Source organism: Anomaloglossus baeobatrachus, chromosome 1 (assembly GCF_048569485.1).
Source record: "Anomaloglossus baeobatrachus isolate aAnoBae1 chromosome 1, aAnoBae1.hap1, whole genome shotgun sequence".
Taxonomy (NCBI): domain Eukaryota; kingdom Metazoa; phylum Chordata; class Amphibia; order Anura; family Aromobatidae; genus Anomaloglossus; species Anomaloglossus baeobatrachus.
In genome coordinates, this window is record NC_134353.1 from 971,627,379 (window position 1) to 971,771,557 (window position 144,179).

The 144,179-nt window shown below is 47.2% G+C and overlaps 1 protein-coding gene across 1 annotated transcript; it reads left to right on the forward strand.

The window, feature by feature from the left end:
• Positions 1-46,118: 46,118 nt before the first annotated feature.
• Positions 46,119-108,559, forward strand: LOC142302935 (uncharacterized). The gene is made up of 10 exons (XM_075344041.1): positions 46,119-46,172; positions 55,751-55,828; positions 57,027-57,342; positions 59,613-59,666; positions 101,342-101,395; positions 103,303-103,356; positions 105,966-106,057; positions 106,143-106,183; positions 107,183-107,302; positions 108,368-108,559. Exons 1-10 carry the CDS (start codon positions 46,130-46,132, stop codon positions 108,482-108,484), a joined length of 969 nt encoding a protein of 322 aa, XP_075200156.1. The 5' UTR covers positions 46,119-46,129; the 3' UTR covers positions 108,485-108,559.
• The last annotated feature ends 35,620 nt before the right edge of the window (positions 108,560-144,179 follow it).

The window sequence follows — 144,179 nt, forward strand, 5'->3', positions numbered from 1 at the left end:
GAAGTACCGGTTCCTCCACCAGCAGAGAAGGCTGGGTGACTTCCCTGTGGACTGGCCTACACAGAATGGCGCGGTGATTCTTCCAGTGATACTGTTCCCACAACCCATGGATGAAGAAGTGATGGAGGTGGTCAACCGTGAGCCAGAGCCAGTGCCAGTGCCCAGGGATGAACCTGTGCCCAACTCCCCTATGCCTCCGCCTGCCCCACACATTAGCAGGGAAGAGGAACTGATTGTTCCCTCTCCCCCGCTGCCTGTCACCACTGACACCGGACCCCGGAGGTCCACTCGTCCCAACCTAGGTAGACCCCCACTTAGGTACAGGGAAACTGTTCTTTAAAAGGGGGAAGGGAGTGTGTGTTTAAGGTTTAAAAAGTTTGAAAGTTTTGAAAAATGAAAATGATAAGAGAAATGAAACCGTGAAAAGTCATCTGATTAACCTGCTGATTTGAACCGGTCATAGCCGGCCGCTGGTCCCCGTTGGGACCCCCTTCACCTTGCATAGAAACTTCTATGAACATGCCTGAGAACTTGCAAGGCAACCACAAACTTGTGGCCTGTAAATAAATGTTTGTTGCAGCTTCCACCGTTGACGCCTCCGGAGAGGCAGATTGGAGGGAGGGCCCGCAGTGGAGCAGGCTGGGGCCCAGCCACCACCTGAACCGGTGGCTACCCTCTGGGGGTTCCAGGGGCTCCCCATGGACGTGGGTCCCCTGGAAAGGACAGATCCCGCTCAGGTAACTTGGTGCAGGACTGGGGTCAAGGGGTGCTGCCTGATTCTTAGGGGCAGCATCAGGGCCAGGTTACTTGGGTGGGTGAGAGCGGAAGCCGTAACCGTTAACCGTTTGCAACGTTTAAGAAAAGTGCCTCCCGTTGTGGGATGATGTTATTTTATTTGTATTGTGTTTCTTATCTTTTTTCAGAAAAATAAAACCGGTGTTGGACGGGCAGCCCGCGGACGGTCTGCATTTTGCTAAGGGGGAATGTGACGCCCTGGGCAAGCCAGGGGTCACAGGTAATGACATCACCACACCCTACACCCCGGTTAGGCACATCAAAGCTAGACCAGAAATCCTTGTTGCCTTCCCCAGGGGCTGATGTCCACACCAGGGGGTGGAGCCAGGCGGTTGGTTTCCACCCACCAAGGAGTTCACAGTCCTGGAGGCAGGAAAACACAGGCAGTTGAGCTCAGGCAGAGCTTGAGTGCAGAGGAGAGTTAGAGTTTGGAGGAGGAAGTGAGAGTTTGGAGTTAGAAGCAGAAGGAGGGAAAGTAGTGAAAGAGAAAAGTGACAGTTTGAAAGCCTGAAGTTGGTCCAGGTGTGTGCCCCGGACTGAGACAGCAAGGTTAGCAGACGGCGGTGACCGTCTGCAGTGGAGGCTGATCGGAGTTGCCGTGAGGACCGTAGACGGGTGGTGGCCCGGCGGTACCAGACCGGTACACAAGGAGAAGCCAGCACCATTGGCAGGGGCCTTTCGGATCCCGGCAAGGCTAGGAGTCGCCGTGAATTTGCCAAATCCGTCAGTGAAGGGGACCTCCGGGTCTCCAAACAACTAAGTCCCGATTGAAGGCAACAGTCCAATCGTATGAGAGAGACACCGCCACCGCCAAGGCACCTGTTTCTCAGGGCCAGCGCCTGCGGGCAAAGAGGGGCTCCTCCGGCCCATATCCAAGTCGGGGAGCGGGTAACCGGTGGGAATCCATCGCTACCAACATTGAACATAGGTGCAGGGAAAAGAGACAGTCACCGCTAACTACCGGGGAAAAGCAACAGCAGCCGTCCGTGGGAACCGTCCTTCCAGCCGTGTGTTTTACCGAGAACTGTGTCAACGTCTCAGGCTGAGTGAGTACCACCGTGCCGTACGGCACAGCGCTGCCCCCGCGACCCTGCACCTCACCAGGCCCTGCACCCGGCCTGCCATCCACCCCTACCCCATCACCGGGCCCCGGGACAACCAACCCCCTACCCACGGAGGGAAGAAATAACAACAAAGCTGCTCCCTGTCACCGCTCCTGGGATCCCCATACAGAGCAGCGGTGGTGTCCACACAATCACCACAACCGTGGGTGGCGTCACAGACAATAAATCCCCAAAAATCAATCCCCTTTTCACTCACGGGCGAGGAGCGCCGCTCGAGTCCCCGGGATCCGGCCCATCGCTCGAGCCACCGAGCAGCAGGGGCCGCAGCAGCAGCGGCAGCCGGACCTGAGCAGTGGGAGAGCGCAGCGTCCCCTCCTCCGCCCGCGACAATAACACTGAATGTAACACACCTGCTCCCCATTCACACCGGAGACCTTTTTACACTAATGAGTCACATGACACTGGGGAGGGGAACTGGTTAATTGAGCACAATTTTTCCTTTTTCACTTAGGGGTGTACTCACTTTTGTTGGCAGTGTGTTTGTTCAGTTATTTAGATGACACCACATTTACATTGTTACACAACCTGCGCACTGACACTGCACATTGTATCACAGGGTCAGCTCTGCAGCGCTGTCCCATGAAAAGATAAAATATTTACAACAATAGGAGAGGTGTACTCACTTTTGCGATATAATGTATCTCAGGATTTCATGTTGCTTCAGATTTTCCTTTCTTCATGTCAAAGATATAACTACAAAATATCGAATTCTTGTTTATAAATCAGTGCAGAATATATTGGCACTATAAAGAAAGCATAATAAACACATAAATAAGGGGAAAGTGCCATTACCATCCTCACTTACGTGATGTCAACCGACGGCTCATCATGGACGGCCGGCTCCAAAGCAACAGAATCCTGTCATTTACTGAGTGATTGTGGCTGGTTTATGGGCTGGGTGCTGTGGATTGAGGAAGAAACCATTCGCAGGTTATGGTTTGCATCCTAACAGAGCCGGCAGCTGTCATATATAGATTTAGGCACATGTCATCTTCATACTTACAGTTGGTCGGGATTTGTAGCATTTTTTGCAACAATTTGGAAGAGAAAATCAACCTATCATACATTTTTACAAAATCATTGAGTGAATCACAAAAAAGTGTTATTCATTGCAGTACATATGAGGACTTTGTTAATACTTTATATACGAGTGTCCCAGGAAAGTTCTCTTTTTCTGGCCATTTTGAGAGCTTAATGGAACCAACAAATGTATTGCTCCAGATTCTCAACTAGCTCAAAGGAAGGTCAGTTTTATAGCTTCTCTAATCAGCAAAACTGTTTTCAGCTGTGCTAACATACTTGCAAGAGGGTATCCAAGGCATTTCTAAACATCCATTAGCCTTCTAACACAGTTAGCAAGCACAATGTACCATTAGAACACTGGAGTGGTGGTTGTTGGAAATGGGCCTCTATACACCTATGTAGATATTGCATTAAACACCAGACGTTTGCAGCGAGAATAGTCATTTACCACATAACAATGTATAGAGGGGATTTCTGTGTAATGTAATGTCAGCTTCAATGAAAAAAAATAAGGAAATATCTAAGTGACCCTAAACGTTTGAACTGTAGTGTGTATATTTTTATTCCAGGGCTTATTAATCAGATGCGACACTGCAATGAAAATATCACAATAGAGGGGCGTGGCCTGCTGAGGACGATGTAGGACACAGGGAGAGAGTGCTCTGAGAGCCATTCATATATATCAACTTATAAAGCGATACTGAGGGAAAAAATTCAAGACAATATATATAATTATTCAGTATATTTGTTGGAACATTTTGAGACCTTTTTTGACTTTTTTGGTTCTGAAAAAAGATAATTACGGAAGAGGAATTTTGTCAGTTTTGAGGAGCAGCATTTCTGAGAGACTTTGAGGAGATTCAGAAGGAGAGATATAACCAATTAAAAACGGCTGTTTGAGGAGATAAAGAGATGTTGTGGGACAAATAAATGTAAGTACTAAACATAGAAAATCAACTAAACATTGGTCATTCTCTAAAAAAAAACATAAAAAAAAACCAATATTTTAGTCAAATATCTCTCAGGGAAATTTGACACCTGAGTGAAGAGGTCTATGTGCCGTTTCCATGACAACTCCTCAGTGAATTTCTGTCAGCTCAGCAAAAGGCTCATTTACAAGTATTTACTAAAACGGGAGTTGAAGTTAATAAAGACATAGACAAGAGTAGCGGATTGAGGCTACGTGCGCACTAGAAATGTGAAGTTTCTCAAGAAAATTTCTTAAGAAACTTCTGGGAGTGAAAGATTTCCGGACCTCCGGAAAAAATCCGCACCAAATCCGCATGCGGATTTGCCGCGGATTTGCCGCGGATTAGCCGCGAAATTGCCGCGATTTTCCCGCGGGTGGTTCCCTGCGGATTTTGCAGGCTGTACGGCCGAAATCCGAAGGGTACCTGCGGAAATAATGGACATGTTCATTTTCTCAAGAAAGTTTCTCGAGAAATTCTTCTCAAGGAAATTTCTTGAGAAAAATCCGCACAAGTGCGCACAGCTATTTTTTTTTTTCATAGAAATTGCTGGGAAATGTCTGCACAAAGATTGCAGACATTTCTCAAGAAATTTCCGCGGCAAATCCGTGGGTAAATCCGCGGGTAAAAAGCTCTAGTGCGCACAGAGCCTTAAGATCTCACAAAAGCCACATTTATTGACTTATTCTATAAAATATAACCTAATACTGAGCGTCTAGCTCCGAGTTCAGGGGAGTTGTGCAGACTGTGTTGAAACTATTTTTGCTAACCCCTTAAGGACGAAGCCAGTTTTGTACTTAATGCCCAGGCCATTTTTTGCAATTTTGACCAGTGTCACTTTATAAGGTTATAACTCTGGAACGCTTCAATGAATCCCGGTGATTCTGAGATTGTTTATTCATGACATATTGGGCTTCATGTTAGAGGTAAATTTAGGATGATATTTTTTATTTTATTTGTGAAAAAATCTGAAATTTGACAAAAAAATTAAACATTTTGCAATTTTCAAACTTTTAATTTTTATGCCCATAAACCGGAGAGTTATGTCACACAAAATAGTTAATAAATAACATTTCCCACTTGTTTACTTTAGATCAGCGCAATTTCTGAAACAACATTTTTTGGGGTTAGGAAGTTAGAAGGGTTCAAAGTTCATCAGCAATTTCCCATTTTTTCAACAAAATTTACAAAACCATTTTTTTAGGGACCACATCCCATTTGAAGTGACTTTGAGAGGCCTGGGTGACAGAAAATACCCAAAAGTGACACCATTCTAAAACCTGCACCCCTCAAGGTACTCAAAACCATATTCAAGAAGTTTATTAACCCTTCAGGTGCTTCACAGGAACTAAAGTAATGTGGAATGAAAAAAAATAAAAATTAACATTTTACCTAAAAATGTTGCTTTAGCACTAATTTTCTTACTTTTTCAAGAGGTAACACCAAAAATTGGACCTCACACTTTGTTACCCACTTTCTTATGAGCGCGGTGATACCTCACATGTGGGTAAATGGGAGAGCTTGGAATGAAAGGAGCAATATTTGAATTTTGGAAAGCAAAGTTGGCTGAAATAGATTGCGGGCACCATGTTGCATTTACAGATTCCCTAAGGTACCTAAACAGCAGGAATTCCCCTCAAGTGACCCCATTTTGGAAACTAGACCCCTTAAGGCTTCTATCGAGGGGTATACTGAGCATTTTGGACCCACAGGTGATGAGGAATTATCCTTATCATATAGATTTCCTATTCTTTTCCCTATATAATCTAGTGTTAAATTGCTTGCCATTATGTTGGATCATAAATTAATCCCTTTAATGACCAGATCCCCTTAAGATATAGCCAGTAAATCATAAATTCTCTGTAAAAGAGAATTTTCAATGGTCTCTGAATGCGCAACCTGATTAATAAGTGAACACTAAACAAAGATGGCTTATTTACACTACAGTCCGGACCCATAGCACACGGGTCACTCTGCCCTCGGACTTTCGAGGACATGAAATCGCGCGAGCCATCCTTGGCACAAATATTCCTGATGTAATTCTTTTATTAAGTGTCTTTACGTGATTGGTTAAAACAATAATTTCTGTTACTGTATTGGCTGTATCATTTGTAACTCCCTATTTAATTTTGTATAAAAAGGTGGCTCCGACAATATGGAGGCAGTTCTGTGATCCAATCAGAGCTCTTGCATATGCAATAAATCTTTCTTTCTTTCATCCAAGAAAGTCTGACGTCTGATCCTTGGGAGACTGAGATCGTTATTTCCATATCATTTGGTGTTTCCGCCCGGTTCCTCTCCACCAGCCAGACGGGAGCCAAGCCAAGCGGAGGACCTGTGGAGGAAAGTGGATTCAATACCTACAAACAGCGCTGTGCAGGTGAGCTCTTATCCCTGTCAAAGGGTGACGAATCCACTTTCTCTCAGAGTAATCCCGCATGAAGTCCCGTCTTGCGGTGGCAAGGTACTTTTGTGTTTATATAGTTATCCACTCTCCCAATGGATGTTTGTTTTGTTATATAACAGTAAGATCACGTACTAAAGTGTACTAAAGTGTATAGAAGTATAAGGAATGTATAGTAGAAGTGCCATGATATAGAATTACAGTGTATTGTAACTTCTGTACTTTTGTCTCTTTCTGCTATTTTCCTACTTTCTCTCTCTTAACTTGTATCTAGGTAAAATCAATATCTGTGTTTGCCAACTAGTACGTTATTACTGACCTTTATACCGTCCTCTTAAAACGTGAAATAACAGATATATGGTACAAGGCTTAGTTACATGAAAAGTTGTGTTATATAATACTGCAAATTATAAGGTACCTTTAGGATCTATATAGAGTTTTAAGTTAAGAATATCTTAAGATAAGCGCTGGTAAATTGTAAAACTTATAAGAATAAGTAAGCTGGTCTGACGAGACCCACATATTGTGTTTCTGTTGAGACTCCCAAGGGATTATGGGGAATACAACAAGCTGTTGTGCTTGTGCCAAATGTAGCAAGGTACCCATAAAGGAAACCAAGTGTGTACAATTTACAGCAGGGAGTCCGATGATCTATATGTTAGATACATATGGTCAAACTGCCTATTCCATATGGAACAGGTGGAGATCTGTACTACCAGATCTACCCATAGATGGTACATTAGATGTGGAAAAGTTAACAATCAACTTTCCCTGCGATATTAGATGAGTTATATCATCATGAACAGAATTTGCAAAATCAGCAAAAGAGAAAGGAGGCTCACCTTTTAAATTTACAGATTGAAGAAAAGGAGACAAGTCTGGGTAAAGGTAAGGATCGGTTTAAAAATGTTCAGTGTTACAACTGTAAAGGAAAAGGGCATATTGCACGGTATTGCAAGAAACCAAAGAAGGAAGGGAAAAAGGAGGAGGAGGATAAGCTAGATTGACTAGACGTGGATAGAAATGAGTTTTCTAACCAGGACAGCAATGTCCATAATCTAATGAATCTTTCTTCCTCAAGTTTTCTTCCAATAGAACCAGTCCTGCAATGTGAAATTTCTGGAACTAACGTACCTTTTCTTATTGATACAGGAGCAGCTATGTCTTTGTTAAATGACACTTTCCTTCCCAGGTCAGGAGAAAAATTCGCAACAGTTGGGGTGACTGGAAAACCTAACTACCTTTCCCTTTCAGATACTGCTATGGTGTCCATAGGCCCAATCACAACTGAGCATTCCTTTTTGCTTTCTGCAGATGCCCCGATAAGCCTTGTAGGACGGGATTTGCTGTGCAAACTCAACTGTACAATCTTCTGTACTCCAGATGGTGTACACTTGCAAGTACCGAGGGATAACTCAGAGGAATTAGTAAGCCTGTTGTTTCTATCTCCAAAAGACCCACTTCTCAATGAGAATGTGAGTCCGGAACTGGAAGAAGTGATATCCAGAGTTCCTCAGGAATTATGGAACACTGAATCCACTGAGGTTGGGCAAATGAAACATGTCCAACCTGTGCAGATAGAACTCAGACCACACTGCATCCTGCCTTGTAAACCTCAGTACCCCCTAAAACCAGAAGCAGAAGTTGGAATTGCTCCAACCATAGAGTCTTTACTGAAACAAGGAGTCTTGAAAAAGACTCAGAGTCCATGTAACAGCCCTATCTATCCGATTAAGAAAGCAGGAGGAAAGGGTGCATGGAGCATGGTACAGGATCTGAGGACACTAAATGAAGTAGTAGTCCCTTTACACCCGGTAGTTCCAAATCCAGCCACAATCCTGATGCAGATTCCCTCCGACAGTACTCATTTTTCTGTAGTAGATCTGTGTTCAGCCTTTTTCTCCATCCCGATACACCCCGATTCACAGTATCTTTTTGCTTTCACATACAGGGGACAGCAGTACACATGGACAAGGTTGCCCCAGGGTTTCCTCAACTCTCCCACCATCTTCAGTCAGGCACTCAGTAACAATTTGGCAGATTTGCAGTTCCCATGCGGATCAACCCTGATCCAGTATGTGGATGATCTTTTGTTGTGCTCCTCCTCAAAGGAGAACAGTTTGAAAGATACAGAAACCCTTCTGTGCTTCCTGGCTGAGAATGGGCACAAGGCAGCAAAAGCCAAATTGCAACTGTGTCAGCCTAGAGTCACATACATCGGACATTGTCTTACACAAGGCCAAAGACACCTTTTGACTGACAGAGTTGAAGTCATACAGAGACTCACCATTCCCCTGAACAAAAAGCAGATGAGACGATTTTTGGGAATGGTGGGGTATTGTAGACAATGGATCCCATGTTTTTCTCTGTATGCTACTCCACTCTACGCGCTTACAAAAGACACGGTAACAGAACCTTTTGAGCACACTGAGGAAACCCAAACCGCATTTAAGGAACTCAAACAGGCATTACAAACAGCACCTGCACTTGGGCTACCCAACTACAAACTACCTTTTCAACTTTTTTGTCATGAAGTACAGGGCCATGCACAAGCTGTTTTAGCTCAGCAACACAACGATGCAACACGACCCATTGCATACTATAGCACTGAGTTAGATCCTGTGGCTCGTGGTATGCATGCATGTCTCAAAGCCGTTGCAGCAGCAGCATATGCCGTGGACAGATCCGCCGATCTGGTGCTTATGCACCCTCTGACCGTGTGGGTCCCACACTCAGTCTATGCTCTGCTCAACTGCCAAAGGACAAAACATGTGACCCAAGCCAGGCTTTCTCGGTGGGAGGTGGCACTCTTACAACCAAGTCACATTACACTACGGCGGTGTTCTAAATTGAACCCAGCAACATTGCTTCCTTATGAGACAGGTTTGTCTCAGAGAGAGGAAGAGAATAGTGAGTACACAGAAGATGCTCACTTACAAGGCACAACACAAGAAGACACACATGATTGCATACTTCATACGCAAACATTGACATTGCCTAGGTTAGATCTACACGAAGAACCACTTGACAATCCAGAGCTAGTGTTATATGTAGATGGAAGTTGTCACAGGCAAACTGACACTGGTGAGTTGACCTCTGGATATGCAGTAGTAGATGATCACGAGGTGGTCCATGCGGAATCCTTGGATCCACCGCACTCAGCACAAAGAGCAGAGTTAGTTGCACTCACAAAAGCATGTCAGATAGCAGAAGACAAGCGAGTAAACATATACACGGACTCAAGGTATGCATTTGGGGTAATTCATGACTTTGGCACACTTTGGAGAATGAGAAACTTTCTCACAGCGAATGGTACTCCAGTAAGTCATGCTCAGGAGGTCACAGGATTACTAGATGCAATACACCTACCTACAGAAGTCTCTGTCATTAAGTGTCAAGCACATACAAATGGGCAAGACCCCATTGCCAAGGGTAACTATAGAGCAGATGCAGCAGCAAAAGCGGCTGCGAGTAAAAAGAAAATAATTTCTCAAATGAATGTAAATGTCATACCAGATTGGGAAAAATTGAAAAACATGCAAAAACATTGCTCTCCACAGGAACAGGCCCGATGGAAGGATATTGGGTGCACCCAGGACCCCGAGGGCCTCTGGAGAGATGGTGAAGGTAAACCAGTTGCCCCAAAATCACTGCTCACTGCGCTGGCTGATGCCGCTCATGGTTTAACCCATGGAGGTAAAACTGCCATGCGAAATTTGGTCTTCACATACTGGTGTGCACCAGGATTCACAGTGGTTGCGAAAAGAAAGTGTTTGTCGTGTCAAACATGCCTCCAGCACAATGCTGGAGGAGCTGTGAAAGCCTCTCCTTCACACCTTCCATCCACCACGGGCCCGTTCCAGATACTGCAGGTTGATTACATTCAACTTCCAAAGGTTGGCAGATTGCAATATGTCTTGGTATGTGTTGATCAATTCTCAGGTTGGGTAGAAGCCTACCCAACGGCTTCACAAACAGCAGAGGTAACGGCATTAAAAATATGTAAGGAATTTGTGTGCAGATACGGTATTCCACAGGTTATCTCCAGTGATCAAGGACCTGCCTTCACAGGTAAAATGTTTGAAAAAGTGTGTTCAATGATAGGGGTAAAAAGACAGTTGCATACCCCCTACCATCCAGAGGCTAGTGGTAAAGTGGAGCGATATAATCGATCCATTAAGGAAAAGTTGGCCAAGTGTTGTAAAGAAACAGGGATGAAATGGCCAGATGCTCTTCCTTTGGTACTCATGGACATACGAACCACTCCTCGTGGTCCGTTACAGCTATCACCTTTTGAGGTACTATATGGAAAGCTTCCTAACATTCCGCTTTCGCCCCCAGAGACTACTCACGTTACACAAGACACCCTTAACGTGGACTACGTTTTAAGACTGCAGCAGCAATTGAGAGACATCTCCAAGGGTGTTCATCAACATCAGCCTTCTACTACTTTGTCTTGTCACAAGGTGCAGCCAGGAGACTTAGTGTTGGTAAGAAAGTTCCTGAGGTCCGGCTCCCTCACCGAGCGGTGGGAAGGTCCATACCAAGTCCTGCTGACCACGCCTACAAGCGTCAAAGTTGAAGGCAGAGGTTCGTGGATCCACGCGTCCCATTGTAAGAAAGTGACAAGCACTGATGAGACGACACCGACAGCCGTGACCAAAGAGGAGTCTGCCGACATCATCAGTACCACACGCCCTGAGCTGCACCCATAAGTAAGTGGTCTGAGACGAAGCAGAATTACGCTTCCCTCAGGCTGCCACCTAAGCCGCTGCTGAAACAGCTGAAGATTTGGACCAGTGCTGTTCTTCCATCGCGTGAAGGGGACTAAGAAGAAAATGTCTCTTTATGAACAGTCATTTGGACCACGTCCAAGCACATCACTCTGGGGGGCGATATTGACTGTTTGGTCCCTCTTAATGATAGCTGTGTGTGTGATAGAGACTGGTTGTTTTCACACCCCAGAAACCCCTGACAATGAGTACCCCAACTTGATTCCTCTGGATGGTAGATTTAAGAGAAGTGTACCAGATATACACGATTGCATTGAATATTACTGCAAACCTAATCACTACGAAGCAAGATGTATACTATGGTGTTATGATGAGAATGAGTTTCTCCGAGGTAAAAGAGATTTACATGAATATTTACGAGACCCATGGGAAAATAGGTTGATAAATATGCATGACACCATAGCAAAAAGAACAGGAGTAAAAGATTGTTGGATTTGCACACATTCCCCCATCTCTTCGAAGTCAATGCCCTTCCTGGCCACTCCTGTTCCCATAGAAGAACTTACACTCATGTCAAATGAAACATTTGAATTCCCTGTGAACATTAGTGCCTCTAGATACAATAACACACGGGTGGCACTTCCTATAGCTGGGTGGACAAATTCCCCATGGTGGGTAGCTAGAAGAGATTTGTCTCTATACTCCCCACACACTATAGCTGTATGTGGTCCAGGGTCTACCAGTGTAAGATGTAACAGGATGAACTCCCCAGACAATAACTTGGGGACCATTCCCACATACCTAGAGACTGTAGAGGTAGTTTTTGCCCCTAGTCGCATCACATATGGTCACGACAATTCCAATGCAACAATATTTGGAGGGATGGCATACAGGTTAACGGACAAGGCCTCTGATCTATTACAGTCACTGATAAACGGTTCTGAGTTGCTGTCAGAAGAAAACAGGTGCAGTGAAACGGTAAAAGGTATATTGAGGTATCCCTGGTGTCCCTCTCCTAGGCTACAGCCCTTGATATGGTATGCGTCTGAAATATCATATAGGTTATTGTCGCATTTGGGGGGTAATCATATTGTGTTACCAGAGAACATGTATTATGTGTGTGGGACATTTGCTTACAAGTTTCTGCCACATGATGGGGTGGGTTCATGTACCCTGGCAAGACTGACCATGGCTACATGGACTATCTCTCATGATGAGGTAGATTTTGATCAAGTACCAAGACATATGCTACAAAAGAGAGCCAGTGCTAAACCATTAGTACATACCCCATGGTATTTTAAGGTAGGACTTTCATTCATTTTTTCAGGCTTATCCATACATAATTCACGCATCATTGAATCCTTTGCTGATTTATTCGACAATGTAACAGATGAAGTTTTTGATGCGCTCTACATCATAAATAATCAGACTAGGTTTCACGCAAAGGTACTCAATCAGCATACGCTGGTCTTGAACTTTCTGACAGCCAGTCAAGGTGGGATATGTCAGATAATAGGGCCAGCCTGCTGTAATTATATGGATGCCAATTTTTCCATCCTAGTAGGAAGACATATTTCTAAAGCCCAACACGATAAAGAGGTCTTCCGAGGAACATTCTCAATAGAACTCCTCCACCTTACACCAGCCGTCCTCCATCTCCCATTAATGGAGAGACCCATCGGTATTACTTTTTCGAAGAAGAAGTATGCTAGAGTGATAATATTAATTATCAGAGAGAGGAATGATGAGGAATTATCCTTATCATATAGATTTCCTATTCTTTTCCCTATATAATCTAGTGTTAAATTGCTTGCCATTATGTTGGATCATAAATTAATCCCTTTAATGACCAGATCCCCTTAAGATATAGCCAGTAAATCATAAATTCTCTGTAAAAGAGAATTTTCAATGGTCTCTGAATGCGCAACCTGATTAATAAGTGAACACTAAACAAAGATGGCTTATTTACACTACAGTCCGGACCCATAGCACACGGGTCACTCTGCCCTCGGACTTTCGAGGACATGAAATCGCGCGAGCCATCCTTGGCACAAATATTCCTGATGTAATTCTTTTATTAAGTGTCTTTACGTGATTGGTTAAAACAATAATTTCTGTTACTGTATTGGCTGTATCATTTGTAACTCCCTATTTAATTTTGTATAAAAAGGTGGCTCCGACAATATGGAGTCAGTTCTGTGATCCAATCAGAGCTCTTGCATATGCAATAAATCTTTCTTTCTTTCATCCAAGAAAGTCTGACGTCTGATCCTTGGGAGACTGAGATCGTTATTTCCATATCACAGGTACTTCACAGATTTTGATAACGTTATGTTGTCATATTGAAAATTGTCATTTTTTTTTTTTCAAAAATGTTGCTTTAGCATCAATTCTCTCACTTTTTCAAGAGGTAATTCCAAAAATTTGACCCAAATGTTTGTTACCCACTTTTTTTATGAGCGCGGTGATACCTCACATGTGGTCTGACACCTTTGTATGGACAAATGGGAGGGCTTGGAACGAAAGGAGCAATATTTGAATTTTGGAAAGGAAATTTGGCTGAAAAAGATTGCGGGCACCATGTCGCATTTGGAGGACCCCTAAGGTACGTAAACAGCAAAAAAACACCACGAGTGGCCCCATATTGGAAACTAGGCCTCTCAAGGAATTTATCTAGATGTTTGGTGAGTGCTTCACAGAAGTTTATAACATTGAGCCATGAAGATGAAAAAATAAAATTTTACCACAAAATTGTTACTTCAACCAGGTAGCTTTTTTTTCACAAGGGTAACAGGAAAAAAAATCATCATGAAATTTATTGTGCAATTTCTCCTGAGTTTGGTGATATCTTATATGTGGTGGAAATCAACTGTTTGGGCACACGGCAGGTCTTGGAAGGGAAGAAGTGCAATTTGACTGCAAAATTGTCTGGAATCAATAGCGGACACCATGTTGCATTAGGAGAGCCCCTGAGGTGCCTAAGCAGTGGAGGTCCCCCACAAGTGACCCCATTCTGGAAAATAGACCCGCTCAAGAAATTTATCTAGATGTTTGGTGAGTACTCTGAACCCCCAGGTGCTTCACAGAAGTTTATAATGTTGAGCTGTGAAAATAAAAAAAATACATTTTTACCACAAAATTGTTACTTCAACCACATAGCTTTTTTTTAACAAGAGTAAAAGGAAAAAAAGGAGCACAAAATTTATTGTGCAATTTCTCCTGAGTATGCTGATACCTTATGTGTGGTGGAAATCAACTGTTTGGGTGCACAGTAGGGCTCGGAAGGGAAGGAGTGCCATTTGACTGCACATTTGGCTGGAATAATTAGTGGACGCTATGTCGCATTTGGAAAGCCCCTAAAGTGCCTAAACAGTGGAGGCCCCCCACAAGTGACCCCATTCTGGAATCAAGACACCTCAAGGCTTTTATCTAGGTGTATATTGTGCATTTTGAATCCACGAATACTTCACAGAATTTGATAAGCTTAGGTTGCCATATTGAAAATTTTCATTTTTTTCACAAAAATGTTTCTTTAGCATCACATTCCTCCCTTTTTCAAGAGGCAACAACAAAACGTGGACCCCACAGGTTGTTATCCAATTTCTTGTGAGTGCAGGGATACCCCATATGTGGCCAAAAACCTCTGTTTGAATTAATGGGAGGGCTTGGAATGGAGGGAGCACCATTTGAATTTTGGAAAAGTTGAAATAAATTGCGCGCACCATGTCACATTAGCAGAGCCTCTTGGGTACCTATACATTAGAAACTCCCCACAAGTGACTCCATTTTGGAAACTGGACCCCTCAAGGATTTTATTCAGGAGTATAGTAAGCATTTTGAATCCACAGGTACTTCACAAAAATGTTGCTGTGCAACAAATTTCTCACTGTTAGGTTATGTGGCCATGATCCAGCGACACGGCGTCTAGTACACATTGTCAGTCTTCCTGCAGAGATATGAGTCTTGCCCACGGGAGAACGCAGCTGCCCATGCCCACGATTTGGGTTCAGGCTGCTTTGGACTTGCTCTATTCTACCTGCAGAGAATACTCTTGTCTCCGCAGCATAAATTGACCTGCTAAGGCTCGGGAAGCTGCGCCACAGGTCGGTTTATGCTGCGGAGAAAAGAAGCACATTGGCCATGGGATTTCTAAAAATCCTTCCACTGTGCTTCTACTGCACAACGCAGCGTTATGGATGCAGGGAAAACACTCTGCGCTCAAAATGCTGCAAACCCTGATTGTGGGCACACAGCCTAAAATGCTACAATGGATGAATGGATAGATGTCAAACATATATAACGTCCCACCCCCCTGCATATTCTAAGCTGGTGCCCTTTAGTGCTTTTCATGTGGCACTAAATGGTGCCTAGCCTTGTATTTAGCCCAAAAAGAAAAAAAATAATTAAAATAAATGATGTGGGGTCCCCCCTATTTTTGATAGCCAGCTAGGGTAAAGCAGACAGCTGTAGCCTGCAAACCACAGCTGACAGCTTCACCTTGGCTGGTGATCAATTTGGAGGGCTCCCCAAGCTGTTTTTTTTTTTAATTATTTATAAATAAATAATTAAAAAAACAAACCAAACATAGGGTCCCCCCAAATTAGATCACCAGCCAAGGTAAAGCTGACAGCTGGGGTCTGGTATTCTCAGGGTGGGAAGAGCCATGGTTATTGGACTCTTCCCAGCCTAAAAATAGCAGGCTGCAACCGCCCCAGAAGTGGCGCATCCATTAGATGCGCCAATCCTGGCGCTTCGCCCCAACTCATCCCGGTGCCCTGATGCGGTGGCAAATGGGTTAATATATGGGGTTGATACCAGATGTGTAATGTCACCTGGCATCAAACCCAGCAATTAGTTATGTCACGGCGTCTATTTGATACCAGACATAACTAATTGACAGTAATAAAAAAAAAAATTGACAACAAAAAAAAAATTTATTTGAAAAAACACTCCCCAAAAACATTCCCTCTTTGGCCAATTTATTGAAAAGAAAAAAAAAATCGGGTCCCTGCTGTAATCCATTGTGAAAGTCCCGTGGCGATTCTGGACCTTCTAGAATATGGGGGGCACGTTCAGGGAACGTATCCCCCATTTTCTAGGAGTGCAGACCCTCCATTTGAGGAGAGTGGGTGCAAAGAATTTGCACCCACCCTCCCCGGGTCACAGCTGCAGACTGCCGAGCAGCAGCAGCAGCAGCCAGCGTTTCTGAAGGCAAAGCAGGAAGTGGAGCTGACAGCCACGCTCTGCACGTGTGACCGGCGTGCACTGTGAAGGAGGAGGGGGCCGCGGGGGATCAGAGCTCCGACAGGTACGGGTGACACCGGGGAACACCAGGGTGGGAATAGGGGGTGACCTGGCAGGGCCTGGGGAGCAGGTTTCTGTCGTATGTGTCATAGCACATGCGACAGAAACCATAGGAAAGGGGGAAATGCGGCCGGCGCGCTGCTGTGCGCGCCGGTATGTGCGGCACCATGTTGGATTTTCGGGAGGAAGGGGGGGTGGGGGGACACTTTGGTGACACCGGGGGACCGGAGAGGACCGGGGGAGGAGATTTATCTCCCATCTGACATGTTTGTTTATGCCATATGGGAGATAAATGATTTTTTAGCGGCGCGGTCATTTACTGTAACCTGGTCATTGGTATACGGTGTATACCGGTCATCAGGTGAGCGGGGACCGGAAAAAACGGCCAGAATCATGATCTCCAGGGTCTCAGCTACCCCCGGCAGCTGAGACCTCAGAATTTTTCTGACTCTGGGGGGCGCTAGACCCTTTTTTCCGACCGCCGTTAAAAAGCGGCGGATCGGAAGAAGTACCCTAATTTGTCGCCGTTAAAAGGCGTATCGGCGGTCGTTAAGGGGCTAAGCAAGTATTGACAGCTTAATACGTGGCCAGTGACAAAAGTGAAATAGATCTGGTGTGTATTGGTGGTTTTTGAGTAAATCCGGAGCAAGAATTAAAAGCTGTCAAAGTTTCATTGGACCCAGTTGCAAGTATTTCAATAGTAAATCTAATCTGTCCACATTTGCTGGAATAGATATACAGATATACGTAGGAGATAGACAGTAGCCGAACAAAATGAGCGACAAATCCTTAAAACAAAGTAATGTAGGTAAACCTCAAAAAGTTCATACTAAGTGTTTAGGTTCCTCAACTTCACAAGTTGTAGAAACAAAAGGAACACATGTTAAAAAGGATGCAACAACTAATTCTTCCAATAATTTTGAAAAAACAAGTTATACAAAACCTACTGAACATACTCTTCTGATATCCAAAAATTCACAGGATTGTAAAGTCTCCACTATGGATACTACTCCAGCTGGTACCAATGCAAAAAGGAAAGGGCCAGCTAGCGATTCCGACTCACAAGAGTCTCCTATTCATAGTCCAGATAAGACTCGACCTAGAATTGATAATTCTGGAAACATGGATGAAATAAAACATTCTAATTCACCAAATACAGAAATAACAAGGATCAATTGCTCAGACCCTTACTTCAATGAGCTTATTAATGCATTCAACCACACTTTAATGCTAGCAATGGACAAACAAACTAAGGTTTTACAGGACACAGTACAACAATTAAATGGCAGAATAAAGCAAACGAGGTCAAAATTAATCAGGTGGAAGAAAAAACAAACTCCCTGAAAAAACATCAACTTGATCTAAAAAAAGACGTTTATTACCTCCAACAGAAACTTTCAGACCTCGAAGACAGGAGTAGGAGGAATAAGGTTAAACTTAGAGGTATACCTGAAAGTGTTCCATCTTAGAAACTCTCAGACTATGTTAAGAATCTTCTTCTAAACATTTTTCTATCTGCATTGGATCTGGAGTTGACAATTGACCGTATCCATTGTTTGCCAAGACCATCTTTTATTGCTGAAGAAACCCCAAGAGATACTATTTTACGTCTGCATTTTTTTTGGTACAAAAGAAAGACTTTTAAAATACATGAGAGAAAAGAAAACCCTTCCATCTCCCTATCATCTGATTAAAGTATTCATTGATCTTTCCAAAAACACAATGTCTCTTAGAAAGTCATTTTCATCTGTTACCAGCATACTAAGACAAAAAGGTATTGCTTATAGATGGGGCTTCCCTACAAAATTGTTAATTTATCAAAATGGAAAAACCATACCGATTTTCACTCCTGAAGAAGGCACAAAGTTTCTTTCTTCCTTAGATAAGAGAAGAAATCACCAACAACTCCATCATCAACCCACTTGATTTCACGATTTAAAGTCACTTACTAATAGAGATATTAATTCCAATAGTTGTTATGAAAACATTGATCTGGGTCTAACTAAAATCCTCATTTGCCATGGTTGGCTTCGGAAACTTTCTTTTCCACAAACTTATTCCCCCCACGAAGAGCTTCCATTGTTAGTGGATACTTTGGGAGATCAGTTTGTTAGTTTAGTTGTTACTTCTACTTATCAGATCTTTAATTTCTCGACTGCGGATTATTTGAAAGATTTTGGAAGATATTAATCTAAGATTATAAGTTATTTTTGTGTTCTTTGTACTTGTAAACTTTGTTGTTATAATTCACTTACATAGTTTAAGGTCTTGTAGAGTAGCGATTTCTTAAAATAGTAATTCTCCTACTCTTTGTTTTCAAAAATTTTATTATTAATCCACAAGCTCCTCAACCCACAAAAGAAGTTATTGATACCTTTCTTTCTAAAGTCAATCTCCCCTCAATCTGAGAAGACGAATTATCTACTTTAAACTCCCCATTTGTATTTGATGAGGTAATAAATGTAATTAAACTGTTAAAAATTGGAAAATCCCAAGGTCCAGACGGTTTTACAAACGAATATTTTAAGGCCTTTCCCAACTTACTAACTCCACACCTAGTCAATATTTTTAACAAAGCTACTTTAACAGGTCAATTCCCCAAGGAAATGCTCCAAGCCACTATAACTTTAATTCCTAAAATTAAGGGAGACTTAGAATTCGTTAAAAACTATAGACCTATCTGACTTATAAATTCTGATATTAAAATTTATACCAAAATTATTGCTAATAGACTAAAAAAGATTCTACCCAGACTAATTTCTAATGACCAGCTAGGTTTCATTCCAGGTCGTCAAACATCTGATGGTACCCGTAGAATAATCAATCTAATCAACATTATGAACTATAGGAAGGATCCAACATTACTTATCACTCTTGATGCCGAAAAAGCATTTGATAGAGTCAATTGGTTATATATGAAAACAACATTACTTAAATTTGGCCTAAAAAATCAAATTTTAAATTCCATTCTTGCTCTATATTCTTGTCCCTCAACAAAAGTATATGCAAATAAATTTTTATCCATGTCAGTTAACTTAACTAATGGTACCCGTCAAGGATGTCCCTTATCTCCTTTACTATTCGCCCTAGTCTTAGAACCCCTTGCTGAATATATCAGAGAAAATGCTAATATTGAAGGAATCCAATTAAAAAATAGTGAGTTTAAGATTTGCCTGTTTGCAGATGACATCATATTATCCTTATCAAATCCAGTAACTTCCATAACAGAAGTTCTGTATAGTTTAGATGAATTTGCAAAAATTTATTTTTTAAAGTAAATATTACAAAATCAAATATTTTAGAATTTAATCTCAGTCATGGTATAACAGAGGAAATTAAAAATCTAACAGATTTTAATTGGGCTACACAAACAATCTCATATTTGGGAATTGAACTAACTAGGGATATAAAATCCATAATTAGCATTAATATGGAGAACCTAATTAAAATAATTCAGTCAGACTTAAAAAACTTAACAAAATATGAACTCACTTGGTTTGGAAGAATATCCTCTATTAAAATGATGATTATTCGAAAAATATTATACTATTTTAGAACTATTCCCCTTTTTATTCCAGAAAATTACTTGAGTAAGATTCAGTTTCTCATTAATACCTTTGTTTCAAATAAAAAAAGAACAAGGGTAGCTAACTATATTCTAATGAAAAAGAAAAAAAGAGGAGGCTTAGGCTTACCTAATATTTACAGTTATTTCTATACTAATTTAATTAGACAAAGTCAAATTTGGTTTAAAGATAATCTTACTACTACATGGAAAGAGATTGAAACTGACTTACATAATAATATTCCTTTATATTCATTAATCATTCATAATCTAATGAATCCTCATCAACCTCTTCCTGAATCTCCCATTTTATGTGCAACTATCTTAACATGGAGAAAATTAGCGGCTTTAAATCAAAAAAGTAATAAATATGAGCAAATAAAGAATATCCCCCTTACCTTTTTTATCCATCAGAAAAATTATCTCCGCTTTACTAAAAGACAACCATTTATTAACTGAACAATCCTGTAATCCTATCTGTAATGCCAATAATAATATTATTTGGCAAACTAGATGTATATATGAAATATTCAACAGAGACATTCTCTTTGAAAAAAGGCCATTTATGATAAAATGGGAAAAAGAGTAAAAAACACCTTTTCCTTGGAAAAGTGGAATAGGTGTATTAGAGATACATACTCCTCTAATATATGTTTAACACTTCATGAAGCTTATTATAAATTGCTTTCTAGGTGGTACTTTACTCCTCATAATAAGCTATCGCTCTTTTCAAGTAATAATTCCCATTTTATGCTGGAGAGGATGTAATTTAAAGGGAGATATTCTTCACATATTTTGGTCTTGTCCCAAATTGAGATGTCTCTGGAGGGAGGTTAACCTTTTAATAAATCAAATTCTTGGAAATAGTATCACTATTACGCCTCAAATGGCTCTTCTTTCATTAGATTTAGATAGCATTACCAAAGACAAATACCTAATTATTCACATTTGTTTAATTGTCAAAATTCATATAGCGGCCAAATGGAAAAAGACAGATATACCATCTATTACAGAAATTAAAGACACGATAATGCTTCATAATAATTATGAGAGAAGTTTCGCCACCTTTAATAATCGATACCCAAAATACCAAAAAATTTGGGAAAGATGGAATAACCTAATGATAAACAACTCTATTTAAACCTGTTTTGTTTTTGGTTTTTTTCCCTATCCCAGTTATATATTTAATAATTTATGTTTCTAAAATATCCTTGTGGTTATGATTGATCGATATGTTGTGATTTGGTGATTTCCACTCCAATGAGTAAAGAAGACAGATTAAAAGTTGATGTATTTTATTGTTATAGTAGTTTAGTATGTAGTGGTTAAATTTAAAAGTAACATTCAATAACCTAGAATATTGACATGTGAGTTGTTTACTAAAATCAGCAATGTATATTTTCATAACATGTCTGGTTATATTCATATTACTTTGTGTTAAAATTAATAAAAAAAAATTTAATAGAATATATCACGATAATTCTTATAAGAACATATAATGGTTTAATGGATTGCCCTTAAAAGAATTATTGTAAAAAAATACTGAATATTTAAGTAGTTGCAACAAAATAAGTCCATTTCTGTATGAAATCAGCAGAAGTTTGATTTTTCCTCACCCAACATTTCCTGAAGACACAGCAGGGGCGGGAGGATGTATCTGCCTCTGGATGGGCAAACCTCTGAGCTAGCGACCCCCCCGAGTGTCATGTGATATATATATATATATATATATATATATATATATATATATATAAAAAATGTATGTGTATGAATATATATACATGTGTGTGTGTTTGCACTTGAAGCCATTGTGTCCATCTAGGGAACTCTGGCTTACATGACGCAATCACCAGGGCTAGGCATACAGACATACACATATATCTGCTGACATTATATATATATATATATATATATATATATATATATATATATATATATATATATATATATATATATATATATATGTATATTTTACAGTGTTGTGCAGCAATTGAATGTGAAAATTCATGTTTTTTTAACATTCCCCTTATTGAGGGTGCAAACATCAGTTGAATCGCTAAATATAGATAAATTTGTCTTTAGGTTAATAGAACTTTTTCTCTTCCTCTTCTTTGGTTAGAAAAAAGTGCAATAATTGTGGAGACACGGGGGTCAGTGGGTGCTCTCCTGTGGAGACACAGGGGTCAGTGGGTGCTCTCCTGTGGAGACACGGAGGTCAGTGGGTGCTCTCCTGTGGAGACACGGGGGTCAGTGGGTGCTCTCCTGTGGAGACACGGGGGTCAGTGGGTGCTCTCCTGTGGAGACACGAGGATCAGTGGTTGCTCTTCTATGGCGACACGGGGTCAGTGGGTGTTCTTCTGTGGAGACACGAGGGTCAGTGGGTGCTCTTCTGTGGAGACACGGGGTCAGTGGGTGCTCTTCTGTGGACACATGGGGGTTAGTGGGTGCTCTTCTGTGGAGACACGGGGTCAGTGGATGCTCTTCTGTGGAGACACGGGGTCAGTGGGTGCTCTTTTTTGGAGACACGGGGGTCAGTGGGTGCTCTTCTGTGGAGAAACGAGGGTCAGTGGGTGCTCTCATCCACTGGCCTGGCCGCCTTTAGAAAGGCCGCATGGACCAGGGCTCATCACAACTGATCACCCGAACTCCGTACCTGTGGGCAGAACATGACACAGACAACACAGGGTGCGGGAACCACAATAATTAGACTTTATTGGATCCCAACAGTCAAAGGCAAATAACACAAAACCATGCAAACCACACGATGTAACAGAGTCTCACCCTTCTGCTGGCTCACCAGGGATTAGAATATTTGTGCCTTCATAGGAGTTTTTATACTCACCATGTTTTTTAATTATTAAGGAATAAAGATTACTTTTTAATCTTCCTCAAATTTTTGCTTCTGTGGAAGTTTTTGTGCTGGATTTCCTTCCTGTCAGGCAGTCACCCACCGAGAATAAGATAGTGACAAACGTAGGAAGCTTCACAAGCACAGCAAAGTCCTTAGCCAGGTAACCGTATCGTCCCAACCTGGGTTTCTTCCAACCAAAACCCAGAATCCTCAGCAGTACTCCTGCACAATATAATCCAATTTCTGATCACCTAACCGACACCGAAGTGCATAGGCTGGTAATGGACTTCCAACCTGGACCAAAACCCCTAGATTGCAGCCATGTAGCAAAAGAACACTCTGGTGATTCCAACAGTCCCTTTTTATATCTCCCGGACACTCATACTAGGGAATGTGGTCTCACTGGATTGGTGGAATAAGGCTGTTCTCTGATTGGGTGGCATTTCAATCCGTATAGGTAATTCTCATCTGAGTTAGGTAGACAGAGAGGCTGGGGGAAGTTACATTAATTTACTAATCCACATTCTCAGACAATGGACGGCTCTGATAGTCCTGGGGAAAACAATGACTCAACAATTAGGAGGTAAAACAAACACTAGTTAACAGACAAAAGGGACTCTTGTCTGGCCAAACTAAGAATATTAACCCCTGACAGACATTTTACTGGGCTGTGTCTTCACATTCCTCCCCCTTCTTAATTAGCCAGATGGGAAACTGCTGAATCCTGAGGAGATTCACTGTTCATGGAGCTGCCAGACCTGATATTCTCTGATCATCCTTTTCCTCTTCTCGGGACAATATACTATAATCTTTCCCTTTTGGTGGTGAATTCAGCAACAGAGGCTCCAATCTGTACACCTCCCCCTGATTGCCTTCCCCAGGCTGTGCAGCTGCACTGCGGTCAAGCTTTAAGGTGGGGTACATGAGTTGGACTTCCCCAAGCTCCTTACGATCTTTCTCCCCCCAGTCAATGGCCACAGTTCGGTTACATGTGCTCACTATTGTTGGCTCCGATGAGGATGATGAAGATTGAGGAGGTGGGTTATCTTCGGATGGGTTGGTTTGGTGAGGATGTTGCTTGGCGTGGCTGAGGGTGATGGCGGTAACAAACTGGCTGGACTGTCCTTGTCTCCATGTATTATATATCTTCATACATTCACAGCATGATTACAATATGTTTGGACCTCTCTATGTATTATATATCTTCATACATTCACAGTGTGATTACAATATTTTTGGGCCTCTGTTCCTGGGCTTTTATACCCAGTGTCCTGTCCTGCGTTGTGTGCCCTCCACCCTGCCCGCTCTGCGGTTGCTGTGGTGATGCGTCTTCTTGGTTGTTCTCCACCTATACTGTCATGTAAAACTGTTGAAGGGTCTCCATCCCCCTCCTGTCCACCATCAGCCAGAGATCGTCATGACGATTATCTGATCGGCCTGAAAGCTTAAGGTATTTACGACATGGGTGATGGGATATCTACAGAAAAGAGAATGCAGAGAAAGGCAATCCTTTGTGATATTGGCGGGAAAACTGCCAAAAGCAGGTTTTAAGTGCTGTGTAAAGGTGGCTTTACACACTGCAACATCGCAAACGACATCGCTGTAACGTCACCGGTTTTGTGACGTAATAGCGACCTCCCCAGCGACATTGCAGTGTGTGAAACACATCAGCGACCTGGCCCCTGCTGTGAAGTTGCTGATCGCTACCAATCGTTCAGGATCATTCTTTGGTCCTTTGTTTCCCGCTGTGCAACAATGTCTCAGTGTGTAAAGGGGACTTAAAACACTGGAAACGAGTGATGTATCACAATACCTGTCAATCACTATTCTCTGTCAGTCAGTCTCTCCCTCTCGGTCTCTATTCTCTCTCTGTCGGTCCGTCACTATCTCTGTCCCTCTCTCACAGTCTGTTGGTCATTTTCCCCTCCTCTCTCATACTCACCAATCCCCGATCCCCGGCGCGGCGCTGCACGGCATTCACACTGCTGCGGCGGCTTTTACTATTTTGAAAAAGCCGGCCGCTCATTAAACAATCTCGTATTCCCTACTTTCCCCGCCCACAGGCGCCTATGATTGGTTGCAGTGAGACACGCCCCACGCTGAGTGACAGGTGTCTCACTGCACCCAATCACAGCAGCCGGTGGGCGTGTCTATACTGTGCAGTGAAATAAATAATTAAACAATTAAAAAAACCGGCGTGCGGTCCCCCCAATTTTAATACCAGCCAGATAAAGCCATACGGCTGAAGGCTGGTATTCTCAGGATGGGGAGCTCCACGTTATGGGGAGCCCCCCAGCCTAACAATATCAGTCAGCAGCCGCCCAGAATTGCCGCATACATTATATGCGACAGTTCTGGGACTGTACCCGGCTCTTCCCGATTTGCCCTGGTGCGTTGGCAAATTGGGGTAATAAGGAGTTATTGGCAGCCCATAGCTGCCAATAAGTCCTAGATTAATCATGTCAGGCGTCTCCCCGAGATTCCTTCCATGATTAATCTGTAAATTACAGTAAATAAACACACACACCCGAAAAAATCCTTTATTAGAAATTAAAAACACAAACACATTCCCTCATCACCAATTTAATAAGCCCCAAAAAGCCCTCCTTGTCCGGCGTAATCCACGGACCTCCAGCGTCGCTTCCAGCTGTGCTGCATGCAGGTGACAGGAGCAGCAGAATACACCGCCGCTCTTGTCACCTCCACGCAGCTAATGAAGACAGCCGCGCGATTGGCTGAGCTGTCACTGACGTTACCCGCTGTCACTGGATCCAGCGGTGGATGCAGCGGTGGCCGCGGGTAACCTCAGTGACAGCTCAGCTGATCGCGCTACTCACCGCCGCTCCTGTCACCTCCACGCAGCAACTGAGGTGAGTAGCGCGATCAGCTGAGCTGTCACTGAGGTTACCTGCGGCCACCGCTGCATCCACCGCTGGATCCAGGTAACCTCAGTGACAGCTCAGCTGATCGCGCTATTGCCTTCATTAGCTGCGTGGAGCTGACAGGAGCGGTGGTGTATTCTGCTGCTCCTGTCACCTGCATGCAGCAGAGCTGGATGCGACGCTGGAGGTCCGTGGATTACGCCGGACAAGGAGGGCTTTTTGGGGCTGATTAAATTGGTGATGAGGGAATGTGTTTGTGTTTTTTATTTCTAATAAAAGATTTTTTCGTGTGTGTGTGTTTATTTACTGTAATTTACAGATTAATCATGGAAGGAATCTTGGGGAGACGCCTGACATGATTAATCTAGGACTTATTGGCAGCTATGGGCTGCCAATAACTCCTTATTACCCCGATTTGCCAACGCACCAGGGCAAATCGGGAAGAGCCGGGTACAGTCCCAGAACTGAAATGTATGCGGCAATTCTGGGCGGCTGCTGACTGATATTGTTAGGCTGGGGGGCTCCCCATAACGTGGAGCTCCCCATCCTGAGAATACCAGCCTTCAGCCGTTTGGCTTTATCTGGCTGGTATTAAAATTGGGGGGGAACCGCACGCCGTTTTTTTAAATTATTTAATTATTTATTTCACTGCACAGTATAGACCCGCCCACCGGCTGCTGTGATTGGGTGCAGTGAGACACCTGTCACTCAGCGTGGGGGCGTGTCTCACTGCAACCAATCATAGGCGCCGGTGGGTGGGGAAAGTAGGGAATACGAAATTGTTTAATGAGCGGCCGGCTTTTTCAAAATAGTAAAAGCCGCCGCAGCAGTGTGAATGCCGTGCAGTGCCGCGCCGGGGATCGGTGAGTATGAGAGAGGAGGGGAAAATGACCGACAGACTGTGAGAAAGGGACAGAGATAGTGACGGACCGACAGAGAGAGAATAGAGACCGAGAGGAAGAGACCGACTGACAGAGAATAGTGATTGACAGATATTGTGACACATCACTCGTTTCCAGTGTTTGACTAGCTAGGTCGTTCTGCAGGTCCGGATCGCTGTTGCGTCGTTGGCCAGGTTTGCCTATTTGACAGCTCACCAGAGACTCACCAGAGACTTTGTAGCGATCCCGGCCAAGTTGGAATCGCTGGTGGGATCGCTGAAAGTCTCAGTGCGTAAAGGGGCCTTTATACTAGAAAAATGGAAAACATATTGCCAGAATACCTGTGTCGTGCTAAACGCAGCGCACCATCGTGCTTGACGGGGAGATCGACGGTATCACGACAAATTAGTATTGGCCAATACAATCGTACTAGAGGTGTTGTGTTTGGTATCAATGTAAATGTAAAATCAAGATATAAAAAATGACACTAATATCTTTCACCTGAGTGACCCAGGGGCAAAGATATGTAAAAAGCTAGAATTAAGAAACTCTGAACATCTCAAAGCACAGCCCACAGAAAACTATAAAATGATGTCACAGACAGGGGGGTCACCTAAGGTATAATAGGAACAGCTCTTTCTGGGGGGGAGTCAGTCAGTACTTGGAGGACATCATGAAGGGTGATGCTGGCCGTTCTTCTACCATCTTGGAGTTTCCTCCACTCCCTAAGTAGACGCCACTTCTATGGCACAAGCTTAGTAAGTTTCACTTTTATACCTTTAATTTTAATGTAACTGTCTATGCCGTAATGTGTATTGTTCCCTTTTGTAAATTCTTGTATATTCTTTAAACACTGCCTATTTTCGGATTAAATATATAAATTAAATTTAATAGTTTCTTCCTCATGCTTTATATACGAATCCAATAAACCCGAAGGGCCTTATGCTATCTGAAACGGGTCCCCAGCTACCTGTAGAAAGTCTGGGTAGTGGCAGCGTAATTGTTATTGCATAGAATTATTGGAGTGCTATCATTAACGGTACGGAGGTATATATATATATATATATTCCATTAGCGGGAATCGGTGATATATGCATTTACCCTTGCTGTGAGACCTCCAATATTTGGCATTATTAGCTCAGCAGCCTCATCTTATGCATTGTCCTGCAGTACCAAAAGTGGCCTGCAGACAAGGGGGGCGCTAGAGAGTAGTCGTGGGTAACAAATCAGTGAACAAGTATACCATGACGCGTCTGGTGTGCGTGGATAGAGATGACATTGGACACTGAACCCCGCGATCCTGGAAGTGACTGCAGGTAGGACAAGCAATGATTTTTACTGCAGTGATTGGTAAGTGCTTCTATAAATCATCTTTATATGCTACGTTCATTCCTCAGGAAAAAGCATTATGCGAAACGCGCACCAGGGGGCTCCTGACTTACAGGTTGTGTATGATCAGGCTCTACTTTTGTACCTTCCTTCTATCCCATAGGCTTGTGCTCTTGTTTCATCCACCATTTCTACTTTCAGGTCTTTGGCCTTATGTTCCTATGTAGGCTTCATAACAGCATTTGTCATGCAGTGTTTCTTCTCCCGAATTCTTTTTCTTATCTGTGGAGCACATTTTCTTCTGCTGCTTCACATCCAGTGCTCCTTGCCTCCTTTGTTATTTTGTGGCTGTCTTGTAGATTTGGTCTGTTTATTGTCGGCTTCTATAGACTCCCTCGTATCCTTACATAGCATGTGTTCTGCAGGGTTTTTCTTCTTTCATTAGTGAGTGTACTGGGTATTACATCCCCACATACTGCACAATTCATACTAAGCATCCTCCTTCTTCAAGTTATCCTCCTTCTTCATGTGTACCTCCTTCTTCATGTTATCCTCCTTCTTCATGTTATCCTTCTTCTTCATGTTATCCTTCTTCTTCATGTTATCCTTCTTCTTCATGTTATCCTTCTTCTTCATGTTATCCTCCTTCTTCATGTTATGTTCCTTCTTCATGTTATCCTCCTTCTTCATGTTATCCTCCTTCTTCATGTTATCCTCCTTCTTTATGTTATCCTCCTTCTTCATGTTATCCTCCTTCTTTATGTTATCCTCCTTCATGTTATCCTTCTTCTTCATGTTATCGTTCTTCTTCATGTTATCCTCCTTCTTCATGTTATCCTCCTTTTTCATGTTATCCTCCTTCTTCATGTTATCCTCCTTCTTCATGTTATCCTCCTTCTTCATGTTATCCTCCTTCTTCATGTTATCCTCCTTTTTCATGTTATCCTCCTTTTTCATGTTATCCTCCTTTTTCATGTTATCGTTCTTCTTCATGTTAACCTCCTTCTTTATGTTATTCTCCTTCTTCATGTTATGCTCCTTCTTCATGTTATGCTCCTTCTTCATGTTATGCTCCATTGCCACCTTGCGGCTGCTGTGTGGAACTGCGCTAGGCTATGGTATCATTGTGCTCGTCATTACTATCATAGTTCTCTGATTCATGTATACAGTGGAACTGTAATGCCTGATAGGAGCCACAGACTCAGACTGGCTGTAAGGGGAATCTAGTGAAAAGCCGCTCACAAAGCAGGACCCCAAGAACTCTGCAACCCTTTAACCCCTGTACAGGGATTTGGATTTACACAGAGCCTCAGAGATCACTACCTGTGGTAGACTGTAGTCCGTGGTCGTCAGGCAGGGTCAAAAACCAGGAGATGCAAAACAGGAACAGAATCAACAGGCAAGGGCGTAGTAAGGAGACAAAGCAGGGGTCAAATCCGGAACTGGCAGCAAGGTACAAAAACGACAGGCAGGAGGGTAGTCATAGACAAACAAGGTCAGCGCACAGGAATCACAATACAAACAGCACATGAGCCAGGAGAACAGAACTATCACTGGCAGTGGTCATGTGACAGGAGGGGGAATAAGAAGGGTGTGGTGTCTTCCCATAGGCTGCAGGTGAATGTTGGCCACTTCAGCCGGGAGACACACGCTACCTACAGTCAGTCAGTGGTACTGCAGGTTCCAGGGAAACCCAGCCTAGTGGATGAACGGAGCCTGTGCTCCGCAAAGCCATGGGCACCGACTCCTCTCCCATCACCACCACTATCCATGGTGGGAACATGGCGTCGTCTGGCGATCGGAGCAGAAGTCGCAGAAGCGGACTCCGGTGGGGATGTGACACTGTGCTCCGCAGAACCACGGGCACCGACTCCTCTCCCATCACCAGCACTATCCATGTTTGGAACATGGCGTCGTCTGGCGATCAGAGCAGAAGTCGCAGGAGCGGACTCCGATGGGGATGTGACAGTACCCCCCCCTCCACGAGGGGCCACCGGACTCTCAAACCCCGGCTTGTCATGGAACTGGAGGTGAAATCGCCTGACAAGACCTTTAGCGTGGACCTCACTTGCTGGGACTCATGATCGCTCCTCAGGGCCATACCCCTTCCAATGTACAAGATACTGCACCGCCCCTCTAACAATACGGGAGTTAAGGATCCTCTGTACTTCATACTCCAGGTTACCCTTGACCAAAACAGGAGGAGGGGGGGGGGCCCGACTGGGTGAATGGGAACACAATACAACTTGAGGAGGGATTTATAGAACACGTTCGATATTTTGAAGGACTGAGGGAGGTTCAGGCGGAAAGCTGTGGGATTCATGACCTCGACTATCTCGTAAGGTCCAATAAATCTGGGACCCAGCTTAGCAGAAGGGACCTTGAGTTTAATATGACGGGTGGACAACCATACCATATCCCCAACTCCAAGGCTTGGGCCCTTGGAACGCCTCTTATTAGCAGCTAAGGCTTGACCACCCTGTGCCCTCTTCAAGTTTTCTTTCACCTCAGACCAGATAGCCTTCAGTTTGTTCACAGTGCTTTCAACCTCAGGAGTATCCACCATAGCGGAAGAAAAGGAGCCAAAACGTGGATGCAACCCGAAATTGCAGAAATAAGGGGTAGTCTGGATAGACTCCTGATACTGGTTATTAATGGCAAACTCAGCTAGTGGTAGATATTCCACCCAGTTAGACTGATGATCAGACACATACAGTAACACCGGAGATATTGTTCTAAGATTTGATTGGAACGTTCGGTCTGACCATTGGTCTCTGGGTGGTAGGCAGATGAAAAAGATAGCTCTATATTAATCTTTTTACAAAAAGCCCTCCAGAATTTCGAGACGAACTGCGTTCCTCTGTCAGAAACAATATTTTCAGGAACTCCATGTAACCGCACAATATGCCAAATGAACAACCTGCTAAGCGTTTCAGAATTAGGTAAACCGGACAACGGAACAAAATGGCACTGTTTACTAAATCTATCCACTACTACCCAGATACAAGTCTTCCCTTCTGAGGGTGGAAAGTCAGTGATGAAGTCCATGGAGAGGTGGGTCCAAGGACTTTCTGGAATAGGTAGGGACTGGAGAAATCCAGCGGGACGGGTACGCGGTGTCTTGGCTCGAGCACAAGTTTCACAGGCCAGGACGTATTCCTTACAGTCCTTTGCTATGGTTGGCCACCAAAAGCTCCTAGTTACAACTCGGAGGGTATTGCCTATACCAGGGTGACCTGCAAGGACAGAATTATGGGATTCCTGGAGTACCCGTAGACGAAGTGGGGGAGCGACAAACAGTTTACGGTCAGGAGTGGTTTCAGGGGCCTGGTCTTGGGCATCACGGATTTGTGCTATCAAATCTATGGATACTGATGATACCACAATGCCCTTACCTAAAATAGGGACTGGTTCGATGTTGTCTGACTGAGAGGGACAGAAGCTACGGGAAAGTGCATCAGCTCTTGTGTTCTTGGTACCGGGCCGAAACGTCACCACGAAATCAAATCTGGAGAAGAACAATGCCCACCTAGCTTGCCTAGGATTGAGTCTCTTAGCAGATTCCAGATAGGTGAGGTTCTTGTGGTCTGTGAGAACTGTGACCTTATGTTTGGCACCCTCGAGGAAGTGGCGCCATTCCTCGAAGGCCCATTTAATGGCCAACAGCTCACGATTACCAATATCATAGCTTGTCTCGGTGGGGGAAAATTTGCGGGAAAGAAGGCACAAGGACGAAGTTGAGTGAGACACGGAGTACCTTGTGATAGCACCGCCCCCACTCCAACTTCGCATGCATCAACTTCTACAATAAACGGACGCATGAGGTCAGGCTGAACCAGAATCGGGTCTGAGGAAAAACATTCTTTTAATGTAGAGAAGGCATGGATCCCCTCTGGCTTCCAATTTACTACATCAGCCCCCTTTTTAGTCAAATCAGTGAGGGGTTTGGCAATCTTGGAAAAATCCCTAATAAATTTGCGATAGTAATTTGCAAACCCAAGGAAACCCAAGGAAACGCTGCAAGGCTTTCAGAGACTTGGGTTGCACCCACTCCCTAATCGGCTGTAGCTTAGAGGGATCCATGCGGAAGCCTCCTGCAGACAATATATAACCCAGGAAATCAACAAAAAAAACACATTTTTTCATACTTAGCAAATAGGGAGTTCTCCCTGAGTCTCTGGAGTACAGTGCGGACATGTTTGACATGTGACTTAGCATCAGGAGAATAAATCAGGATGTCATCCAGATAGACCACCACATATTGACCACAGATATCCCTGAAAATGTCATTGACAAAGGCCTGAAAGACCGCCGGCGCATTACTTAACCCAAACGGCATTACCAAGTATTCATAGTCTCCCTCTGGAGTGTTAAATGCCGTTTTACATTCATCCCCTTCTCTGATGCGGATTAGGTTATATGCACCCCTGAGATCCAGCTTAGTGAAGTATCGGGCTCCTGTGAGCTGGTTAAAGAGATCGGGATCAGTGGCAGAAGGTACTGATTCTTTACGGTAATGGCATTAAGTTCACGGTAGTCAATACACGGTCTGAGGCCACCATCTTTTTTCTCCACAAAAAAGAATCCAGCGCCGACTGGTGACCTGGATGGTCTAATAAACTCTCTCTGCAGACTGTCTGCTATATAATCTTTCATGGCCTGACGTTATGGACCAGAAAGATTATAAATCCTACCCTTGGGGAGTCAGGAATTGGGGACCAAATCTATGGGGCAGTCATATTTTCTGTGTGGAGGTAATTTTTCAGAGTCAGAAACAGAGAACACGTCAGCAAAATCCCTGAATGCATGAGGTATAAGGACAGGTTCAGCTTTAGTCAGGTTAACAGATAAAGACATATACGTCTCCTGACACTCAGGGCTCCAGCGCACAATCTCACCCTAGTGCCAGTCTATTGTGTAATGCGGGGGCTTCAGAAACATGGTGCCGGAGATAAGCGCTATGCGCAGAGCCCACTCCGGCGCCATGTTTCTGAAGATTAGATATTTACATACAGCCAGAAGGAGGGAGGGAGGAACAGGCGGCGCGGGGGGGCGGGGAACACGTGCATAACCAGCCCGGAGAGAGGGAGGAACAGGCTGGTGGGGGGGCGGGGAACTCCTGCATAACACGCCTGGACATTAGGAGAGAGGTGCACACGTCAATCAAAAAGTGCACGAAATTTCAAACTTTATAAAGATGAATTTCACTGCCTAAACACCCGAGCTGCACCCCAATGGTATGTACACACTGTGCATGATAGTGCCTGTGCTGCACTGGCTGCAGCTTATACACGAAAATCCTGATGATTGGTTCCCTTTAACGAGAATTTCGCTTAACAAGCAAAGCTTTCTGTAAATTTGTAACCCGGTTTACGAGAAAGCTTTGCTGCACGAGCAAAATCCTCACCGCACACACTTCCGGTTCCGTACATCCACCGCGCTCTGACCCGCACTTGCAGTCCACACAAACACACACAAGCACGCACAAAACACACACACGCACGCACACACGTACAGTATTATGCTCACCTTGCCTTCTGTTCCATCGCCGGCCTCATGGTTCTTGTAGAACTACAGGACCCAGGAGGCCGGCGATGGAACGGAAGGTAAGGTGAGCATAACATGTGTACCTTCTGTTTCATCACTGGCCTCCTGGGTCCTGTAGTTCGCCGCTCCAGGATGTGTATCTGCAACCAACGCGACGAGGCAGGAACTTCGGCTGTCACCGCTACTCAAAGGCAGCGCGCTGGCCAATCATAGGCTAGCGGCTCCTGTCTTTGACGTCAGTGCTCTGACAGCGGAAGTTCCGCCCTCGTCGCGATGGTAACCCGATACACAGCCCGTACCGGCGAATAGCAAGTCCCAGGAGACCGGCGATGGAACGGAAGGTAAGGTGAGCATATGTGCATGTGCGTGCGTGCTTGTGTGTGTTTATGTGAGTTTGTGCGTGTTTGTACGTGTTTGTACGTGTTTGTGTGTGTTTTTGCACGTGTGCAATGACACAATAGGGGACCAGGATGGGACATATAACAAGTTGTGGAAAGAATTGTCTGCATTGCAATGATTTCCTATGGGAAATCTTGCTTTGCTGAAAGAGTAACTTGGTTAACAAGCACACTACCAGAACGGATTGTTCTCGATAACCAAGGTTCCACTGTATATATTTGGGTTGTGTTGAGCGACCGCTCTTCTTTTTGAATTGTTTTAAATATTGAAATAAAGTTCTGCTTTTGATGCTTCCTTTCTGTGCATTAATTGGCCCCTATCCTCTTCTGTGTGTAGGGTATCATTGTTGATGAGTAGAGCCCATTCTTGGTTTGGCCGTTCTGGGTATTCCGTATGCCTGATTGCTTGCGAAGTGACCGGTGGATCGTTATATTTCATTATAAAGTAAAGCCATGACTATTGGAAGCCACTCTTCTATACTCAGGCTATAAAGTCCAAATAAGGGAATATTTTTGTGTTTTCAAAAGCCAGTGACCATTTGTGGCATTCGTAGAAGAAGTTGTGCTCCCGGCTCCCAGCAACGCTTCATCCGATCAGACTCGTCTGGTCCGAACACCCCTCCGCGCACGGCCTTCACTCCCCGGCCTCTGTCAGTGCAGAGGCTACAAGTATCTAAAGACTGCACAGCACTTACAGATTATATTACACGATGGAGAAAATGTTTTATTTGCCACTGATCCAACCTGAGTTGTGTCTTTCTGGATGCATTTCGGGGTTAGATGGATCGCTTTGTCTTTCACAAGCATGGAAAACCTTCCATTTGTCAGAATAAATCAGGCATCAATCTGTAATAATTTTCATTCACCTATAGCCTATTAAAATTACTATTAGATCAGCCATACCATACGCCAAACTGTCCATCCTGTTGACCATTGTACTGCTGCAGCCAGTTCTGGTGCCCTACGCCCATTTGGGAATCTCCTCCATGACCCTTAAGTTATAGCTTTATTGTCCTACTTCTGCTGCCAGTGACTCACCCCAGGTGTCAAGCTGCCACCAGGGGGAGCCGGAGCTCTGCAGCAGAATACACTACACGGAGCAACAAGAACCAGGAAGTGGGTCTCTTAAAAAGGGGAATTTTGTACAAGGGGAAAAATAAAAATAAAGTGTTTTTGTGCGGCTATATGTATGAAGCCACTGCTGCAGAGTCTCTCTCTGCTGGGGCTGGTGGTATTGGGCAGCTTGGATGTTATGGCTCTCCACAAGTAGAGCTAGGCCCCAGGGAAAGATGATGGTGGTTGTAGTATCGTGATGCAAACGTAATGGGAATAATTCAGACCACACAGGGGCTGCGGTTTAACTTGTGCTTTACTCACTGGTTTGGAGTTGCTGCACCCTGGCTGGTGCTGGTCTCTACCAATCCAGTATTCCCTTTGTCCCAGTGCTGGTGTAGTGACCTGGTGAGCTTCACTGCCATGCACCTGTCTGTAGTTGGTGGGTCCCCGTGGCCTGAAGCGCTCTTGGGGTCCCCTCCTGTTGTCACTGTTTTTTCCTGTATGGCAGGTAGCTTGAATCACTCTGGGGGCGGACCTCTGTCCCCGTTCCCAGGTTCCCTCTTTCTCTTTGCTGCTGTGCCCCGGACACTAATGTTGATGAGGTCCTTGATGGTCCCCTCACCGGGCAGATTGTTAACAGGGGAGTATGTAGCGTCCTCCTGAACTAGGGTTCTGTACCCTGCTGGTGCTCGGTTCAGTGAGTACTCACACTGTACTCTCCCTGGCGACCGTACCCCTTTTTACGCAATCAGTCGCTTTACACTTTCCGTCTGTGTACTGACTTCTGACTTAAGGTCTTGCTGACTTCTGTCTGTCCGACTTCTGTCTGACAAGATGTCCATCTCTCATCACTTCACTGACTAGCCCCTCCTCCTCCCAGGTTTCTAACTGGTGGATTGGATGTGTCCCAACCAATGGGTGGCCATCCATAAGTTCCATATCTAGCATGTCACCCAGTCTGGGGAAAAGGGCGTGGATTTGTGTGTGTGCTGTGTTGTTTACCACCACTGGTCTTCCAGGAATCCGAGGTTAGCTGTAGTACCCTGTGGCACCTGATACTCAGGGGCGCCACAAACACATCACCAATTTTCTAAGCAAATTTATTTGTAAAGAATTTAGACAGAGGAGGGAAAAACAAAGCTATAGCTGAAGCTCACAGACCAACACAAAATAAACTATAGCTGGCATGAGAAGAAGAGTTCAACCAGCATTAATAGGAGAGAGTCAGAAGTGGTTGGCTTACCCACCACATGTGATCAAAGGAGCCTAACAAGCAGACCAGCAGAGTCTGCCTGTGTTGATGTCAGATACCAGAGAAACCTTTGGGTGGAGTGTCACAATCTGCAATGTGAACTGAGCCTGATGCCGTTTTACACAAACTTCGCTGACAGTCATGACGGTATCAGGCTCAGTTCACATTGCAGATTCTGACACTCCACCCAAAGGTTTCTCTGGGGTCTGACATCAACACAGGAAGACTCTGCTGGTCTGCTTCTTAGGCTCCTTTGATCACATGTGGTGGGTAAGCCAACCACTTCTGCCTCCCTCCTATTAATGCTGGTTGAACTCTTCTTCCCATACCAGCTATAGTTTATTTTGTGTTGGTCTGTGAGCTTCAGCTTCAGCTTTGTTTTTCACTCCTTTGTCTTGCAAATCCTTGCAGGGAGCACCTAGTCGGGGCCAAGTAAATTTATTTTGAAACGGTTCTTTCCATATTCAGGTTATGACTCCAGCAGTCACTGGAACCTTCAATATTTTACAAATTCTGCTGTAACCAATGCCATCAGTATGTTTTACAACAATAAGAATGTGAAGGTCTTGAGACAGCTCACTGGTTTTACCAATTATGAGAGGTTTCTTGTGTGGCAACTTGGTAATGAGACATGTTTTCATAGGCCATCAGTTGAACCGGCTGATATAATTTTTAACTAGGAGGCCGGATTGCTTTCTAATTATTGATAAATTTCAGCTAGTGTCAGGACTTTTGATGGTTGTTGGCATCTCTCTTTCTTCATGTGTGCGATACTTCTCCCTGTGTCATTTCTCATCATTACACATCACTAAATTGAAGAACATTTACGATTTGATTTCTTTGCCTGTGTAGATTGTATGGGGAGAAATTCATGTCAATAGCACCTTCAGAAATACAGTGGGTATGGAAACTATTCAGACCCCTTTAAATGTTTCATTCTTTCTTTCATTGCAGCCATTTGGTAAATTAAAAAAAGTTCATTTTTTCTAATTAATGTGCACTCTGCACCCCATCCCCATCTTGATAGAAAATAAAACAGAAATGTAGACATTTTTGCAAATATTTTTAAGAGAAACTGAAATATCACATAGTCATAAGTATTCAGCCCCTTTGCTCAGTATAAGACATGATCATAAGTATTTAGACCCTTTGCTCAGACACTCATGTTTAAGTCACATTCTGACCATTTCCTTGTGATCCTCCTTGAGATGGTTCTACTCCTTCATTGGAGTACAGCTGTGTGTAATTACACTGATAGGACTTGATTTGTCTATATACGACCTCACAGCTCACGCTGCACGTCACACCAAATGAGAATCATGAGGCCAAAGGAACTGCCCAAGAAGCTCAGAGACAGAATTATGGCAAGGCACAGATCTGCCCAAGGTTACAAAAGAATTTCTGCAGTAGTCAAGGTTCCTAAGAGCACAGTGGCCTCCATAATCCTTACATAGAAGAAGTTTGGATCACTAGAACTCTTCCTAGACCTGGCCGTTCAGCAAAACTGAGCAATCATGGGAGAAGAGTAGAGATGAGAAAACCTCTAGAAGCTCGGGTTCGGTTCGGTTCATCGAACGAAGCCCGTGTTCGAGTTCCCTTCGGCGAGCCGTTCGACGAAGCTCTCGAACCCCATAGAAAACAATGGGAGGCAATCACAAACACATAAAAACACATAGAAAACACCTCAAAGGTGTCCAAAAGGTGACAAACAACTCACAACACAAACACATGGGAAAGTGACAAGGACATATACTTATGCGAAAACAAAAGAGCTGGACAAGGAAAAAGAGGAGAAGACACAGATATAGGCATGGCATGCCCTTCTAAAATCATGTAAAACACAGCAAGGGGACTCCAACCAAAAATTGGGCCACAGACACCACTTCAGTGGCAGCACTTGTACCCCAGTTGTACACTTCACAGGTACATTTGCATCAAGCACATTCAAAAATACGCCATCCTTAACTGTCCCCGGGATGACACCGGTGTAGGTAGCAAAGTCTTTGCTGATCCATGATTTGTTCATCTTGGATAATTTTTAAAAACACAGCACGGGGACTCCAAGCGGAGTCTTTCTTTTTTCCAAAAATTGGGCCACACACACCACTTCAGTGGCATCACTTGGGCCCCAGTTGCAAACTGTGTGGAGACATGGGTCTCAGTGGGTGCTCTTGTCCACTGGCCCAGCCGCCTTTAGAAAGACAGCTCATCCCAACTGAACGCACGACCTCCTTAACCGTGGGTGGAACACTACTCAGACAACACAGGGTGAGGGAATCACAATATTAAGACTTTATTGGATCCCCAAAATATTAACAGCACATAACACATAACCAGCAAAACACAAATGTAACAGGCAACAGAGTCTCATCCTTTCGCTGGCTCAGCAGGGATTAGAATGTCCATGCCTCAGAGCTTCCAGGGCCACTTACTCCAATCCAGCAGCACCCTGCTTTCGTCGGGCACCCACCGAGAAAGGAATAGCGCCAGATTTAGGAAGCTGTGTGAGGTTTGCAAAGTCTGTAGCCAGGTGACCAAATTGTCCCAACCTGGGTTTCTTCCTTAAGTAGTCTCTGGTATGATGATATAATCCTAGCAGCCGGAGTCGAAATTCCTAGACTGTGGTTATGGTCTCCAACCGGAATCGGAGTCCCTAGGTTGAAGCCATGTAGCCAAGTGTTCCTCTAGTTGGAGACAAAGTCCATAGACCGAGTCCACAAGGTATCCTGGTTATGATCCTCTAGTCAGCTCCTAAGAGCTTAGACTGGATCATGCACATCCATCAACCACTGGTGACTTAAAAAAATCCCTTTTATAGCCATAACCTTCCCTTAGGAAAAACTGTGCCCTTATCAGATTGGTTGTACAAGGTTGCTTCTCTTATTGGATGAATTTCAAGCTGCATGGAAAATGTTCATTTAAATGATGTGGATAGAAAGACTGAGGATATCTACATGTAGTCTGCAAGTCACAGACTAGACAATGTGTCACGCTGTACTCTAAGATGTACAATAGCAGTACAGCGCAGTAATGTGGGACTGAGAGGATTCCTGAAACTATCTGAGAAGGTAGTTAGCTGGTAAACCACTAGGGGGCGTAAAAGTGGAGGAAACGTATGAGCAGGGAATTCCCTAGCAGAGGTAATACTAGTCAAGCTCACCAGATGGCAGTAGAATTGTCAGAAAGCCGTGTCACAACATGAGGTCTTGTAAGTACACAAGGGCAAAGTCTAAACATAGTCAGAGGGAAGCAAATAGTTAGTAGCCGGGAAATCAGAGCCTAGAAGCGAGGGGGAGTGGGAAGACAAGACAGAATAAAGGTAAACAGATAAGGAACGAACAGGGAGACAGCGGGAGAGACACTGATGGAAACAGACAACAGAGGAGGTTAACAGGACAGGTGAACACGGAGGTCAGGAGGGGGCAGGGCAGACAACAGGTCACTCAAGAGCAGAACACAGCAGAGCCAGAAGTATCACTGGCGAAGTCCAAGAGAAACAGTGCCCTAATAAAGCAGCCTGACCTCCAGAACGAGGCAGAAAGGATTAACCCCTAACGTGACTTGCATCAGAAGTGAAACTAAAAAAAAGGCTCAGCTCCAGCTGAGCCAGGAGTCAATCATGACAAAATGGCTACTAAGGTAATTTACATTAGATTAGCAATACACAACTACATTACAATGATTGCTCGGAAGGGTCTGGTCCCAAACAATAGTTTAGCAAACATGAGTTAACACACAGAAGAACAATACGTCTGGCTGAATTTTAAGAAACTTTAACCCCTGCTAGGCACTGAGTGTCCATGTCGTCACAAACTGGACAGGTTGATTTGCATCAAGCTCATTCAAAAATATGCCAGCCTTTACTCTCCCCAGGATGACACAAGGGTAGTAAAGTCCTTGCTGATCCATGACATGTTCATCTTGATGAGCGTTAGTCTGTCCACATTGTCACTGGACAGATGCATGCGCTTATCTGTCAGCACACACCCAGCAGCACTGAAGACGCGTTCAGAGACAACGCTGGCTGCGGGACACGACAAGATCTCCAAGGCATAAATGGCGAGCTCAGGCCATTTTTCAAGATTTGAAGCCCAAAATGAGCAAGGCTCCAGTTACAAAGTCATGGCATCGATGTTCATTTGGAGATACTCCTGTATCATCCTCTCCAGCCATTGACTATGTGTCAGACTTCTTGTCTCTTGTGGCCTTGCATTGGATGGTCTAAAAAAATTATGAAACAATTTCATAAAATTGCTGGTACCAGCACCAGATACGGTGTTGCTGGTACGGTTTGACTGATAATGATGAGACAGTCCCATGCTTGGCAAGTTACAACTGGGAGATTCACTCCGTGCACCACTGGTGTTTGGTGGAAAAGCCGAGCTAAGATTGAGTAACAGCTTCTGCTGATACTCCTGCATACGTGCGTCCCTTTCTATGGCTGGAATTATTTGACCAAATTTGAACTTGTACCGGGGATCTAATAGTGTGGCAACCCAGTAGTCATCATCACTTCTAATTTTGACAATACGAGGGTCATGTTGGAGGTAGTGCAGCAAGAAGGCGCTCATGTGTCTTGCGCATCCCTGTGGACCAAGTCCTTGCTGTGTTTGTGGCATAGAGGTGCTAACCGTGCTTTCTTCTGCTGACATCTCCTCCCAACCTCGTTCAACCGAAATTTGACCAAGGTCTCCCTCATCTGCTGAGTCTTCCTTGTCCATCGAGAGTTCGTCCTCCATTTCTTCATGGTCTCCTGCACATTCCTCAACATTTTGGCTGCTACCATGCTCCCTTGTTAATCCCTCTCCCCCACCGTCCTATGCCTGCCGCCTTGGTGATGCTGAACGTCTGGACCTTGTAGATGTTGGTATCCCTTGCGCATATGAATCCTCCTGTACTTCCTCCCCTTCCTCTTGTCCCTCCCCCTGACTCCCAATAGTGTTTAGCGTGTGCTCCAGGATGTAACTGACTGGAATCGTCATGCTGATAATGGCATTGTCAGCGCTAAACATATTCGTCGCCATGTCGAAACTGTGCAGAAGGGTGCATAGGTCCTTGACCTGAGACCACTCCAGCAGCGTGATCTTCCCCACCTCTGCATCTCGTTGACCCAGGCTATACGTCATAACGTATTGCACCAGGGCTTGGCGGTGCTGCCACAGTCGCTGTAACATGTGGAGAGTCGAATTCCAGCGTGTTGGCACATCGCATTTCAGGCAATGAACCGACATGCCGAAAGACTTCTGGAGCGATGCAAGTCGCTCAGCTGCGGCGGTTGAACGGCGGAAGTGAGCAGAGAGTGACCGTGAACTCTGCAGAAGCCCATCTAGGCCGGGATAGTGGGTTAAAAATTGCTGGACAACAAGGTTCAACACGTGAGCCATACAAGGCACGTGTGTCACCTTGCCCCGGCGAAGGGCCGCACCCAGGTTTGCAGCATTGACGCACATGGCCTTCCCTGGCTGCAGGTTGAGTGGAGACAACCATTTACGAAACTCACTCGCAAGAGCTGACCACAACTCCTGCGCTGTGTGACTCTTATTTCCAAGACATTTCAAGGTAAAGACCGCCTGATGCCGTTGAGCTCTGCTGCCAGCATAGTAAGGAGGTATGCGGGATTCCTTGTGTGCAGTTACAACGCGGGTGGCCTGACCAGGCAGGCTTGGGGTGGAGGTGGAGGACCCAGACGAGGTTGAGAAGGCAGAAGCAGTGGAGGAACTTCTACATAAAAAGGATTGATGCACAAGTCGTGGGGACAGCATGACTTGTTCAGCAGACCCTTCTCCATCTCTCACCATAGTTACCCAGTGCCCAGTCAGCGACGCCCCTGTCCATGCTTACTGGTCCAAGTATCGCTGGTGAAATGAACCCGGTCACACACAGAGTTTCTCAAGGAAGCGGTGATGTTGTGTGCGACATGCTGGTGTAGCGCAGGTATACCTTTCTTGGAGAAGTAGTGGTGAGTGGGCATCTGGTACTGGGGCACTGCAACGGACATAAGGTCTCGAAAATCCTCTGTGTCCACCAGGTGGAAAGGCAGCATTTCGGTAGCCAAGAGCTTACAGAGGGATAAAGTCAACCTCTTAGCTTTGTCATGGCTCGGAGGAAATGGCCTTTTATTTGTCCACATCTGAGGGACAGAGATCTGGCTGCTTTGTGGAGACAGTGGTGAGTAGGGTGTCCCTGGAAAACTGCAGGTCTGTGAGGAAAGTGCAGGCAGAGACATGATGTTGCCTTCATCCAAAGTTGGTGCTCTCGATGTCTGAGAGAGCTGTACACCAGCACTTGTTTCCCCTTCCAAACCAACTGACGATCTACCAAGCAAACTGCCTGTTGCGGTTCAAGTGGTGGACGGTCTGCGTGGAAAACCAGTAGTGACAGCTGTCCCCACAGTCATAGAAGATGAATAGCGCGTGGAGGAACTTGAAGGGGCAGACGGTGTTTGGCCCGCTCCGCTAGGCTGCATTGCAGAACGGTGAGCTTCCCACTGGGACTTATGCTTGTTATTCATGTGACGATTCATGGAAGAAGTTGTCAAACTGGTGAGTTTTTGGCCTTCACTTATAGATTGCCGACAAATTTTACAGATCACATGATTTGGGAGATCCTTTGCAAGGTCAAGTAAGGACCAGGCTAGGCAAGGCTTAGAGGCTATGCGACCTGCAGAGCCTCCCCAACTTGTGCTCCGAGGCAGAGTTGTGGCTGAGGATGCAGTTGTAGAAGTGCTTCCAGTACTCCGACTCTGTCCAGGAAGGCGCAAGGTAACTTCGTTGTCAGTTGCATCCTCCTCCACCACCTCTGGTGACCTCCTCGAGTGCCTGACTGTGGGTTGACAGTAAGTGGGATCTAGAACTTCATCATCAAGCGTTGTGTTTGCACTCCCCTCGCCCTCAGACCTAACCTCGTCCTGCCCTGACTGAATAGTTAAGTTGTCATCCCAATCAGGTATCTGCGTCTCATCGTCATCAGTATGTTCCTCATTGTCTCCACCAACAGGTGTTACAGCTTGGGAATGAGGGTGTACATTATGCTCAGAAACTTGGTCATCAGGGCTAGAATCTGAGTCACAAAGCTTCTGGGCATCACTGCAGACCATTTCCTGGTCTGTACTCACTGTAGCTTGGGAGCAGACCTCTGATTCCCAGGGTATAGTGTGACTGAACAGCTCTGCAGACTCAGCCATCTCTGTTACACTTTACTGTGCAGGGCGGGTGGACACTTGAGAGCTGGGAGAAAGTAAGTGTGATTGGGGTGACAACTCAGAGGACTGTTGTTTTTTGGATGTTGAAGTTGATGTGGAGGAGAGGGCACTTATTGGAGCAGTTGAGATCCATTCAAGCATGTTCTTTTTTTGTGCATCATCTACTTTTTTTACAGTTGTTCGGGTCCGTAAAAAAGGGAGCACATCTGATTGTCCACGGAAAGTAGTAGACATCTTACTTTTGCTGGAAGATGGCCTTTCTTCAGCAGATGTTAATGGAGCTTTCCCACCTTCCCCACGGACACAAACATTTTTCCCTTTTCCAACACGCCTGTTCCCCTTTCCACCAGCATCTGTCCTTTTGCCACTCATTTTGTTAGCAACAAGATTGGCCACTTAAAATGTGGATGCAAAAATTGAGAGGTGGTGTAGATTGCAGCGGTGGTCTAGCTTTATTGACAGCTGAAGAACCAACACTGACTATCCCAGACAATTTTAGTATGCCCCTAACAGTGGCAGCACAGTTTGCAAATAAAATAGCGTGGCAAAAGTGTGCAGGTGGGTACAGTGCCCGGGTTCTGTGGGTCAATGGACAGGAAAGGAACACTAACGTAGTATTCCAGACACTTTTAGTATGGCAGAAAAAGTGTCAGCTCTTTTCGAAAATAAAATAGCGTGGCAAAAGTGGGCAGGTGGGTACAGTGCCCGGGTTCTGTGTGTACCAGGACAGGAAAGGAAGCCTCACTTTCTATCCCTCCTAATGATGAAATACAGCAAGGAATTTCCTGAGCTGAGGTAGCCAGACGCTGTTATCTAAAGCCCTACACAGCGTTTGCACGGACCTGCCTAGCAGCTATGGCTATGAACGCCTGGAAATCAGCCCTGAAAAGGGCTGAAATAACAAGCAGTCCCTAATCCCTACAGTGCTGTGTAGCTTGCACTATGTCTATAGCGCACACAGCAGGATTGGCGGCAGCAGCGGGAGCGGTGACTGTCACCCACACGCAGAAGGCAGATAATGGCGCCGTGAGAGAAAATGGCCGTATTTATAATGCAAGGACATGTGATATTCACAGCCTATGACACATGCCCTTGCTTGTCTGGCAAAAATCCATTTAGCTGTGTGTGTGTCTGTGATTGGCTGACATCCTTGCCTGCTCCTCTGCACGCGCGCTTAGGAAAAAAAAAATGGCGATCGGCATTCTCTCAGCAGTGCACCACAGATCTAAACTGCATCCCCCCGCACACTATATGCTGAAATTTGATAATAGCGTGAATCACAGTGAGTCACACTATTACAGTGAAAAGCCAGCTAGTAACCAGCTAGGCTTTTGGCTGATCGAACCATTCTCGAACGTAACTCGAGCTATCGAGCTTTTAGCAAAAAGCTTGCGTTCGAGTTCGATCTCGAGCACCCCCAAAATCACTCGTACATGAAATTGGCGAACCTCGAACATCGCTCAACTCTACAGAAGAGCCTGGGTGAGAGGTAAAGAAGAACCCAAAGATCACTGTGGCTGAGCTCAAGAGATGCAGTAGGAAGATGGGAGAAAGTTGCACAAAGTCAACTATCACTGCAGCCCTCCACCAGTCGGGCCTTTATGGCAGAGTGGCCCGACGAAAGCCTCTCCTCAGTGTAAGACATATGAAAGCCTGCATAGAGTTTGCAAAAAAACATATGATGGACTCCCAGACCATGAGAAATAAGATTCTCTGGTCTGAAGAAATGAAGATAGAACTTTATGGTGATAATATAGAGAAAACCAAGCACTGCTCATCACCTGCCCAATACAATCCCCACAGTGAGACATGGTGGTGACAGCATCATGCTATGGGGGCAAGGAGAGAATGACTGATTGCAATTGAAGGAAAGATGAATGTGGCCAAGTACAGAGATATCCTGGAAGAAAACCTTTTCTAGAGTGCTCTGGACTTCAGACTTGGCCGAATGTTCACCTTCCAACAAGACAATGACAAAGGAGTGGCTTCAGAAGAACTCTGTGACTATTCATGACCGGCCCAGCCAGAGGCCTGACCTAAACCCAGTTGAGCATCTCCGGAGAGACCTGAAAATGGTATCCACCAACATTCACCATCCAACCTGATGGAACTGGAGAGGGTCTGCGAGGAGGAATTGCTGAGGATCCCCAAATCCAGGATCCAAGAAGGCTCATGTCTGTACTAGCTCAAAAGGGAGGGTGCCTCTACTCAATACTATACTAATAGCAAAGGGGCTGAATACTTATGACCATGTGTTAGTTCAGTTTTTCTTGTTTAATAAATTTGAAAACATTTCTACATTTCTGTTTTTTTCTGTTAAGATGAGGGTTGGGGTGCAGCGTATTCAGTAATGAGAAAAAAAATACAAAATGGTTTCTGATGAAATAAGAGTGAAAAATTTAAAGGGGTGTGAATACTTTCTGTACCCACTGTTTATTTACTTAGAAAATAGGTGACGTGTTCAATACTCATTTCACCCACTGTAAACCCATCTGCATTGCCCAAATTGAGCAGAAATAGAGCCAAATAGAGACAAAAATTACTCAGGACACATCAGGAATTATTATTATAATGGGAGTGATGGGGATGACATCATGCAGTTTCCCCTTCATCTCCAGGACTGCATTCGGGGAGACCCCGCAGGTACCCCTTCCTGTCTCAGAATCAGCTGATGTCTTTTTGGTGTTTCTTCACTCATCCTTGATGTGTCATTTGCTTCTTGTGTTTGGAAACTTCTCTTTCCTGACTCTGTGAAGATATAAACCATGTAAGTAGATGATTTATGTGTGCGAGCAGCATAGACGAAGCGCGAGGAGATGAAGAGATTCCATGCACCGGCTCTTCTGCTTTTACTCCTGGGTAAGTCAATCTTTAGCATTTATTCTCTCATGTAGCTTCCAATAATGGAAAGTCACTAGACTTTAATGTCCTTCTGTTCATTAACTTGTGGTCCAGACGTGACGGCAATGTGAGTCCCCGGGACTGAACATCATATGGTGAGTTTATGGTGGGTGGGTGCAAGTGAATGAACCCAACTAGCCAAAGACCCAAGGTCTAAACCTAACCAATTCTCAACAATCAGTGTGTTATATGGGGGGGTCCCAGAGGCCTATCCCCACCATTGAGCGTGTCATGTTTTTTAACCCCACTAATAATATAGTGCACAGAAAATCCCACCCTATAGATACTAAATAACAGTCCCACACAAAATCTACTCAATATCGCTGTACTGCCAAAATCAATACTCCTATTGTCACGGGCGGAGGGGTGGGAACGCCGCTCGCCTGGAATCGCTGGCGCTCGGGTCCGGTGCTTCTGCTCCTCGGTGGCTCGAGAACGGGGCCGGACCCGGGGCTCGAGCAGCGCCTCCTCGCCCACGAGTGAAAAGGGGAGGTTTTTGGTGGGTGTTTGGGGATGTTGGTCGTGACGCCACTCACGGGTTGTGGTGATGGTGGGCACCACTGCTGCTGGTGACGGGGGATCCCGGGTGCGATGGCGGAGAGCAGCTGAGGTGTTGACCCCTCCGCGGGTAGGGGCTGTTGGTCCCGGGGCCCCGGTTGGGGAAGTAGGGAGGAGGTATAGGTACAGGTGCCGAGGCGGGGAGGCAGCGTGGGCGCGGGTGCAACGTTGTGGTGCAATGCGGTGCCGGATGGCACTGTTGTACTCACTCAGACACAGAAGGACAGAGTCTCTGGTAAACCAAACGGCTGGATGGATGGGGCCCACAGCCGGCTGCGGTGTTCTCACTCTCCCCGGACGGGTTGATGGCGGCTGTCGTTTTCCGGCACCTGTGTAAATGTATTTGACTCCTATGGCTTCCCATGGGTAGTCCGCTCCCCGGCGTGTAGGTTTCGGGAGAGCCCGTTTGCCCGCAGACACTGGCCCTTGGATCTCTGGCCCTTGCCGGTGGCACTTTTACCAGGACGGGTTGGGCTGTTGCCTTCTGATGGATCTTAGGTGAGAATGAATCCCTGAGGTCCAGACCGCAATCAGAGAATTTGACCTTTACGGTGGCTCCCAGCCTGGTCGGGGTCTGAGTACCCTGCCTTGGTGCTTGGCTTCAATCTGCTCCCTGGTTCGGTACCGGCAGGCCACCGCCTGACCCCGGTCCTACGGTTCCGCTGACCTACACCAACTCCTGCAGACGGCCACCACCGTCTGCCGACCTTGCTGAACGTGCTTGGGCTCCAACCCAGACACCAACAGTTTTCACTCCTCTCACTTTCACTGTCTACCACAATCTAACTGCTCTATTTTCCCGCCTCCAGGCCTGTGAACTCCTCGGTGGGTGTGGTCAACCGCCTGGCTGCGCCCCACCTGGTGTGGACATCAAGCCTGGAGTGTGGCAACAAGGGTTTGATTGACTGGTGTCACCTACCCAGGGGAAGGGTGTGTGTGTGTTGTTAGTGTACTGTGACCCCTGGGGGTCCAGGACGTCACACTATCAGTAGGGACAGAATGTATTTATGATGACTTCGCTACCCCTGGAGTATGTAGAATTAGTGCCTCCTCTCCGATCGTCATCCCCCTAAATCTGCATTAAAGGATTTCTATCAGGGCGTTTCACCTCCTCCGTTATGTATATGCTATTGTTATCCAATAATGTAGAGCGTTCCTTGTCTAGTGTTCTATAATAAACGTTGCTTAGTGCTCACCTCCTTGGATCGGGGCGAAAACGTTTTGCAACTTTAATTTCTGCAGTTTATAAACAAAACTGAACCGTTTTCTCCTCTGATGTTTCACATTCATGGATATTTGGAGCTGATGTTTCCTTCATTGACTTTTTACCCAATCACAAAAACTAAATTGGAACCTAAGTCAAGTCCAATGATCCAACCAGGTCCCCATTTATGAGCCTCCTCGTCTGGGAGATCTAAAGGAACTGTGGTAGGGACAGTCTGATCGGAAAAAGCAGAAGCTTCAGATGAATTACGGCTTCAGTTGCTTCACAAGTCGCTGGCCCGATGCCACCAGCACCTCTGCTGCATGTCTCATCATTTCCTTCTGGTTTTTCTGTTACTTTTTTATTGTCTTTTCATTACTCTTACGTTTCCTTTCTATTTTATTCCATAAACGCCTTAAACATATCCCAATCTGATGTAAGGTGGAGGAGCTTTGCTTATTGACTGAGTGACAAGGTTCATCCACTCTGTGGATTTCATTTCCACAGGCATTGCTAATTAAGCACCATACTTGGATCTGGTCCGCCTTTATCAATGGTTGCTGTCTGGCACTGGGAGGGTCAGTTCTGATATAGTCCTGGTATGTGTAGAGCTTGCTCCACATGCTGGGACCTGGGCTGGCCTCTATCCACAATTGCCTCTTTTGCAACATAGAAGCGGCTATATACAGGTTACAGGTATGTGTGCTCCATTATGGTTCTGCTTTTAACTTTATCTAGGAGGCCGCATGGCACATGAAATACAGAATGTAGAGTAGGACCCCCCTATTGAGATTTGCTGTGACGTTGGCAGGGGTGGCTCAAAGAATTGATCAATTATTTGCTAAAAATCTCATTTATATTACAGTACAGTTGGAATAAATCTGTGAATTTGCACTTTTTATATGATGCATGCCATTTTCAGATCGTGCTGGCTCCTCTCTCTTTGGATTTCATGCCAGATCAAGAATTAGCAGACACAGGCAGGTGCTGGCCAGTTTCAGTCGGAGGCAAGTGTAGCATCCAGGGGGCAGCGGTGGTCAGGCATGGTAGTCTCATTTACCTGCGTTACTCGTCACCTGGCTGGTGTGATGATCTGGGATGTCACGGTGGTCTGTCCGGCTTTGTGCCTCGAGGTGTACACCAATAAGGAGGGTAGATGATAGGGGTAGTAGTAGGATGAATGTCGTGACACCACCTGTAGTATGCGGCCAGGGAATTAGCCGCCGCTGCTGTCGCTGTCCTCTGGGGTGGATAGTAGTAGTGTCGCTGGCGGAGGGGACGCGCTCGCCACGCTCGGGTCCGGGGCTTCTGCTGCTACTCGGTGACTCGAGCGGTGGGCCGGACCCCAGGACTCGAGCAGCGCTCCTCACCCGTGAGTGAAAAGGGGTGGTTTGTTTAGGGAGATAGTTCGTGACGCCACCCACGGGTCGTGGTGATTATTAGCACCACCGCTGCTGGTGACGGGGATCCCGGGAGCGATGGTAGGGAGCAGCTAGGATGTTGTCCCCTCCGTGGGTAGGGGTTGGTGATCCCGGGGCCCGGTGGTGTAACGGGGAGGCTGGATCGCTGGGGGTGCAGGGTTGCAAGGACAGCGCGGCGCGGTGCCGGATGGCACTGGTGTACTCACTCAGACAGTCAATGACAGAGTCTCTGGTAAACCAAACGGCTGGATGGACGGGTCCCGCAGCCGGCTGCAGTGTTTGTGCTCTCCCCGGACGGCTGATGGTGGCTGTCTTTCCCTGCACCTGTTAGAATGTTCTGACTCCTGTGGTTGCCCACCGGTAGTCCGCTCCCCGACGTATAGGTGCCGTAGGAGCCCGTTTTTCCTGCAGGCGCTGGCCCTTAGATCTCTAGCCTATGGCGGTGGCTGTATATCCTCTCGGTGTGGACTGTTGCCTTCTGTCGGGTCTTGGTTGTTGGGAAACCCCTGGGGTTCCGGTCACACTTGGATTTAACCATTGTCGGCGGCTCCAAGCCTAGTCGGGGTCCGATGGCCCTGCCTGTGTGCTTAGCTTCACTCCGCTCCCCGGTTCGGTACCGGCGGGCCACCGCCCAACCCCGGTCCTACGGTTCTGCAGAGATTCACTAACTCCTGCAGACGGCCACCACCATCTGCCAACCTTGCTGTTTGTGTCTGGGCCCCTACCCAGACACAGACAGTTTGTTTCCTCTCGCTTTCACCTCCAAAACTCATCTGTCACTTTTCCCGCCTCCAGGCCTGTGAACTGTGTGTGTGTGTTGTTATGTCCGTGACTACCTGGCTAGTCCAGGGCGTCACAGTAGCAGCCAGAGATGGTATCACTCCCCACAGGTGGAGCGGGCCCTGGGGAGGAAGATGAGAGGCGTAATGATGGCCTTTAGCGCCAAGGCGTGACGTGGCACCGCCAGTAAGGCCTCTGCCACACTCACGTGAAATTCACGAACGTGGCGCAAGACACGTATTTCCCCTGCGTGTTGCGTGCAGGTAAGTACGTGTCTCTGGTACGTGCGGGCCACGTGTGTTCTACGTGTGCTATCCGCGATAGCACACGTAGAACCGGTAATTTGCATACTCACCTGATCCTTCCTGCTGTCCATGGTGCTGATCTTCTGTCTCCAGCCCTCCCGTCTCCCCGCTGCTGCTGCTGCCAGGCAGTGAAGTGAATATTCAATGAGAATAATGAGCGGCGGTCGGCAGCAAGAGGCAGCAGCGGCAGAGACAGGAGGGCAGGAGAAGGTGAGTTAAGGTTTTGTTTTTTTTTCACTGACACGTGTGTTTTCTCCGGCGCGTGTCACACGGGACCGCATCCACACTACACCCGTGTGGTACGGGTGCGGGCCATGTGACACCCATGCTGCGGGAGAAAACACTGACATGTCAGCGCTTTGAAAAACGCACACACGTACAAACGCACACGGACACACGTTTCGTGTGGTTTTACGTGTGTGTGCCTGCTACAATAGCGTAGCATTGTTAACGTGTCTCCGTGCCGCCGGTACGTGTAAAAATTGACAAACATGTGCCGGCGGCACGGATGTGTGTTGCAGGCCTAACAAAGAGTCCAAACCAGTTGCTGTGGTTCCAGGGGTTTTACTTCAGTCTTTAGTGCCGCTCACCCAGGTAATACCGTCGAACCCGGATCCTTTCAGAGGTCAGTCCGGTGTGGTGCTTGGTGAGTTCCTTCCTCCTAGTGCTGTGTCTGTTGGATCTCCATGGCTTGAAGCTACTTGAGGACCCCAATTCGTCTCGAGTAGTACTTTTGTTCCTATTAGCAGGTGCCACGGCTCCACACTGGAGCCTGGTGCTGTCCAAGGCCACGGATCCTATCTTGGCACTGTGTTTCGGGCTCTTTGTGACCAGGGAAGCATGAAACCTCCCTGTCCCGGCAGATTCTGGAAAACCAACTTGGAGAATGATCTTCCCTAGGGTCCTGCACCCTGCGTGGTGCCGGTTCGGAGGGAGCAATGAAGCTCTCCCTTCGGCAATCGTGTAAACTCCTCTGCCCCACCGGAGCACCAGTGAGACACGTCTACTCCTGTTCTCTCCTGCTGGAGAACTCCCCTAACTGTTGTGTTGGTTCCTAACTCCTCCCTAAGTGGATTCCCCTCCCCAGGACCCTGTCACTAGTGGTTGGTGCCCCCATGTTTGAAGGCATCCTTATGACTCTACCCTAGCCCGGTCCCCATTGGGGAGGGTAACCTGGTTGTGTATTTGAGTGTGTAAGTGGTTTAACCGGTACCAACCTCTTCTGGATCAGGTGCAATGCTCTGTGGTGACTGAACCCTCATGGGCACCACACAAGCACACTTTACTGGGCCATGTGTAGTGACCCATCATTAACCAGTTCACCGCTGCATTCCTTAGAAAGGCAGCAGAGGTGAATGTTTTAAAAGACAGATTGTTTTCATCTTGGTATGCACGTATTTCATGGCTGCAGAGTCAATGTAAAGGTGAGTGCAACGTTGTTTTCAGGCAGATCAAACTAGGCACACTCTGAAAAGCGCCACAAACCCTCCGCTAATGATGAACATAGTGCACAGCAATGTAAAGCAACATTGCTGTGCACTGTTCCTTCTTTTGTTGATTCTTTTAAGCATATAACACTATAGAGACCTGAACTTAAGTGCTGTAAAATAGTCCTAATAAGAGTTAGGGGGCTGCAAACGGAAGCAAATGGGCGTAAGAGCAGAACAGTTATAAATACAGTGTTTCCCAAAGACAACATGGCTGTCAGACTGCTGCACTCGCCCTATGTTTAAACAGAATTATTAGTCCCTGCTTCCACTACCCACCCTCTGTGCCAGCATCTGTGCATATGGTTGCAGTCAGTCTGCTGTATTGATGTGTAACAATAAATAAATAATTTAAAAAAAATGATGTTGGGTCACCCACTATTTGGATAGCCATCTAAAGCTAAAGCAGCAACTGATATCAGGCTGGGAAGGGGCCAATATCCATGGACCTTCTCAGCCTCATAATACCGGCCCCCAGCTGTCAGCTTTACCTTGGCTGGTTAGCAAAAATAGAGGGGACCACACACTTAAATAAATAAATTACAGACACAGGAAAAAAATATTTTATTTTACAAAATACTCCCCAACTCCTTCATTCACCAATTTATTAAAAACAAACAAACAAACAAAAAAAACATGAAGATCCGATGTAATTCACGGAATGAGATGGAGTCCAATAATGGGAACCTGAGACACATAATGAAAGAGATTAAATAAATAAAAACAAGACAGTCATTGGTTCACCACTTTATTATTGTGAGGATTGGAGGGTAGGTACTGGGAGACTAGGTCACAGATGTAGGGAGGAGACAGGTGGTGGATGGCTTTGTAGGTCATGGTTAGGGTTTCAACTTGAGTCATTGGGCAATGGGAAGCCAGTGAAGGGATTGGCAGTTAGGGGAGGTCGGGGAGTAGTGGGGGACAGATGGATTAGTTGGATAGCGTACTGTAGAATAGATTGTATGGGTGCGAGACTGTTTGAAAGGAGGCCACAGAGCAGTGGGTTGCAGTTGTCCAGGTGGGAGATAATGAAAGCATGCACTAGTCTTTTTGCAGCTTCTTGGGAAAGGAATGTACGGATCCGGGAAATATTTTTCAGTTGGAGGTGGCAAGAGGTGAAGAGGGCTTGGATGTGTGGCCTGAAGGAGAGAGTAGAGTCGAGAGTCACCCCAGGTAGCGAGCACGTGGCACTTGGCAGAGTGACCAGTCATTGACTTTGATGGATAGGTCTGTTGGAGGCGTTGAGTGAGGAGGAGGAAAGACAATGAATTCTGTTTTGTCCATGTTAAGTTTTAGAACTTGGGCCGAAAAGAAGGGTGAAATAGCAGACAGACATTGTGGGATTCTGGTTAGTAGGGAGGTGATGTCAGGTCCAGAGAGGTAGATCTGCGTATCATTAGCGTAGAGATGATACTGAAAGGCGTGGGCCTCTATGAGCTGTCCCAGGCCAAAAGTTGTAGATGGAGAACAGCAGGGGTCAAAGAATTGAACATTGGGGGACACTGTGAGTACACCAACACCATCCAGTTTAAAACCTCCAGGTTACCCTCCGCCACACTATCCCACCTGTACCGGGGCCCCGGGTCAACATAATATCCAGCTGCCCCACTCCATCAGGCCCGGGCACCACTTCCAGCGGCAGCGGCGGTGCCACCAAAATCACCACATACCACGGGTGGCGTCACTGTCAAACCTTCCCTACAATTCTAAAACCCCTTTTTCATTTGTGGGCGACGGATGGGTGCTCAGGCCCGGATCCGGCTTCCCCTTGAGCCACCGCAACAACCAAGGATCCGAGCGTCTCGAGCAGCCTCCCTTTGCTGTGGTCTGTCCCCTGCCCGCAACACATACACTTACCACCATTCCATCTCCTGTTTAGCCCTTTCAACGGTGACATCATGGACACATGACCGTCCCACAATTGTGATGTCACCAAAGGTCTTCAAGCAGTCTCCACATTGGAAGCTACACTGATAATGCTATTATTAGCTCTTACTGTAAACACTTTAGACACCCAAGGGAGTAGGGACCCTGGGAAACTGCCCAGAGTGCCCCACCATAATGCCAGCACGGACCACCAGAAACCTTCAATGTATATGTCGCGCCCCTGAGGCTTCAGTCGCCACAGTGCACTGCACCTCATTTAAGGTGCAGTATTCATCTTGGGTAAGGAGAGGGTTAATCACCGATGATCCTTGCTGCTACAACTATCCGCCACGGAGGACAGCGATAGCAGCGGCGGCTACCTGGTTGTGTACTGCAGGTGGCGTCACAAGACAATCATCCTCACCCTCATCCACTACTACCCTCATTCCTCTCCATCCCATCCATCCCTTCCGTGGACACCTCGGGGTCACGAAACTGGGCAGGCCACCCGTGACATCCCCCTGACCCTACACCGCCCGACGACGAGTATTCCCCCAGGCCCCGTGGGGTGCTCCTGTGACGCCCTGGACTAGCCAGGTAGTCACAGGTAGACCCCCTGCACAAACACCAGCCCCTAATAAGGTGACAGCAGCCAACCTACAAAACCCTTGTCACCTCCCTCCGGGTTTGATGTTCACACCAGGGGGCGGAGCCAGGCAGTTGGCCACGCCCACCGAGGAGGACCCAGGCCCTAAGGCAGGAAAAACAGAGTAGATGAGTTTGGACAGTGAAGTGGAGTGGAGGTCAAGTGCAGACCTGTGTCCAGGTCTGCCACAGTCTAACACACGGTGTCTGGGTTGGAGCCCAGTCACCTCTGGCAAGGAGGCAGACGGTGGTTGCCGCCTGCAGGAGCCGGCAAGACGGCTGGTGGAACCGTAAGGGACCGGGACAGGGTAGTGGCCCACCGGAACAGAACCGGGGAGCCAACTGGAAACCAGAGCACCAGGAGGGTACTCAGACCCAGAACGAGGTCCAGAAGCCACTGGACCACGTCGACTTCACTGATTGAGGTCTGGACCTTATGTCCTTTCCCATCCCAAGATCCAAAAGACGGCAACAGCCCACCGAGGGGGATAAAAAGCCACCGCCCAGGCAGAGAGATCCCACGGGCCAGCGCCTGTGGGCAAACGGGTTCCCCGACACACAGCAAGCCGGGGAGCGGATTACCGTTGCTGAAGCATAGGCAGTCAAATTCTACTAAAGAGGTGCAGGAGAAAGGTGGGAACCTGAGAAAGTGGCACAGCGCAGCTGGCTGCGGGCACCGACCACCATCCTTTTTGGTTTACCAGAGACTCCGGTGTATCTGTCATAGTGAGTACAACAGTGCCCTCGGGCCGCGCACCGCACCACACCACACCACACCATCATATCGTGCCCACACCTCGCAAATCATCGGGCCCCGGGACCATCACCCCCTGCCCACGGAGGGGTCAACACCAGGCTGCATAACACCGTCCCCGGGAGCCTAGTTATCGGCAGCGGTGATGTCCATATTCACCACAACCGGTGGGTGGCGTCACGAACTAAAAACACCACGGCTCCGGCCGTGAACCTCCCCACCGAAGTCCCTACACGTAGCGCCAAACTCCTTTCAGAGCGACGTGACCCCCGGGTCCGGAGGCGCTCGAGCCACCCACCAAACGAGCATGGATCCAAGCGGCTCGCGGCCGAGCGCAGGCGGTACACATCATATACATGGGGGACATTGGTTACATCTGGGGGTTATCCATTTCAGAGATCAGTGGGTTCTTTTGTGACAAAGCCTTGGTGATCATACATGTTACATAGAAGTATAAAGATTAAAATGATAAAGTGATTTCCGGCTGAGAATTTATATGGTGTCTGCTACACTCAGGTTGCTTTGCACTCGGCTTTACTGAAGACTTTGATGAAGATGAGGATTTTGATTATGATGAAGAGAGCAATGATGAAGGTAAATATGAAATGAAAAACTGTTGTTTTGCTGATTACTTTGATGATGTGGATGATAATTATGATGATGGTGCGATGGTGGTGAGGATAATGGTATCTGTGGAGACACGAGGGTCAGGGCTGATCTCATCCGCTGGCCTGGCTGTTTTTAGAAGATTGCATGGACCAGGGCTCATCCCGCTGAACACCCGTTCTCTGTCCCCGTGGGCAGAATACTACCCAGACAACACAAGGTGAAGGCACCATTATCCGGTAAGACTCTATTTGGTCATTAACAGACAACAGCACATCATACATTATTAGCAAGGACATGAAATGGTGCAAGTGACAGAGTCTCACCTTTCTGCTAGCTCACCAGGGATTAGAACCTTTGGGAATTTGGGGAATCCAGGGCCATTACCCCAACCATCAGCATGCTTCTTTTGGCAGGCATCCACTGAGAGCAGATAGCAGCGAGCTTAGGAGGCTGGCAGAGCTCAGCTTGGGTTCTCCAAACAAATTTATGAGCCCAATGTTGTGCAATGGAGCAGTTCTGTAATCCTCCAGCTGAAATTATGAAACCAAGGCGCAAGTCCTGTAAAATAATAGTGTTGAAAGCAGCACCCTGCTTTTTATATCCCTCAGCTCCCATATCAGCACATTGTGTCCCACAGGATAGGGAAAGCTAAACATGACTGTTCCCTCATTGTGCATTAGTTCAATTAGAAGGCGTAATTGACCTCCAGATAATTCAGAGTAGTACACTGCAGGGGGCTGATGCAATCTGTAATCAGCAGGCAGTCCACATATTAGCATACAAAATGCGCACTGGACAGTGAAACATGAAAAAATGGCCCATGTCACTCGACTTACTGAAGAAAGGAATAGTATGTCTGGCATAATTAAGAATAGTTCACCTCCGCACAAGGGGCCAGAGTTGTCACAATACCTGTTTTCACTTCGATGAGTACGTTGATATGTGTAATAAAATGAAAGATAATGATAAAGATGATGATGAAGATGTGAGGTGGTGATGATGAGGATAGCGCTGTTGAAGCTAAAGGTGACGTTGATTACCGTGAAGATTAAGATGATGCTGTGGTTGATGATGATGAGTATAATGATATTGATGATTTTCAAAAACATTTATGTATTATTATCTATGTAGGGATGTATTGAATGTCTGATAACCTGGTGCTTTGTGCTTCTTTTCTCTAAAGAAAACACAGACATATCTCTGTTGGATGCCATACGTTTATTAATACCATTCCTTAATATGTCCAAGAAACCCAATAAGGAGAATGGTGGGAATCCCAAAAAGGAGACTGGTGGGAATCCCAAAAAGGAGACTGGTGGGAATCCCAAAAAGGAGACTGGTGGGAATCCCAAAAAGGAGAATGGTGGGAATCCCAAAAAGGAGAATGGTGGGAATCCCAAAAAGGAAAATGGTGGGAATCCCAAAAAGGAGTGTGATGAGAAAAAGCCAAACAAATGTGAAGAAGAAAGAAGACCTGTTGCGGATTTGCCCATGCCACGGTATGTAGAGCAGGGAGACTGTCATGAGGCGTCCATGTTCCGTCACATCGTATCACTGTCCTCCCCGTCTCTGTCTATGACTATTAGGATTATTTACATCACCTATAAGAAATTTTCACAATAGGAAAGAAATCTGAGAGTGATGTGAGTAAACCGTCCCTATGTAAGGATTACACCTTCCTTATGTGTCACAGATAAGGTCTTTATGATTTTGAGATCATGCAGTACACCGCTCTACAAAATGGCATTAAGCATCCGTAGACTGGAAATGGAAAAGCAATTAAAAAAGAACAGATCTCTGGGCTGTGAATTGGAAAATATAAATTTATTTAATCCAAAAATTATAATAAGATGCAAACAAGAAAAACATGGCTCAAAAAGGAACACAGCATGCCGCTGAGATAATGCTGATACATATAAGACAAGTAGCACCATCATGCTGATCATTCATGGAATAACTGTGTGAAGTCCTCTCCTCAATCTATAGTTCCCGGTGCAGTCAGGGCCATATTAACTCATACTGGATCCCTTTTTGAGGCTTTTTTCCTTGTTTGCATCTCATTATAATTTTAGGATTAACTGCATTTGTATATAATAATTTACAGCCCATAGATGTCTTTTTTGGAGATTATCCATTTTCCGTCTATTACTGTGATTGGCTGGCCGGATCACGTCATTGGGTCTACATAAGGCCCGATTACTACATCTCAGATGCATTTGATCAGGAGCAAGCGTAGAGAGAGCTGCAGTTGCATTGGGGACAGGGTTAGTGCATGGCAGGACTGGCTGGAAGATTCAACCAAAAGCCCTTTTCACGGCTAAATCACAAGACCACAGGTATCTAAGCATAGTGCAGGGGGAGTTTATGGTGTACGGAACAATGTATTTAAAAATAAGGTATTTAGGCAGGGTTGATTGATTACATTACCTGCTGCTGGACCAAACAAACTGCCATCTTGAAGGGATAATTCTAATACTACTGCTATCGGTCCTTGTAGGTGCTTTCACAATTTATGGAGTAAAAGCCATTTAGGCAGGTTTGATTGCATTAAATTAGGTACTGCAAGACCAAACAAACCACCATTTTAAAAGGATAATTCCAAAACATTCTATTCTGTAAGTTCACTTAGCTGCGTACCTAATTAAAAATCATAATTCATGCATTAAGGGATGGGGAAGTGGACGTGGTGCTGACGTTGCTGCACGCTTTGGATGTGGCTATGGCCATGTGACAATGCAATCTGTGCCTGCTTCTGCGGGAGCACCCCAAACCTCATTTTGTTCTAGGTTCTTGGCCCTATTTGTAGGTTGGAGCGGTAACTGTTGAAGCCAGAACAGTGTGAGCAGGTTGTGGGCCGGATGGCAGATAATGTTTCCAGTCTGTTTACCAGCACCATCTTGTATTCCACATGGTCCAGTCTCACTAGCCAAGAGGCTGGACCACATAATCCTCTCTCTGATCCTCCTTCCTCCCATCATGATGAGTCCCAGGACACAAGTGAGCCCACACTTGGAGCTCTTTACCTTTCCAATTATGGCTTCTTCTGGCCTCTCACCAAGCACATTTCAAGAGGGACATGTGGAGATTGTGTGTGGTGATGCACAAATATTTTAGCCGCTAAGGTCAGAAGAATCCGAAGGTAGTGATTGACAATTGTTTTCTGAAGAGGTGGATGATGATGAGACACAGTTGCTATCTAGTCAGGTCAAGATCGCAACTCCAGAGGAGGATCAGATTGAGGAAGTGGAAGACAAGGTGATGGATGATGAAGCCATTGACCCAGGCTGGCGAGGCATTTGAAGCACCGCAGCAGTCAAGTAGAAGCAGTGGATTGACCAGAGGGAGAAGGTGATCAACAGTTCCTCAGAGCACCCCTACATGGCCAGATCATTGGCGAAGGGTTCGGTGTTTACTGTTCGCAAGTCTGGCTATTTTTTTACTGAAAGTCATGAAGACAAAAGCACAGTTATTTGCAGCATCTACAATACCAAGCTGAGCTGAGGAGAGAGCACTAGCAACCTGTGCACCACCAGCCTATCCTGCACAGTAGAAAGCTGTCGGCTGAACCTTTCTCCTCACTTAGGACAGATGACCTTGCACAGTTTCTTACTGATCTCGCGTAAAGCCTAGTTATATGGTTTATGGGTCATTATAATGAAGGTGGAGGTGACTGTCCCTCACGTTACTTTGGTAGCAGGTTGTAAGGATAATTTTCCATTACTTTATTTCAGCATTTGAGTTTTTTAATGTGTTTTAATTTTTCCTATAGATCAACATCAGGAAGCGTTACACAGCCATGGTCGTCCGCGCCCCCAGCGAGCAGGTCTGGATTGCTTCTTGTCTGCATTCTGCTTTATAAAGTATTCATTCTGAGACCACTCAATATTCATGCAAGAAACGACAAACCAGGAGCGCTCCTGTGTGAGTCCGTCTGTTAGTAAATAGTAAGGACCAGACTCACCGGGGAGAGTTGTGCACCCCTGTATAACCCTGGTGGTAAGCGTGATTCTGCAGCGTGTAGGGACATTACACAGCAATGGAAGCCCGGCGGTGAGTATCTGGATGTATGTCCAATCCCAAACACGTGATGTCTGCCCCCAACTAGGGAGTGCGTGCGTCCGAGAACCTGCTGCAGCTCCAACCGCTACCCCGGCACAAGTGCTGAGGAATAGTGGATCAATAAGAAATAAAAATTGGTTTTTCGGGCGCTGCAGGTATCAGGGAGCTAAATTACATATATAAAAGTGAATTTATTAAGGCACAAGGCGTTCCTGGTACCGCTGACCCCTTCATCAGGCGATCACCCGGGGACAGCGGTCCCAGAAACGCGTTGTGCCTTAAATTCACTTTTATATTTCTAATTTGGCTTCCTGATACCTGCAGCATCCGACAAACCCCGCATTTCCTATTTCTTATTGATCCAATCAATATAGAATTCCTGATATTGTCTTCCCACTGGGGATGAGCAAACCTGATCTGTAAAGTTCGAGGTTTGTGCTGAACATCGTGTGTCCGAGTCTCTGACCCAGACACAGACACTTCAGTGTATGTCTGAATCTTGTTTGGTTTTGTTATCTGAATAAAGCTTGTTGAAAGGTTGCAGAGCAGCCAATCAGCAACCTTTTAGGCTTTGGGCATTTCCGGAGCTATTCCAATTATGCTACGTACTGGCTATGATTGGCCGGCGCACTCCGTATCTCTGATGGCACTATTATGGCAAAGCGGTTTAAGATGTCCTCAACACATCGTAAATGTGAGCCTTTTCGGTATAGCCCCACCCCTGACATGATAGGGCCTCCTCTCAGAATCGTAAGCACTTTGTGGACCTTGGGAACACTGTAAAAAGTTGGGATCTGCAGATGTTCCACCAACATGAAATCTCTAGCTCCCTACCGTCTATAAGGTCCTTGGGTTATGCTTCATGTAGGATGTAACTCAACTCCTCTTTGTACTTTCCCATGTGGTTGGTTGAGAGCTTTTTATAGAACTTGGTATCCTCTAGGATCCATAGGCACTCGCCTTATAGTCCTTATTCTCCATAGTCACAAGATTCCCCCTCCAGGCTTTATTGTTATTTTATTATATCGCATAAGAGTTTCTATTGCCGAATTATTCTCATGGTTAGGGTTGGTTTTTATGGGGTCATTACGCATTCCACAATCCCAATCTTCAAGCCTTTGAGTTGCTATCTGAACGAAGAGGTCAATAAAAGTGGTGTCACTGGGCGGTGATGTTAATGCTTCTAGCTAAGGTGGTGAAGGGCCGTTCCCTCTTCACTTCGACCGTCATCAGCTATTGAAGTAGAGTGAAAATCCTCCTGATGTAAATCACATTCATGACACTGATCATTGGTAGCTTTACTATAGAACTTATTCCATTTTAGCGTTCACACACATACAGCTCTGGCAAAATGAAGACTCCGCTGCACAATTGTCAGTTTTTCTGATTTTTCTCTATTTCTGAGTAAAATATAAATTGTTCTTTATTCTATAATCTACTGACGACGTCTCCGAATTTCCAAGCAATACATTTTGTATTTATTTTCTGAAAATGAGAAATGGTGAAATAACAAAACAATGCACAGAATGCACAAAATGCACAGCGCTTTCACCTCAAATAATGCAAAGAAAACAAGTTCCTCATCATTTACACCCAACAATATAATAATGTTTTACCTCAGGAAGATTTAGAAATCAATATTTTGTGGAATAACCATGATGTGTAATCCCAGCTTTCCTGCGTCTTGGCCGCTTTCCTCCAGTCTTCACACTGCTTTTGGGTGACCTTATGCCATTCCTGGTGCAGGAATGTAAGCAGTTCTTTGTTTGATGGCTTGTGACTATCCATCCTCCTCTTGATTACATTCCAGAGGTTTTCAATGGGGTTCAGGTCTGGAGTACAGATGAGCGAGCCTCTAGAGGCTCGAGTTCCGTTCGGTTCGTCGAACACATTATAAATGTACACATACAGTTAATAAACCTTGCCATAACACTTACCTGTCCCCGCGCCACATCCTGCACTCTGTCACCCGCTGCTTTTCCTTCCGATAATTGCTGCGTCCTCCCGGTAACCAGCACTGATGATAGGACCTTCCGTGACGTCAAAAAAGCATGTGACCAGTCACGTGTCTATTATCTCATTGGCTACAGACTGGTCACATGGCTATGACGTCATTGCTAGGTCTTGTCAGTGCATCTGTCCGATACGCGGTGCTCGTTTGTGCATCCCCGTGTATCAGCGAGATGCTCTGGCACATAGTCGGCTTCCCCGTTCTGCTTCCTCGTCACGTTATTCACCGGCTGCAACAGCCGGTCAATAACGGAGATTACCGTTGCTAAAGCAATGCGCCTGTCAGCGATGACATCACCGCTTACAGCACGCAGCTGCTGCTCACTCACTGAGTGATTAGACTGCACGGAGCAGCAGCGTCTTCCTCCCATGCAGCGCTGTCTGATGTAGCAGAACTGCATGGGTTAAAGGAGAAAGAAGACAGAAGAGCAGGATCGTGGAGGGCTGACAGGGAGTAATAAACATGGAGTCTCTAATGTGTCTGTGTATTTATTTCTATTAAAGTATTTTTTTCTCTGTGTGGTGTGTTTTTTTTAACCCTTTATTGGAGATTCTTAATGGCCGGGTCAAACTTGCCTGACATTAAGAATCTCTGACTTAATACTAGCTAGTAAAACAAAGCTAGTATTAACTCATAATTACCCAGCAAGCCACCCGTCACCATGGCAGCTGGAAGAGTTGGATACAGTGCCAGATGATGGCGCTTCTATGAAAGCGCCATTTTCTAGGGCGGCTGCAGACTACAATTTGCAGCAGAGGCGCCCAGAAACCTCGGGCTAACCTGTGCTGCGGATTCCAATCCCCAGCTGCCTAGTTGTACCTGGCTGGACACAAAAATGGGGCGAAGCCCACGTCATTTTTTTTTTAAATTATTTCATGAAATTCATGAAATAATTAAGAAAAGGGCTTCTCTATATTTTTAGTTCCCAGCTGGGTACAAATAGGCAGCTGGGGGTTGGGGGCAGCCGTACCTGCCTGCTGTACCTGGCTAGCATATAAAAATATGGCGAAGCCCATGTCTTTTTTTTGGTGGGCAAAAAACTCCTGCATACAGTCCTGGATGGAGTATGCTGAGCCTTGTAGTTCTGCAGCTGCTGTCTGCTCTCCTGCATACACTAGTGAATGGAGCATGCTGAGCCTTGTAGCTCTACAGCTGCTGTCTGCGCTCCTCCATACAGACAGACAGCAGCTGCAGAACTACAAGGCTCAGCATACTCCATCCAGGACTGTATGCAGGAGATTTTTGCCCCCCAAAAAAATTACGTGGGCTTCGCCATGTTTTTGTATGCTAGCCAGGTACAGCAGGCAGCTATGGGCTGCCCCCAACTGCCTATTTGTACCCGGCTGGGAACCAAAAATATAGGGAAGCCCTTTTGTTTAAATTATTTCATGAATTTCATGAAATAAACTAAAAAAAATGACGTGGACTTTGCCCAATTTTTGTGTCCAGCCAGGTACAACTAGGCAGCTGGGGATTGGAATCCGCAGCTCAGGGTGCCCAAGCTTTCTGGGCACCCCTGCTGTGAATTGTAGTCCGCAGCTGCCCCAGAAAATGGCGCTTTCATAGAAGCGCCATCTTCTGGCGCTGTATCCAACTCTTCCAGCTGCCCTGGTGACGGGTGGCTCACTGGGTAATAATGGGGTTAGGGCTAGCTGTATATTATCAACTGGCCCTAAGCCCGAAATTCATGGTGTCACGCCAATATTAGACATGGCCACCATGAATTTCTAGTACAGATAAAAAAAAACATAACACACAAAAAAATATTTTTATTAGAAATAAAACACAACACAATTAGTGACTCCATCTTTATTGAAATAAAGAACTCCCCTCCTCAGTAATCCTGGGTCAAGGGTCAAGTGCTGTCCAATCCGGATCCAATATCATCTGATCGGTTTGCTGGAAGGCAAAGCGATCAGATGATGTGTCAGGTTCAAGGGCCTGAATCACATGACATAGCAGCTGATTGTATAAATGGCTTTTATACAATCAGCTGATGCATCAGTGCAAAAAAACCCAAACAAACTACACACTTCAGTGCAGACTCCTGTCCGACAGCATCAGCTGATAGTTTAGCCGGTCGGGCGGTAAAATGCCGGCCTCACCGCTCGACTTATAGTGTCAGCTGATTCCGCAAGGTGACCGCATCAGCTGATCATCGCCTGGTCTGAGAGAGAGAGAAGAAAGAGAGGAGAGAGAGAGGAGAGAGAGAGAAAAGAGAGAGAGAGAAAAGAGAGAGGAGAGAAGAGAGAGGAGAGAGAGAGGAGAGAGAGAGAGAGAAGAGAGAAGAGAGAGAGAGAGAAAAAGAGAGAGGAGAGAGAGAGCGGAGAGAGAGAGAGACGAGAGAGAGAAGAAAGAAAAAGAGAGAGAGGGAGACAGAGAGAAAAAGAGAGAGAGAGGAGAGAGCAATGCAGCCTCATTCCGTGAACTGCTTCGATTTTAGAGGTGTGTCCCGCGGCTCACAGCTGATGTCCGGCTCCTCCCCTAAGTGCATAATTAAATTATAATTATAAATAAATAATTATATTATAATATAGTATGTTTTCTCTGCCCTACTGAAACACTTTCTTCCCTCTCCATGTCCATAGTATATTTTCTCTGCCCTCCCTGAAACACTTTCTTCCCTCTCCTTGTCTGTAGTATATTTTCTCTGCCCTCCCTGAAACACTTTCTTCTCTCTCCTTGTCTGTAGTATATTTTCTCTGCCCTCCCTGAAACACTTTCTTCCCTCTCCTTGTCTGTAGTATGCTTTCTCAGCCCTCCCTGAAACACTTTCTTCCCTCTCCTTGGGAGACAGAGAGAAAAAGAAAAAGAGAGAGAGAAAGAGAGAGAGAGAAAGAGAGAGAGAAAGAGAGAAGAGAGAGAGGAGAGAGAGGAGAGAGAGGAGAGAGCAATGCAGCCTCATTCCGTGAACTGCTCCGATTTTAGAGGTGTGTCCCGCGGCTCACAGCTGATGTCCGGCTCCTCCCCTCAGTGCATAATTAAATTAAATTATAAATATATAATTATAACTTAAAATTAAAAATAAAAAAATAATAAAAAAAAATTCTTTATCGGGACCGGGATTAGAACTAAAGTTATGTTTCTTAGATGAGCGCTCTATCCACTAGTCTACTGCCTCTAATGATAAAGATAGGCAGATTTGGTCATCTTGACTTCTGCATTGCTGAAGTCTCTGCTGACAGCGCAATTTTCTTCATTGCTATGTGGAGCTGATACAGCGTGATGGTGTTCTACGGTGCTGCTGCAGCTTCGTGTCATGTGGATTACGTTGGACCTGGAGGGGTATTTGGGGATTAATAAAGAGGTGTTTTTTTGTCTTTTATTCCAAATAAAGGATTTTTCGCTGTGTGTGTTTCTTTACTTTCACTTTCAGGTTGAACAGGGTGCAAAACTCAAAATTATACAACTAAACAATAGGATAAAGTGTTGCACACCAGTCACAATGTATAGGGGAATAATGAAAAGCAGAACTTCTATGGGAATACTAGACTGAAATATACAATGGACTATGTGAAAAAAGTGAAAAACATGAAAATGGTATCAGCATAACTGCTATGAATAATAGGAATGAGAGATATTTAGCCATTGTATTGATCAATGCAAAGGAGCCCCAAAACCAAACGCCAAGGTAATCTCTATTTTTGGGATCCCTAACCTATGTGTAACCTTACCTGCAGTTAAAAAACTTGGTCTGTATGGGAAGCAAAGGACCAAGCTATATATGTGAAAGTAGAGTTTTGCATCCTGTTCACACCATTGGTGTTCCAGACGTCCATTCTTTAATTAATATGCATTTTCTGTCTGAGAACCCGGCCCCACCCATAGCCATGTGTCTTATTTCACATATATAGCTTGGTCCTTTGCTTCCCATACAGAGCAAGTTTTTTTAACTGCAGGTGAGGTCACACATAGGTTAGGGACCCCAAAAATAGAGATTACCTTGGCGTTTGGTTTGGGGCTCCTTTGCATTGATCAATACAATGGCTAAATATCTCTCATTCCTATTATTCATAGCAGTTATGCAGATACCATTTTCATGTTTTTCACTATTTTCAGATAGTCCATTGTATTTTTCAGTCTAGAATTCCCATAGCAGTTCTGCTTTTCATTATTCCCCTATACATTGTGACTGGTGTGCAGCTCTTCTCCATAACGAGCTCCCAATGCTGCCCCCCTCTCATTCTGAGTCCTTACACTCCCCCCATCGATTTTGTCATTGCACTATCCCTCAACCCTTGTCCTCTGTCTCTAGCATTGGCCCCTGTCTCCCACTCCTCCAGCAGCAGCCTCTCTCCCCCACCTCCAGCAGCAGCCTCTCCCCCAGCATCAGCCTCTCTCCCCCAGCATCAGCCTCTCTCCCCCAGCCTCCCCCAGCATCAGCCTCTCTCCCCCAGCCTCCCCCAGCATCAGCCTCTCTTTCCCCAGCATCAGCCTCTCTCCCCCAGCTTCCCCCAGCATCAGCCTCTCCCCCAGCTTCCCACAGCGTCAGCCTCTCTGCCCCCAGCTTCCCCCAGCATCAGCCTCTCTGCCCCCAGCATCAGCCTCTCTGCCCCCAGCATCAACCTCTCTGCCCCTAGCATCAGCCTCTCTCCTCCCAGCATCAGCCTCTCTCCTCCCAGCATCAATCCATCTCCTCCCAGCCTCTCCCAGAATCAGCCTCTCTTCTCCCAGCCTCCCCCAGCATCAGTCTCTATCCTCCCAGCCTCCACCAGCATCAGTCTCCCCCTCCCAGCCTCCTCCATCATCAGCCCCCCCAGTATCAGCCTCTCTCCTCCCAGCCTCCCCCAGCATCAGCCTCCCCCAGCATCAGCCTCTCTCCTCCCAGCCTCCCCCCAGCATCAGCCTCTCTCCTCCCAACCCCCCCAGCATCAGTCTCCCCCAGCATCAGCCTCTCTCCTCCCAGCCTCTCCCAGCATCAGCCTCTCCAAGCATCAGCCTCTCTCCTCCCAGCCTCCCCCAGCATCAGCCTCGCTCCTCCCACCCTCTCCCAGCATCAGCCTCTCTCCTCCCAGCCTCCCCCAGCATCAGCCTCCCCCAGCATCAGCCTCCCTCCTCCCAGCCTCCCCCAGCATCAGCCTCCCCCAGCATCAGCCTCCCCCAGCATCAGCTTCCCCCAGCATCAGCCTCCACCTCCCAGCCTCCCCCAGCATCAGCCTCCCCCCTCCCAGCATCAGCCTCCCTCCTCCCAGCCTCCCCCAGCATCAGCCTCTCTCCTCCCAGCTTCCCCCAGCATCAGCCTCTCTCCTCCCAGCCTCCCCCAGCATCAGCCTCCCCCAGCATTAGCTTCCCCCAGCATCAGCCTCCCCCTCCCAGCCTCCCCCAGCATCAGCCTCTCTCCTCCCAGCCTCCCCCAGGATCAGCGTCTCTCCTCCCAGCATCAGCCTCTCTCCTCCCAGCCTCCCCCAGCATCAGCCTCTCTCCTCATAGCCTCCCCCAGCATCAGCCTCCCCCACCCCAGAATCAGCCTCTCTCCTCCCAGCCTCCCCCAACATCAGCCTCCCCCAGCATCAGCCTCTCTCCTCCCAGCCTCCCCCAGCATCAGCCTCCCCCAGCATCAGCCTCTCTCCTCCCAGCCTCCCCCAGCATCAGCCTCCCCCAGCATCAGCCTCTCTCCTCCCAGCCTCTCCCAGCATCAGCCTCCCCCAGCATTATCCACTCTCCTCCCAGCCTCCCCCAGGATCAGCCTCTCTCCTCCCAGCATCAGCCTCTCTCCTCCCAGCCTCCCCCAGCATCAGCCTCTCTCCTCATAGCCTCCCCCAGCATCAGCCTCCCCCACCCCAGCATCAGCCTCTCTCCTCCCAGCGTCCCCCAACATCAGCCTCCCCCAGCATCAGCCTCTCTCCTCCCAGCCTCCCCCAGCATCAGCCTCCCCCAGCATCAGCCTCTCTCCTCCCAGCCTCCCCCAGCATCAGCCTTCCCCAGCATCAGTCTCACCCCTCCCAGCCTCTCCAAGCATCAGCCTCCCCATTCCCAGTCTCCCCCAGCATCAGCCTCCCCAGCATCAGCCTCCCCCCTCCCAGACTCCCCCAGCATCAGCCTCTCTCCTCCCAGCCTCCCCCAGCATCAGCCTCTCCCAGCATCAGCCTCCCTCCTCCCAGCCTCCCCCAGTATCAGCCTCTCTTCCCCCAAGTATCCCGCAGTATCAGCCTCTCTTCCCCCAAGTCTCCCCCAGTATCAGCCTCTCTCCCCCCACCGCATGCGCAGATCTCCAGACTGCATTAGAGACACCCAAACACTCCTTCTGAATCTTCAGCTCTGCGAGCACTTACCTGTTCCAGTGCCCGCCGCCATCTTCCTGACTCATGTGAGTATCCTCTTCTGACACCGGCTTCCATCGCGTTGTCCTCCGCGGCGTCCTGCTGTGAGCTCTGCATGTGATGTCCATACAGCACTGGACGCAGCACAGAGGAAGGAGCTGATTGGCGCGCGCCTGTGACCCCAGAAGGCAGGCGCTGGCAGTTCCGGGGTCAATCAGCTCCCTGTGCCCGGCCGCCGCAGTTTTTCTGCATTCACGTCTTAATTGACGCGGATACAAATAAATGGCGGTGCACATCTCCCCCCTCCTCCCTCCGAAAACATAGCGGATTTAATCGAATGTCTAACGGAGAGGATGTGTAAAAAAAATATTTTTTATTTTGCTGCCAGAAGGTGCCGCCCCCCACAACTTGCCGCCCCAGGCACAGGACCACGGGTGGCTAGTGGTAAATACGGCCCTTCGTAGGTGTAAACTGAAGAACCGACTTCTCCGCAGTCGGGGCTGCAGGGTCCGGGTGCTCCGCCTCTGAGGACGGGCCCGGTGATGCGGCCGGGTCTGGTCTGGCCGGTGTCTAGGTGATCACTGCCGTGGCTGGAATGAGGTGGCTGCAGAGTCTTGGTCTGCAGCTGGAGCTTCTGGCAAATACATTGAAGGTTCCGCTGCCGGGGTTGGTAGGGGCAGATCAGCGCCCGCCGAGGATGGGGTAGTTGGTGGTGGAGTGCTCACCGCAAGTGGGAACGGTCCGGATCCCTCAGCCGCTGTGGCCGGATTTGGGCAATCAATAGGGACTGGGTAACCGCTTACCCTCTCTTCACGTGGGATTTCGATCTCACGGGCTCACACCGCCACCCGCCAGGCTCCTCATCTCTTTCCTCCAGTGGTTAAGGATGAATAAGAACTGCGTCCGCATTCTCCTGCATAGCTGCTCCATTTCCTCCTCTATCCATGCCGCGGTCCCAGGGACAGCACGCTCTGGGGATCAGTCTCGCTCCGCCATCTTGCCACTGCGTCTTCCAGGAACGTTCTCGCAGAGTCCTGGCGTCCCTGCTTCACTTCCACTAGTAACACATTCTGGCCCGCCCCCTCGGACTTTTCACAGCACTCTCTCGCTGACCGTGGCCCTCTAGGAACTTCCGTTTCCGGCCTCACAAGGAAGACGAAGGGCGAGGCTTAGACTTCACGCGCTTTCTCGATGAAGACGGAATTTTGGTGCAAAAATATTGGGGGGTGCTACTGCTATGGACAATAAGAAACACTCTGCCACTTTAAGAGACAGAAACCTCCCCGTGTTGAGGGGTAATGGAATGTTCTGCTCCCCCTGCAGAAAGTGTGCTAATGGACAGCCCGAGTGTAAGAAGAGAAGTGAGTTTCTGTTTTGATTTTAGATGCATGTGAAGGAACACACAGCCGGTGTGTCTCGGAGGATTGGAGTTTTTCTTCTGAATCGAGAGAGAGACTTGCAGATAACAGGGAACCAGCGAGGAATCTGAAGCAAGAAGAAGATTTTGATCTCCTTAACCCGGCCCAGGAGAAGTGCGCACCTCCGGATGAGACTGTTGTTGGGGGGCCCCCGGGACTGGATCCACGTCCCCAGCATCACTGTGAGTTGAATATTGTGCACATACTAGGGGCTAAAGTAGGCTTCAGTAGGTAGAACACGGCATCCGTGTGGCCCGTTTAGCAGAGGCCAGAGAGGTTACGTGTAGAGTAGCATTGTACCTGACTGTTTTTGTGTTTCGAGAACCTGTAATAGTTGGAGCACCGTGCTATTGAGCGGACCAACTAGAGAATACAAAAGTGTTGTTAAATCACGTTTTGCCACTGTATACTCCGTGCCTGAACCTGCCTTCTCCACATCTTTCCCCGCCTGTTAATAAATACACCCTTGTTGTTCGCACCTCGTCTTGTGTACTGTAACCTACTCTGCACTGCGGTGGTCCTCTCGGCCATCGCTTCAAGTGGCGCTGCGAGCAGGGTACAGTCATCAAGATGGAGGCAGCAGACAGCAACGGCGGGAATGCTAATATTAATGGGGGTGCTGTGGGCAATGGTGGAACCCCTGCAAGGACACTTCCAATGGGCACCATATTTAGTGTGCTACCAAAATTCGATGGCAATAACATGGCACTGTGCGACTGGGTGTCCCGGCTGCAGAGCACCCTGAAAGTGTATATCATCGGCCCAGAGCTTGAGGTGGACATCGCTTTGACTGCCCTAGAGGGAGAAGCACGTAGAAATGTCTGTCTACAACCAGAACCCACCCGTAGTACCCTGAAAGAGTTAGTTGGATTCTTGGAAGAGATCTATGGCGAGACTGCTAGCGCGGGACATCTTCGCGCCAAATTTTTTTCGAGGCTGCAGCGGGATGAAGAAGGGAACTCTAAGTATGCAACATAACTACAAGAAGTGTTAGCGGAGGTCCAGAGAAAGGAGTCAGATGGACTCGGCGGCATAGGCTCTACCGACCGGATACTCCGGGAACAGTTTATTCTGGGATTGCATAGCGTATCCTTGCGGCGAGCCCTGGAAGAACGGGTCCGAGCGAATCCGGCTCTTACTTTTCGTCAAATCCTAGCAGAAGCAGTAGCCCGAAGTAAAGAAGAAAGTTACGCATCTGGGGTGGTGCGCGTCCAAACCGCCACCTCCAGAGTGGACCCAAACTGCCAGGTGGGACTGGTCCAGGTGGTGCAAGATTTACAGAAATCTGTTCTCAACGTACAGGAGAAGCTGACCCAGATGGAGCAAAGAATGAGGGACTTGTCTGGTGAACATCCCTACCCAGCTGCATCCTCCTCCTCCCAACCTGGCCCATTATACTCACGCAATAATTCCTCGGCTCTACCAATGGGGGACTGGAGGCTGCAGGCTTCCTCTCGTCAGCCACCAGAGGCACGAGGTATTCCCCAGCGAGGAGAAGACATCCACTGCTGGGGATGTGGAGGTCGGGGGCATATTGCCAGGGGGTGCCGGAATAACACTCAAAGCCAACGGAAGCCATCGTTAAACTACCAACCCCCGCAGTAGTGCGGCACTCTGCAGGGGAGGCGAGAAGGGAGGCCGCTCCGTATCATAACGAACATTTGATCGCTGGTTGTCCCATCCTACGTGCTGAATTCGAGAGTGTCCCAGTGAATTGCTTGATAGATACTGGGTCACAAGTGACGACGATGCCAGAAGCATATTTCAATCAACATTTCCAGACATTGGCCAGACCAGAGAAAGAGACCCTGATCCGGGTGATTGCTGCTAATCAACAACCGATCCCGGTCACAGGAGTTGTGTGGATGAATGTTCGAATCTGTGGGCAAGAAGTGGGGAAAAAAGGGATCCTACTAGTCCCCGAGCCCATCAACAAAGATGTTAATAAAGAAATGTGACCTAGTCTTATATTCATTGCGACCATAAATAAAGGCAAGATGCACAATAATATTTTGCAAAAATACAAAAATATTTTTATTTTTATTTTTAATTGCATGCGTGATTAGAGAGGACATACACAAACAGAAAGTGAATTAAAATCAACACAACAGACAAGATGGACGGTGTGGTAGGTAGGGGGCTACTCTTATTGTAATTCACAGTATAAGAGCTTCCAATAATCTAGGATATGTGATTTTCTCTGTGATGAATATTAATTGAAGAGCTCCTATTTTAAAGAGAATCACAGACCTATGTTAGTAATGAATATACATAATCACTGTTGCAGCATAGCAAAACTAACTATACATATTTGGTAAGATCAGTTATAAAGTCATAATATCACTAAAAAATGATTAGTCAGCAGTAAATCCAGTAATAAATACCATTATGCCGTTTGCTAATAGTATCAATGGAGGCTACCGTAGAGAGCAGATAGACAGTTCAAGACATAGTAGTCCTGCAAAATACAGCAGCAGCCAAACTACAACATGTAATTGGAATGATGATAAGGCATATAGATCGTACAATATGGATGTTAGATAATATAACAGGACTAACCTATTATTATTGCATACATAATTACAATAAAATGATCAATCACAATATATAACAGATAGATCAATATATCGCTTGCAAGAACTGATCAAAAGCTGCCATGAAAAGCAGTACAATTTTAGGGATTAAATAATCCTGTAAGACATAGCAGCAAATTAACTAGCAGTTGATAGTAGCAATAAACTATGTAAAATATACACGGTTAATTAATATATCCTGTGCCAGGTATATCCACAGCAATCGGCATAAGATAACAGATAATCCTGATATAACACTTGCAGGAAATACTGACCAAAGCTGCTGTAAAAAGCAGTACAGGTGTGAAGATTAAATAATCCTGTAAGACATAGCAGCAATTTAGCTTGCAGTTAGTAATATAAATAACAATGAACCATATGCAAATGTAAGGTTAATTAATACATCCTGTGCCAGGTATATCCACAACAACCGGCATGGGATAACAAAGGAATGAATAGTCATTCAAAGCCGGTGATTAAGTAAGATCCCGGTAATAGGATTAAATATGTCCAACCGGGATAAAGAAAGCTCAATGAAGGGGAGATAATACTCACCAAGATAATGCCCCCACCAGGACACACCGCCCACACCTCGACGCGCGTTTCGCAACTGCTTCGTCCGGAGGTGTGGAGGCTGTGTACCTGGTTGCTTAAATCTCCCACATGTAGCACTTGCCAGCCTATCGCGGCGCGCGCCGGCCCGCAGATGCCCGTCCCATCCAGCACGTCGGCGTCCAGGAAAAACGTGATGCGGACGCACAATCACGTGTATCCAAATGGACGCCGGGCACCGGAAAGAGAGGCATCGGGGAGCCGGCGCGCGCACAGGCAGGAAGCCAAAATTACGTCAGAGAGTGGGCAAATAGAAGGGCAGGTGCAAAACAGTAATCCAATAGATATAATATGCATATATATAGTAGATTAGATTATATGGCCAAAAATTACAAATCATAACAGTATGAATAAGTTATTAAGGAATCTTCTTGAGTCCATTAGCCTTTATTACAGATATGTTGCCCGAAATAATTTCTTCAGCCATAGTTGTAGAAAAAATGGGGAAATAAGCAGTCAGATCTATAAATAAAATTAAAAAACAAAATTAAAAACATGATTTTAGCAAGGATGCATAGCAACCACCAAACCAGAGATTATATATATAACAACTAAAAATAGTAATAATTACAGTATAAATCTCATGCAGAAGGCTTTATTAATTGTAAATAGAATCAAATAGGAGGCGGAATGAGATCAGGCACTATACAAGAAAGGGCTTAAAACTGATGGCATCATTGAGACCTTGTGGCTTGATGGTATTCAGAACCGTGATCCATCTGGCCTCCCTTTGGTACAAAATATTTTTAATATTGCCACCTCTCATGCCAAGATTAATCTTATCTATCCCGCAAAACCTCAGTTGACGCCAGTTGCAACCGTGTTTCTCCTTAAAGTGCTTAGGAATATTTTTAGGCTCTGTGCGCACTGGGAAATGGAATTTTCTTGAGAAAATTCCGCATCCTCTCAAAGATTACCGCACCCGCGGTAAAAAACCGCGGGAAACCGCACCCGAAAACCGCATGCGGTTTGCCGCGGTTTGCCGCGGCTTTACCGCGGTATTGTTCGCGGTATTGCCGCGGTTTTGCCGCGTGCGGGTTGGGATGTGCTTTATTGCATTCAATGCAATAAAGCACATTGAAGAAAAAAAAAAAAATACATTTAATTCTGATAGTAGATAGACAGAAGAATAGATAGAGGGATAGATAGATAGACAGACAGAGGGATAGATAGATAGATAGAGGACAGATCGCTGCATTTCCCACGGTCGGCAGTGAGTTCACATTACCGGCCGTGGGAAATGACCGGTAATTACCTCTGCTGTCTGCTGCATTCAGCCTGTGTCTGTGACAGTCGCGGCTGGATGGAAGCAGTGCAGGACGCAGGAGCCGGAGCTGTGTGGATTACGCCGGAGCTTTGTTTGGGAGGGGGTTAATAAAATGGTGAACGAGGCTTGTTGGTTTTATTTAAAATAAAGGATTTTTCGGTGTCTGTGTCTTATTCACTTTACTTACGGGTTGATCATGTCAGCTGTCACATAGACGCTGCCATGATCAAGCCTGGGGTTAATGGCGGTGGTCCCCCATCACCATTAACCCCTTGTATTACCTTGTCACCACTGCTACACGGTGGCAAGAAGAGCCGACGACACGCCGGCGCTGCCGCATATTGCATGCGACAGTGCCGGGGCAGCTGCGGCTGATATTCTCGGCTGCCGGAGGGGGAGTGAGGCGGGGGACATTACCCCTGCCCCTCTCCCTCCTCAGCCTGAGAATACCGGGCCGCCGCTGTGTGCTTACCTCGGCTGGAAGGTAAATATGCAGCGGAGCCCACGTTCTTTTTTTCCTATATTTCCGTTTTCTTTCTATGTGTGTTCTATGTGTCTGTGTTCTATGTGTTCTGTGATCTGTGTCTGTGATGTGTTCTGTGTCTGTGATCTGTGTGTGTTTACTCTGCACGACTTCCTGTTCCTGTAATGACATCACTTCCCTGCAAAACCGCAAGCAAGTGATGCACATTACCGGAGGTAAACCGCAAAATACCGCAGGGAATAACGCAGGAAAACGCAGTGAACCGCACAGAATTTGCTGCCTGCGTTATTCCCTGCGGGATTTCATGATTAACATTGAGTCAATGGAGTGAAATCCCGCAGCGATGTGCGGAAAAGAAGTGACATGCACTTGTTTTTGCTGCGGGATTCCCGCAGCAAAACATGCAGCTGTCAAATTCCGCCCAGTGCGCACAGGATTTTTTTTCTCCATAGGATTTGCTGGTGATTCACTGCAGAGATGTTATGAACATTTTCTGCAGCGAAACATGCAGCAAATCCGCGGCAAAATCCGCGAAAAATCCGGTAAGTGCGCACATAGCCTTAAGCTGGAATATTTCCTCAGGTTTTACAATCTTGGCCGCGTTTTTAATATCACGGATATGTTCTAAGATCCGCACTCTGAGTTCACGGGTAGTGAGACCAATATAAATAAGTCCACATGGGCATATAGCCCAATACACAACATTAGAGGAGCGGCAGTTGATGAAATGCCAAATTTGATAAGTCCTAGATCGCGAAGAGTCCCAGAATTTGGATGCACGATCCATTTGTGGACATGCACCACAATCACCACATGAGACTGATCCCCATCTGGGAGTACTAGATGTCAAAAAATTAGTAGGTCTCATGGGTGTATAGTGACTCCTCGTGATCAGGTCCCCCAAGGTTTTAGATCTTCTGGGGGTAATGGCAGGCCGAGGGGTCAGAATGGAGGCCAGATCACGATCCGCTGTCAATATAGGCCAATATTTAGAGATTATGGCCGACATCTCACGCCATTGTGAATGATAAGGTGTGATCAGTCGGATTGTATCATCCATAATTCTAGATTTGGTTTTAAGTAGATCTTCCCGCACTGTTCCCCTAGCTCTTTCATATCCTTTCTGAATGATATGATTTGAATAGTGTCTGGCTCTAAACTGCCGCCTCAAATTGATGGATTGTTTTTCAAATAATTCATCGCTTGAGCAAATCCTACGCGCCCGCAGGAACTGTCCAGTCGGAACAGAATTTATGACCGAAAACGGATGAGAGGACCTCGCATTCAGAAGTGAGTTAGTTGCAGTTGTTTATCTGAAGATGTCAGTGCACATAGTACCATCATTACCCTTGGTAATTGAAACATCTAAGAACTCAATGTTCTCGGTGCTGGAGGTAAATGTGAGTTTGATGTTTCTATTATTGACGTTGAGCCGCTGCATAAATAATTCCAGCTGATGAACCTCCCCTTGCCAAATTAAAAAAATATCATCAATAAAGCGCAGCCACATGTGGACTGCGCCAAACTCATAATCCGGAAAAATAATAGACCATTCCCAATATCCAAGAAAGAGGTTTGCGTATGAGGGCGCACAAGACGCCCCCATCGCAACTCCTCTCTCTTGGAGATAGAAACGGTCCTTAAATAAGAAAAAATTATGTGTAAGAATAAATTTGAGTAATAATAAAAGGAGGTCCACCAGCTGGCCATCAAGTGTGGTTGTTCGCAGAAAGAATTCCGCCGCTTCCATCCCATCATCATGATTGATAGATGTATACAGCGACTCAACGTCAGCTGTTACCATAGAAACATCTGCTTCAAGTATAATACCGTCTAATCTGTTAAGTAGCTCCGTAGAGTCACGAATATAAGACGGTAGGGTAACCACCAGGGGCTGAAGATAGTAGTCCAAGAATCTGCAAGCTGGTTCACATAGATTGTTATTTCCGGAGACAATAGGTCTACCGGGTGGACAAGTTAGATCTTTGTGCACCTTAGGGAGAAAGTACAATGTTGGTATAGTGGGAAATTCGATTAATAATCCCTCGAATATAGATTTCGGGATAATACCCTCGTCAAAGGCAGATTGTAATATATCGAGGAGTTCACCCCGAAAGCGACCAGAGGGATTGATATCCAGTTTGGAATAGCAAGACCTATCCCCAAGTTGCTTAAAGGCCTCTGCCTCATATTTATCCTTAGACCATAAAACAACATTTCCGCCCTTGTCAGCCCGCTTAATTACTAGGTCGTCCATGTCCTGAAGTTCCCTGAGAGCTTTACGTTGCTGACCAGAAAGATTATCATGAGTTCTTTTTTGTGATAAATCTCTAAGCTCCTGGGATACTAACTTCGTAAACATATCAATAGGAGGGCAGGCTGACAAGGGCGGGAAGGCGGTAGAACGTTTTTTAATATGTGCAGGGAAATTAGAAGAACTACCACTGTCTTGTTCAGCAAGTAATGATTCAAGAATCATTACTGCCTCACGTTCTTCCCTGGAAAGATCCGTATCTGGCTCTTGATTTCCTCTCAAGAAATATTTCTTGAGAAGAACTTTGCGGCTAAAGAGCTGAAGGTCTTTAGCAGCCGTAAAAAAGTCAAAGTTGGCTACTGGAGAGGAGAGACCTAGTGTTAAAACATCAGTCTGATCTTTAGTTAAAACTCTATTAGTAAGGTTAATTACCTTTAAAGTATCCGATTGACTTTGGATGTTTCTTTTATCAGGTTGCTGCTTCTTCCTTATTGAGTTCCTGGTCTCCATTTTATTAGTGTAGCCATATCTGCCTTTAGCTCTGTTACGGCCAAATAATCTAGATGAACCTTCTCCAGAAGATATAGAGTCAGTGGCATTTTGTGATATGGATCTACTATTGGACCCTGGTCGAGATATCTGGTTATGATGCCATTTAAACACGACCCCGTTCTTATAGTCGTTAACATCTCTTTGAAACTTTTGACCTTTAAGTTGCTTAATCTCGGTTTCCCATTTGTCGAGATCCTTTTTCAATTCTTCTTCAAAGATCACAAGACTATCTTTCGATATATTCTGCTTGATCTCTCCATTAACTTTCTCAATCTCTGTTTCCAGTTCCTCAATCCTGCGTTTATCTGCCCCAATAAGTAGCTCTATCATTGTACGGGAGCAGATTTTGCATGTCTCCTCCCATCGCGTTTTGAAGGTCAAATTCTCCACCGCATAGGATGGGAAGATCTGAATACGAAGTCCTCTTGGGACAATGTCCCTACTTAGGTATTGCTCAAGCGAGGCCTTATTCCACCATGTTTTTAGCCTTTTGTACATGAAATTCTTTAACTGAACTTGTAATTCTCGACACTGAGGAGGAGACTCTGGAATAATGGTAGTGCCAGCATCTGTGCCAAAAACATCTTTGATTTGTGCAGTCCAATCTGCATCACGACCGCGAAAATCCATAATAGGACCTGCATTCATCCAAAAAGCAGAAATTATTAACAATAGAATACAGGAATACATGATATTTATTAATTATTAGAAATGACTAAAGTCACCATAGCATATGTTAATAAAGAAATTTGACCTAGTCTTATATTCATTGCGACCATAAATAAAGGCAAGATGCACAATAATATTTTGCAAAAATACAAAAATATTTTTATTTTTATTTTTAATTGCAACTGCAACTAACTCACTTCTGAATGCGAGGTCCTCTCATCCGTTTTTGGTCATAAATTCTGTTCCGACTGGACAGTTCCTGCGGGCGCGTAGGATTTGCTCAAGCGATGAATTATTTGAAAAACAATCCATCAATTTGAGGCGGCGGTTTAGAGCCAGACACTATTCAAATCATATCATTCAAAAAGGATATGAAAGAGCTAGGGGAACAGTGTGGGAAGATCTACTTAAAACCAAATCTAGAATTATGGATGATACAATCCGACTGATCACACCTTATCATTCACAATGGCGTGAGATGTCGGCCATAATCTCTAAATATTGGCCTATATTGACAGCGGATCGTGATCTGGCCTCCATTCTGACCCCTCGGCCTGCCATTACCCCCAGAAGATCTAAAACCTTGGGGGACCTGATCACGAGGAGTCACTATACACCCATGAGACCTACTAATTTTTTGACATCTAGTACTCCCAGATGGGGATCAGTCTCATGTGGTGATTGTGGTGCATGTCCACAAATGGATCGTGCATCCAAATTCTGGGACTCTTCGCGATCTAGGACTTATCAAATTCGGCATTTCATCAACTGCCGCTCCTCTAATGTTGTGTATTGGGCTATATGCCCATGTGGACTTATTTATATTGGTCTCACTACCCGTGAACTCAGAGTGCGGATCTTAGAACATATCCGTGATATTAAAAACGCGGCCAAGATTGTAAAACATGAGGAAATATTCCAGCTTAAAAATATTCCTAAGCACTTTAAGGAGAAACACGGTTGCAACTGGCGTCAACTGAGGTTTTGCGGGATAGATAAGATTAATCTTGGCATGAGAGGTGGCAATATTAAAAATATTTTGTACCAAAGGGAGGCCAGATGGATCACGGTTCTGAATACCATCAAGCCACAAGGTCTCAATGATGCCATCAGTTTTAAGCCCTTTCTTGTATAGTGCCTGATCTCATTCCGCCTCCTATTTGATTCTATTTACAATTAATAAAGCCTTCTGCATGAGATTTATACTGTAATTATTACTATTTTTAGTTGTTATATATATAATCTCTGGTTTGGTGGTTGCTATGCATCCTTGCTAAAATCATGTTTTTAATTTTGTTTTTTAATTTTATTTATAGATCTGACTGCTTATTTCCCCATTTTTTCTACAACTATGGCTGAAGAAATTATTTCGGGCAACATATCTGTAATAAAGGCTAATGGACTCAAGAAGATTCCTTAATAACTTATTCATACTGTTATGATTTGTAATTTTTGGCCATATAATCTAATCTACTATATATATGCATATTATATCTATTGGATTACTGTTTTGCACCTGCCCTTCTATTTGCCCACTCTCTGACGTAATTTTGGCTTCCTGCCTGTGCGCGCGCCGGCTCCCCGATGCCTCTCTTTCCGGTGCCCGGCGTCCATTTGGATACACGTGATTGTGTGTCCGCATCACGTTTTTCCTGGATGCCGACGTGCTGGATGGGACGGGCATCTGCGGGCCGGCGCGCGCCGCGATAGGCTGGCAAGTGCTACATGTGGGAGATTTAAGCAACCAGGTACACAGCCTCCACACCTCCGGACGAAGCAGTTGCGAAACGCGCGTCGAGGTGTGGGCGGTGTGTCCTGGTGGGGGCATTATCTTGGTGAGTATTATCTCCCCTTCATTGAGCTTTCTTTATCCCGGTTGGACATATTTAATCCTATTACCGGGATCTTACTTAATCACCGGCTTTGAATGACTATTCATTCCTTTGTTATCCCATGCCGGTTGTTGTGGATATACCTGGCACAGGATGTATTAATTAACCTTACATTTGCATATGGTTCATTGTTATTTATATTACTAACTGCAAGCTAAATTGCTGCTATGTCTTACAGGATTATTTAATCTTCACACCTGTACTGCTTTTTACAGCAGCTTTGGTCAGTATTTCCTGCAAGTGTTATATCAGGATTATCTGTTATCTTATGCCGATTGCTGTGGATATACCTGGCACAGGATATATTAATTAACCGTGTATATTTTACATAGTTTATTGCTACTATCAACTGCTAGTTAATTTGCTGCTATGTTTTACAGGATTATTTAATCCCTAAAATTGTACTGCTTTTCATGGCAGCTTTTGATCAGTTCTTGCAAGCGATATATTGATCTATCTGTTATATATTGTGATTGATCATTTTATTGTAATTATGTATGCAATAATAATAGGTTAGTCCTGTTATATTATCTAACATCCATATTGTACGATCTATATGCCTTATCATCATTCCAATTACATGTTGTAGTTTGGCTGCTGCTGTATTTTGCAGGACTACTATGTCTTGAACTGTCTATCTGCTCTCTACGGTAGCCTCCATTGATACTATTAGCAAACGGCATAATGGTATTTATTACTGGATTTACTGCTGACTAATCATTTTTTAGTGATATTATGACTTTATAACTGATCTTACCAAATATGTATAGTTAGTTTTGCTATGCTGCAACAGTGATTATGTATATTCATTACTAACATAGGTCTGTGATTCTCTTTAAAATAGGAGCTCTTCAATTAATATTCATCACAGAGAAAATCACATATCCTAGATTATTGGAAGCTCTTATACTATGAATTATAATAAGAGTAGCCCCCTACCTACCACACCGTCCATCTTGTCTGTTGTGTTGATTTTAATTCACTTTCTGTTTGTGTATGTCCTCTCTAATCACGCATGCAATTAAAAATAAAAATAAAAATATTTTTGTATTTTTGCAAAATATTATTGTGCATCTTGCCTTTATTTATGGTCGCAATGAATATAAGACTAGGTCAAATTTCTTTATTAACATATGCTATGGTGACTTTAGTCATTTCTAATAATTAATAAATATCATGTATTCCTGTATTCTATTGTTAATAACATCAACAAAGATGTACCTGTAATATTGGGGATGAATGTCCTACGTGAATTAGATCAGATTATGTTCACCAAACGGGGACCCGGATACTGGAAGCAAGCTACTACACATAAGCCTACACAGGAAGCACTTCAACTGCTGATCCGCGTCTGTGGGACGCAGAAGAGTGTGCCATCTCATCAGACGGTAGGGGTCATCAGGGCTCCTGGGAAGGAACCTATAATCCTGTCTCCCGGCCGAGAAAGTATATTACACCTCCCAGTGGGAACCTATCGCAATCTCGATGGGATAGAAGTGATTGTTCAGCCTGTAGCAACCGGAAGAGTGGACCAAGAAGTTATGATAGCTCGTACGGTAGCTGTGGTCCAACAAGGACGCGTCCCTATCAGAGCCTTGAATGTGGGCCCCGGTAAGGCCACCTTGCCTCGAGGGACGGATCTGGCCCTGGTGTACGTACATAAAGGCGAGGTAATGAGTCATAAAGAGATATCCTTATCGCCGATAGAAGGTGTGGGGTGGACCCTAGCAGTCTCTGCGAGGGCCAAAGAGATGCCATCCCCAGAGTGGAGTGGAAAGGCCATCCTCGATCAGATGGAAGTGGATGTGAATTCGCTGGGCCCTGAGCGTGTGCAAGCAGTAGAAGCTATGCTGTGGGAGAACCAGGCCGCATTCGCTCGCCACGCTGAAGATTTCGGCTGTACTGAAGCCATCATGCATGAGATACCGACCGGGGAAGCTCGTCCGATTCGAGAACGGTACCGACAGATCCCTCCCAAGATGTACCAAGAGGTAAAGACGTTACTGAAGCAGATGCTGGATTCAGGAATAGTGCAGGGCAGCCAGAGCCCTTGGGCGGCCCCGGTGGTACTCGTCAAGAAAAATGATGGAACCATCCGGTTCTGTGTAGACTACAGAAAACTCAACGCTTGTACCGTTCGCGACTTGTACCCATTACCACGAATCGAAGAATCCTTGACGACCTTGGGGAAGGCCAAGTACTTCTCCACCTTGGATCTAGCAAGCGGGTACTGGCAAGTACCTGTGGCGGAAAAAGACAAAGCCAAGACCGCGTTCATCCTCCCGATGGGATTGTTTGAGTTTAACCGGATGCCCTTCGGACTCTCCAATGCTCCGGGCACGTTTCAACGGCTGATGGAAAAGTGCTTGGGAGACCTAAATTTTGAAGCGACACTGATCTATCTGGATGACATCATCGTGTTCTCGGACACGTTCAAAGAACATCTTGACCGGCTTGGACAGGTACTCGGGAGACTGCAGGCTCATAACCTGAAGATGAAGCCCAAAAAATGCCACCTCTTCAAGAGAGAGATCGAGTACCTGGGCCACACAGTGTCACAAGATGGAGTCCTACCCTCCGCAGAAAAGGTGGCGGCCATTCAGAAGTGGCCAGTCCCTCGAACGGTGAGGGAACTCAAGGCATTTCTTGGAATCGCCGGGTATTACCGCCGGTTTGTCAAAGACTTCGCAAAGGTGGCGAGTCCTTTGAACGAGCTGCTGAGGGGGACCACCGGAATGTCGAAGAACCAGGGCATCTCTTGAGCTCAGAGACAAGATGAGGCTTTTCAGGCTATGAAGAATGTCCTTACTTCAGCCCCGATCCTGGCCTATGCGGACTTCGACCGACCATTCCTGCTGTACACAGATGATAGCCTTCATGGACTCGGTGCCGTAATGTCTCAGATGCAAGATGGACATGAGAGAGTCATTGGCTATGCCAGTAGGTCCCTGCAGGACAGCGAAAGAAACCCCCACAATTACAGCTCCTTTCGACTAGAGCTCCTGGCCCTAGTGTGGGCCATGACAGAGAAATTTGCTGGCTTCCTGACAGGAACCAAGATCCAGGTCCAGACAGACAATAATCCTCTGGCCCACCTTGAGAATACCAAATTGGGAGCCTTGGAACAACGGTGGGTGGCTCGCCTTGCAAAGTTTGACTTTACCATCTGTTATCGCCCTGCTACCGAAAACGCAAATGCGGATGGGCTGTCAAGAGTGACGGTGGAGACCCCAGTGGGGGATCTCGATGAACGATTAGAGGAGGAAGAAACGCCAGACTTTAGCAAGTTTGGGCCCTCGGTGGTTGCGTCCCAGTTGAGTAGGCAGGCTTGCACACTGCCCCGGTCCCTGGGGAGAACCAATGAAGAATGGGGACGTGCTCAAGATGCAGACGAAGGGCTGCAACAGATGAAACACTGGGTAACTGAGAAGCAGAAGCCAGACAAACAAGAAAGGGCTAACTTGGACGCTGAGATGAAGAGTGTCTTACACCAGTGGGATAAACTGGAAGTTCGAGGATCAGTGTTATATCGTAAGAGACAACAGCCAAAAGATATAGAAGCAAGATGGCTCAAGAGGTAGCTAAGGAAGCTCACGAGTTTGACGCTCACTTTGGACTTGCAAAGACCTACCAATGGTTACAGCAGTACGTGTACTGCCCCAGGTTGGCGTCTGTGGTGGAAGAGGTTTGCCGGCAATGTCGAGTATGCGACCTCGTTAAAAGCACCGAACAAAGGGCACCCGTTCACACCATACAGACCAAAGAACCGCTAGAACTGTTGATGATTGATTATCTTTTCGTGGGACACTCCACTCGGGGACTACAATACTGTTTGGTTATGACCGACCATTTCTCCAAGTTCGCTGTAGTCACCCCGACTAGAGATCAGACTGCTGAGTCAGCGACACGGGCCATCTGCCAAGACTTCATCCGGGTGTATGGATGCCCGAAGCGGATCCACTCCGATCAAGGTGCATGTTTTCAAGGCAAGGTGATGGAGGAATTATGTCGTATGTATGACATCGAGCGATCTCGGACTACACCTTACCATCCCCAAGGTAATGGAGCATGTGAACGCTTCAACCGAACTCTACTCCAAATGCTGAAAACATTAGAGGAAGATAAGAATGGCCGGATTACCTGGCAGAACTGGTCTGGGCCTACAATAACCGAGTTCACTCCACTACAGGTTACATCCCATATCTACTGCTGTTTGGAAGAGTTGGGCGAGAAATCATCGAGCTGAATTTGGAGCAGCCAGAGGATTTCATGGAATGAACTGTCACTTCGTGGGTGAAAGAACATCGACAACGATTACAGACGATACGTCGGTTGGCTTGTCAACAGCTACAGAAGAAAGAACATATGAGCGCTAAACCGATTCAAGAGATACCGCTTCAACCTGGAGATCGAGTGTTAGTCAGAGAGAAACGCCCCAAGGGTAAACTGAGTGAAAGATGGGAAGTTCAACCCTACAGAGTAATCGAATGGGTGTATGCTGACGGCCCGGTCTACAAGGTGCAAATTGAGAATGGAGCGTCCGGCCCTAGAGTACTACACAGAAATATGTTGCGACCATGCCGGTCTGAAGCTCTTTCTATGCCAAGATCTCCTGCAGTCTCTGCCCCACTCCTTGAACTTACGTCATCTGTGTGTGAAGTCGATGATGACTGGTGGACAGTCCCCGATGCAGGGGGGGACCCTCAGCCTTCCGGAAACGGAGATCCCATGGATGAGCCACTACCGCCACGGGAAGAAGAGACCAGCCAAGATTCCACTGCAGCTCCCACAGCAAGTGTTCCTCCGGAAGCTAGTCAAGCCGTGCCTGATAGTCAAGATCTTAGAAGATCTCAGAGGTCTACTGCAGGGGTTCCACCAATCCGATATGTTGAACAATGTACTAGGTCTGCTGTACTGCCATTGAAGTCTCCTCTACAGGTTTGAACCTTCCTTCAAAACACAGTGGGCTCGAAGCTGTGATGGCCGAGGATGACCATCATTAAGTGGGGAGGCATATTGGGGGGTGCTACTGCTATGGACAATAAGAAACACTCTGCCACTTTAAGAGACAGAAACCTCCCCGTGTTGAGGGGTAATGGAATGTTCTGCTCCCCCTGCAGAAAGTGTGCTAATGGACAGCCCGAGTGTAAGAAGAGAAGTGAGTTTCTGTTTTGATTTTAGAAGCGTGTGAAGGAACACACAGCCGGTGTGTCTCGGAGGAATGGAGTTTTTCTTCTGAATCGAGAGAGAGACTTGCAGATAACAGGGAACAAGCGAGAAATCTGAAGCAAGAAGAAGATTTTGATCTCCTTAACCCGGCCCAGGAGAAGTGCGCACCTTCAGATGAGACTGCTGTTGGGGGGCCCCCGGGACTGGATCCACGTCCCCAGCATCACTGTGAGTTGAATATTGTGCACATTACTAGGGGCTAAAGTAGGCTTCAGTAGGTAGAACACGGCATCCGTTTGGCCCGTTTAGCAGAGGCCAGAGAGGTTACGTGCAGAGTAGCATTGTACCTTATTGTTTTTGTGTTTCTTGAACTTGTAATAGTTGGAGCACCGTGCTATTGAGCGGACCAGCTAGAGAATACAAAAGTGTTGTTAAATCACGTTTTGCCACTGTATACCCCGTGCCTGAACCTGCCTTCTCCACATCTTTCCCCGCCTGTTAATAAATACACCCTTGTTGTTCGCACCTTGTCTTGTGTACTGTAACCTACTCTGCACTGTGGTGGTCCTCTCGGCCATCGCTTCAAAAAGATGGTGGAAAAGGGCGGAATTGGCGGGAAACAGAATTTTGACCCACGGTTTTCGGCTTTCAAGGAGCACGTCACCCAGGTAAGTGGGTCCTGCTCGGATCCTGTTCGTGACGCCAGGTTTTTCCAAGGTGTACTGCCCCTGTGCCAGCGGCCGAGCCGCTCGGATCCGGAGCCGCGGTGGCTTGAGGGATCTCCGTATCCAGGGGGTCCGCGCAGACACTCGAATTAAAAGAAGAGGGGGATATGTACAAGGGAGTTAGAAAGTTCGTGACGCCACCCATGGTGCGTGGTAATGTGAGGGTGTTGGTGAGCCCGGTGACGATGGTGCAGCAGCCGGATGTTAACCCCTCCGTGGGTAGGGGGTTTGTATCCTGGGGCCCGATGGATTGTTGGTGCTTGGGGTGCCGTGGGGGATAGGAAAAGGGGTTTCAAGTGTACTCACTCTGTACCGCCTCGCGGGCTCGGCCGGCTGCCGAGCCGCTCGGATCCGTACTCGTCGGTCGGTGGCTCGAGCTCGCCACGGACCCGGGGGTCACGTCGCTCTGAAAGGGGGTTGGCGCTACATGCAGGGACTTTGGTGGGGAGTTCCACGGCCGGGGCCGCGGTGGTTTGTAGGGGATTTAAGTTTGTGACGCCACCCACGGGTTGTGGGGAATGGATGGACACCACCTCTGCCATTGACTAGGCCTCCCGGGGACGGTGTTGCGCAGCTTGGTGTTGAACCCTCCGTGGGTAGGGGAGTGATGGTCCCGGGGGCCCGAGGGAGGTGCTGAGGCGAGGGGATGGATGGTGCTGGCGTGTCGGTGCGGTGCGGCGTAGTGCGCGGCCCGAAGGCACTGGTGTACTCACTATGATACAACAAACTGGAGTCTCTGGTAAAGCAAACGGGATGATGAACGGTTCCCGCAGCCGGCTGCAGTTTCCCCTTAACAGGTCGGTGGTTTCCGCTTTCTCCTGCACCAACCGCCTGGCTCCACCCCCTTGGTGTGGACATCAAACCTGGAGGGAGGTGACAAGGTTTTAAAGTTTGGCTGCTGTCACCTTTTTTGGGAGGGGGGTGTGTGTGCATGGGACTACCTGGGATGACCTGACTAGTCCAGGGCGTCACAACTCAGTCAAGGAATAACAACACCGACAGCTTGTAAACCAGAGTTCTGAGCACCACTGCAGCATAGAGGGAGCACGCTATTTGGACCCTCAGGTATAAAACTCTTCGGGTCCCGCTCACCTGTATGGCTAACGGAGTGAGCCTGCTCTCAGGGTTCACACATAGGATTTCTTTGGACTGTATTGTAGTCCTATCCCATCGGTGTGCTAGTACCCCGATTTTGGAGCGGGTTGAGGATGAATCTTGAAGTCTTCACCCTTGTCGGGTAAATTACCGGAACGTGTGAAGCTACTTTCCGGTCTAGGGTCCACGTACCCCGTCGTGCCCTGGCCCCTGCCCAGTGATAGCTCAAGGCCGCCGGCTGCCCTCTTCGGCAGTACATGCCCTTTGACACAATCCCCTGCAACCGGGGTTCCAGATCCTACCAGGCCCAGACCAACGTCTGCCACCTAGTAACTACACGAGCCCTTTCCAGGCCGGTGACCTATCTCTCTCAGAGAGTCACCTGCACCTCCTTCCTCTCCTGGTTCCCTTCACTTTTCCCCCCTGCTCCACTGTCACTTTCTCACTGTCCCCTACCAACCCCCCATATGGGTGGCCCTATTCTCTTCAGGCCCCCCAATGGTGTGTCTGGTGGCTACAGTGTAAAGTGTTCCTAGGATTTTGATTGGCTAAGCTGTTAGCAACACCAAAGGACCGGGATCCGTAACCAAGGAGGAGTGGATACTGTGCAGAAGGGCAGATTGCACAATACCCTGTGACCACCTGATAGGCCAGGGCGTCATATTAATACATACAGAGCCGCATGACGGAACGAGCACCCGCATGAGCATAAAAATACAATCAGTTCTGATTAAAAACCTACGATAATATAGACAGGTGCCTAGCAGCCGAGATGACTAGAAAGTGTATTGTGTAACAGTTTTACGCTATCTGCTTTCATACATTGTAGTGTCTATTAGAAATTACATAGGGTAATAATAGTAAAATCTTGAACAGAAAAGTGAATTTTTATCATCCATATAGGATTCTCTAGAAAAACCTCTTACCAGCTGCTCCCCGATAAATGACCGCAGCCGGGATCAATCCACCATGGAGAAATAAAAGCTATTTTATAATGTTGTTGTCGCGGGCGGAGGAGGGGACACTGCGCTCTCCCACTGCTCGGGTCCGGCTGCTGCTGCCGCTGCTCGGTGGTGGCTCGAGCGGTGGGCCAGATCCCGGGGACTCGAGCGGCGTTCCTCGCCCGTGAGTGAAAAGGGTGGGGATTGATTGTAGGGATTGGATATTGTCCGTGACGCCACCCACGGTTGTGGTGATATTGGTGACACCGCCGCTGCTCTGGACGGGGATCCCGGGAGTGATGACAGGGAGCAGCCTGGATGTTAGTTCTCCCCTCCGTGGGTAGGGGGGGTTGGTTGTCCCGGGGCCCGGTGATGTGGGTAGGGGTGGGTGGCAGGCGGGTTACGGGGCCTGGTGAGGTGCAGGGTCGCGGGGGCAGCGCTGTGCCGCACGGCACGGTGGTACTCACTCAGCCAATGATGAGGACACAGTTCTTGGTAAAACACACGGCTGGAGGGACGGGTCCCACAGACGGCTGCAGTGTTTCTCCTCCCAGCAGGTTGATGGTGACTGCCTTTCCCTGCACCTGTGTAACGTGTACGGTTCCAATGGGTTCCCACTGGTAACCCGCTCCCCAGCTTGGATGGAGGCTGAAGGAGCCCCTTTTGCCCGCAGCCTCTGGCCCTGGGAACTTTAGCCTTGGCGGTGACTGTGTTTCTCTCTCTCGGTTGGACTGTTGCCTTCTGACGGGACTTGGCTGCTGGGAAACCCAGGAGGTTCCCTTCGCTAACGAATTTGGCAAATTCACAGCGACTCCTAGCCTTGCCGGGGTCCGTAAGCCCCTGCCGAATGGTGCTGGCTTCTCTTTGCGTACCGGTCCGGTACCGGCGGGCCACCGCCCGTCCACTGTCCTTACGGTTAGCTCCAATAGGCCACTCCTGCAGACGGTCACCACCGTCTGCCAACCTTGCTGATCCGTCCGGGCCACACACCCGGACCAACTTCAGGCTGCTTAACTGCCACTTTCCTCCTTCCACTTTCACTTCAAAACTCTATCTCTCTACTCCTCAACTCTTCTGCCTGCTTTTCCCGCATCCAGGACTGTGAACTCCTCGGTGGGCGGGGCCAACCGCCTGGCCCACCCCCCTGGTGTGGACATCAGCCCCTGGAGGGAGGCAACAAGGGTTTTCGTCTGACTTCGGTGTGCCTGACTGGGAGTGTGGGGTGTGTTGGTGTTGTGCTTGTGACGTCCTGGCTTGTCCAGGGCGCCACATATTAACCAGGGCCCAGTTTATCGCAGAACAGTAGAAATTCTAATGTATAGTCTCAAAATAAGAACTAACTAAATATATATACTGTACTGTACTCAGTGTCACCTATAACCAGACAGGTAAACAATACTGACCACTATGACCCGATCCTAAATCCAGGAACGACTCGTCCCCCCCGGCAAAGAAACACAAGTATCCACAGAGCAAGAAGTCTCCACATGGGACTCTTTTTAATTACACACATTTCGCTTTGACACTAGCGCTGTTCACATTTAGGACACAAGAAGATTTTTAGAAAAATTCATTAAAAGTTCTATTTTAATATTTCACACCAACTGGAATGACTGAATTATAATAAGGAGGGTATTCACATAATGCTGCGTGAGCCGGTTACTGACCAGTATGGGTACAAGAACAAAGTGCTTGTTAGATGGGCGGTGGAGTGTGGTGGCAGCTGTGGCAGGGAGTGCGGCGGCAGCTGTGGCAGGGAGTGCGGCGGAAGCTGTGGCAGGGAGTGCGGCGGCAGCTGTGGCAGGGAGTGCGGCGGCAGCTGTGGCAGGGAGTGCGGCGGCAGCTGTGGCAGGGAGTGCGGCGGCAGCTGTGGCAGGGAGTGCGGCGGCAGCTGTGGGAGGTAGTGCGGCGGCAGCTGTGGCAGGGAGTGCGGCGGCAGCTGTGGCAGGGACTGCGGCAACAGCTGTGGCAGGGAGTGCGGCGGCAGCTGTGGCAGGGAGTGCGGCGGCAGCTGTGGGAGGTAGTGCGGCGGCAGCTGTGGCAGGGAGTGCGGCGGCAGCTGTGGCAGGGAGTGCGGCGGCAGCTGTGGCAGGGAGTGCGGCGGCAGCTGTGGCAGGGAGTGCCGTCCGGCTGTGACACAGCCCTAGAACACTTCTTCGTACCACATCTGCCTCTCCAACGTAGGGGAAGAGTTGCTGGGACTTGTGGTGCAGGGCATCTACTTTCAGGCCGAGGACCAGGGTTTGCTCTTTCCTCGGGACCTCCTTCTGCCTGCAGGCTTCATCAAGTCCCAGTACCTTCGGACACCACACAGGGACACAGTCTTTCTTCATCAGCAACGTTTCTTTACTGAACAGGTTTTTACACAGATTCTCATCATGCCAGCAGTGGACACCTCTCTTTTCAGTTACAGGGGTCACAACAGTACTTTGCATAAATACTTCAGCCGTATGCTCCGGTACCCCAACAGGGTTGTCCATAGCACCCGGAGTCTCACTTAATTTTTCAGCCAGCCACTTCCCTGATACTCAGGCCTTCAAGCCCCTCATCCCCTCACCCATCTTCATTCTGCTGAGCATCTGATCATGTAGTCCTTCAGGTCACCCCTCGTTCCTACCACAGGGATTTAGCTGTTAACTATGATGGGGCCTTCTTGGACGGCACTCCTCCATCAGGATCTAACTTTGTCATTAGAGCCCACTGACCTTCCGTTGTTTGAGGGGGTTCCTCAGGTAACCGCCATGGAGTACCCATCATCCCGGTAGTCTGGACTTTACCAGCTCGGGACATGGTTACACGAGCCCAACTCTCACTTGGGCTCCATGAGTCCGGTACCAGGATACGACCCAGCGGGTCAGATTAATTAAAGATATTGGGGTCTTCTCTCCTCACATCTCACAGATGTGGGTTATCTCTCCTCTCATCGGGACTCTCCTGTCTCTTACTCAGGGTTCACCCTTTTTGTACACATTACTCCTCCCTCACTAACCCTTTCCTGACTAGCGAGCACCAAAGAAGTGGCTGTTCACACCATGGCCTCCTAGTGGCCACTTACAGTATACAAAATGGATTTGCAGGTCTGGAGTGGGCAGAGCCCTACACCCCCTTACATGCTACTGAGTGTGAGGAAAACACAACAGGGAATAGTTAATTAACCAAATTATTTAGGGTAGCCTAGTCCAGAAAATTGGTGCAGCACAAGAGATATCATGGATACAGTGGTGGGAGGTTCAGTTTATGAAGGATGTTAGTCTTAGGTTATTAGCCAAACAGAGAGGATGGGTAAGTTGGTAAGACTCCAGGTACAAAGAGGAAGGGAGAAGTCCCCTGAGCCATATGAAATGTGATGCAGGTTGCTGATCTATGTATTTAATGCTATCATAATGTCACAGTAGGTACAGGGAAGTACCAAACGAATGGTGAAAGGGAAGGGAAACCCTGTGATTAGAGAAAGCGAACATGGTGACCCTTGACCAAACCTACTACTGGTTTCTGGGGTCGCTCACCACCCTAGATAGGTTCTGCACCTATGCGCCGAGCCGAATACCTGACCCTAAGTATCTCTACTGCTAGACCCTAAATAGGGAACGAATGGGGTGAGCTCTTCATCAACCCCACTAAACACTAGAGAAGACACAAGGAGGACACACGGGGGAGAGCATGACCTACTGCTCTTTAGATCTTCCGTGTCATTAATATACTGTCCTGAGGAAGGGGGCAGAGACCCCTGAAACGCGTAGACTTGTATATGCTCTTTGAATAAATGACTTGGAACAATAACTACTAAGTGTCATTGGTGGCCAGCGCGGCGGTGATAGCCGGTTTCCTCTAAAGATCCATTCCACTATTGCGGGTCCGCAGCTGTCTCCACCAGCGATTATACGTCATTAAGTGTTGTGACTATTTCACAACATCTGTAGGTGAGTGCACCTTGTAATTTTCACAATTGTTTTAATCGGTCAAGACCCTATGCGCCTGTCTTTCCTCCACAATCTTTGAATATCATTATATATTCTGCAGAGATTTCAGCAATGATGCCACAGAGGAGTACAAGCCACCTGCTTGCAACCTCGGCTTGAATGAACTGAAAATATCACCAGCATCAGTCTCAGAAAGGAAGGAAGGGATATTTATGCACTAAGATAATGCTGATGATCAGCAGCTGAGAGGAAGGTGAGCTCCTGCTGGGTCCAAAAGTGGGAAGATGAATCCAGCAGGAAAGCTATCTATACCAATGAATACTGACAGCAGAAACAATGGAAAGTCAGGGCGCATTCTGTGGAGCCAAACACTGTGACCTTCTATGGCCAGATACCACATGACTGTCTGTCACCCATGACACACCCGTAATATAAATGTGATGCAGTCTGATGAACCTTGTATTTTAAGCCTGTCATGTCTGATGAAATCCATAGAGCTGTACTGTATATCTATCACCAATGATAGGCTATCCACAGAGCCGTGTATCTAAGCTCTTCATGTGTAATGCATCTGTATATCTAAGCCTGACATGTGTGATGCACTCCCCTGAGCCCTATATTTAAGCCTATGTGCATGGTGCAATCTGCTTTACCATATGTCCGTCATATATGAGGCAGCTGTGTATCTAAACACACAATGTCTGATGCAGTCTGCTGAACTGTGTATCTAAACCTCTAATCTATGAACAGTCCTCAGAAATGTACCTAAGCCCGTCATGTATCATATGCCGCACCAGCTAAATACCTCCGCTGCTGGCAGTTTCTGGTGTCCATGTCGCGGGCGGGGAGGAGGGTGTCAGCACACCGCGCTCACCCCTTCTGCTCGGGTCCGGCAGTTGCTCCTGGTGGCTCGAGCTGCGGGCCGGATCCCGGGGTGTCTCGAGCGACACTCCTCGCCCGTGAGTGAAAAGGGGGGTGTTTGTTGGGATTATAGTTCGTGACGCCACCCACGGTTGTGGTGATGGCACCACCGCTGCTCAGTGTGGGGGTCCCGGGGATGGTGATGGGAGCAGCCAGGTGTTGTGTTGCCCCTCCGTGGGTAGGGGTTGGTGATCCCGGGGCCCGGTGAAGAGATGCAAGGTGTAGGGCCTGGAGGGCGCAGGGACGCGGGGGCAGCGCTGTGCCTTGCGGCACTATGGTACTCACTCAGCCTGACACGGACACAGTTTGTACGGTAAACCAACGGCTGGTAGGACGGTCCCACAGACGGCTGCACCTGCACTCCCGGTAGGTGACGGTGACTTCTCTCTTCCTTGCACCTGTGTGGTCTGGTGGTATCGGTGGATTCCCTCCGGTTACCCGCTCCCCGACTGCAATCTGGGCCGGAGGAGCTCTACACTTTGCCCGCAGGCGCTGGCCCTGGGTAAACTTGTGCCTTGGCGGTGGCGGTGTCTCCCCGTTAATGGTCGGGCTGTTGCCGTCAATCGGGACTTTGTTGCTGGGGGATCTGCGTCCCCTTCGCTGACGGATTCGGCAAATTGGGTGACTCCTAGCCTTGCCGGGGTCCGAGAGGCCCCTGCCCTGGTGCTGACTGTCCTTCGGAACACTGCTCCAGACCACCGGGCACACAGCCAACGGGGTCCTTCCAGGAACTTCCGAACTGTCCCACTCCGGACAGTCACCGCCGTCGCTGACCTTGCTGTTCTAGCCCTACACACAGCTGGGCTCTCAGGCTCTGTCACCACTTCTTGCTTTCCTCCTGTTCCACTTTCCTTTCCTTCACTTTCACTTCTGGTTGTTTCCTCTAGCCCTTCACTGGACTTCACTCTTGCCCTCCCCGGGCTAATCTGCCTGGTTTACTTCCTGCCTCCAGAGTCGTGAGCTCCTTGGTGGGCGGAGCCAACTGCCTGGCCCACCCCCTGGTGTGCATCACAGACTCCTGGAGGGAGGCAACAAGGATTTCTGGTTAGCAGGTGTGCCTACCTGGAGTGTGGGGTGTAGTGGTGTTGTTATCTGTGTCCCCTGGCTTGCCCAGGGCGACACATTCCCCCTTAGCAAAATGCAGACCGTCCGCGGGCTGCCGTCCTACACCGGTTTTATTTTTCTGTAAAAGGGGATAACAGGGTTAATCAAACATAAATAACATTTTTAATCATAAACTCTTCCCAAGACGGGAGGCACATTTTACTTTTAACGTTTCAACGGTGTACGGTCACGGTTTCCGCTCTCTCCCACCCAAGCAACCTGGCCCTGATGCTGCCCCTAAAACCCAGGCAGCACCCCTTGACCCACAGTCCAGCACAAGTCACCCGAGCGGGATCTGTCCTTCCCTCCAGAGGGTAGCCACCGGTCCCTTTGGTGGCTGGGCCCTGGCCTGCTCCGCTCAGGGCCCTCCCTCCAACCTGCCTCTCCGGAGGCGGCATTGCGGAAACGGTAACGGTACCCAACATATTTACATGCCACTTAACGTTTGTGGTTGCCCTGCAGAGTTCACGGGCTTGTCCATGGATAGTTCCCATGCATTTTAAACGGTCCCCACGGGGACAACGGTGCCGGCTCCTGCCGGTGGCAAATCACTGCAGCAAATCAGGTAACAAACTCGGGTAATCATCTTTCATCATTGCAGAATTTTCAAAAACTTTCAAACTTTTTTCAAACAACACTCTTTTACATTCGCGGACCCTTTTCATTCATAGAACGGTCTCCCTGTACCTAAGTGGGGGTCTACCTAGGTTGGAACGGGTGGACCTTCGGGGCCCGGTGTCAGTGGTACTAGACAGTGGGGTAGAGGGAACAATCGGTTCCTCCTCCCTGCTACAGTGTGGGGCAGGCGGAGGTACAGGGGAGCTGGGTACAGGTTCATCCCTGGGCACTGGCACTAGTTCTGGCTCACGGCTGACCGCTTCCACTACTTCTTCATCCACGGGTTGTGGGAACAGTATCACTGGAAGTATCACCGCGCCGTTCTGTGTAGGCCAGTTTGCTGGGAAGTCACCCATTACAGTGTGGATTACCTCTGCTGCCTTTTCCACTGGTGGAGGAACCGGTACTTCGGCCTCTGCCTTCAGCGCTGGGGGGCATTTCTTTAGATGGTCCCGAGAAACTGTGGCCAGGGTGTCCCCTTGGTCACGACTGATCAAGTAGGTCTTCCCATTGTCCCACTCAGTGGGTTGTATGACGTAAGGGACTTGCTCCCACTGGTCATCCAGTTTGTGGGCTTTTCTCTTCCGTTTCAGCACCACATCTCCTGGCTGAAAAGGACCTGCAGGCGCCTTCTGGTTGAACCGGTGCTCTTGCTGTTCTCGACTTCGACTGAGGTTTTTCTCCACATACTCCTGGATTTGCCGGTACTGGGCCCTCCTCTGACTTTCCCATTCTGCTGTTGAAGGGAGTGTTTCCGGGGCTTCCAACCCCATCTCCAGATCCACCGGCAGTCGGCCAGGCCGAGCCCTCATCAGATACGCTGGGGTACACTTCGTCGAGCTGGTTGGGATGTTATTGTACATGTCGACCAAGTCGGGTAACTTTTCCGGCCACATGTTCCGTTCTTCCAGCGGTAGCGTCTTGAGGAGCCCCAGGACCAAGTGATTCATTTTCTCGCACATGCCGTTGGTTTGGGCGTGGTACGGAGTGGTCCGGATCTTCTTGCAGCCGTACAACTGGCAGAATTCGTGGAACACCTCTGCTTCAAAAGCCGGGCCCTGGTCAGTCAGCACCTTCTCGGGGTACCCATGAGGTCGGCAGAAATAAGCCTGGAACGCAAGAGCAGCAGTTCGACCAGTCAGGTCCTTGACGGGGACTACCACCATAAACCTTGAGTAGTGGTCTACCATGGTCAATGCGTAGGTGTACCCACTTCGGCTAGGGGTGAGCTTAACATGGTCTAGGGCGACCAGTTCCAGCGGCTGATGGGTGACGATGGGATGTAACGGCGCCCTCTGGCTAGTCTCGTCCTTTCTCCTCAGCGTACAAGGACCGCACTCTCGACACCAGGCTTCCACCGATTCACGCATCCCACTCCAATAGAACCGCTCCCTCAACAGCATCTCCAGCTTCTTCCACCCGAAGTGGCCAGCACCATCATGGTATGCCCGCAGTACAGTAGCGACATCAGCCTGAGGAACGATTAACTGGCATATTTTCTCATGGGTCTTCGGGTTGATCAGCTCACGGTACAGCCTCCCTTGGTGTAGGTAAAGCCGTTTCCGTTCTTTCCACAAGCGTTGGGCTTCGGCTGGAGCGCTGGGGTCCATTCCCATGGCGCCTTGTTCCACCAGAGTCTTGACAAGGCGGACAGCCGGCGCTTGGTCCTGGGCGTCCTGCCACTCTTGACTGGGCCACGGGTCCAGATCCACCTTTTGCTGACATACCTGTACCCTCTCAGTAGGCGGCTGGTGAAACGCAGGTAACTCAATCTCCTCGAGGTCGTCGTCCTCACACCCCTCTTCTGACAAATGGGGCATCCGGGAGAGTGCATCTGCATTGATGTTGACACGACCAGCTCGGTACTTTATGGTGAAATCATAGTTGGCTAACCGAGCTACCCACCGCTGCTCCAGCGCACCCAACTTGGCCGTGTTCAGGTGAGTTAGCGGATTGTTGTCCGTAAACGCGGTGAATTTTGCTGCCGCCAGGTAGTGGCGAAACCGCTCGGTGATAGCCCACACCAACGCCAATAGCTCGAGCTTGAAGGAGCTATAGTTCTCAGGGTTCCTTTCGGTCGGCCGGAGTTTCCGGCTGGCGTAGGCAATCACCTTCTCCTTTCCATCCTGGAGCTGGGCCAAGACCGCTCCTAGCCCCACGTTACTGGCGTCCGTGTAGAGAATGAACGGGCGCCCATAGTCGGGGTACGCCAAGACCTCTTCTCCGGTCAAGGCCGCTTTCAACTGGCCAAAGGACTCTTCATGCTGGTCCTCCCACAACAGTGGGGCTACAATGGGTCTACCACCTTTGGTCTGTCCCACGAGGAGATCTTGCATGGGGGCAGCCATCTTCGTGTACCCCTTTATAAAACGCCGATAGTACCCCACCAGGCCCAGGAACTGCCTTACTTCCCTCACTGTGGTTGGTCTCGGCCAGCTCTGGATGGCAGTAATCTTCTCAGGGTCGGGGGCAACACCATCCGCACTCACCACATGTCCTAGATACTGTACCCTGGGTTTCAGCAGATGGCACTTCGAGGGCTTCAACTTCATCCCGAACTTGGCAAGGGACGCGAACACCTCGGCCAGGTGCTCCAGGTGGGCTTCATACGTCTGGGAATAAACAATCACATCATCCAAATACAGCAGGACGGTCTCGAAGTTTAAATGTCCCAAACAGCACTCCATCAGCCGTTGGAAGGTCCCGGGGGCATTGCACAGCCCAAACGGCATGCTATTGAATTCGCAGAGCCCCATCGGGGTGGTGAAGGCGGTCTTCTCCCGGTCCTCGGGGGCCACGGCCACTTGCCAGTATCCGCTGGTGAGGTCAAGGGTCGAGAAGTAGTTTGCAGTTCTCAGTGCAGCCAAAGATTCTTCGATACGAGGCAAAGGATAGGCATCTTTATGGGTTATCTGGTTGATCTTCCGGTAGTCCACACACATCCGCATGGTACCATCTTTCTTCTTGACCAGTACCAACGGAGCGGCCCAGGGACTACAACTGTCCCGAATAACCCCTGCCTCCTTCATATTCTTCAACATATCTTTGGCACACTGGTAATGTGCAGGGGGAATAGGTCTATACCTCTCTTTGATAGGGGGATGTTCACCCGTGGGAATGTGGTGTTGGACCCCCTTGATCTGCCCAAAGTCTAGGGGGTGCTTACTGAAAACTTGTTCGTACTCCTGCACTACCCTGTGTACCCCTGCCCTGTGATGTGTAGGGGTATCATCAGTGCCCACATGTAGCTGTTGGTGCCACTCCTTGGTGTCCCCCTGGGGTGGGGAAGTGCTGGTGGTAGGTGGGAGTGTGGATGGACGGGCTTCCTGGATAGTGTGAGGGTCTAGGGTGAGCAGTTTGGCAATGGTGGCATACCGGGGGAGCCTGACTTCTTCCTCCCCACAGTTCAACACTCTCACAGGCACTCTCCCTTTCTTCACATCTACCACCCCTCGGGCGGCCACTACAGTGGGCCAGTGCTCGGAAGGCATGGGTTCCATCATCGCAGGGTAGTCACGCCCCTGAGGCCCTACTGCTGCCCTACACCAGATCATCATCTCACTCCTAGGGGGCACAGTCAATGGAGCAACATCCATCACTCGCACTCCACCAATCTCCCCTCCGGTTGAGCTTACATGCTGGCGGTACATCAGGGCGCGGATCTCACGCTGCACAGCCCTCTGCCGGCTCCCCGCCGCCGTGGCGGCTAGCCGTTGCAAAAGGTTCAACACATCAGCCATGCAGTGTTCCATCACATTGGTTCCCAGCACTATTTTCGGGTTATGATCACTGGGTTCATTCATGATCACAATCATGCCCTGATGTTGCAGTTCAGCTTGCCCCACTGTCATAGCCACTTCTTTATACCCCACCTGGGTCAATGGAAGTCCATTAGCGGCAATCAAATTTATACTAGGGTCTGGAGGCGCCAGCTCGTCTGTGGCCCAATACTGCTGGTACAAGGTATACGGTATGGTAGTTACCTGTGATCCAGTGTCCAGGAGAGCCATCACGGGTATGACGTCCACAGCCACAGGGATGATAGGGCGGGCCCCGACATATCGGTCTCGCCAGTCCGGGGGGCCACGGTGTTCTACTCCTGAGGATTGGCCCGGGGCCCCAGGGGTTGCTCGTTTAACGGGCACTGTCGGTAAACATGGCCCGGCTTACGGCACTTGTAGCAGATTGGAAGTCTGCTCCGCGGGTTGGTAGTGCTTCTCCGCTGCATCCAGGGAACATCCTCGGGACTGTCAGCAAGCTGTATCTGTGCTGGGGGTTGAGGTCTGGTCAGAGGTTGTAGTGCAGCAAGGATTTTGGCAAGGTCTCCGTCCAGGCGACGGACCTGGGCTGCCAGTTCTTCCACTGTACTGCTCGAGGCTGCAGGTAGTAAGGAGGTTGGTTTGGCTGGGGCCGCCACAACGGGAGCTGTTTCGACGGGCCACAGGACGGGTTCCAGAATTTCAGCAGCTGGGGGCTGTAGTGCTTTGATAGCCCGCTCCTTTAACACGGCAAAGTCCACATCAGGGTGTTCCAGGGCCCACAGCCGGAGTTGTTTACGATCCTCAGGGGACCTCATCCCCTGCGCAAATTGCTCCACTAACATCTTGTTGCTATCCGCCTCATTAATAGAGTTCACCCGCTTCAGCGTGCGGAGGGCGGTCTGCAGACGTAGAGCATAGTCCCGAATGCTATCCCCAGCTCGTTGCCGGCACTGGTAAAACTGCATCCTCAGCTCAGCTTCTGTCCGGGTCTCGAAGGCAGTCTGTAGCCTCTCGAAGATGGTGGCTACAGAGAGCCGGTCCCCCTCGGCCCAGGTCTCCGCTTCCTGCTCCGCCGCACCGGTTAACTGGCCTAGCACTATCGCTGCACGTTGCTTATCAGTCAGAGGGTACAGCTCTAGCAACGGGTTAAGCTTTTTCCGGAAGGCCTGTAGGGCATCCGGTTTCCCGTCATACTGCGGTAGCCAGGCAGCTCCGGGCGCATAGGGCAAGGAAAACGGCATGACCTGAGCAAGCGCGGGGGCCGCGGCACCTCCCGCCAGTACGGCCGGGACCTGGGCAGGCCCATTCCCATCCGCGGGTGCCGCTGCGGCTGCGACCACCGCTCCTCCAGCGGCTCCGTCGGGCGCAGACATCTTGTTTCCATCCCCCTTAGCTCTTTCCGGCCCCTCCTCTCTCGGGGCGGGGTTTTGGCCTTCGCGCTTCTACTGCTCGAGAAGACGCTCGAGCGGGAACTTTTCGCGCCAAAGATGGCGGCTTCTGAAATTTTTCTGCCGGATGTCTCCGGCGGTAACAAGGCGCACCTCTACCTGACGGCAGAGCGGTAAGATCCTGTTCGTGACGCCAAGTTGTCGCGGGCGGGGAGGAGGGTGTCAGCACACCGCGCTCACCCCTTCTGCTCGGGTCCGGCAGTTGCTCCTGGTGGCTCGAGCTGCGGGCCGGATCCCGGGGTGTCTCGAGCGACACTCCTCGCCCGTGAGTGAAAAGGGGGGTGTTTGTTGGGATTATAGTTCGTGACGCCACCCACGGTTGTGGTGATGGCACCACCGCTGCTCAGTGTGGGGGTCCCGGGGATGGTGATGGGAGCAGCCAGGTGTTGTGTTGCCCCTCCGTGGGTAGGGGTTGGTGATCCCGGGGCCCGGTGAAGAGATACAAGGTGTAGGGCCTGGAGGGCGCAGGGACGCGGGGGCAGCGCTGTGCCTTGCGGCACTATGGTACTCACTCAGCCTGACACGGACACAGTTTGTACGGTAAACCAACGGCTGGTAGGACGGTCCCACAGACGGCTGCACCTGCACTCCCGGTAGGTGACGGTGACTTCTCTCTTCCTTGCACCTGTGTGGTCTGGTGGTATTGGTGGATTCCCTCCGGTTACCCGCTCCCCGACTGCAATCTGGGCCGGAGGAGCTCTACACTTTGCCCGCAGGCGCTGGCCCTGGGGAAACTTGTGCCTTGGCGGTGGCGGTGTCTCCCCGTTAATGGTCGGGCTGTTGCCGTCAATCGGGACTTTGTTGCTGGGGGATCTGCGTCCCCTTCGCTGACGGATTCGGCAAATTGGGCGACTCCTAGCCTTGCCGGGGTCCGAGAGGCCCCTGCCCTGGTGCTGACTGTCCTTCGGAACACTGCTCCAGACCACCGGGCACACAGCCAACGGGGTCCTTCCAGGAACTTCCGAACTGTCCCACTCCGGACAGTCACCGCCGTCGCTGACCTTGCTGTTCTAGCCCTACACACAGCTGGGCTCTCAGGCTCTGTCACTACTTCTTGCTTTCCTCCTGTTCCACTTTCCTTTCCTTCACTTTCACTTCTGGTTGTTTCCTCTAGCCCTTCACTGGACTTCACTCTTGCCCTCCCCGGGCTAATCTGCCTGGTTTACTTCCTGCCTCCAGAGTCGTGAGCTCCTTGGTGGGCGGAGCCAACCGCCTGGCCAACCCCCACATCACAGACTCCTGGAGGGAGGCAACAAGGATTTCTGGTTAGCAGGTGTGCCTACCTGGAGTGTGGGGTGTAGTGGTGTTGTTATCTGTGTCCCCTGGCTTGCCCAGGGCGACACATCCACATCTCGGTATCACATTGCAGTCACCAGTGATGTCTCCGCACTGTGATCCAAAACTTCAGCCCCACCTCCTCCTGCAAACATCCAAAGGGGAGGAGACAGCAGAAACATGGAGCAGACTCCGCCCAATTTTACAACAGCCGTAAGGTGAGCTAGATGTAAACTAGGCTTCCATGGCAAATGTCAGGAGCTGCTAGTGATTAAAAGTGGAGAACATTAAAACCATTGTATATGGGGACCCCTTTAAATTTGCCATTAATTTGTTGCCTGATTTGCCCATAAGGACATCTCATGTAGCACTGATTTATCACTGATTTATTGACAGCTTGACACTTGGGTGACACATATGTTTTCAGCGGATGGTAACATTTTCTGACTTTTCTTAATCTTATTCCTTAGGATGACGTGGAGGACAACCCCCGAGCAGTCAGCATCCACTCCCCCGATGAGCAGGTCTGGGTTGCTTCTTGTTTATAGCTGGTCTTCTGCTTGTGAAAGGTTACGTTGTACAGTAAATCCGTAAGACAAATCTGTCCAATATCTGATCCAGTATCAGCATGTCTATCTGTGGCATGGAAATGTGAAGTACAAGGCAGGAGTGATGGGCAGAGGTCTGCAGAAGGGTGTACAACAAGTCACAGCAATCACAAGGGTGAAAGCAATAAGTAGAGTCCAGGAGCAGAGCGAGCTCATACATGGTCAGTCTGTAGAAAACAGGTGAGAGGCAAAGACTGAAGACATCTGATGATCTGCAGGCTCAATGTGTCTGAGCTCACAGTTATCCAGGAGACCTCTGAGCACCTCATGAGAGACCTCTGCTCAGATCCTCCACAGATCAGACCTGTTGACTAGATTTCCCAAAAAATGCTTGAGTATCCCATTGACTTCCATTATACTTGGGTGCTTGAGTGGCGCCCATCTGAGCATCCATCTGTTCTTATCAAGTACTGAGAACCAGAGCATGGTAGTGTTCGCTCATCACTAATCTCTACAATTTAGGCACCAGAACTAATAACTGGTCTTGATGAGAACAGTAGGAGTGATGGTTCAGTAGGAGTTGACCCCTTCCATTAGTAGGATATTGGTGTGGCCTGACGACCGACCTAGAATCACGTGCACCCTGACTGGATTTAGCTTTGGGCTGAGTAGAGTAGAGACTAAAGCGGGCTTTACACGCTACAATATATCTAACGAGATGTCGGCGGGGTCACGTCGTAAGTGACGCACATCCGGCATCGTTAGTGATATCGTAGCGTGTGACAGCTATGAACGAGCAAAAATATTCACCTTCTCGTTCATCGCTGACACGTCGCTCATTTTGTAAAAATCGCATGTCCTGTTGTTCATCGTACCCGGGACAGCACACATCACTCCGTGTGACACCCCGGGAACGATGAACACAGCTCACCTGCGGCCCACGGCAATGCTGAAGGAAGGAGGTGGGCAGGATGTTTAAGTCCCGCTCATCTCCGCCCCTCCGCTTCTATTGGCCGGCCGCTGTGTGACGTCGCTGTGACGCCAAAGTCCCTCCCCCTTCAGGAAGTGGATGTTCGCCGCCCACAGCGAGGTCGTTTGGAAGGTAAGTGCGTGTGACGGGGGGGTTACAGCATTGTGCGACACGGGCAAGAAATTGCTCGTGCCGCACAAACGATGGGGGCGGGTGCGATCACAAATGCGATCGCACGAGAAATTGTAAGATGTAAAGCAGCCTTTAGGGATTCCTTGGTTTTCTGAATTCAACGTACAGAGATCTGGGATTAGATTGAGACAATCATTGGGCTGTAACTATGAGAAGAGTCCAGTACATGATACCGAGCAGAAAATATGAAGTCAGATAGGCCAAGGTCTGGACAGGTGGAGACTGAGAAGTGGTCATAGTGGGTAATTGTTCAGTTAACGAGGCCTGGAAATGAGCCAGATCATTAACAGAGTGAGGGAAACTGGACACCAGGTAAACTCAGGCAGGAGCCCAGTGAGTGATGAGGAACGATTGATTAATGGGGTCAGGTGGGCTTTCGCTGAGACAAAATAATTTCGATTGACCCTTTAAGAGACTATTAGTGAGCCCCTGTGCACAGGAGGGTCTGTATAAGGGGTCCCAGAAGGACAGAGGTGACAAACAAGATTTCCAAGGAACTGGAGGAGAGAACTTGGGCTAGAAAACAAGCTGTGGTGGCAGGTAAGTAATTGTGAGAGGACTTCTTCTCTTGTGTGGGCATCCTGTGACTTAGCCATGAATATATTCGGTTATTGCACAATATGCCCCATTCATCACACTCTTGTAGATATATTTTAAGTCTACTTTGCTTCACTTTTTGGTAATTACGTGTTTCCTAATTTAATTTTTTATTTCTCTATAGACCAGCAATGAGAACATCTGCAGAGCTGCCGTCGCCCGCGCCCCTATCGAGCAGGTCTGGATTGCTTCTTCTCTTGTAGCTCTGCTCTTATTCCAGGATGGACAAATATTCATGTTGAGATCTAATAATTCCTTTTCAAAACTTCAATAATCTCATTCTTAAGAATTGGATAAACGCCAGTAATTGGTGGGATGGGAATTAATGGTATTTACTGTCATTTTTACTTCATTGACTACAGCAAAGCCTTTGACTCTTGATCACCAGATACTTTGGCATACCATGAAGGATACGGGTGTGCCGAACCATCTGATCAACCTCATCACGAACCTTTATATTAACCAAGAAGCAACAGTCTGAACTGCACCCAGTGATCCGGTATGGTTCAAAGGAGAGCGAGGCGTCAGGCAAGAAGGCATCTGGTCATTATATCTTTTCAATTTATATGCGGAAGCTATTTTCAGGAAGGCTGGACTTGCCAAAAAAGAAGACCAAATCAACAATCTTAAATACGCAGACAATACAACATTAATAGCAACGAGCATAGATGAAGTCAAGGACTTAATACAGAGCGTCAAGATGGAAAGCTCAAACCTCGGACTTCTGCTCAATACAAAGAAGGCAAAGATCTCGACTACTGCCGGGTACGACCGGGACACACCTGAGATGTGCGGCTACACTGGAAGTTGTGAAGGACTTCAGCCTGAATCACTCAAGATTCAGCAATAACCTCGGAAGTCAGTAGGAGATTAGCTCTGGGCAAATAAACAATGGTCCTCACATCCAGGAACATTTCACTGGTGATGAAGACACAGCTGGCACATAGTCAGGCATTTCTGTAGTAGCACATGGACATGAAACCTGGACGATAAAGAAACAAGACAGAAGAAGAATCAATGCCTTCAAAATGCTGGTGCTAGATAAGGAGGTTATCAATACCATGGATGGCAAAAGGAACAAACAAATCAATTCTGAAACACATCAAGCCAGACACGTCACGCGAAGCAAAGATCACCAAGCTACGACTTCTCTACATATCATATGAAGAGAGCAATCACTGGAGAAGGACATCATGGCCAGAAAGATAGAAGGGATAAAATAAAGAGGAAGACCAGTTTACTGATGGCTTGATACTATCAAGATAATGGTGGACAAGACCCTGGTGGACCTCTCTAGGCTGCACAAGATCGATCTTCTTACTGAGCGTTTATCCATCAAGTGTCCATGACTCGAGATCAAGCTGAAGGCTGTAGAAAGAGCAAACCTGTAATTCAGAGACCCCTCCGGTTATTTTATTCTCGTCTTCTGTTCCTGTTCACATTTAGTGTACATGACGTCTGGGACATATCAACACTTAGAGAGGAAATAGAAAGGAGAATGTAGAGTACGACTTTTCCATCTCTGACTTCATTCATGTACTAGTTGCATTGAGGCTCCATGTCCGGACACAACAGAGCCCGCAGCCCAGATTCACGGTTATTGAGACATGAAGGTGGATGACGTTCCGGGGGAACGCTGTCAGCCCCATGAGGCACTTTGGTTGTTTTCGAGCATTTCCATCTTTACCTTGTAGGAGGCTCTGTACCATGTGGTGAGCAATGCCATACAATCTGTCACTTTCCTGTGGTACCAGGACAGCGTGCCCAATAACTATGGAGCACTCTTACTGACACGTCGGGCTGTGGGATTAACAGTTAAATTATTTCATCCCCACGGTGGTCTCAGCTGTTTCATGGATACTTGTTGCAGAAGAATAATACATGAACACCAATTTTCTAAGTAAATATATTTCTAAAGGTGCTGTTGACATGAATTTCTCACCAGATGTCGGTAACAACCCATCCAATCCACACTGGCAAAGAAATCACCAGAGACGTCCATAAATTATGTGATGTGTAATTATGCGAAGTGACACAGGGAAAAAGTATTGAACACATGAAGAAACAGAAAAGCAAAAAGCCATGCATGATGTGGGGGCTGGGAGCTTGATTCCAGCGATGTGTCACTTACAGGGCTGCTTGCTGTAGTTTTGATACAATCCCTCTATTCTCTGCTGTAGATGTACAATGCTCAGAACACTGAGCTGTGTATAGCCCCGCCTCCATCGCTGATTGGCTGATTTCAGTTTACATTGTACAAGCTGCGAATCAGTGGTGAGGGCAGGGTTACACATATTAGGTGGACTACCTTCCATGTGACACTTAATCTCCTACTGATAAAACACTGTATTGAAACTTCTGCACACAGCCTAATAAGTGACACATCTGGAATCAGGGTCTCATGCCCAATATTACACTGCTCACATATTAAACAGGAAAAACCTGCTGCAGATTCCTGTTAAGTCCAGCAGCTCCCAATGGTTGAGGGTCCCTCCTGTGCCCTCTTCTGGCTTGGTTGAATTGGAGATCTGGGATGAAGATGCCCTCAAACATTTTAACCCAGGCTATTTCTGGTGGTCTTTGATGGCGCAGTCTTCTTCAGATGGCACCGCACACTCACGGGTTGTGGAAAGCCGTCCTGTAAGAGATCAACTCCATATTATCCTCATGGTTCTGGAATGGGATGTCCATGAAGCTCACATCACTGTGATAAGCATGTCATACTTTTGGCCATGTGGTCTACATACATTTCTGTGTTTTCTTATCACGTCTCTCCTTCTTCCTCAGGACCGCCATCTTTGTCCCATTAGCCATCCTCCTGTTCCTTCTGGTTCTTCTCGTTGCTTTTCTTCTCTGGAGATATTCTCACTACTTCCAATGTAAGGCATTTCCTGATATGTATAGGTGACCGGTGACCAGATAACGTCCTCTGCATGATATTTCATATTTTCACACTGGTTTTAGGTTGGAGGAGACTTGGAGGGAAAGATGAGGCGACAGTGAAAGTAAGTGCACCACTAAACACCCAATACCTTCATCACGTGAGTCCTTAAAGTCAACCCCATACACAGCACATCCCCACAATGTCGTGTTAAAGCTGAACCAAAAAATTGTAATCTATCAGATCGGAAAATGAAACACTCCCCCAACAACTCCCCAGGGAAGGACACAACAAACTCCATGAGCACAAAGCCCGAGAGGTCAAATTACCTGGAGACTTGGAGGGAACTCTTGTGGAGGCCCTTGGTGCTCCCGGCTGTCAAGGAATTGTGCACACTGGATGCACGGCCAGACCTACAGGAGCCGCTGTGGCTGACAGAGGTAGTGGGGTCCTCTCTTTAGTAGCGGCTTTTTACAGTTTCCTCGTCTGTGTGTAGACTATAGATGATCGGGAGGTGTATCTTGAGGGGACAGGAAGGAGCCCACAATTTCATCTACAATACCGGGGCAGAACACCTGTAAACTGTAGGTAGTAGCCATGAATGAGCCGGAAAATGCTTCTTATCCATCAACCAAGAGCGAGGAGGCAGCTCCATATTATCGTAGCCTGTGTTCAGACTGTGTGTGGCCAGGGGCAAGTGATTGTGGGAAGAAGGGGCAATTGCCCAGGAGGCTTCACCACTCAGTGGCATCCACCATTTTGACCTTTCCATGTACCGTCTTCATATAACTGCTATCTTCCTTCATCTTAGTGGCTACCAGAATATTTATGACCACAAGAAAGACGAGCTATACTTTGTGGTCCTAAATCATCTGAGTCACCGTCAGAGACTCTAACTCGCTCTCCAGCCATTAATACACATTATATGAGGCAAAGGGTGCAAAATGTTTCAATAAAACCCAATTGCAAATATACAGTATATAGATTTTTCTTGCACTAAAGTACATGCATTTTCTAAAAATGAAGTGCGCCCCTGAAGTGGCCATATCCTTTAACGCCTTTCTCTGTGGTAGTCATTTGTAATGATCCTCTGTCATATTTGTGTTGTCTTGACAATCTAAAGCCTGAGAATAATGAAGTCACCATCCAGCCCCCGGACAGTGATCCACAGGGCAGTGAAGACCAAGCTCAGCTCCCACCATCTGGACACGTCTACCAGGAGATCTCTGATATCCGCCCGGGGGTAAGATCTCAGCAGGTTGCATCGTCTTGTCACACAGTCCCCAAACCTCAGCCACACTGATGACCTCAAGAGGAGGTGGAAAGGGATATGTGCGGGATGGAGGCAAATTAATATTTGCATACCTATATTTGAGAATACAGTTTGGTAACCCTCAAAAATAGACCAGTGCTGACATCGAGGAGAAGCCATCTTTTTCTCCAGGTCAGTCAATAAACACGTGCATCTTGTGCCTAAGGCCTCTTTCACACGTCAGTGATTCTGGTACGTATGTTGCAGTTTTTATACATACCAGAATCACCGACGTACGCAGACCCATTAAAATCAATGGGTCTGCGCACACATTAGTGATTTTCACTGACCGTATTTCCGCACAGAGACAAGTCCGTTTTTTTCTGGCATCACTGATGTCCCACGGAACACACTGTGGTGTGATCCCTGAAACACGTACCAGTAAAAAAACGTATCTTTGCAATGAAAAGCTTTTTATACTCACCTCCTGCAGCAATGCTGTGTTTAGCCGCTGCTGCCTGCTGCTTCCTGCCTGGCTAATTACTCTCATGAATATGCACTGTACCGTGACCTGGAAGTAGCAACAGCAGTGACACAGCAGCGGCTGGACACGGCAGAGTCGGAGATTCAGCACCATGGACAGCAGGAGCGGGGATAGGGGAGTTTGGAGTACCTGATCTGCATGTGCTATCACTGGAACTTGGTAGGAAAAAAATGTGATCAAATGTCCATATAAATATAACGGTCAGTGAAAAAACACTGATGTATGAGCAGAGCCATTGATTATAATGGGTCTGCGTATGTCCGTGATTCTGGTACATATAAAAACTGTCACACGTACCAGAATCACTGACATCTGAAACAGGCCTAAGACTCATGATATATGGGGTATCAAGAACTGTGTGTCCCCCCGCATTACATGATCCGTTGTTAGGAGTTGTAGTATCACAGATCTCTGCTTGGATAATCAATCATCTGATCATGCTGAAGGTTGTGCCTGATCCTGAACTCGCTCTCCTGCTACAGATGAATGATATTTGATACTTCTGATTCCAGGTGCCCGGTCCAGATTCATCGTACTCTACAGTTGGGCTTCCATTTCATGACCAGAAGACAGCAGACCAGCAACCACCAGATGGACAATATAGTCTACTAGAATTATCCAACCAGTGATTCGTAACGATAATAAGACATTCTATATATTTCCCAGGGTTAGGGTCCTGGAGGATTATATTATCAATTGCATGACATCGTATGTTGTGCTGCTTATTGAGCTGTAGGGAAAAAGACTGAACAGTGTAAGGGAATTTCTCCTTGTTTGCTTTGATCTTCTCAGTCTCTCTTTTTATTTCTACGCATCTCTTCTTTTCTTCTCCATCACCTCTTGTTTTTGCCTTGCCTCCTCTTGTCTTCGTCTTGTCTTGTCTCATATTCTTCTTGTCTCTTCTCTTCTCCTTTCTTCTCCCCCTCTTTTCGTCTCTTCCTTGCCTCCTTTCTTTTCCTCCTTATCTCCTCTCACCTTGTGTCCTCTCATCTCCTTATTGTTCCCTCTTGTCTCATCTCACCTCCTTATCCTCATTCTTGTCTCCTCTTATCTCCTCCTTGTCTCCTTTTGTCGCCTCCTAGTCTCCTCTCATCTTCTCCTTGTTTCTTCTCGCCTTCTCTTTGTCTCCTCTTTTCTCCTCTTGTATTTTTCTAGTCTACTGTTGTCTTATCCTCGTCTCATCCTCGTATCCTCCTCTCCTCTCTTCTCCTCTTGTCTCCTCCATTTATCCTCTCATCTTTAACTTGTCTCCCTTTGTCTCCTTATTTCCTCTTGCCTCCTCCTTGTCTCCTCTTGTCTTCTCACCTTCCCATTGCTTCCTCTTGTCTCCTCTCATCTTCTCGTTGTTTCCTTTTGCCTCTCCGTGACTCCTCTTGTCTCCTTGTTTTCGCTAGTCTCCTCCTTCTCTCCTCTTGTCTTTTCATTGTCTTTTCTCATCTTCTCATAGTCTCCTCTTGCCTTCTCCTTGTTTTCTCTCATCTCCTCATTTCACCTTGTCTCCTCTTGTTTACCCTTTGTCTCCTCTCATCTAATCTCACCTTCCCATTGTTTCCTCTTGTCTTCTCTCATATTCTCCTTGTTTCCTTTCACCTTCCCCTTGTTTCCTCTTGTTTCCTCCTTGTTTCCTCCTTGTCTCCTCTCGTCTCCTATTTGTCTCCTTTCATTTCCTTCCTGTCTCCTTTTTGTCTCCTTCTTGTCAACTTTCAATTCCTTTTTGTCTCCTTCTTGTCTCCTCCCATCTCCTTCTTGTCTCCTTCTTGTCTCCTTCTTGTCTCCTTCTTGTACCCTCCTTGTCTCCTCTTGTCTCCTACTTGTCTCCTACTTGTCTCCTTTCATTTTCTTCCTGTCTCCTTCTTATCTCCTCCCATCTCCTTCGTGTCTCCTCTTGTCTCCTTCTTGTCTCCTTCTTGTCTCCTTCTTGTCTCCTCTTGTCTCCTTCTTGTCTCCTCTTGCCTCCTTCTTGCCTCCTTCTTGTCTCCTTGTCTCCTCTTGTTTCTTCTTGTTTCCTGCTTGTGTCCTCTCATCTCCTACTTGTCTTCTTTCATTTCCTTCCTGTCTTCCTGTCTCCTCCCATCTCCTTCCTGTCTCCTCTTGTTTCCTTCTTGTCTCCTCCTTGTCTCCTTCTTTACTCCTCTTGTTTCCTCCTTGTCTCTGTCATGGGCGGGGGCTACTCGAGATGCTTGGATCCGGGATCGAGGCTGCGGCTCGAGTGGCGACCGGATCCAGGGCTGATGCAGCGGCCCGCTGCCCACAACACTAATAAAAGGGGATATATACAGGGGAAAAGTCTGTCAGTGATGCCACCCGTGGGTTGCAGTGAGAGTTGGTAGCACCACCACTGCCTGGTGATGGGACACCCAGGGCTGATAGAGCGGGGCAGCAGGATTGAATCCCCTCCACGGGTAGGGGAGGTGTAGTCCTGGGGCCCAGGTGAACGGGAGTAATTGCTGCGGAGAGTGTCATGCAGGGTTGGACCGGGGATGGATGGTGTACTCACAGTTCCAAAGAATTGCACACAGAGTCCAGTGGTAAACCAAATTTCTAGTGACCGGTTGCCTCCGGTGGGTGTATTTGGGTCTCACACCCTGATGTAGCAAACAGGGGTTCCTTCCTCCTGCACTCAGTGTTTGTGTCTTCAAAGGGACAACTCCGCTTGAAACGGGGAAGTCCATTCCCGGTACTTTGTATGTTGGGAGCTGTGGCCCACGAAATCTGACCTCTGGGATCTCAGTGAGTTCTGGCGGACACCCTATCCCCCGCGTTGCGCTTCCGTTTCGCTCTCTGGGCTTACTGTGGAACAAGGCCTGAAACCTTGTCCCCGGCTGGTCAATTGACAAGGGGCTTGAAACCTTCCTCACCCTAGGGTCCAGGCACCCCGACTGTGCATGGCCTCTGGACCGGATTCCCGCTGTCGGCACCGGCGGGCTACATCCCTGCCCCGGTCCACTTAAGGTCTCCCGCGACCGGATCTCCATCGCCTGTGGTCCTGCTTGCCGTCTGCCACCTAGTCAGTAGTCCGATAGTCCAAGGGCCCCAACCCCTGACTCCGCTGTCACTCCACACTCCTCTCTCCTCGACTGTCAGAACTGTTCTCTTGACTGCACTGTTCTGTCTTGTTCCCTCCCAGAACACCTCAGGACTAGAGATGAGCGATGTTCAAGGTTTGCCAATTTCATGTTCGAGTGATTTTAGGGGGTGTTCGAGTCGTTCGACGAACTTGAGCCTTTTGCTAAAAGCTCGACAGTTCGAGTTACGTTCCAGAACAGTTCGATCAACAAAAACCCTAGCTAGTTACTAGCTGGCTTTTCACTGTAATAGTGTGAGTCACTGAATCACGCTATTATCAAAATTCAACGTATAGTGTGCGGGGGGACGGGGTTTAGATCAGTGCTGCTGCAGAGTGCTGAGAGAATGCCGATCGACATTTTTTTTTTTTTTTTCCCCCTAACCGCGCGTACATTGGGGCGGGCCAGGCTGTCAGCCAATCACAGACACACACACAAAGCTAAGTGGATTTTTGCCAGACAAGCAAGGGCATGTGTCATAGGCTGTGCATGTCACATGTCCTTGCCTTATAAGACACGGCCATTTTCCCCGTCACCGCCATTATCTCTCTGCTGCGGTTGGGTGACAGTCACCGCTCCCACTGCTGCTGGTGCTGCTGTGTGCGCTATAGACATACAGTGCAATCTACACAGCGCTTTAGGGATTAGGGACTACTGGTTGTTTCAGCCCTTTTCAGGGCTGATTTACAGGCGTTCATAGCCATAGCTGCTAGGCAGGTTCGTACCAACGCTGTGTAGGGCTTTAGATAACAGCATCTGGCTACATCAGCTCAGGCAATTCCTTGCTGCATTTTTTCATTAGCAGGGATAGAAAGTGAGGCTTCCTTTGCTGTCCACTGACCCACAGCATCTGTGCATTCTACCCACCTGCCCATTTTTGCCACGCAATTTTATTTCCCCAAAGAGCTGACACTTTTTGTGGCATCCTAAAAGTGTCTGGAATACTAAGTTAGTGTTCCTTTCTGTCCACTGACCCACAGCACCCGTGCATTCAACCCACCTGCCCATTTTTGCCACGCAATTTTATTTCCCCAAAGAGCTGACACTTTGTGGCATCCTAAAAGTGTCTGGAATACTAAGTTAGTGTTCCTTTGCTGTCCACTGACCCACATCACCCGTGCATTCAACCCACCTGCCCATTTTTGCCACGCAATTTTATTTCCCCAAAGAGCTGACACTTTGTGGCCTCCTAAAAGTGTCTGGGATACTAAGTTAGTGTTCTTTTGCTGTCCACTGACCCACAGCACCCGTGCATTCTACCCACCTGCCCATTTTTGCCACGCAATTTTATTTCCCCAAAGAGCTGACACTTTTTGTGGCATCCTAAAAGTGTCTGGAATACTAAGTTAGTGTTCCTTGCTGTCCACTGACCCACAGCACCCGTGCATTCAACTCACCTGCCCATTTTTGCCATGCAATTTTATCTCCCCAAAGAGCTGACACTTTGTGGCATCCTAAAAGTGTCTGGAATACTAAGTTAGTGTTCCTTTGCTGTCCACTGACCCACATCACCCGTGCATTCAACCACCTGCCCATTTTTGCCACACAATTTTATTTCCCCAAAGAGCTGACACTTTGTGGCATCCTAAAAGTGTCTGGAATACTAAGTTAGTGTTCCTTTGCTGTCCACTGACCCACAGCACCCGTGCATTCTACCCACCTGCCCATTTTTGTCACGCAATTTTATTTCCTCAAAGAGCTGAGACTTTTTGTGGCATCCTAAAAGTGTCCGGAATACTAAGTTAGTGTTCCTTTGCTGTCCACTGACCCACAGCACCCCTGCATTCTACCCACCTGCCCATTTTAATTGCACACAATGCTGCCACTGTTAGGGGCATACTAAAATTGACTGGGATAGTCATGTTGGTTCTTCAGCTGTCAATAAAACTAGACCACCTCTGCATTGTACACACCTGTCCATTTTTAGCTACGCAATTCTAATTGCAAACTGTGCTGCCACTGTTAGGGGCATACTAAAATTGACTGGGACACTACCTTAGTGTTCCTTTGCTGCCAAGCAAGGTACAGCACCTGTGCATGCTATACACCTGTCCATTTTTGCTACGCAATTCTAATTGTAAACTGTGCTGCCACTGTTAGGGGCATACTGAAATTGTCTGGGATAGTCAGTGTTGGTTCTTCAGCTGTCAATAAAGCTAGACCACCTCTACAATTTACACCACCTCTCCAATTTTAAGTGTCCAATCTTGTCGCTAACAAAATGAGTGGCAAAAGGACAGATGCTGGTGGAAAGGGGAAAAGGCGTGTTGGAAAAGGAAAACAAGTTTGTGTCCGTGGGGTAGGTGGTAAAGCTACAGTAACATCTGCTGAAGAAAGGCCATCTTCCAGCAAAAGTAAGATGTCTACTACTTTCCGTGGACAATGCGATGTGCTCCCTTTTTTACGGAACCAAACAACTGTAACAAAGGTAGATGATGCACAAAAAAAAACATGCTTGAATGGATCTCAAGTGCTCCATCAAGTGTCCTCCACCTCAACTTCAACATCCAAAAAACAACAGTCCTCTCAGTTGTCACCCCAATTGCACTTGCTTTCTCCCAGCTCTCATGTCTCCACCCGCCCTGCAGAGTATGGTGTAACAGAGATGGGTGAGTCTGCAGAGCTGTTCAGTCACACTATAGCCTGGGAATCAGAGGTCTGCTCCCAAGCTACAGTGAGTGAAGACTAGGAAATGGTCTGCAGTGATGCCCAGAAGCTTTGTGAGTCGGATCCAGGCCCCGATAACCAAGTTTCTGAGCATAATGTAGACCCTCATTCCTAAACTGTAACACCTGTTGGTGGAGACAATGAGGAACATACGGATGACGATGAGACGCAGATACCAGATTGGGATGACAACTTAAGTATTCAGTCAGGGCAGGAAGAGGTTAGGTCTGAGGGAGAGGCGAGTGCAAACACAACGCTTGATTATGAAGTTCTAGATCCCGCTTACTGTCAACCCACAGTCAGGCACTCGAGGAGGTCACCAGAGGCGGTGGAGGAGGATGCGACTGACGGCAAAGTTACCTTGCACCTTCCTGGACAGAGTCGGAGTCCTGTAAGCACGTCAACAACTGGATCCTCAGCCACATTTCTGCCTCTGAGCACAAGTCGGGGTGGCTCTGCAGGTCGTATGGGCTCTAAGCCTTGCCCAGCCTGGTTCTTTTTTGACATCGCTAAGGATCTCCCAAATCATATGATCTGTAAGATTTGTCACCAATCTACAATCATATGAAAAAGTTTGGGCACCCCTGTTAATGTTAACCTTTTTTCTTTATAACAATTTGGGTTTTTGCTATTTCAGTGTCATATATCTAATAACTGATGGACTGAGTAATATTTCTGGATTGATGTGAGGTTTATTGTACTAACAGAAAATGTGCAATCCGCATTTAAACAAAATTTGACCGGCGCAAAAGTATGGGCACCTCAACATAAAAGTGACATTAATATTTTGTAGATCCTCCTTTTGCAAAAATAACAGCCTCTAGTCGCTTCCTGTAGCTTTTAATGAGTTCCTGGATCCTGGATGAAGGTATATTTGACCAATCCTGTTTACAAAACAATTCCAGTTCAGTTAAGTTTGATGGTCGCCGAGCATGGACAACCGCTTCAAATCATCCCACAGATGTTCAATGATATTCAGGTCTGGGGACTGGGATGGCCATTCCAGAACATTGTAATTGTTCCTCTGCATGAATGCCTGAGTAGATATGGAGCGGTGTTTTGGATCATTGTCTTGCTGAAATATCCATCCCCTGCGTAACTTCAACTTCGTCACTGATTCTTGCACATTATTGTCAACAATCTGCTGGTACTGAGTTGAATCCATGTGACCCTCAACTTTAACAATATTCCCGCTGCCAGCATTGGCCACACAGCCCCAGAGCATGATGGAACCTCCTCCAAATTTTACTGTGGGTAGCAAGTGCTTTTCTGGGAATGCTGTGTTTTTTTGCCTCCATGCATAACGCCTTTTTGTATGACCAAACAACTCAATCTTTGTTTAATCAGTCCACAGAACCTTCTTCCAAAATGTAACTTGCATGTCCAACTGTGCTTTTGCATACCTCAGGCGACTTTGTTTGTGGCGTGCTTGTCAAAACGGCTTCTTTCGCATCACTCTCCCATACAGCTTCTCCTTGTGCAACGTGTGCTGTATTGTTGACTGATGCACATTGACACCATCTGCAGCAAGATGATGCTGCAGGTCTTTGGAGGTGGTCTGTGGATTGTCCTTGACTGTTCTCACCATTCTTCTTCTCTGCCTTTCTGATATTTTTCTTGGCCTGCCACTTCTGGGCTTAACAAGAACTGTATCTGTGTTCTTCCATTTCCTTACTATGTTCCTCACAGTGGAAACTGACAGTTTAAATCTCTGAGACAACTTTTTGTACCTTCCCCTGAACAACTATGCTGAATAATCTTTGTTTTCAGATCATTTGAGAGTTGTTTTGAGGAGCCCATGATGCCACTCTTCATAGGAGATTCAAATAGGAGAACAACTTGCAAGTGGCCACCTTAAATACCTTTTCTCATGATTGCATACGCCTGCCTATGAAGTTCAAAGCTAAATGAGGTTACAAAACCAATTTAGTGCTTTAGTAAGTCAGTAAAAAGTAGTTAGGAGTGTTCAAATTAAGAAATTGATAAGGGTGCACATACTTTTGCACCGGTCAAATTTTGTTTAAATGCGGATTGCACATTTTCTGTTAGTACAATAAACCTCATTTCAATCCAGAAATATTACTCAGTCCATCAGTTATTAGATATATGACACTGAAATAGCAAAAGCCCAAATTGTTATAAAGAAAAAAGGGTAACATTAATAGGGGTGCCCAAACTTTTTATATGACTGTATGTATAAGTAGAGGCCAAAACCTCATGAGTTTGACAACTTCTTCCACGAATCGTCACATGAATAACAAGCATAAGTCCCAGTGGGAAGCTCACCATGCTACAATGCAGCCTAGCGGAGCGGGCCAACCACCGTCTGCCCCTTTAAGTGCATCCGCGCGCTCTTCATCCCCTATGACTGTGGGAACAGCTGTCACACATGTTTTTCCACGCAGACCTACCACCTCTTTAACCGCAACAGGCAGTTTGCTTGGCAGGTCGTCAGTTGTTTTAGAAGGGGAAACAAGTGCTGGTGTAGAGCTCTCTCAGACATCGACAGCACCAACTTTGGATGAAGGCAACATCACGTCTTCGCCTGCACTTTCCTCACAGACCTGCAGTTTTCCAGGGACACCATACTCAACACCGTCTCCACACAGCAGCTAGATCTTGGTCCCTCAGATGTGGACAAATAAAAGGCCATTTCCTCGGAGCCATGACAAAGCTAAGAGGTTGACTTTCACCCTCTGTAAGCTCTTGGCTACCGAAATGCTGCCTATCCGCCTGGTGGACACAGAGGATTTTCGAGATCTTATGTCAGTCGCAGTGCCCCAGTACCAGATGCCCAGTCGGCAATACTTCTCCAAGAAAGGTGTGCCTGCGCTACACCAGCATGTCGCACACAACATCACCGCTTCCTTGAGAAACTCTGTGTGTGACAGGGTGCATTTCACCACCGATACTTGGACCAGTAAGCATGGACCGGGGTGTAACATGTCACTGACGTGGCACTAGGTAACTATGGTGATAGATGGAGAAGGGTCTGCTGAACAAGTCTTGCCGTCCCCACGACTTGTGCGTCACTCCTCTGTATGTAGACGTTCATCCACTGCTTCTGCCTCCTCAACCTCGTCTGGGTCCTCCACCTCCGCCCCAAGCCTGCCTGGTCAGGCCACCCGTGTTGTAACTGCACATAAGGAATCCCACACACCTCCTTACTATGCTGGCAGCAGAGCTCAACGGCATCAGGCGGTCTTTACCTTGAAATGTCTTGGAAATAAGAGTCACACAGTGGAGGAGTTGTGGTCAGCTCTTGCGAACGAGTTTCATAAATGGTTGTCTCCACTCAACCTGCAGCCAGGGAAGGCTGTGTGCGACAATGCTGCAAACCTGGGTGCAGCCCTTCGGCGGGGCAAGGTGATACACGTGCCTTGTATGGCTCACGTGTTGAACCTTGTTGTCCAGCAATTTTTAACCCACTATCCCGGCCTAGATGGGCTTCTGCACAGGGCACAGTCACTCTCTGCTCACTTCTGCCGTTCAACCGACGCAGCTGACCGACTTGCATCGCTGCAGAGGTCTTTCGGCCTGCCGGTTCATCGCCTGAAATGCGATGTGTCGAGACGCAGGAATTCGACTCTCCACATGTTACAGCGACTTTGGCAGCACCGCTGAGCCCTGGTGCAATACGTCATAACGTATAGCCTGGGCCAACAAGATGCAGAGGTGGGCCAGATCACGCTGATGGAGTGGTCTCAGATCAAGGACCTATGCACCCTTCTGCACAGTTTTGACATGGCGACGAATATGTTTAGCGCTGACAATGCCATTATCAGCATGACAATTCCAGTCATTTACATGCTGGAGCACACGCTAAACACTATTCGGAGTCAGGGGGTGGGACAACAGGAAGGGGAGGAACTACAGGAGGATTCATATGCGCAAGACACAACAACATCACCAAGGTCCAGACGTTCATCATCACCAAGGCGGCAGGCATGGGACCATGGGGGACAGGGATCAACAAGGGCGCATGGTAGCAGGCGAAATGTTGAGGAAAGTGCAGGAGAACATGAAGAAATGGAGGATGAACTGGCGATGGGCATGGAAATCTCAGCAGATGAGGGAGACCTTGATCAAATTTCGGTTGTTCGAGGTTGGGGTGAAATGTCAGAGGAAGGCAGCACGGTTATCACCTCGCCGCCACTAACACAGCGTGGACTTGGTCCTCAGGGATGCGCAAGACACATGAGCACCTTCTTGCTGCACTACCTCCAACATGACCCTCAGATTGTCCGAATTAGAAGTAATGATGACTACTGGGTCGCCACACTCTTAGATCCCCGGTACAAGTCCAAATTTTGCAAAATAATTCCATCCATAGAAAGGGACGCACGCATGCAGGAGTATCAGCAGAAGCTGTTACGCAATCGGAAGCGGGCTTTACACGCTACAACAAATCTAACGATGTGTCGGGGTCACGTCGTGACGCACATCCGGCATCGTTAGTGTTGGTGTAGCATGTGATAGCTACGTGCGATTGCGATTGAACCTAAAACCGTTCATCGCATACACGTCGTTCATTTGCTAAAAATTGCACGTCGGGTTGTTCCATGTTCCGAAGATAGCACACATTGCAGTGTGTGACACCCCAGGAACGATGAACAGAACTTACCTGCGTCCTGCTGGAAATGCGGAAGGAAGGAGGTGGGCGGGATGTTTACGTCCCGCTCATCTCCGCCCCTCCGCTTCAATTGGCCGGCCACATTGTGACGTCGCTGTGCCGAACATCCCTCCCACTCCAGGAAGTGGATGTTCGCTGTCCACATCGAGGTCGTATGGACGGGTAAGTACGTGTGACGGGGAGTTATTCGTTTGTGCGACACGTGATTTACGATCGCATACAATATCGTATGCTGGATCGTATGGTGTAAAGCAGGCTTATGACTTTGAGTAGCTCCTGTGTCTGTGTGAGAAGAAGCTGAGAGAGTTCCTGGTGGCCCAGAGGAATGCTCGCCTGAGAGAGGTGGTATCTGTTAGCAGATACTGCCTGGATGAGCACAGCTGTCTGGGGAATCGAGTGAAGAAAAGACCTTCATTGTCCTCAAGCCCCAGAGCGGAGCGGTCCTGCAGACGGAGCCGTGAGTGGATGCCCGGGTGCTGTGGTGAGGGAACCAGTATAGGCCTCCATTGTGAGAGTGTGGTATCCGCATGGCACCCTTAGAGGAGACCAGCCAGGTAGTGTATAGAGTAGGATTGGTTAGTATTGTATATGTTCATGTAAAAACATTAAAATTAATACATCTAGTTATCAAATATTTTATAGTAGGACATATAAGTTCATAGTTCTGTTTATGTTGGAGGGCATAGGTTATTAATAAAGTTTATAAGGAATAAATATTAAAATGCCCATATTGAATATACTTGAGTACTGACATGGAAGGATATATTTAAATCTTCTCGAAGCTTCTAGAAGATTATGTCACATGGAACAACTATGTTCCACTAGAACACCCTATATGGATTGAACAGTTGGTATATAATACACGATGGAAGGGGCCACTGGTCGCTCCTCCACATTGCCTGCTGTCAGAAGACTCCAGTGCTGCAAGATGAAGACACGCTGTCCGGCCTAAGGGATGACACCGGCTTCCTTGCCATTCAGGAACCGAAGAGAGATGGGTAAAGATTTCCCATTGATCAGTATGGACTAAATGAACTGTTTGCGTAAGCTAACAAAGTATATTATTTTTTCCTTTCTGTAACTGAACCCTGGCAACCATTTTTTAAATAGATAAAATACATTTATTTTTTACATTTTTGAAGTCCTTTCTTTCACGCGCTTTTACGTATTTGAAGAAAAATATATTTAAGAGTATATTTTTAACATTTGGTGAGCCAGCCATTCGTGATTTTTTTTTTACATTTTTTTGTTGTTCCTTCACTTTGCATAAGGGGGGTCGAAGTCTCAAGTATCTCCTGCAAAGGATCAGGAATCGACAATTTATAAAAATCACGCAGAACCTAGGAAATACGTATAAGTCAAGTTGCATGAAAGTTTTTTTGAATAAACTTTAAAGTCTTTACAAAGCCTCAGAAGTTAACTTTTGACTAGTGATGAGCGAGCATGCTTGTTACTACTCGGTACTCGCACGAGTATCACTGTACTCGGGCTACTCGGCGGGTACCGCGTAATCTCGCGATACTCGTGCTGTACTCGTGGTCTTCATTTCTGCATGTTGGCGCTCTTTTGAGAGCCAGCCCTCATGCAGGGATTGGCTGGCAGACCACTGCAATGCCACAGCCCTGTTAGTTGTGGAATTGCAGTGATTGGCCGGCCTGCACAGCGTGACCGAGCCTTTATACCGGCGGGCGCGCTGTGCTCTGCTCACAGCTATCCAGACAGTCGGTGCAGGGAGAGTGTCGCTGCTTCAGGGAAAGGTTTGCGGCCCTTTATAGCTATTTCCGTAGCAGGGCTGCAAACAGTGTGACCAAAAGTCCTTCTCAGGACTATTCTAGTTGTATACAGGCAGGCAGGGTATAGCCAGGTCGGAGTACAGTAGCAGAGTCCTTCTCAGGACTATTGTTGCTGTATACAGGCAGGGTATAGCCAGGGCGGAATACAGGCTAGTGACCAAAAGAGTCCTTGTCAGGACTATTGTAGCAGTATACAGGCAGGCAGGCAGGCAGGCAGGCAGGGTATATAGCCATTCCTAGTGGTGACCGTATACCAGCCTTCATCATATCTGGGGCTGGTGTACACAGTCTAAAACAGTCCACATAGTGTCAGAGTTCTCATTAATTTTTGCTCCTAAAACCTGTTAGGTTCTTAGTGCGTCCGTGCTTGCATTTAAAAACCGCACGTGTGTGCCTGTCGGTGGCAGGGTACAGGTGCACTGGTGTGCGTTTTTACCAAACTATTATATAACGCACAAGTGTAGTGTATAATACACGTCAGTCAGCAGTGGCTGATAGTGTCAGAGTTCTCGTCATTAATTTTTGCTCCTAAAACCTGTTGGGTTCTTAGTGCGTCCGTGCTTGCATTTAAAAACCGCACGTGTGTGCCTGTCGGTGGCAGCGTACAGGTGCACTTGTGTGCGTTTTTACCAAACTATTATATAACGCACAAGTGTAGTGTATAATACACGTCAGTCAGCAGTGGCTGATAGTGTCAGAGTTCTCGTCATTAATTTTTGCTCCTAAAACCTGTTAGGTTCTTAGTGCGTCCGTGCTTGCATTTAAAAACCGCACGTGTGTGCCTGTCGGTGGCAGCGTACAGGTGCACGATTTGCACAAACTTGGATATAACGCCCAAGTCTAGTGAATACACGTCAGCACAGCATTGCAAAATGCGCAAGGGCGTTGGCAAGGAACAAGGAAGTGGACGTGATGGTGGTGCAGGCAGAGGCCGAGGTCGTGGGCAAGCTCTAATTTTGCCACAACAAAGGGCCACATCTAGTCGCTCGCACGTCCTGTCCCAAATTCTTGGGGACCGCAGCAGTACACTGCTCCTGAACCAAGACCAGTGTCAACAGGTTGTTAGTTGGATAGCGGATAATGCTTCCAGTCAGATTGGCACCACCACAAACACTCTGTCTTCCACACGGTCAAGTGTCAGTAGCCGTGATACTGCACCGCACATTTCAGAACCTGATCCTCCTTCCTACCACAAGGCTGAGTACACGTCCTCGGACATTAATGATCCCACACTTGGACACTCGGAAGAGCTGTTCACGTTTCCATTCGCACATTCTGGCCTCTCACCAGCTCATGTTGAAGTGGGTCATGAGGAGATCGTATGTACAGATGGCCAAATATTTGAGCAGCCACGTTCTCACGAAGTTGGCAACATGTCTCAACAAGGGGTGGACGATGATGAGACACAATTGTCAGGAAGTCAGGAGGAGGAGCAGGGTGTGGAAGAGGAAGACGACGTGGTGGATGATCCAGTAACTGACCCAACCTGTCAGGAGGATATGCAGAGCGAGGACAGCAGTGCACAGGGGGAGGGAGGCGTAGCATCCCAACAGGCAGTAAGAAGCAGGGTGGTGGCTCCAGGCAGAAGTCAGGCAACCATTCCCCGGAACAACAACACGACACAAGGTGCCTGTACAAATGTTAGGTCTTCCCGAGTCTGGCAGTTTTTTGAGTTGGCTCCAGATGATTCTAAAAAGGCCATTTGCAACACCTGCCATGCCAGCATCAGCAGGGGTACCAAAACTAGCAGCCTGACCACCACCAGCATGATCAGGCACATGTCAGCCAAGCACCCGACTTTGTGGGAAGTACAACAGAGTCGAGGAGCAGTGCTTGCTAATGTCACTGCTACGTCTTCGCTGGTTGTGCATACGAGCCAATCCCCTGTCCATGCTGCCTGCGAACAAGCCTCCTCCGGTCCTGCACCTGCAGTTGCCTACGCAGAAATAACACCATCATCAAGCACGTCCTTGTCCCAGCGCAGCGTTCAGTTATCCATTCAGCAAACCTTTGAACGCAGGCGCAAATACACTGCCAACACCCCACATGCCACAGTTCTAAATGCTAACATTTCGCGACTGCTTGCGCTGGAAATGTTGCCTTTTAGGCTGGTGGAGACAGAAGCATTTCGCGACCTGATGGCGGCAGCTGTCCCACGTTACTCGGTCCCCAGCCGCCACTATTTCTCCTGGTGTGCCGTCCCCGCGTTGCATAACCACGTGTCACAAAACATCACACGTGCCCTGAACAACGCTGTTTCACCCAAAGTCCACCTAACCACAGACACGTGGACAAGTGCTTGTGGGCAAGGCCGCTACATCTCGTTGACGGCACACTGGGTTAATATTGTGGAAGCTGGGACCAAGTCTGAGCGAGGGACGGAACACGTCCTTCCCACACTAAGGTTTGCAGGCCCTACCTCAGTCAGTGTTTCACCCACACTCTACAGCTCCGGAATGTCATGCTCTTCAGCCTCCTCCTCCTCCTGCGCATCCTCATCCACTTTACCCTCCACACCAGTCCCAAGCTGGAAGCACTGCAGCACTGCCTCGGCGAAGCGGCAACAGGCTGTGCTGAAGCTAATCTGCATAGGTGACAAACCCCACAATGCAGAAGAGCTGTGGACAGCTCTGAAACAGCAGGCAGATCACTGGCTCACACCTCTGAACCTAAAGCCAGGAAAGGTCGTGTGTGACAATGGCCGGAACCTGGTGGCGGCTTTGAGGTGAGGCCAACTGACACATGTTCCATGCGTGGCCCATGTGCTCAACCTCGTGGTTCAGCGGTTTCTAAAGTCATACCCAGAGCTGTCTGATCTGCTGGTAAAAGTTCGCCGCCTGTCTGCACATTTTCGAAAGTCACCTACTGCTTCAGCCGGCCTTGCCGGCTTTCAGCGCAGTTTGCATCTTCCGGCTCACAGACTGGTGTGTGATGTCCCCACGCGTTGGAATTCAACTCTGCACATGTTGGTGAGGATATGTGAGCAGAAGAGGGCAGTTGTTGAGTACCTGCATCACCTAAGCCGTCGGGAAATGGGTCAAACTCCACACATAACACCTGAGGAGTGGAGATGGATGTCCGACCTATGTACCATCCTCCAAAACTTTGAGGACTCCACCAAGATGGTGAGTGGTGATGACGCCATTATTAGCGTCACCATACCGCTACTCTGCCTTCTAAAACGGTCTCTGTTCAAAACCAAACATGATGCATTGCAGGCGGAGCGCGATGAGTTGCAGCAAGAAACAGTAGTGGGTGTGGGTGATAACACACAGCCCAGCCTCGTCTCATCACAACGTGCAGTGGAGGACTATGACGAGGAGGAGGATGAAGACATGGAGCAAATCTCCGGCCAAATTGAGGATATGACATGCACACCAGTCATATCCTCGGTTCAGCGTGGCTGGCCAGAGGACAGGGTAGATGAGGAGGAGGAGGAGGAGGAGGACAGCATGTTCAGTCAATGTGTTGGTCAGGCTACTGAAGTCCTGGCTGTTAAGAGTCTCGCGCACATGGCTGACTTTATGGTAAGCTGCCTGTCTCGTGACCCTCGCGTTAAGAACATCTTGGCCGACAATCATTACTGGTTGGTAACACTGTTAGACCCACGCTACAAGCAGAACTTTATGTCTCTTATTCCCGAGGCGGAGAGGTCAACCAAAATGCAGCAGTTCCGGAAGGCCATAGTCACGGAAGTAGGCAAAGCATTCCCCTCACAAAACGCTAGCGGCATAGGTCAGGAATCAGTGGACAACCAAGGCGTACAGCCGAGAGAGGCACAAGTCCAATCCGCCAGAGGTAGGGGAACAGTCTTTAAGATGTGGGACAGTTTTCTCAGCCCCTCACGTACCACAGCCCCTGAGGTGCGGGGTAGTGCCACAAGAAATCCTAAGTTTGCCCAGATGCTCAAGGAGTACCTTGCAGATCGAACAACTGTACTCCGACATTCCTCTGTGCCTTACAATTATTGGGTATCCAAGGTGGACACGTGGCATGAATTGGCTCTCTACGCCTTGGAAGTCCTGGCCTGCCCTGCCGCTAGCGTTTTGTCAGAGCGTGTTTTTAGTGCCGCAGGTGGAATCATTACAGATAAACGCACCCGCCTGTCAACTGAAAATGCTGATAGGCTGACTCTGATCAAGATGAACAAGGGTTGGATTGGGCCAGACTTCACCACACCACCAGCAAATGAGAGCGGAATTTAAAGTTTGTAACGGGAATTTGCCATGTACCTCCAGTCACCCATGGGTACACACTTCTGGACTTTGGATAATCGCTGGACTGCTCCTCCTTCTCCTCATGCGCCACCATGATGACCGTTACAAGAGTTAGGCCTTTGTTTCAGGTATACCCCCAGTGGTAAATTTTTTCGCCCATTCTTTGCAGAATGGACATTACAACGACAGGAGACCCGCTCCTTTGCAATGGGAACAATGTTTTGAGGCCCTCATGCACGTCTCTATGCAGGGACAACGTGGAGCCTCCCAATTTTTGGCTGCCCTGCCAAAGGGCTATACTATAATACACCCACTTCCTGACAATGGACACTTAATGTTTTGAGTCCCTCATGCACGTCTCTATGCAGGGACAACGTGGAGCCTCCCAATTTTTGGCTGCCCTGCCAAAGGGCTATACTATAATACACCCACTTCCTGACAATGGACACTTAATGTTTTGAGGCCCTCATGCACGTCTCTATGCAGGGACAACGTGGAGCCTCCCAATTTTTGGCTGCCCTGCCAAAGGGCTATACTATAATACACCCACTTCCTGACAATGGACACTTAATGTTTTGAGGCCCTCATGCACGTCTCTATGCAGGGACAACGTGGAGCCTCCCAATTTTTGGCTGCCCTGCCAAAGGGCTATACTATAATACACCCACTTCCTGACAATGGACACTTAATGTTTTGAGGCCCTCATGCACGTCTCTATGCAGGGACAACGTGGAGCCTCCCAATTTTTGGCTGCCCTGCCTAAGGGCTATACTATAATACACCCACTTCCTGACAATGGACACTTAATGTTTTGAGGCCCTCATGCACGTCTCTATCCAGGGACAACGTGGAGCCTCCCAATTTTTGGCTGCCCTGCCAAAGGGCTATACTATAATACACCCACTTCCTTACAATGGACACTTAATGTTTTGAGGCCCTCATGCACGTCTCTATCCAGGGACAACGTGGAGCCTCCCAATTTTTGGCTGCCCTGCCAAAGGGCTATACTATAATACACCCACTTCCTGACAATGGACACTTAATGTTTTGAGGCCCTCATGCACGTCTCTATGCAGGGACAACGTGGAGCCTCCCAATTTTTGGCTGCCCTGCCAAAGGGCTATACTATAATACACCCACTTCCTGACAATGGACACTTAATGTTTTGAGGCCCTCATGCACGTCTCTATCCAGGGACAACGTGGAGCCTCCCAATTTTTGGCTGCCCTGCCAAAGGGCTATACTATAATACACCCACTTCCTGACAATGGACACTTAATGTTTTGAGGCCCTCATGCACGTCTCTATCCAGGGACAACGTGGAGCCTCCCAATTTTTGGCTGCCCTGCCAAAGGGCTATACTATAATACACCCACTTCCTGACAATGGACACTTAATGTTTTGAGGCCCTCATGCACGTCTCTATGCAGGGACAACGTGGAGCCTCCCAATTTTTGGCTGCCCTGCCAAAGGGCTATACTATAATACACCCACTTCCTGACAATGGACACTTAATGTTTTGAGGCCCTCATGCACGTCTCTATGCAGGGACAACGAGGAGCCTCCCAATTTTTGGCTGCCCTGCCTAAGGGCTATACTATAATACACCCACTTCCTGACAATGGACACTTAATGTTTTGAGGCCCTCATGCACGTCTCTATCCAGGGACAACGTGGAGCCTCCCAATTTTTGGCTGCCCTGCCAAAGGGCTATACTATAATACACCCACTTCCTGACAATGGACACAATGTTTTGAGGCCCTCATGCACGTCTCTATGCAGGGACAACGTGGAGCCTCCCAATTTTTGGCTGCCCTGCCAAAGGGCTATACTATAATACACCCACTTCCTGACAATGGACACTTAATGTTTTGAGGCCCTCATGCACGTCTCTATCCAGGGACAACGTGGAGCCCCCCAATTTTTGGCTGCCCTGCCTAAGGGCTATACTACAATAGACCCACTTCCTTCCAATGGGCACTTCAGGTTTACAGGCCATCATGCACGTCTGTATGCAGGGGCATTGGTGAACCTCACAATTTTGGACTGCCCTGGCAAAGGAAAATACTACAAAGACTCACTTCCTCAAAATGGGCACATTAGACTCAGAGGCCTTTATGTACGTCTCTTCTCAGGGACATCGGAGTGCCACACAATGTTTTATGTAAAATCTTTCATGTATTGATCTCAAAAAGTAACATACATTAGCTCTATCTCACTATTGGGTATGTGCCCTTAACATTTCCACCATGAAAATTCATTTTGGTGTCATTTTGGAAGGTTTTCTGGTGAGTCCGTAAAAATGGCGTAAAACGCGGACAAAATTGTTCACAGCTGTGACTTTTGAGTGATAAATGCTTCAAGGGGTCTTCCCCATGCTGTTGCCATGTCATTTGAGCACTCTTCTGAGACTTTTGTGCCATTTTTAGGGTTTCTACATGCTGCCGGTGGTCATTTCACAAAAATACTCGGGTCTCCCATAGGATAACATTGGGCTCGGTGCTCGGGCCGAGTACACGAGTATCTTGGGAGGCTCGGCCCGAGCTTCGAGCACCCGAGCTTTTTAGTACTCGCTCATCACTACGTTTGACGTATTTTTGAGCAAGAAAGATAAAGCCAGTCCATAAGAAGTATTGGACGTGCTGAGCAAGGTGAACCAAGTCTTAGAGGATCATCCATCAGTTCATCTGATCATTTCAGGTAAGAAAATGGATTTTATCTCTTCATATGTTAAGCAAAGTAAACTTCAGTTCACTTATTCAGATATTTCTAATGTGGAAGAGATTTGGTTACGCTTTTATGGGGAGTGTGAACTTGAGAATTCACGTATAGAATGTGCAAGGTCTTTTAATAGAGAGAAACAGAAAATCAGAAATGTCTGTCATTTAGTCTATGATTTTCACAAGTTAATCGTAGAAAAATGTAAAAATGGTGGAAATAGACAACCTGAATTGTCAGGAAAGTCAGTGATAGAAAAATCCAAAGACTGCTTAGAACCTGGAATGTCAGTCAGTGATATGGTGAATTCTGACTGTAATGTTGGAAATGATAAGTCAGATTTAGACTGTAATTCAAATCAGAATCTTGATAATGGCGACAGACATGTGCTACCTAATCAAGGTGCCTTTCAACATACTGAGAAAGAAGCAGGAAATGACGTAGAGAAGCCAGAAGGGGGAGGAGCCAGAGTGGGACATGTGCAGAAAGCTGTCAGAGAAGGACACGTGCAGAGAGAAAATGGCGACGATCAGTTTCTAAAAATAGAACAGGCTAAGTTTGGGATTAAACTTAAAAAGAATTTATTGGACATATGCAAATTAATTCCCGCATATAATCCTAAAATACATGTTTGCAGAAATTCAGAGATATTTGAAAGTTCCGTCGAGAAGTTAAATTTAACCAATAGTGAGACGAATCAGTTATTCCGTATGTGGATACCTCAGCATTTCTTTAGACAATTGACATTAAAAAAGTCTTCTGACAATGAGACATTTGATTGTTCAAATGATAACGATATCATAAGGCTGAAAAATCTCATCTTCTGTGCAAGGAATGAATCTGATCCAAATTATGAGATGTTGAAGGAATTACAAATTGAACAGAATGAGAGTACGTTCTCATTTATGTCCGTTTTTGAACGTTTGTATAGGGCGGTCATTCCAAATGTCAGATTGGATGGAATGATACATTTATTCATCAAGAAATTTAATTTCCTTGATAATGCAGCTTGTGCGGTGGCAGTAAATAAAAAGTCCCTATTCGAATGTACGACATTTATTGATTTTGTTAGAAATTGCCAAAGTCAATCAAAACAGAAATTAATTAATTCTGAAAAACCAACACGAAAAAGGGAGAGTTTTTGTGAAAAACCAACAGTGTCTCCCAGATCCAGATATTTTTGTGACAGGATATATGAAATTCGTAGGAGATTGCATACGTGTTACAAACCATACAATCCACCCCAATTATCATCTAAAAATCTTTTTTCACAGGAAAAACCCTTGTCTCCAGTGGAGGGATTGGTCACTGGGATTGATGATCCCAGACAAATGATGAGTAAAAGCTTTGAAAGACAGAAACAGGTGTCTTGTGGAGATCCTCTCCCTGGGTTAGAATTTGATAGCCAGCGACAGCTGGGAGACATTCTCTCTCATTTAAGAGAAAAACTTGAATTACATAAGTTCAGAGATTCCTATAAGTTCAAAGTGAATCTAATAAATCGAATCTTTGAAGAAAAAATTAGGTATGGTCTTCAGTTAAATAAAGTGGATTTCTGGGTAAATTAATTTTATTGTTTGATAAGTATGTTTATTCATATACAGTGAATCAATGCATATATATATATATATATATGTATATATATATATTAAAGGTAGTGATGATAGTAAATCAAGGTCATATTTTCATTAGTAAAATGATAGTTTAATGTTATAAATTAATAATTTGATCTCTGTATATGAATAATAATATTTAAAATAAAATAATAAGAGAAAGTAACAGATTTTAAGTGTTTCATTTTTATCATAAATATGATAAGAATTTTATTCTTTTATTTCCCTCAGAATTTATCAGTAAAGCAGATTGATGAAGTATTAACTTTTTATTTATATATATGTTCTTGTCCTCAATCAGGTAACATATATTTTATTGGGTAAGGTTAATCGTGAAAGCACGATTAATAATAATTATTATTTTCTCAGGTACCAATTGCCAGAGTATTATTGCTTTAACGTTTCTTTAATGAATATACATACATCTTCTTTAGAGTTATTAGAAATGTAATCTGAGCTTTGGAGTGTAGTAAAACTGCTTGCTGTTTTGGAATGGTGTTCTTTGCACGTGACCAAAGCATGTGACTTGAATTACTAAAGCTAATAATAAATGTTTGTTCCATGGTCATATGTACAGTATGTAATACATTGGAATTTGTTTTTTTTCGTGAAGTACTTCAAATTAGTAACATAATTTTTGAAATGCGCATAGAATAATTGGAAAAAAAAGGGATATGTGTCTGTCAGTTTCTATGTAGAAGTATATGTTAAAGAACCATGACAGTCTTGTGTGCATAGATGTGTCTATGGATGATTGATTGTCGGAGCAGCTGCTAATGTCAATGTTGAGTACTTGGATCCAGAAAAAAAAAAAAAAAAAAGGGAATTTTTGTTTTAACTTCGAGGTTATAATATATGTATGTATACTATTAGAATAAATAAGTTATAGTACATAAGTATAAATAATGAAGGAATTTATACAGAATATATATCTTATTCTTAGACATATTTCTTTAATATAGAGATGTTAGGATCTTTTGTGTTACGTCACTTCTTTTACTGATACATAGATTTGTAATCATTTTTCTTTTCAAATATGGAAGTGATATTTATAATATGGTCTTGAAGATATACCACACAAATTTTAATTTAATTTAATCTAAACATATTAATTTTTATAATATCATATTTCATGATATTGAAAGGGAGAGGTTTGGTCTCTATCACACATTTATATTTGATAAATATATGTGTTTACAGGATACTTTAATAATTAATATTTCAAGTACAAAGGAAGAATTGGGAATAAAAAAAATATATATTTGAAGTATATCATAATGCATTTATATACTAAGAGAAGTGTATTATTTGCAAGGTTACATGACTTAATTATTTTTATAGGTTGCTGATATGATAGGTATGGTAATCCTATAAGATACTGGTAACATTAAGGTTATGTATTATTAAAGACATAGGTGTTATATACATAGAAGGCCTTATTTTTATTTCAATTTTTATTTTTATTCCGATTTTCATTTTTCCTTTTATTCCTAATTTTTATATTAATTATTATTTAATATTCACATTTTTAATCAAAATCTTAATTCTACAATTTTTATTTTTTCCTTCAAATTTTCAATATCTCAATTGAGAAAACACTTCAATATTTAGTTCAGTAATATCTAATATAAGAATATTACTTTATTAAATATGAATCATATTAAAAGGGAAAAGTTCCATTTTTTGGAAGAAAAGATACTTCCTTCATCAATATATACAATTGTTTACTTTCTGGTAATACATTATTTTTATATTAGTATGTTAACACAATAAGGATGAAATATTACTTATAGTTACACATTTTCTTATAGTAGGTTATTTAATAAATAATAGACAAATCAAATAAATTAAATTAGAGTAATAAAGATGGAAGATCGAGGTATATCTAGGTTTACCTTCCTATATTTAAAAATAATATATATTATATTTTTAATCGATAATAATTTATAATGGGTATTATTGTGTTTTGATGGAATCATTCAGTCTTTTCTAAAAGGTTATTTGCTTTGGTTTATAATTTTACAAATGATCTAACTAAAAAAAAAAAAAAGCCACATTGTTGCCTTTCATATTTATAATATGATACATGTTATAGGTACACATTACATTATTTCATATTTTATATTATATTTTGGTTACATTCAACACATTGCCACCTATGGGTTTGGAAAGGTATTGCACCAATGACAAAAAAGGTCATTACATGAGAATACTATTGTCTATACCATTATGCAGTATTATTACATCATTCTAAGTATCAATTATATTAATACTTCTACGATAATAATAATGACATGGTATTATAGTATTAGAGTTATGATACGCTGTGACATTTATTAGTGATAGTTATTGCCATATTTGGTATTTAGATTAGGGAATGAAGTCTTCAATCAAGATTACAGAAGATAAAAAGACTTTATAATTTTCCTAAAGTTAAAAGAGATTCTGCAAAAGGTCCAAAAGGTAACGTCTCAAATAAGACTGTGTAACATACAAAATACACTTACCGTGTTAGCACCTCAGAAACACAGTGCTCCTATGGGTCAAGGATGGACAATGACACATGGTCTGTGCATTAAGACCTCCCTACAGATACTAAGAAGAACAATGACGTGTTAAAGTTAACCCCTGTCGTGCTGACCAAGAACGTCTTAACATCTGTTCCAGGATTTGACAACAGGCAGCATGGAGGATAAAGGTGACTAATGTAAATTACACTGCACAGACATCAAAGACTTCTGCTATTCTTCTACACTCATGAACTGTGGTTTATCAACATTGGCTATGGACTTTGTAATAAAGAATAAAGTTTATGGACCTTGATCTAACGATGATAAACACAATACGGGACTGTATTAAATTGGTAACCATTCATTTTTTATCAAAGGATTTATTTCTAAGAGACTGTGTTTATGCCAGATTACATCGGAGATAAGAAGACATCAACTCAGAGGACATTATATGGTGACCGGATTTGGTTTTTGCATTCCTTTTTTAGGTCTAGCGAAGTATAGTTATATATTTTTATATGATTGATCAGTCACGGCCTATCATAACAGGAATCAACATTATTATATTATTGAACTTACAACATGAATAATGCAAATTAATTATTATTCATCATTATTATTGATATTAATCCGTTATCGCCAAATAAGGAAAGAAGATTTGTTATTTTAATGATGTATTAATTAATTTTCGGGGTTACTCCACCCGCTTCAAGGGGGAATTGTAAAAACATTAAAATTAATACATCTAGTTATCAAATATTTTATAGTAGGACATATAAGTTTATAGTTCTGTTTATGTTGGAGGTCATAGGTTATTAATAAAGTTTATAACGAATAAATATTAAAATGCCCATATTGAATATACTTGAGTACTGACATGGAAGGATATATTTAAATCTTCTCGAAGCTTCTAGAAGATTATGTCACATGGAACAACTATGTTCCACTAGAACACCCTATATGGATTGAACAGTTGGTATATAATACACGATGGAGGGGGCCACTGGTCGCTCCTCCACATTGCCTGCTGTCAGAAGACTCCAGTGCTGCAAGATGAAGACACGCTGTCCGGCCTAAGGGATGACACCCCCTGCCTTGCCATTCAGGAACCAAAGAGAGATGGGTAAAGATTTCCCATTGATCAGTATGGACTAAATGAACTCTTTGCGTAAGCTAACAAAGTATATTATTTTTTCCTTTCTGTAACTGAACCCTGGCAACCATTTTTTAAATAGATAAAATACATTTATTTTTTACATTTTTGAAGTCCTTTCTTTCACGCGCTTTTACGTATTTGAAGAAAAATATATTTAAGAGTATATTTTTAACAGTTCATATCATTGGTTTGCTAATTGAAATCTTATTGCTTATTGTACTAGTTATGGCGACCTGACCTATCTGCCTTAGCTAAACCATACAAAATTGTACTTTGAGTTTACTCATTTACCGTTTGTTCCCGGTCTCCCTAGTCCTCAGCCACTCGGCAGCTCACATTTGTTACCCTGAGCAATAAACACCCTTTTTAGCTTACCTGTTAAGTCTGTCTGATCCTGTGACTTGCTCTACAGAGAGCAGGGCCTTCGGTTTACCACTTCAAGTGGCGCTGCGAGCAGGGTCACGATTATCAAAATGGAGGCTGTGGATAGCCGTGAGGGATAGCCTCTTATTCAGCCTCTTATCCTCCATGTCCTACAATGTAGTTGTGGCATCTGGGCTCACCACAGATGAGCTACTCCACCAGGCAACCTATAGAGACTGGACGCTAGAACTGGAGTATATTCCGGAGGAGAGAAAACGTCATAGGCGGTGTGGAAAACAAGGCCCAAAACTGCCGGAAGAGACCCCCAGCCAAGCAAGAGCCCCCGATTGTAGCGGCCTTGACAATTAGAGAGGCGAGTGTGCTAACTAAATCACTGGGGCAAACTAAAGAAGAATGGGGGTCTACTCAAGATACAAATGAATGTTTGAGACAAATAAAGCAATAGGTAGCCCGGCAGCAGATCCCAAACAAAGAGGAGAGAGACAGCCTTGATGTCGACATGAAGAGCATACTTCGCCAGTGGGAACGATTGGAACTCCAGGATACTGTACTCTACTGCAGAAAGCAACACCCTAGGAGGACCAAATTGAGATAGCAGGTGGTCCTCCTGAAAGACTAGGTGTACAAAGTCATCAAAGAGGCTCACGCGTTTGTAGCCCACTTCAGTTCGGTCAAGACCTACCAGTGGCTGCAGCAGTACGTATACTACCCCAGGCTAGAATCTGCAGTAGAAGAAGGTTGTCAGTGATGCCGAGTGTGTGATCTCGTCAAGAGCACCGAACAAAGGACACCCATCCAGTCACGACAGTTAGCTGGACCACAATTACAAAAGAAGGTGTACAGTGGTCGCAGCCCAGTGCAGGAGGTCCCATTTTGGCCTGTGGATCGGCTGCTAGTACGAGAGAAGTGTCCTAAGCATCAAGGAGTTGGCCCTCGCTTCTGTGACTGAGCCCCCCGTCTGGATAGACAATGACGACTGGTGGTCTGTCCTAAACACAACTGAGCCTCTCCCATCTGAGAACACTAGTGCAGTGGCATTGTTGCCACCCCGGCTACAGGAGGAACTGTTGAATCCACCTGAGAATGCTGTGGTGGATGCAACTCTGGAAGAGAGATACGAGTCAAGCGAGAGCCAGGATATCTGAAGATCCCAGAGGTCTACTGCAGGGGTTCCACCGGTCCGATATATGGAGCAATTTGTATTGTCAGTATTGCCGTTGTTGTTGTCTTCCTCTGCAGGTGTTACCTATGCATTCCATGCTCCAGTTTTGTACTGAGTAACCGGCGGAGATGATATTGAGACAGCTGTGTACTTTTCCTTATAGCTCCCCAAGGGCAAAGGAACTGAAAAGAACTGAAAAGAATCCAATGTCCTTGAATGTTGTGCGCATATATCGTCATGGCCAAGGATGGCCATCCTTAAGAAGGGAGGCGTGTAGGAGAGTGCAGCCCCTACTAAAGATGTTGCTTCACTGCTTTCTGTGTTATTTATTATTTTGCACTATAGCTTTAAGAAGCTGACTGATAAGTAGGGCACAATGGTTTGACCAGGACTTTCCCTCTGCTGCTGGAGCTGACTTGGTGTGATCGAAGTCTGGGATTGAAGAAGCAGGAAATGACTGAGCAAAGTTCCAGCAGTAGCAGAGGGATGCACACAGGAAGGAGTCTGTGCAGTGTCTGTGCAATGACTTTATGACTTTGAGTAGCTCCTGTGTCTGTGTGAGAAGAAGCTGAGAGAGTTCCTGGTGGCCCAGAGGAATGCTCACCTGAGAGAGATGGTATCCGGCCTGTTAGCAGATACTGCCTGGATGAGCACAGCTGTCTGGGGAATCAAGTGAAGAAAAGACCTTCATTGTCCTCAAGCCCCAGAGCGGACTGGTCCTGCGACAGTACCGTGAGTGAATGTCCGGGTGCTGCGGTTAGGGAATCATATTAGGCCTCCGTAATTAGAGTGCGGTATCCACACAGTCCCTTTAGAGGAGACCAGCCAAGTAGTGGATAGAGTTGGATTGGTTAATGTTGTATATGTGCATAATGTTGGATTGCTAATTGAACTCTTATTGCCTATTGTACTAGTTGTGGCGACTTGACCTGTCCGCCTCAGCTAAACTATACAAGATTGTACTTTGAGTTTACTCTTTTACCGTTTATTCCCGGTCTCCCTAGTCCTCAGCCGCTCGGCAGCTCACATTTGTTACCCTGAGCAATAAACGCCCTTTTTTGGTTTACCCATTAAGTCTGTCTGATCCTGTGACTTGCACTGCAGAGCGGAGGGCCCTCGGCTCATCGCTTCACTGTCATTCTATATTGTCTTCAACTGAGCATCAGAATAGCTACCTGCTCGGAGAACGGCACCATTGCATTTGGTGCACAAAACATTATTATGAGGGCAATCTGGCCTTGGCCATGGGCCACCAGAGTCTTGGGCAGTAGCCCAAATTGTCCTCATTAAAATCTGCCTATGCTTCACTGTGTATCACTCTATAGCAAGAGGTAAAAGGAGTGTTAGTGTGATGCCCTGGCCTATCAGGACGTCACAGGATATTGTGCAACCTGCCCTTCTGCACAGTATCCACTCCTCCTTGGTTACGGATCCTGGTCCGTTGGTGTTGCTAACAGCTTAGCCAGTCAAAATCCTAGAAACACGTGACACTGAACCCACCAGACATACCATTGGGGGGCCTGAAGGGAATAGGGCCGCCCATATGGGGGTTGGGAGGGAAAAGTGAAAAAGTGAAAGGGAGTTTTGTGGTGACTCTCAAGAGGAGAGGTCACTGGTCTGGAGCTGGGCCCCTGAAGCCTACTAGGTGGCAGACGTTGGTCTGGGCCTGGTAAGAGCTGGAACCCCGGTCGCAGGGGATCACGTCAAGGGGCACGGTCTGCCGAGAAGGGCAGTCAGCGGCCTTGAGCCATAACCGGGCAGGGGCCTGGGCACGACGGGATACGTGGACCCTAGGCCGGGAAGTAGCTTCACGCGTCCTGGTAATTTATCCGACGGGGGTGAAGACTTTAAGATTCATCCCCAACCCGCTCCAAAATCGGGGTAAGAGCGCAACGATGGGATAGGACTTTCCCAAATACAGTCCAAAGAAATCCTACGCGTGAACCCTGACAGCAAGCTCACTCTGTTAGTCATACGGGTGAGCGGGACCCGAACAGTTTCAGATCAAGGGTCCAATTAGTGAAAAGGTGCCACGGAAAAGCCCACAGGCTAACAGCAACACTAAGAGCACGGATTCCAGCGTGCTCCCTCCAGGCTGCAGCGCTGCTCAGAATTCTGGTTTACAAGCTGTCGGTGTCATTATTCCTGGACTGAGTACACTGAAAGCCCCTTTTCCTCTGCCCAACGGCACGCCAATCACCAACACCCAACGGGCCCGGGGCACAAACCCCCTACCCACGGAGGGGTTAAATATCCTGCTGGTTCACCATCGCCACCGGGCTCCCCAACAGCAGCGGTGGTCTCCTACATTAGCACACACCGTGGGTGTTGTCCAGGGCCGGACTGGGACTCACATTCAGCCCTGGCATTTGGGGGTACACAGGCCCACTTGTCGCGTGGTGAATGTGTGATATCTTTGTGCACTTGTAGATTGTGTAACACAACCATATAACATGTAGTCACAGCTGTGACCAGCTTACAGTCCTATTTATTGCTTTATTTGCTGCTATTTTCCCTACAGAGCTCATAGATAATGAAGAGGATGCTGCCCTCTATAGTGCTGTGGCTTCTTCATATTGCTGATGGGCAGGGATACAAAATCAGATTTTTTTTCCACCAATTTCTGAGACCCATAACTTTGCTTTTTTTGGAAAGGGGGAATGGAAGGAAGCTGTAGTTTTCCCTGGTTATAATTTTGGACACATATCACTTAGGGAAGGTGCAATGCCATTTTTTGGGGGGAGATCCCACCATGGACACCACTATGAAAAATACTGGAATGACCATATGCATCGCTCGCTGTGCACAGGTTCAGGATTTTCAGCATCTTTTAACCAGTTCAGGTTTCTAAAACCACCCAGTGATTAAAAGCAGTGACTGCTCCATTCTTCTGGTGTTTACCACTCGGAAGACGCTCTGTACTTTACTATGCAGGTCAATAGGAAGGCTCGGAAGATGCCCGGACGTCTTTTTTGTTGCGTTTTACCATTGCTTTTTCTTAGAAGCGCAGTAAAAAATGTGACAAAAACAATGAGAAAACACGGAGAAAAAAAAAGATGGTCAAAAAGCAGAAAAAATGCCCTGAAAGTGGTTTTCCGGTTTTGGAAACCCATTCCCTGGATTGTTTGTTTGAAAATAAACTGCTTTATTGTCTCTCCCAGGCCTGCTATTGTCTGCAACGCTGATGTCACGTCACAATGACGGCGCTGAAACCAATCAATTATAGACAGCAGACACAACAGCAGTTTATAATTTTTATAACAAAAAGGAAGCATCAGACATCAAGAGGATGTGAGCAGTTAGTATCATGTTAGGGGCACTTACATGAATATATCACTAGAACCACCATGAGTACATTAATGCATCCCTGGAATAAAGTTTGTAAGGATTTAATGAGGATTTGGTGAGATTATTCTCAGTTTCAGCTCAAAAAATCAATATGAACATAAGCTAATTTACACTGTTTTTGGATAAGAATCTCGCCAAATTCTCCTCAATCTCAAAACAATTTTGAAGATTTTTTTTAGATTTTAACTTGAAGCCATGAAGCTTGTTTTGGATTGTTAAATGTGTACAAGATCAGATCCACTGTCATTACAGAAGTGCAGCACCAGAACCACCATCTTTACATAAATGCAACACCAGAATCTGCGTCAGTACATGAATGCATCTCAATAATCACCATCAGTACATAAATTCAGTGCAAGAACCATTAGCACATGAATGCAGCATCAGAACCAAGCTCAGCACATGAATGCACAGCCAGAACCACCTTCAGCACATGAATACAAAGCTAGAACCAAGGTCAGCACGTGAATGCAACGCCGTAACCACCGTTAGCACATGAATGCAAAGCCAAAACCACCGTCAGCACATAAATGTAGCACCAGAACCACCATCAGCACATGAATGCAGAGTCAAAATTACCATCAGTACATGAATAAATAGCCAACCTTAGCCCCATGTACAATTGCATTGTACAAACCAACTCCCAGGTTGTCCTGAAAAATGATAAGGAGATGCTGTGAGTTGGGAGTTGTTATCAGGCATCATCAGATTGCGGAGCATAGAGGAACCACAGTACTGATGAGATTCAGGCAGTATCAAAATGATTTACATGCAGGTACCTTATAGGTGATGTAATCTCAAATCAGAGTTGTTCCCGTGCCTTGTGTCTCCATGAAATAAAGACACCATGATGAGATGTCGCGCACAGTGCTCAAGTGTCCAGATTTCCCTCTTCTCCACCTTCCGCAACACTTCCCAACATGGCGCTCTTAAAAATAAAAGTATCATTATACTGCCCCATAAATGTCTCCTATTCTGCACTCCTGAAAAAAAAATTGCAGTGCTTCCTTCACAAAATATCCCCTCCACAAACTGAACCTCTCCATCATATTCCCCCACAGGCTGCCCCTCTCCATCATATTCCCCCCCTGCTGCCCCTCTCCATTATATTATCCCCAGGCTGCCCCTCTCCATTATATTCCCCCCAGGCTGTCCCTCTCCATTATATTCCCCCCAGACTGTCCCTCTCCATCATATTCCCCCACAGGCTACCCCTCTCCATCATATTTCCCCACAGGCTGCCCCTATCCATCATATTCCCCCATAGGCTGCCCCTCTCCATCATATTCCCCCCCACGCTGCCCCTCCCCATTATATTACCCCCCAGGCTGCCCCTCTCCATTATATTACCCCCAGGCTGTCCCTCTCCATCATACTCTGCCACAGGCTGCCCCTCTCCATTATATTACCCCCAGGCTGTCCCTCTCCGTCATATTCCCCCACAGGCTACCCCTCTCCATCATATTCCACCCAGGCTGACCCTCTACATCATATTCCCCCCAGGCTGCCCCTCTCCATAATATCCTTGCTTCTCTCTCACACACACACACCCAGAGCCAGGCTTCACACACACACACACACTCACACACACACACACACAGCCAGGCCTCATACACACACACACACACACACAGAGCCAGGCCTCACAAACACGCACACAACCAGGCCTCATACACACACACAGCCATGCCTCATACAAACACACACACACACCTAGGCCTCATACACACACACACACACACACACACACACACAGCCAGGCCTCACACACACACACAAACACACACACACAAACACCAGGCCTCATGCACTCACACAAACACACACACACACACACACACACACACACAGCCAGGCCCAATACACACACACACACACACACACACACATAGGCCTCATACACACACACACACACAGCCAGGCCTCACACACACACACACACACACACACACACACACAAACACACACACACACACACACACACACACACACAAACACCAGGCCTCATACACAGACACACACACCCAAGCCTCATACACACACACACATACACATACACACACCCAAGCCTCATACACACACACACATACACACCCAAGCCTCATACACACACACACACACACCCAAGCTTCACACACACACACACACACACACACACCCAAGCCTCATACACACACACACAGCCAGGCCTCATACACACACAGCCAGGCCTCATATACACACACACACACACACACACAGCCAGGCCTCATACACACACACAGCCAGGCCTCATACACATACACACACACACACACACACACACAGCCAGGCCTCATACACATACACACACACAGCCAGGCCTCATACACAGACACACACACACACACAGTTCCTCTCCAAAACATTCCTCCCCACACTGCTTCAGTACAAAATCCCCCCCTCCCAGACACACATTGTCCATCTGTATAAAGTACTCCCTCCACTTTTTTTTGCAAAGCTGTGCCCTCTTTCACTCATCTTGTGCCCTAATCCTCTCCCCTTCTCTCTCATCCACGTTGATAAAACTTTTCATCTTCGGCTCCGTGAATCGCTTACCGGTACCCGACGTGTGTCTGCGCGCCATGTGATGACGTCAGCAGTGCAGTATCATCATGACGCTGCCGCACTTCAGGGCGAGTGCAGCATAATCGTGCAGCTCAAGGCAAATGCTGCCTGCCGTTCATGCTGCAAAGGAGAGAGTGGCCGCAGATCGAGCGGCCCACTACAGGGACTGGCACATCTATGGCCAATTCGGCCCTGACTGTGGGTTTATTTACCGCCGCTATAGTGGCGGCCGGCGGGTGGCGGCAGCCACAAAATAATTTTAAACAGCAGGCAGTGCGGGAGAGGCGGGGGGCGGCCCCCCCACCCCTCCACCGGCCAGCCCACCGGGAGAAGTCCCGCCCCTCCCGCCTGTCAGTCCGGGCCTGGTGTTGTCACAAACTTTCTAAACCCCTGGACTTATTCCCCCCCTTCTCTTCTTTTAATTCGAGTGTCCGCGCGGACCCCTTGGATCCGGAGACTACTCGAGCCACCACGGCTCCGGATCCGAGCGGCTCGGCCGCTGGCACGGGGGCGGTACATTAGTATACAACGCATTTCTCATATGAAGCACTAAACTCTGTGATACCTACAACTTAAATGTGATTTCCCAATAGAGAACTATGGAAGTGACAAAATAATGAAAATGATGAAATGATGAATAATGATGAGTAAATGAAAATGAAAATATTACGATTCCTGTTTCTTCATCTTTTCCATGGAGCGGGGTGTAACAAAGCCAAGAGCTGTGCACAGTGTATGATGGCTGTATGAGGAGCAAAATGTAAAACTTCACTAAAGAGACAAGAAAAGTGAATAAAATTGTGACAAGTACAAAATAATAGGTTTTATTAAAGAATAACCATAAAAGACACACTCTCATCGACACTCAGTATTAGTCTGCAGCGATATAGGGGCTCGCTCAGGTAAGCGTTTAACTCAGATGAGTGTTATCTGATGTTTTATTAAATATCTCACAGACCAGCGTTATACTATGGGGCAGGGCAGGTTCAGCATGGGCAAAAAATCCCAGCATACGTATATCGGATCCCGCTCTCCCATACAAGACTATGGTGCATGTGACAGATAGGACTACACTCGGAAGAATCCAGTCCAATATAAGCAGAGACAATGGAGAAGGTGGAGAAATTAATCTCTCCGTCTTCTCTGCACCTGTGATCCAGCTTTCACATAGAAGAGAATTACAGTGAATGACACTTGGCTCAGGCTCCCAGCAAATGACCCTCAGCTCACGCTCGCAGCAGATGACCCTCGGCTCACGCTCGTAGCAGATGACACGGCTCATGCTCGCACCAGATGACACGGCTCACGCTCGCAGCAGATGACCCTCGGCTCACGCTCGTAGCAGATGACACGGCTCATGCTCGCAGCAGATGACACGGCTCACGCTCGCAGCAGATGACCCTCGGCTCACGCTCACAGCAGATGACCCTCGGCTCACGCTCGCAGCAGATGACACGGCTCACGCTCGCAGCAGATGACCCTCGGCTCACGCTCGCAGCAGATGACCCTCGGCTAACGCTCGCAGCAGATGACCCTCGGCTAATGCTCGCAGCAAATGGCGCTCGGCTCATGCTCTCAGCAGATCACCCTCATGTGATGCCCTGGCAAAACCAGGTAGTCACAAAAATGTACATCCTCCTTGTCACCACCAAAAACCCACACTCAGGTACAACACACACCCATAAAAGCTTAGCCACCCCCTCATGATAATAAGGACACACCAGTGGGCGGGATCAGGCGGATGAGAATGCCCACCTAGGGGTCCTGAGGTGTCAGGGGCAGGAACACGACAGATCAGTAGAGAGTGTGTAGTGAAGTGGAAGGAAAGTGGAGACTGTGCAGTGTAGTCAGGGGTAGGGGACCTTGGACTACCAGGCTAGGTGGCAGACAGTGAGCAGGGCCACAGACGACGAAGATCCGGTCGCGGGAGACCTAAAGTGGACTGGGGCAGGGTTGTAGCCCGCCGGTGCCCACAGCGGGTATCCGGTCCGGTGGCCGTGCACAGATGGGGGTGCCTGGACCCTAGGATGAGGAAGGCTGCATGCCCCTTGTTATTTCACCAGCAGAGGACGAGGTTTCAGGCCTTGTTCTCCAGAATACCAGAGAGCGAAACGGAAGCCCAACGCGGGGGATAGGGTGTCCGTCAGAATCCACAGAAATCCCAAGGGTCAGATTTCGCGGGCCACAGCTCCCAAATACACACAGAACCGGGAGTGGACTTCTCCGTTCCATGCGAAGTCGTCCAACAGGAGAGACAAACATAATGTGCACGAGGAAGGGACACCTGTTCACTAACCCGGGTGTGGGACCAGAATGCACCCTCCAACTGCAGCCGGTCACTGGCAACTTGGTTTACTACTGGACTTGTGTGAAATTGTACTGCCCCGCGCTTGGCTGCAGCCGAGCTGCTCGGATCTGGGCTCGTTTGTCAGTGGCTCGAGCGCCTTCGTACCGGCGGTCACTTCGCTCTGAAAGGGCCTGGCGCTTTGAGGGGGGTTAGGTTCACGGGCGGGGCCGTGGTATGGTTTGAGTTTGTGACGCTACCCACGGGTTGTGGTGAATGTGGACACCACCGCTGCTGTTTACTAGGCACCCAGGGAAGATGGGATGCAGCTTTGTGGTTAACCCCTCCGTGGGCAGGGGTGGTGGCCCCGGGACCCGGTTGGTGTGGTATGTCGGTGCTTGGCGGTGCAGGGTGATGCGTGGTCCAAGGGCCCAGTTGCACTCACTATTACAGATGCACAAGAGTCACTGGTAATCCAAAAAGATGGTGGTTGGTGCTCGCAGCCGGCTGCGTCTGGTCCCCCACCCGGGCTGGTGGTCTCCGCCTTTCTCCTGCATCTTCTTTGTAGTTGGACACCCGTGCTTCAGCTACAGAAGCCCCACTCCCCGGCTTGTATGTGTCGGGAGAGCCCGTTTGCTGCCGCTCCCAGTATGGAGCGTCTGCCTGCTCCCTCTGCGCAGGGGTTGGGCACAGCCAGAGTTTCCCCGTGCCGGCGACGACCGGCACCTTCTGGACTGGGGACCCCGCTGTGTAACGGCCTGCGGTGCTGCCTCGCAGCAACAACCCCGCGACGCCTCAGCCGAGGCCTGGGAACGGCCAGCGCTACCTGCTGGGCCCTCTTCCGGGTGGAATCCATCTACTCCCTGGCAGAGCGGACTGCCGGGGCCTTAGGCAGCTGGGGCGCGGTCACTTCTGGGACCAGCGGGTTCGCCTGGGGAACGGGCACCTTCCATGGCTGGTTTTCCACGGGAGTGGAATCGGTGCCGACCGAACAAGCAGCCGTCCACGGGCTGCCTCCCCAGGTGGGTCCTCACGGGCGGATGGGACGGGCTCCGCTGCCGGTGTCGGGGGCAGTGGACCGAGCGGAGGAGCAGCGGCAATTGGCACGAGTAGTGAGGTAAGCAACATGGAGGGCAGGGGCAGACTGGGTCCCTCATCCGTGTCGACCGGTCCCTCGGGGACGTAAGGGTGTGGGTCGCTTACCCGCTCTCCAAAATTTGCCTACACTTCACATGCTCTCACAGCCGCAGCTATCTCCTCCATCTCGGGCCACCCATCATTCCATTAGGAACCTCACCGAGGCCTGCAAGCGGCAACACATCAGGGTCGTCCGGGCTTCCACCCACGCCACTGTTATAGGTGTGGGCTCCGGGATTGCGGGCTTGTGTCGCGGGCGGGGAGGGCGCTGCGCTCACCATGCTCGGGTCCGGCGCTGCTGCTGCTTGCTTGCTGCTCGGTGGCTCGAGCGGTGGGCTGGATCCGGGGACTCAAGCGGCGCTTCTCGCCCGTGAGTGAAAGGGGTGTTTTTGAGTTTTGGGGAGTCGGTCCGTGACGTCACCCACGGTTTGTGGTGAGGTTGGGACACCACCGCTGCTCTGGACGGGGATCCCGGGAGCGATGACAGGGAGCAGCCGAGATGTTTCTCTCCCCTCCGTGGGTAGGGGGGTTGGTGGTCCCGGGGCTCGGTGAGGTGACAGGGATGTGGATGTGCAGGGACGGTGAGGTGCAGGGTCGCGGGTGCAGCGCAGTGCCAGACGGCACAATGGTACTCACTCAGCCAATGACGTACACGGAGTCTCTGGTAAAACAAACAGCTGGATGGACGGGTCCCACAGACGGCTGCGGTGGTCACTCCCGGTAGGTTGGCGGTGACTGCCTTTCCTTGCACCTTTAAAGTTCCTTCAGTTCCGATGGCTTCCCACCGGTAACCAGCTCCCCAGCTTGGATAGATGCCGGAGGAGCCCCTTTTGCCCGCAGGCTCTGGCCCTGGGAATTCTAGCCTTGGCGGTAGCTGTATTTCCCTTTTCTGGTTGAGCGGTTGCCTTCACTCGGGTCTTTACTGCTAGGAAACCCCGGAGGTTCCGGTCGCTAACGTATTTGACCAGTTTAACGGCGACTCCAAGCCTGGTCGGGGTCTGCAAGCCCTGCCGGATGGTGCTGGCTTCTCTTCGCTCCCCGGTTCGGTACC

Excerpts from the sequence above, each read along its gene's own strand:
- LOC142302935 (XM_075344041.1), top strand. The coding sequence starts at position 46,130 with ATGAAGAGATTCCATGCACCGGCTCTTCTGCTTTTACTCCTGG. Across the intron at positions 101,396-103,302 it reads TCCACTCCCCCGATGAGCAG|ACCAGCAATGAGAACATCTG; the intron begins GTCTGGGTTGCT and ends ATTTCTCTATAG. Across the intron at positions 106,058-106,142 it reads ATATTCTCACTACTTCCAAT|GTTGGAGGAGACTTGGAGGG; the intron begins GTAAGGCATTTC and ends CACTGGTTTTAG.